The sequence below is a fragment of the Lampris incognitus genome, chromosome 6 (genome assembly GCF_029633865.1).
Source record: "Lampris incognitus isolate fLamInc1 chromosome 6, fLamInc1.hap2, whole genome shotgun sequence".
Taxonomy (NCBI): Eukaryota; Metazoa; Chordata; class Actinopteri; order Lampriformes; family Lampridae; genus Lampris; species Lampris incognitus.
In genome coordinates this window covers 23,517,071-23,639,502 of record NC_079216.1, presented here as the reverse complement: position 1 = coordinate 23,639,502, position 122,432 = coordinate 23,517,071, and the positions used below count along the sequence as shown (strand labels likewise).

At 43.1% G+C, this 122,432-nt stretch overlaps 1 protein-coding gene across 1 annotated transcript; it reads left to right on the top strand.

Moving 5' to 3' along the window:
- The first annotated feature begins 870 nt into the window (after window positions 1-870).
- Window positions 871-119,851, top strand: LOC130113779 (homeodomain-interacting protein kinase 3-like). The gene is made up of 18 exons (XM_056281403.1): window positions 871-1,204; window positions 31,188-32,167; window positions 59,709-59,900; window positions 60,208-60,389; window positions 85,509-85,632; window positions 91,693-91,812; window positions 91,968-92,054; window positions 93,742-93,926; window positions 94,164-94,329; window positions 95,941-96,064; window positions 96,779-96,873; window positions 98,135-98,286; window positions 100,184-100,342; window positions 100,721-101,092; window positions 102,274-102,435; window positions 108,871-109,136; window positions 114,329-114,477; window positions 115,296-119,851. The coding sequence occupies exons 2-18, from the start codon at window positions 31,190-31,192 to the stop codon at window positions 115,866-115,868; spliced, it is 4,086 nt and encodes a 1,361-aa protein (XP_056137378.1). The 5' UTR covers window positions 871-1,204; window positions 31,188-31,189; the 3' UTR covers window positions 115,869-119,851.
- Window positions 119,852-122,432: the final 2,581 nt, after the last annotated feature.

The window sequence follows — 122,432 nt, the reverse complement described above, 5'->3', positions numbered from 1 at the left end:
GAGACCCGTGGGAAAACTTTATGCTAAATATTTTAATGACATTTACGTTCTAGATGGATATGTAACAAGTTATTTAGTGAACGTGCGGGTTTTTTTGCTCAATTTTTTCTTGTTGTGACGTCATCGGTTCTCCGGTCCAATGCGTCAGAGCTTTGATATGACACCCGGGATTCTGTCCTGTATGTCCCGAGTTCGACAAACTTTCAGTTTGTATGTTTTTTTTTTATACATATAAGTAAGATGCCGTTTTTTTTTACTCGTCAGCGTTGTCTTGATAAATCGACAAGATTACAAATACTTGTATGCAATATGCAAATAAAACAGTTGGCAGAGCCAGAACTCCATGGATAAGTAGATTTCTCCCTCTATTTTTTTTTCTCCGACCTTCCATAATACCGGACATGGAATCCTATCACACCCACTTAATCCAATTCTGGGTAGCGGGGAACATGAAATCAAAGATTTTATTTCCAAAATCTATTCAACCAGCTCCTTCGCTACTTAACTCCCTGACAAGATGTCACTTCTGTGACAACAAGTGCTTAACCCTCATGACGGTGGAGTGTACTTGAAATTCTTGCCATATCTGGGCCCAGTCGTTGTTAAATGACAATAAAATCGATGAAAAAATGGAGAAGTTTCCCTCTGATACCAACTCTCTCGCTCGCTCTCTCGCTCGCTCGCTCTCTCGCTCGCTCTCTCGCTCGCTCTCTCGCTCGCTCTCTCGCTCGCTCTCTCGCTCGCTCTCTCGCTCGCTCTCTCTCTCGCTCTCTCTCTCGCTCTCTCTCTCGCTCTCTCTCTCGCTCTCTCTCTCTCTAGCTCTCTCCCTCCCTCCCCACATGCGGAGAGGCAACAAGACAGCCAGCCAGCTACAGCTTAGTCCAAAGCCGACGCTAGCGGACAAGGCGTATTTAACGCAAAAGTTTAGAAACACGGATTCGTTGTCTCAAGTGGAAATAAGAGGGGCTGTTTGTAACAACTTGAACGGCTGTCTGAGTTACGGATCATGGCTAGTCGTAGTAGGAGTAATATGTAGAGTTTTGGGCGTTATATTAAAGCTTCACTTCTGCGGAGCCCAACTCGGTGTCTTCTCACGGATCAAGATGGCAGCAGCGCCACTGCAGGACCGGACTATGGTGTGGATCCACATCGCTAACGTGTTCAACAACGCTTTCCGCTGTTCCAATTATTTGACTTACTGAAGGTAGGCTTATTCGTCCGGGTTGTCGAGCAAACGTTTGCTCCTGCGTAGATTTGTTTATGTGTTGTTATAAAACAAAAAGCACATCGCCTCTTTGCTAAGCTAACCGCTAGCTAACTTTAGTTTGTTCGTGTTCGCACTGCCGCACAAGCCAGATCAACTCGTTAGCTGTGCCAAATGTTAACTCCAAATGTTTATTTATCCACAGACGGGGCGTTCAAGAGCGTTTGTCATTTTGTCAGATTTTATATTTCTCAAGTTCCCTCGAGTAACTGGTGGCAAGTACGTGGTGGAAATATACTGCGTTTTTTAAATGAATTCTGCAACACAAACCCCCTCAAAGATCTAACTAGCATTAGCCGTCAAAGCTAACATATCCCCCCTCCAATCAACCCGCTACAGTCAGTTACTTAAAACGGCAACAGGTGTCCTGGTTGTGTTTGCCCTTCCCCCCAAAGACATTCACCAAGATATGTCGTGTAGAATGAGCTGTGACAAAGTACATGTGCAGCTGACAATCACCGACTGTTATGTGATGGGGTAATCATTTGACATGGCTCTCAGAGCCGTGCGGGTTGTTTACTTTGTGTCTTGAGTTGACAGAGCAGTAGGTGTCACAGCTTGCTCTGGTTGGGTGTGTATCAAGAAATTATGGTCGTCAGTTTTAATTGTATAGCCCAATATCCCAAATTACAAATTTGCCTCAGTTGGCTTTACAATATTACAATTTACAATGTTACAATTTCATTTAGCTAGATGCTTTTATCCAAAGCGACATACGTCTGAGAGTTAATACAGCACAAGCAAGGATCTAGTCAGGAGACTGCAACGCAAGTAAGTGCCAAAAAACTAGGTTCAAGTACGATAGGACATAGGTGTCAATAAGCAACGCAGCAATACAACATCCCGTCCTTAGACCCTCGCATTAGATAAGGAACGTCATCCTAAAAAAAAAAAGAAAATTAGGAAAAAACCACAGGGAGATCAACAGAGGAGGGATAGTTCTCCCAAGATGGACAGACATGCAATGGATATGGGGGTTACAGAATAAAACACAACGTGCAGAATAGAACATTGAAAGAGGATAACAGAATCATCATGGAATTATAACATATATGAAGCATATGAGTAGGAGGATGTCGCCGGAACAGCCCAGGACCTGAGCCACGCGACCACCATATGCATATGGGAGACTGACATCACACCACACACATGGGAGAAGAGACAAGAAAAAACATAAGTCAGACCTCGGAGTGAGAGAAGGATATAACATTGAAACAGGATAACAAAATTATGTGGTCTTATAAGATATATATATAACAAAATGTAATGAGGGGGATGCCAAGCAGTGTCCAGGTGGTGACCACCATCACCATGGAAACCTGGGAGGAGGAAAGACAAGAGTGCACACGGGGGAGACTCACATCACACCATTCATATACATAGGAGAAGACATTCAGGGTGGCAAAAGACGTGAAAGAAGAGAAGAGTTCGCAGTAGTCGGTAATCTGTACTCTATATAATCTCGTCGGCAGAACAGTGCATGGTAAATTCATTGAGACAGAAATCGACCCCCCCCCATACAGTACAGGTTGTGAAGTACTCAATTTAAAGGCAACTAAATGTAGGTTAAGGCAAAAAGATGAGTTTTAAGTTTGCATTTAAAGGAGTCAATAGACTCCGGTTGTCTGACAGCAGCAGGCAGGTTATTCTGCATGAACAGCGCCTCTGATAGGAAAAGGCCCTGTCACCAGCTGGCTCTTTTTAACTTTGGGTATACACAAGAGCCCTGTATTTTGAGAGCGGAGAGCTCGAGATGGAATGTAATGTTCTAGCTTTAGTCAGGATTCTAGCAGCAGCATTTTGAACCATCTGAAGACTTTTAGTACTAGCATGTGGCAGACCTGAAAACAGTAAATGGTAAATGGATTGCTTTTATATAGCACTTTTCTGGTCTACTGACCACTCAAAGTGCTTTACAGTGTGTCTCACATTCACCCATTGACACACACATTCATACACTGATGGCGGAGGCTGCCATGCAAGGTGCCAACCTGCCCATCAGGAGCAGTTATGCTTTCAGTGTCTTGGTCAAGGACGCTTCGACATGCTCTCCGCAAGAGCCGGAGAGCGAACCAGTGACCTTCCGATTACTAGATGACCTGCTATACCTCCTGAGCCATGCCGCCCGCATGTACAGTACATTCAAAGCTCAGCGTTTTTGGTTTTTACCGATTTTCACTGAAAAATACCCAGATTTTTAAACTCATTTTCACCCGGATTTAAATGTTTCCACGGATCCAAAAGTTGTTCCTTTTCATGTGAGGTTATGTAACAATGTCCTCTTGTGGCGAAATTCGGCATGCTGGATGGCTTTGAAAAATAAAAACCGAAAACGTTGAGCCTTGAGTACATTACAATAATGAAGTCTGGATGAAGCAAATGCATGTATTAGTGTCTCTGTGTCAGCCATGGAAAGGAAAGACCAAATTTTAACTGTTACGTAAGTGAAAAAAGGCAGTCTAGGGGATTTCTTAAATGTGCTTATTAAAGGAAAGGCTGGGATCAAACGCAACACCAAGATTTTTGGCTGTCACACTTTGTGAAATCAGAGCTGTCGATTGTTACTGTTTCTTGATCAACTTGGTATCTGTGTCTAGCAGGGCCAAAGATCAGCATCTCAGTTTTATCCACATTTAAAAGCAGGAAATTAAGTAAGCCTGGACCCGACTATTTGGATATTTGTTCGTTGGCTAGGTATTTGGTTTCAAATTTGGGATTCGGATATTAGTTTTTTTGTTTTGTTTTTTTAATGTAGGCTATCAATAAAGGCGAATTGCAAAATACATTTGTCAGCCCATTGTTGTGCTATATCTATACTTTTTAATTGCACTGTTAAAATGTGGAAATATATACTGTCTCAGCTGCGACGCCTGACATCCCTCTCACTCACAGCAGTGACGTCACGCTTCAGTTCACCTTGGCCGTTAAAGGGAAGACAAAATGTCGAATTGAGTGATGACAAGGCAGTGTGCAAAATATGCAGTTTTAAACTGGCCTACTACGGTGGCACAACAAGCATGATAAATCATTTGAGTGCTGTAAGTAGTAGGCTATTCTTATACGGTGTAAAAAAAACAAGATTATACTAGCTAGCAAACTTAGCTCGTGTCTGTTTTCCAGTCGCCATTATCAAGCTGCTTTTATCCGCCATTTAAACATTAACGTTACACATGATAAAAAACGTGCACTTACTTTGCTTGGTAAATGGTTGCACCTGATCCGAATAATTAAAATAAAACCAAAGGAGTAATGTGGGAACATCTGGGGCTAAGGCAATTACTGGCATAAAAAAGCCTAATAACTTGTCAATAGGTGCATCCCCAGGTATTGCAGCCATCAACATCCTCAGCCACACCCAAAACTGCACAGCAGACCCTACAGTTCCAAAAACAAACAACCGAGAAAAGAGAGACATAACAGATGCAATATTAGAGTTTATCGCTATGGATATGAGACCCATTAACATAGTCTAAGGCGAAGGCTTCAGAAAATGAATGAAGATGATGGAGCCCAAAAATGCTCTAGTGTTTCACACGCCCTGTCTCTGAAGTACAGCAATGTGTGAGACCAAATTTTAGCTCTCGTTGAAAACTCAACTGCCTTAATTTTCACGTTGGACATTTGGACCTTGGAGAGTATGGAGGCGTACATGGTTGTCACTGGTTATGCTTTGATCGATCGGGCCACCCATCATTATCGGCTCATTTTCATTCTTTCTTTCTTTTCTTTTTTTTTGGACCCCCCCCCCTTTTCTCCCCAATTGTACCTGTCCAATTACCCCGCTCTTTTGAGCCGTCCCAGTTGCTGCTCCACCCCCTCTGCCAATCCAGGGAGGGCTGCAGACTACCACATGCCTCCTCCAATACATGTTGAGTTGCCAGCCACTTCTTTTCACCTGACAGTGAGGAGTTTCGCCAGGGGGACGTAGCATGTGGGAGGATCATGCTATTCCCCCCCAGTCCCCCTCTACCCCAAACAGGCGCCCTGACCGACCAGAGGAGGCACTAGTGCAGCGACCAGTACACATACCCACATCTGGCTTGCCGTCCGCAGACATGGCCAATTGTGTCTGTAGGGACGCCCGACCAAGCCGGAGGTAACGCGAGGGTTCAAACTGGGATCCCCACGTTGAGAGGCAACAGAATAGACCACTATGCTACCTGGTTTGATCGGAACTGTCTATAAAGGCTGATCAGAAGAGCCGATCAGAGGACGCAAAATACATGAGACATTTCTCTGTGTGCGGCAAAAGATGCTTGCTAAAATGGCTTCACCGGTCTGGCAGTTCTACAAGGTGTCCGAAAAAGACAATAAAATTGCTTTGCAATGTGTGTGAAGCAGAAATCCCTTTTGGTGGAATGCAACAACGAAATTTTAATACTACGAACCTCATTAGACATTTGAGAACTCATCACGTCAAAGCCAGTGCAAAGTCAGTAAAATGAGCTAACCCTTAAGCAACTCAGTCTTCTGTCACTCAGTTGTCAGTTAGGGTGACATTTAAATGTCAGCGACAGTAAGAAGTCAAAAACATACGAAGATGGCGGCGCGCTGGACGCAGCGGCTACTGCGGCTCCCTGTTCAGTGTCGTGTTTTCTTTGTTATTTATATGTTAGCTTTAAGTTTATTTACAAGTGTAGGTCATGCACTCTTCTACAACCGTCAGGAACTTTTAAACCTCAGAACGGATTACTCACTTCCCTCCACCATCACGGACAATTTCCCCATCGATATTATCCGCTCACCGGTCTCGCAGTGGAAACGCTGCCCCCGTCGGCATCGTAAACAAAAGAGAGGTAAACGTGGCGGGCTACATGCTAAGCTAAGTAGCGTTCCCTTCAATGTTTCCCTCCCCAGCATCTTCATGGCTAATGTCCGGTCGTTAGCTAACAAAATGGACGAGATAAGACTCAGGCTGTCCTCTCAGAAAAGGCTGCAGAACTGCTGTCTGCTGATGTTTACGGAGACTTGGCTCAACAGCAACATAGCCGACTCGGCGGTCGAGCTAGCGGGCCGCACAGCCTTCCGTGCCGACAGGACAGCGGCCTCCGGCAAGATCCGTGAAGGGGGTTTGAGTATTTATGTCAATAACTCTTGGTGCAACAATATAAAGATCGTTGAAAGGCATTGCTCTGCTGATCTCGAGCTGCTTATGATTCGGTGCAGGCCTTTTTACCTGCCTAGGGAGCTAACGGCCATTACCATCACCGCTGTATACATCCCCCCACATGCTAATGCTAAGGAAGCACTTAAGCAGCTACAATGTGCCATCAGCAGACAACAGACCAAACACCCGGACAATGCCTTTTATCGTAGGGGGTGACTTTAATCAGGCTAACCTCAGGGCTGTATTGCCCAAATTCCATCAGTATGTCTCCTGCCCCACTAGGGGACAAAACACCTGGCCTGGACCATCTCTATACAAACATCAAGGACTCATACAAAGCTACTCCATGCCCTCATCTGGGGCATTCTGACCACCTCTGCCTGTTCCTGGTCCCAGCCTACAAACCCCTAATAAAACGGATCAAGCCAGCAGTAAAGACAATCGCTGTCCGGCCAGAAGGAGCAGTCTCTGAACTCCAGGACTGTTTTGAAAACACAGACTGGAGTATTTTTGCACATTCAGCTACCCATGGCTCCCATATAGACATTAATGAACAGACATCTGCCATACTAGCCTACATTAACTTTTGTACTGAGAGTGTCACAACAAAAAAATCGATCCGCACCTTTCCAAACCAGAAACCCTGGATGAGCAGTGAGGTCCGGCAGCTGCTGAAAGTCCGGGATGCAGCATTTAAGTCAGGTAACTGTGAGGCCTACAGCGCAGCTAGAACCAACCTCAAAAAGGGCATCAGAACAGCCAAACGTAAATATTCCCCACGAATAGAGGACCACTTTCACAATAACTCTGATCCTCGGCGAATGTGGCAAGGCATTCAGTCTATCGCAGACTACAAAAGCTCTAACCGCGGTCCCACTGTCCATGATGCCTCCCTGCCAGACAAGCTAAATCATTTCTATGCCCGCTTCGACAAGGACAATACTGACCCAGCCACAAAAATCCCCAGCCACCCAGAAAACCAGGTGCTCACTCTATCAGTCGCAGAGGTCAGAGAATCACTGTGCAGAGTGAACACACGGAAGGCTGCCGGACCAGACGGCATACCGGGTTGGGTCTACCGGGAATGTGCCGACCAGCTGGCTGAGGTCTTCACACCTGCATTTAACCTCTCATTGTCCCAATCTAAAGTCCCGGCATGCTTTAAGACCACCTCTATCATTCCTGTCTCCAAGAAACCAACATCCACATGTCTGAATGACTACCGACCCATAGCACTCACCCCCATTGCCATGAAGTGCTTTGAAAGACTGGTTCTGGCTCACATCAAAAACATTATCCCCCCCACATTCGACCCACATCAGTTCGCCCACCATCCCAAAAGGTCTACTGAGGATGCCATTGCCACTGCCCTGCACGTTGCTCTGACCCACCTTGAACTTAACAACACATACATCCGGATGCTGTTCATAGATTACAGCTCTGCCTTCAACACTATCATCCCCGCCAAACTAACCACCAAACTCCTCTCCCTTGTCCTCAACCCCTCCCTCTGTAACTGGATCCTGGACTTCCTGACCAACAGACCGCAGTCTGTTAGGTTAGGTGGCCACACCTCCACCCTGACCCTCAGCACAGGTGCTCCTCAAGGCTGTGTTCTGAGCCCCCTCCTGCAGCCACTCCCCCATACACATCAATGGGGTGGAAGTGGAGCGTGTTTCCAGCTTTAAATTCCTTGGAGTCCACATCAGCGAGGACTTTTCGTGGACATTAAACACCCAGGCCCTTGTGAAAAAGGCCCAACAACGCCTGCATTTCCTGAGGAGGCTGAGGAGTGCCCGTCTACCCCCCAAAATTCTCACCAACTTCTACCACTGCACCATAGAGAGCATCCTGACCATCTGCATCTCAGTGTGGTATGGCAACTGCAGCGGATCGTCAAGGCGGCCCAGCATATCACTGGTACCCAGCTCCCAGCCATAAAAGACATTTATCACAAACGCTGCCTTCGAAGGGGTCTGAGCATCAGCAGAGATCCCACCCACCCCTACCATGGACTGTTCTCCCCCCTGCGCTCTGGGAGGCACTACAGGAGCCTCAGAGCCCGCACTAACAGCTTCTTTCCACAAGCTGTTGGCCACCTGAACCTGGCTACCCACTGAATGTCTGTAGATATTTTTAAATATTTTGTACTCCAGCTCTCTTAACTTATTTTTAGCTTTGGTTTTCATGTGTTTATATCTTATATTGTGTTTGCTGCGTCTGTCTTGCACTGATTGGTGAAGCCACAGCCCTCATTTCATTTTTAACATGTGCCTGCACATTGTTTTTAATGACAATAAAATTGAATTGAGTTGAAGTCAAAAGAAATATCAGCCAAGATAATGGAATTCATTGGCCTTGATCAGCAGCCTCTTTCTGTAGTGGAAGTTGAAGGGTTCGGGCGACTTTACGCCCCTGGAAGGATGTAGCATGGACCCAAGTAGGATCCACGCTATATCCTTCCAGGGCGTAAATAGTTCACAGATGTATGCCTGCCACAGTTATACCTGAAAGTGTATACATCTAGAATTTTAGTGCATGTCCCATGTCCCTGTTAAGCTTAACCACACACTTTATTGATCAAAACTTCAAACAACACAATGTTGTTTTTCATCGTCAAGAATTCCCAGGGTCACGTAGCGGGCGCTCTGGCTGTTGCATTCAGTGGCATGTTATGAAAAACTTGCCATTGTGCTTAAGAAGTAGGCTAAGCTAAAGAATGATAGGCATGGCAGGTTGTAAAAACATGTAAATGTTGAGGAATGCTTATCCAGTATTTGGCTATAGCCTTTCTTTGTTGCTGTTTTATATTGTCTACATTTGTAGTAGGCCTAAATTTTGAAAGGCCCTCTATTTTGTTTCATCTATTGGAATCGATTTTTATTGCTTTATATAGGCTATAATGGTTTCTTATGCTTTATTATGTTTGGAAACATAGTGCATAGTGTTGAGAACATTTAGCTTTTATTCCATAGGAAGGCTAAAATATTTACTAAACTGCTCTTTAGCCGGTTTGGTTTCAGTTTTTTCATAATCTACATGACCTAATAAGACAATGGAATATGTTGCATATGTTGCCTTCCAATAAATAAACAGTTGTCAATTTATGTTACTTTCTCAGCTGTTAATTATATTTCTGCAATGCTGTTAAGAATAGTTACTTTTATTGCTATAAATAGTAAATAAATAGAACACTTTAGATGGAAGATCCTCATCCCCCTACCCACCTTGTGATTGGCAATAAGCGATCGGTATCGTCCGATTCCGGTGATTGGCTCCAAAATCTCTGCTTGAAGCATCCCTAGTATGTTTGTAATCCTGAGGTATTTGATTGAACGAGGTCCTATCCTATGCACTTTTTGTGACATAACAGCTTGTGACAATTATTCTTATTTATAGACTTGCATAAATGCTCATTATAATAGGCTCCGAATCCAAGCCAATGCCCGACAAAGCGCTGTGAAACAAGTGCAGAAACAGCATACTAGGTTTGACAAATTTAAGATTTGAGATTTATATTTATAATTCCTTTGTCATTTTTCAGTACTCGCACATTGAAATGAAATTTGTCCTCTGCATTTAACCCTTCCTATACATTAGGAGCAGTGGGCAGCCGCAATGCTGCACCTGGGGACCAACTTCAGTTCCACATTCCATCAGCTATTAGCCTAAGTCTATAACGTTTTACAATCTGGAACCTAACAAGAGTCAGACAAAATACACATATTTCTGTTATAACAACAAAAGGACCTCGATCAACCAAATCCCTTGGGATTACAGACATGCATGAAACACACCAAACCTTTTGGAAAATGTTTTTTGTTAACAAAAATAAAATACTTAAGAACAACAATCCTTAACGAGTAATGCCTTTAATTAAACCGAAAGATACATGTTGCAGCACTATGCCATCCATCTCAGCCAAGATTGGAGAATTGTCTGGCTGAGTCCTTCCTAAGTCACCCCCCCACCCCCTACCCTGCTGAAGCTCCGAATATTCGCTGTTGATTACTTCCGAAGCTCCAGAGCTAAAAAAAAAAAGGTAATCGGGACAACCCTAATATAGTATGTAGTTGTGAGGTGGCTGGTAGGTGAAATTAAAGTACATATGTCTGGTACATAAGATAATACGTTGTAATATAGTGTGTATAAAGCATTGGGTATGGGCATAATGGGTTGTGAAGTTTTGGTATGGCATACAATAGAGTTTGGGTGGCGCAGTGGTCAGCACGGGCCTCACAGCAAGAAGGTCCTGTGTTCGAGCCCCGGGGTAGTCCAGCCTTGGAAGTCATCCTAGGTCATCCTCTGTATGGAGTTTGCATGTTCTCCCCATGTCTGCGGGGGTTTCCTCCGGGTGCTCCGGTTTCCTCCCACAGTCCAAAGACACGTAAATCGGGTAAATCAGCCGTACTAATTTGTCCCTAGGTGTGAGTGTGAGTGTGAGTGTGTGTGTGTGTGTGGGTGTGTGTGTGTGTGTGTGGGTGTGGGCCTTGTGATGGACTGGCGGCCTGTCCAGGTTGCCTCCCTGCCTGTCGCCCAATGACTGCTGGGATAGGCTCCAGTATCCCCGTGACCCCGGTTGGACTAAGCAGCTTGGATAATGGATGGATATAGTATAGTTTATGGGCAATACAGTATATAAGCAATAGGGTATAATATATGGGCATAGTTTGTTGATTATCTAACCGTAACAAAACTGTATACTAGCGACATACCTGTTGTGCATGCATGCTTGCCTTCAATGTCCTGTTACTGTTCCACTTACTACTTGTTTTTTTTTTCTTTTTCGTGTGAGTGATGTCTGCAAGTGCTAGAAGCTGTTGGGAACTGGAGTCAAATTCCTTGTGTGCATAGGCACATTTGGCCAGTAAAGTTGATTCTGACTGCATATAATTTTGCCAAGAGTTGAAATATAAAGAAAGAAAAGTAGAGGGCCAAGAACCGAGCCCTGAGGTACGCCATATTTAATGTCAGAGAATTTCGATGTAAGATTATTACAGGAGACACACTGTGTCCTTCCAGATAAGTAGGACTTAAGCCATGACAGAGCTAATCCAGTGACACAAAAATTATAATTTATTCTGTCTAATAGTATACAGTGATCAGTGGTGTCAAAGGCTGTACTGAGGTCCAGTAGTAGAAGCACAAAGTTGGAATCAGAATTCATAGCTAGTAGAAGATCGTTCACCACTCTGGTCAGAGCAGTTTCAGTGGAGTGACAGGCCAGGCTGATTAAAAAGGTTCATATATAGATAGTTTTCTTCTCGTTGGGTCAGAAGTAGTTGATACACAACTCTCTAGTACTTAAAAGAACAGAAGATTAGAGACTGGTCGATAGTTATGAAGAGAACCTGGATCAAGGTGTCGTTTCTTAAGTAGAGGCTTGACCACTGCTGTCTTAAAACTACTGGATATAGTGCCAGTAATAAGTGATAAATTAACAATGTCCAGCATTGTAGGTCCCAGGAAAGGTGAGAGGTCTTAAAAAAGTTTTGAGGGTAAAGGGTCTAGAAGGCAAGTAGTTGGTTTAGAAGCTGACACGCGCTTAGTCAAAGGTATCAAGAGATATTCTCAAAAACTGTAATAACAGAAACTATCAGTAAGTCACTGTATAGATATGAATTTGGTAAGAAGGGATCTGCAGGAGTACCTGATTTGTTTATGTCTCATGAACCTTATTGCCTAACAAGTCTAGAAACTCATGGGCCATGAATGGTGAGCAGCTAATGGACGGCTGCTTTTTAGTAAATTTAGCTACAGTCTTAAAGAGAAATCTGGTGTTGTTTATTAATATTGATTAAGCGAGAGAGATACGCTGCTTTCGCAGCAGCTATAGCATGCTTGTATTTCAATAAACACTTATGTCAGGATAGGTAAAAACTTCAAATTTTGAGTTTCACCATGTTCCAGTCTCCTGTAGGCCCACTTAAACCAGGGTGCAGGCCTCTTTAGTCACCTAGGTCTGGTAGTGAGAGGTGCAACTGAATCGAGGAGACTAGAGCGGGTCACATTTAAGTTACTAGTGAGACTTTCAAGAGTCAGTGAAAGGAGCCAAGACTTGAGGCGGCTGCTGGCCAAATGCAGGTACAGCAGCTGGACCAATGTGGCGAGTGGCAATTATTACATCTATGTCGACATTAACAGGACAGGCCAATAATGCTTCAAATTTAATGAGAAACTGATCTGACACTGCAGATGTGGTTGGCAAGACAGTCAGTTCAGAAACAGCTATCCCTTTAGGAAGGTGGGAAGATGGTGGCGTGAATTGACATTTGCAGCAGCCTCACCCAGTACCATCCATGCTGTGTCTTTGTCCACGTCTGTGTCTAAGTTTTGTCTTTGTTTGATGGCTGGTAGAGCTGGTGCTGGGAGAGTGGGGCAGGCTAAGCTAACTGCCAGCCCATGCAGACCGGCAGTTCCGATAACATCAAGGGTAGTCTGGCGACAGCCTCACCTGGCGTTGACTGTGGTATTTTTGATGTCATCGTGAGCAGTGCGGGGAGGTGTGTCAGGATGTCTGGCTGGGAGAACTGGCGCTGAATCGGCTGTTGGTCTGCTTCGTTCAGTGGGCCCGGGGACCATGGCCCCTGCCTGGAGCTGCTCCCGAGGAGGAAATGCTGAGGGTGGTCTGACAGAACGTGGGAGCAGGGCGGGCTCAGCTAGCTGCTAGCCCATGCAGACCGGCGGTTCCAACATTCATCCTGGCTGGCGTTCGTTCCCTTGGACAGTGATTTTTTAGTTTATTGATATCCGTGGATATGTGTTCTTGTAGTTTTTGGATGTGTTTTTGTCTTTGTGTTGTACTGCTGTGGGATGGGAGAAATGGCATTTTGTTTCATTTCATGTACGCAAGTGCATGAAGTGAAATGAAAAAATGTTCCTGATTCCTTTAAATAAAACCAAATCAAGGGTGTTACCTCTGCAATGAGTCGATTCTTGAACAAACTGAGCGAACCCAAAAGTATCAACTAGTGCCAGAATGGCTTTACTTAGAGGATCAGCAGCCTTATTCAGGTGAATACTGAAATCACCAAGAATAAGAATCTCATCAGAATGAGTAACAAGACCTGAGATAAATTCTTCAGAAATGGTGAGTAAGGGTCAGGAGGTCAATAGAGTATCACAGTCTGGAATGAGTAGAGCCTTTCTGCAGCTGAGGAAGATGGACTTAGAATAAGAGCCTCAAAAGATTCAACTTTAGAAAGTTAATTTGAAAATAGACTTAAATATTAAGGTGACACCCCACCTTCTTTATTTGCCCGAGCTACATGGGCGTCAGTATGTATATTCAGGTGGGGAAGTTTAATTTAAGGGGAGGAAAACATTTAATTTCAGCCATGTTTCACATAACCCAATCTTAACAAAACTACGGTCAAGAATCAGATCATTAATTAGTAATGATTTGGTTGACAGTGATCTTATATTTATGAAACCAAATGTAAGCGTCTTGTTGAAGTGTTCAGTAGTAGTCAGATCTTTAGAGCTACCAATAGTTGAAATATTAATTGGAATTAGACACCTTGTATTATTAGACAATTTTGAAGGCCTATGCCTTGAACGATGTCTGGTCACACTTGATAACATTAGATGTTTTGTTCTGTAGATTATTAGGTAATTTGTTGCACATTTTACCACCACCAGTGGTAGGAATGATTATTAGATTATTGTGATTCACACATTTAGGAGGAGAGCAATACAGCAGAGAAGGGATATGGTTTCAATGTTATAGACCAAGCTGTCAGTCTGATAATCTACTATGAGAAATTCCTTGACTAAACATGTTAATTAAACTAGTTGACTACACATTCACACTAGGTTTAAACCTAGCAGGCTCTCTAATCACTTTCAACGTGCTGAATGATAAGTCCCTAGTGTCAGACTAAACGTAGACGGCTATATATATTGCTAGACAAAAGAGCGGCACTGTCACCAGTAGGGTGAATACCATTCGTTTTCAGCAGGTAAGGGCGGCCCCAGAAAGAAGGCCAGTTCAAAACAAAACCCAATCCCTGCTCATTACAGTAACGAGCCAGATAGCGGTTCATTTAGGTGAGCTTACTGTACATCTCATTACCCCTCACGATTAAGTAGGGATGGGTACCGAAATCTAACCAATATGGAAGATATTTACTGAACATTGTATAAATTACAAACTAAACTGGTGCCAGTTTGAAGGTCCATCTGACAGAGATTCAACGATGCTTTGTCTGAACCGGGTATAAGTACTGAAGAGGATTTATAGGTTTCATTCAATGTATTGTATGATTCATGTAAGTTCTAATCTTCTCTCTTTTTCTCTTCATACACACCTACATAGACACATACACATGCACGTACACACTTACATAGATACATACATACATGCATACAAATTCCAATGAAGTTGGGACGTTGTGTAAAACGTGAATAAAAACAGAATACAATGATTTGCAAATCCTTTTCGACCTATATTCAATTGAATACACTACAAAGACAAGATATTTAATGTTCAAACTGATAAAATTTATTGTTTTTTGCAAATATTCACTCATTTTGAATTTGATGCCTTCAACACGTTCCAAAGAAGCTGGGACAGGGGCAACAAAAGACTGGGAAAGTTGAGGAATGCTCAAAAACCACCTGTTTGGAACATTCCACAGGTGAACAGGTTCATTGGAAACAGGTGAGTGTCATGATTGGGTATAAAAGGAGCATCCCTGAAAGGCTCAGTCATTCACAAGCAAAGATGGGGCGAGGTTCACCACTTCGTAAACAACTGCGTGAGCAAATAGTCCAACAGTTTAAGAACAACGTTTCTCAACGTACAATTGCAAGGAATTTAGGAATTTCATCATCTACAGTCCATAATATCATCAAAAGATTAAGAGAATCCAGAGAACTCTCTGCATGTAAGTGGCAAGGCCAAAAACCAACATTGAATGCGCGTGACCTTCGATCCCTCAGGCGGCACTACATTAAAAACCCGACATCATTCTGTAAAGGATATTACCACGTGGGCTCAGGAACACATTGTCAGTTAACACAGTTCATCGCTACAGCTACAAGTGCAAGGTAAAACTCTACCATGCAAAGCGAAAGCCATATATCAACAACACCCAGAAACGCCGCCGGCTTCTCTGGGCCCGAGCTCATCTGAGATGGACTGACGCAAAGTGAAAAAGTGTGCTGTGGTCTGACGAGTCCACATTTGAAATTGTTTTTGGAAATCATGGACGTCGTGTCCTCTGGGCTAAAGAGGAAAAGGACCATCCAGATTGATATCAGCGCAAAGTTCAAAAGCCAGCATCTGTGATGGTATGGTGGTGTGTTAGTGCCCATGGCATGGGTAACTTGCACATCTGTGAAGGCACCATTAATGCTGAAAGGTACATACAGGTTTTGGAGCAACATATGCTGCCATCCAAGCGATGTCTTTTTCAGGGACGTCCCTGCTTATTTCAGCAAGACGATGCCAAGCCACATTCTGCATGTGTTACAACAGCGTGGCTTCGTAGTAAAAGAGTTGCGGGTACTAGACTGGCCTGCCTGCAGTCCAGACCTGTCTCCCATTGAAAATGTGTGGCGCATTATGAAGCGCAAAATACGACAATGGAGACCCCAGACTGTTGAGCAACTGAAGTCATACATCAAGCAAGAATGGGAAAGAATTCCACCTACAAAGCTTCAACAATTAGTGTCCTCAGTTCCCAAATGCTTATTGAGTGTTGTTAAAAGGAAAGGTGATGTAACACAGTGGTAAACATCCCCCTGTCCCAGCTTTTTTGGAACGTGTTGCAGGCATCAAATTCAAGATGAGTGAATATTTGCAAAAAAACAATAAAGTTTATCAGTTTGAACATTAAATATCTTGTCTTTGTAGTGTGTTCAATTGAATATAGGTCGAAAAGGATTTGCAAATCATTGTATTCTCTTTTTATTTGCGTTTCACTCAACGTTCCAACTTCATTGGAATTGGGGTTTGTACAGGCATACACGTAGGCACACAAATTCCTGATCCAGTCTTTACTAGGATCACATGCACACTCATGCACAAACATACACATGCACACATACATACAAGTATATTCACATGCACACACATGCATATACACATACACATGATCTAAAGTCCATGGGACCCTTGAAATGTTCCAGATGTTTGTATCCAATTTCCCCTCGGGGATGAATAAAATATTCTGATTCTTACACTGGGATCTTAAATCATGGGATATCTTCGTCCAGTGACACTAACATGCACTAAATGTGCACTCCAATACACACTGTTCTGGATGTTTGGTGGGTACTTACACCCTGTTCAGACAATGCATCGTTGAAACTGTCAGACAGACCTTCCAGCTGGTACCAGTTTAGTTTGTAATTGTACAATGTTCAGTAAATACTTTGAAAAGAATTAGTTTGTGTTTTGCCTTTTCCATTAACCACACATTGCTCTAGAATCCACTTTAGAGAGGCTTTGAATCCTCCACACCAACCCAATCAATGAAGGCAACAAGTACTATTCAGTCAGAGGCAGAGTAGGGCGGGTCATGACTTTGCCATCCTAGGAAAAAAAAATCGCTTGCAGGAGGTCGTACCCACTCAATTCAAGTTACCTAGGGCAAGAATAGGCGTTCGGGGCATGGAGTGAAAGAGGCACAATTCTCCCTATTACAAGTCAGTGTAACAATGATTTTGGTTAGGTGGACACAGCTATCATGGCATCTTTATTTAGATTATAGCCTTGCTCACTGGGTAAGAGAAATTTTAGAATATCTTGCTATCAGGGAAACACCCTCATTAGGCTTGCCCAAAATTTGTATGTTTTGCATGCGAGCAATTTTTTTTTTTTTCTGTAGATGAAGTCATTGTTAGGGGAAGGTCTTATTTTCATCAATATATATATTACATTTTCTACAACTCAAAAAGATTATAACATATGTATGTAGTATGTATGTACGTGTGTGTGTGTGTGTGTGTGTGTGTGTGTGTGTGTATATACAGTGCATCCGGAAAGTATTCACACCCCTTCACTTTCCCCACATTTTGTTATGTTACAGCCTTATTCCAAAATGGATTACATTCTTTTTTTTCCTCATCAATCTAAATACAATACCCCATAGTGACAATGTGAAAAACGTTTTGTAGAAAGTTTTGCAAATTTATTAAAAATAAAAAACTGAAATATTGCATGTCCATAAGTATTCGCACCCTTTACTCAGTACTTGGTTGAGGCACCCTTGGCTGCGATTACAGCCTCAAGTCTTCTTGGGTATGAAGCTACAAGCTTGGCACACCTATATTTGTGGTATTTCTCCCATTCTTCTCTGCAGATCCTCTCGAGCTCTGTAAGGTTAGATGGGCAGCGTCGCTGCAAAGCTATTTTCAGGTCTTTCCAGAGATGTTCAATGGGGTTCAAGTCTGGGCTCTGGCTGGGCCATTCAAGGACATTCATAGACTTGTCCTGAAGCCACTCCTTCGTTGTCTTGGCTGTGTGCTTAGGGTCGTTGTCGTGTTGAAAGGTAAACCTTCGCCCCAGAGGTCCTGAGTGCTCTGGAGCAGGTTTTCATCAAGGATCTCTCTGTGAAAAGTGTTGTGGACGGATGAATCCAAGTTTGAGGTGTTTGGATCACAAAGAAGAACGTTTGTGAGACGCAGAACAAATGAAAAGATGCTGGAAGAATGCCTGACGCCATCTGTTAAGCATGGTGGAGGTAATGTGATGGTCTGGGGTTGCTTTGGTGCTGGTAAGGTGGGAGATTTGTACAGGGTAAAAGGGATTCTGAATAAGGAAGGCTATCACTCCATTTTGCAACGCCATGCCATACCCAGTGGACAGCGCTTGATTGGAGCCAATTTCATCCTACAACAGGACAATGACCCTAAACACACCTCCAAATTGTGCAAGAACTATTTAGAGCAGAAGCAGGCAGCTGGTATTCTATCGGTAATGGAGTGGCCAGCGCAGTCACCAGATCTGAACCCCATTGAGCTGTTGTGGGAGCAGCTTGACCGTATGGTACGCAAGAAGTGCCCATCCAACCAATCCAACTTGTGGGAGCTGCTTCTGGAAGCGTGGGGTGCAATTTCTCCAGATTACCTCAACAAATTAACAGCTAGAATGCCAAAGGTCTGCAATGCTGTAATTGCTGCAAATGGAGGATTCTTTGACGAAAGCAAAGTTTGATGTAAAAAAAATCTTATTTCAAATACAAATCATTATTTCTAACCTTGTCAATGTCTTGACTCTATTTTCTATTCATTTCACAACATATGGTGGTGAATAAGTGTGGCTTTTCATGGAAAACACAAAATTGTTTGGGTGATCCCAAACTTTTGAACGGTAGTGTATATATATATATATATATATATATATATATATATATATATATATATATATATATATATATATATATATACATGCATGCAACAGAAAAACAACAAAAAGAAATAATGATAATACCAAAAAGGTACATTCAATGAAGGCACTAGAATATGAGAATTCATCCAAATTTTACAATACATTTATCCAGTTAAGTAGCTTCGACGACCATATTTTTTGCAGAGAGGTTGTTAGCCTACCCCAGACTCATCCATTAAGTGAGATAAATCATTGTTCTTGATAAAATGTATAAATCGGCCCCACACTTTCTGAAACAACTCTTGTTTATCTCTCAGAGCATATGTGATGATTTCTAAAGGTAAACATAACGATAGTGCCTTAAACCACTGTGTAATACTTGGACTGCCCGTCTTTTTCCATGTTAAAGCAGTCATTCTTTTTGCTTGTAAGAAACACATGTTCATAAAGATTTGTTCACTACGTTTTATATTATGTCCATCTGGATAGATGCCAAGTAAAAAAAAAAACGTTGGCTCCAACATTAATTTAATTGATAGTCTCTTCATTTTCCCAAAATTCCCTTATTTTGGGACATTGCCAGAAACAATGGAACAGTGTACCCTTATCTTCACCACATCTGGTGCATAGGTCTGGGATATTAGTATTAAATTTATTAAGTTTTTCTGGTGTAATATACACTCTCATTAGCCAAATATGTTGCAGCAGTTTTAGCCGTGTATTGGCTGTCTGTTTGCGCTATCTCACATACCTTGCTCCATTGTTCTGGTGTCAATTCTTCCTGTAAGTCAACTTTCCATACATTAAGTTTAGAGTCTGAGATTCTGAAGATTACGCTAACAAGTCATAGAATTCAGATATGATACCCTTCCCAAAGGGCTTTTTGACTAGAACAGTGGTCACCAACCTTTTCAAGCCTAAGGTCACATCCCAAGTCCAAATGTAAACCAAGTTTGTAATTGTACAATGTTCAGTAAATACTTTGAAAAGAATTAGTTTGTTTTTTGCCTTTTCCATTAACCACACATTGCTCTAGAATCCACTTTAGAGAGGCTTTGAATCCTCCACACCAACCCAATCAATGAAGGCAACAAGTACTATTCAGTCAGAGGCAGAGTAGGGCGGGTCATGACTTTGCCATCCTAGGAAAAAAAAATCGCTTGCAGGAGGTCGTACCCACTCAATTCAAGTTACCTAGGGCAAGAATAGGCGTTCGGGGCATGGAGTGAAAGAGGCACAATTCTCCCTATTACAAGTCAGTGTAACAATGATTTTGAAGCTGTTATTTTAAGGTTAAAAAGTTGCATAACGTTGCTTTAACTTTCCCTGAGGCATCTGTTCTGATGAGCTGTTTGTATTTAGAGTCGATTGTATCCGTATTGGTCCTTGCACACATGAGAACTAAAGGTTTAGCTAGGCCACACAAGAGTTGTCTGAGTGTGCTGGAGTGAGGCGTCTGCATTTTAGTGCTCTTTTTGTGGCACAACATAAGCATGAACTAAGATAGCACTGCAATTCTGTGTAAAATCCCTTGATTTTTTTTTTTTGTGTTGGCAGCATTTTCTTGACTTTTTTGGTTGGAAACCAGAATTTATCAAAACTGAACCCATTGCTGGGGAAAGTACCAATGAGTACAAAAATTAAAAACTCAGCAACTGATATTTTGATCCCTGGTCTGTGTTTTGGTGAGTTTTCTTGTGATAAAGAGGGAATGTGTGTGTCAGACTGTAAAATGTCAGTGTGTTACATGGTACTCTTATCGGTCTCTCGTACCTGTTTGCTCTAGACTGTGCTTGCTCAGCAGTTCTACTTTGTGTGAAACTGACACTACAGTGTAATGCGTGGGGAAAGCCAGTGATTGTCCCCCTTTTCTCATTATATTATGCCAGTTCCCCTTTCTGGTTAGGTGGACACAGCTATCATGGCATCTTTATTTAGATTATAGCCTTACTCACTGGGTAAGAGAAATTTTAGAATATCTTGCTATCAGGGAAACACCCTCATTAGGCTTGCCCAAAATTTGTATGTTTTGCATGCGAGCAATTTTTTTTTTTCTGTAGATGAAGTCATTGTTAGGGGAAGGTCTTATTTTCATCAATATATATATTACATTTTCTACAACTCAAAAAGATTATAACATATGTATGTAGTATGTATGTATGTACGTGTGTGTGTGTGTGTGTGTGTGTGTGTGTGTGTGTATATACAGTGCATCCGGAAAGTATTCACACCCCTTCACTTTCCCCACATTTTGTTATGTTACAGCCTTATTCCAAAATGGATTACATTCTTTTTTTTCCTCATCAATCTAAATACAATACCCCATAGTGACAATGTGAAAAACGTTTTGTAGAAAGTTTTGCAAATTTATTAAAAATAAAAAACTGAAATATTGCATGTCCATAAGTATTCGCACCCTTTACTCAGTACTTGGTTGAGGCACCCTTGGCAGCGATTACAGCCTCAAGTCTTCTTGGGTATGAAGCTACAAGCTTGGCACACCTATATTTGTGGTATTTCTCCCATTCTTCTCTGCAGATCCTCTCGAGCTCTGTAAGGTTAGATGGGCAGCGTCGCTGCACAGCTATTTTCAGGTCTTTCCAGAGATGTTCAATGGGGTTCAAGTCTGGGCTCTGGCTGGGCCATTCAAGGACATTCATAGACTTGTCCTGAAGCCACTCCTTCGTTGTCTTGGCTGTGTGCTTAGGGTTGTTGTCGTGTTGAAAGGTAAACCTTCGCCCCAGAGGTCCTGAGTGCTCTGGAGCAGGTTTTCATCAAGGATCTCTCTGTACCTTGTTCCATTCATCTTTCCCTCGATCCTGACTAGTCTCCCAGTTCCTGCCGCTGAAGAACATCCCCACAGCATGATGCTGCCACCACCATGCTTCACTGTAGGGATGGTATTAGCAAGGTGATGAGAGGTGCCTGGTTTCCTCGATGTGACGTTTGGCATTCAGGCCAAAGAGTTCAGTCTTGGTTTCATCAGACCAGAGAATCTTGTTTCTCGTGGTCTGAGAGTCCTTTAGGTGCTTTCTGGCAAACTCCAAGCGGGCTGTCATGTGCCTTTTACTGAGCAGAGGCTTCCGTCTGGCCACTCTACCATAAAGGCCTGATTGGTGGAGTGCTGCAGAGATGGTTGTCCTTCTGGAAGGTTCTCCCATCTCCACTAAGGAACGCTGGAGCTCTGTCAGAGTGACCATCGGGTTCTTGGTCACCTCCCTGACCAAGGCCCTTCTCCTCCGATTGCTGAGTTTGGCTGGGCGGCCAGCTCTAGGAAGAGTCCTAGTGGATCCAAACTTCTTCCATTTATGAATGATGGAGACCACTGTGCTCTTCGGGACCTTCAAAGCTGTAAAAAAAAATGTGTACCCTTCCCCAGATCTGTGCCTTGATACAATCCTGTCTCGGAGGTCTACAGACAATTCCTTTGACTTCATGGCTTGGTTTCTGCTCTGACATGCACTGTCAACAGTGGGACCTTATATAGACAGGTGTGTGCCTTTCCAAATCATGTCCAATCAATTGAATTTACTACAGGTGGACTCCAATCAAGATGTAGAAACATCTCAAGGATGATCAATGGAAACAGGATGAACCTTAGCTCAATTTTGAGTGTCATAGCAAAGGGTGTGAATACTTATGTACATGCAATATTTCAGTTTTTTATTTTTAATAAATTTGCAAAAATTTCTACAAAACCTTTTTCACTTTGTCATTATGGGGTATTGTGTGTAGATTGATGAGAACAAAAAGGAATTTAAGCCATTTTGGAATAAGGCTGTAACATAACAAAATGTGGGGGAAAGTGAAGGGGTGTGAATACTTAACGGATGCACTGTATATCTTTTAACAACGTTTTATATCTATATAGCGATACACACACACACACACACACACACACACACACACACACACACACACACACACACACACACATTTGTATCTTACATTTGTATACAGATGTAATTTTCACATAATGAAGAATGTGGGTATGTGTATATGCAAATTATATATATATATATATATACACATACACACACTACCGTTCAGAAGTTTGGGATCACATTGAAATGTCCATATTTTTGAAGGAAAAGCACTGTACTTTTCAATGAAGATAACTTTAAACTAGTCTTAACTTTAAAGAAATACACTCTATACATTGCTAACGTGGTAAATGACTATTCTAGCTGCAAATGTCTGGTTTTTGGTGCAATATCTACATAGGTGTATAGAGGCCCATTTCAAGCAACTATCACTCCAGTGTTCTAATGGTACAATGTGTTTGCTCATTGGCTCAGAAGGCTAATTGATGATTAGAAAACCCTTGTGCAATCATGTTCACACATCTGAAAACAGTTTAGCTCGTTACAGAAGCTACAAAACTGACCTTCCTTTGAGCAGATTGAGTTTCTGGAGCATCACATTTGTGGGGTCAATTAAACGCTCAAAATGGCCAGAAAAAGAGAACTTTCATCTGAAACTCGACAGTCTATTCTTGTTCTTAGAAATGAAGGCTATTACATGCGAGAAATTGCTAAGAAATTGAAGATTTCCTACACCGGTGTGTACTACTCCCTTCAGAGGACAGCACAAACAGGCTCTAACCAGAGTAGAAAAAGAAGTGGGAGGCCGCGTTGCACAACTGAGGAAGAAGATAAGTACATTAGAGTCTCTAGTTTGAGAAACAGACGCCTCACAGGTCCCCAACTAGCATCTTCATTAAATAGTACCCGCAAAACAACAGTGTCAACATCTACAGTGAAGAGGCGGCTGCGGGATTCTGGGCTTCAGGGCAGAGTGGCAAAGAAAAAGCCATATCTGAGACTGACCAATAAAAGAAAAAGATTAAGATGGGCAAAAGAACACAGACATTGGACAGAGGAAGACTGGAAAAAAGTGTTGTGGACGGATGAATCCAAGTTTGAGGTGTTTGGATCACAAAGAAGAACGTTTGTGAGACGCAGAACAAATGAAAAGATGCTGGAAGAATGCCTGACGCCATCTGTTAAGCATGGTGGAGGTAATGTGATGGTCTGGGGTTGCTTTGGTGCTGGTAAGGTGGGAGATTTGTACAGGGTAAAAGGGATTCTGAATAAGGAAGGCTATCACTCCATTTTGCAACGCCATGCCATACCCAGTGGACAGCGCTTGATTGGAGCCAATTTCATCCTACAACAGGACAATGACCCTAAACACACCTCCAAATTGTGCAAGAACTATTTAGAGCAGAAGCAGGCAGCTGGTATTCTATCGGTAATGGAGTGGCCAGCGCAGTCACCAGATCTGAACCCCATTGAGCTGTTGTGGGAGTAGCTTGACCGTATGGTACGCAAGAAGTGCCCATCCAACCAATCCAACTTGTGGGAGCTGCTTCTGGAAGCGTGGGGTGTAATTTCTCCAGATTACCTCAACAAATTAACAGCTAGAATGCCAAAGGTCTGCAATGCTGTAATTGCTGCAAATAGAGGATTCTTTGACGAAAGCAAAGTTTGATGTAAAAAAAATCTTATTTCAAATACAAATCATTATTTCTAACCTTGTCAATGTCTTGACTCTATTTTCTATTCATTTCACAACATATGGTGGTGAATAAGTGTGGCTTTTCATGGAAAACACAAAATTGTTTGGGTGATCCCAAACATTTGAACGGTAGTATATATATATATATATATATATATATATATATATATATATATATATATATATATATATATATATATATATATATATATATATATACACATGCATGCAACAGAAAAACAACAAAAAGAAATAATGATAATACCAAAAAGGTACATTCAATGAAGGCACTAGAATATGAGAATTCATCCAAATTTTACAATACATTTATCCAGTTAAGTAGCTTCGACGACCATATTTTTTGCAGAGAGGTTGTTAGCCTACCCCAGACTCATCCATTAAGTGAGATAAATCATTGTTCTTGATAAAATGTATAAATCGGCCCCACACTTTCTGAAACAACTCTTGTTTATCTCTCAGAGCATATGTGATGATTTCTAAAGGTAAACATAACGATAGTGCCTTAAACCACTGTGTAATACTTGGACTGCCCGTCTTTTTCCATGTTAAAGCAGTCATTCTTTTTGCTTGTAAGAAACACATGTTCATAAAGATTTGTTCACTACGTTTTATATTATGTCCATCTGGATAGATGCCAAGTAAAAAAAAAACGTTGGCTCCAACATTAATTTAATTGATAGTCTCTTCATTTTCCCAAAATTCCCTTATTTTGGGACATTGCCAGAAACAATGGAACAGTGTACCCTTATCTTCACCACATCTGGTGCATAGGTCTGGGATATTAGTATTAAATTTATTAAGTTTTTCTGGTGTAATATACACTCTCATTAGCCAAATATGTTGCAGCAGTTTTAGCCGTGTATTGGCTGTCTGTTTGCGCTATCTCACATACCTTGCTCCATTGTTCTGGTGTCAATTCTTCCTGTAAGTCAACTTTCCATACATTAAGTTTAGAGTCTGAGATTCTGAAGATTACGCTAACAAGTCATAGAATTCAGATATGATACCCTTCCCAAAGGGCTTTTTGACTAGAACAGTGGTCACCAACCTTTTCAAGCCTAAGGTCACATCCCAAGTCCAAATGTAAACCAAGATCTACCACTTGCAAAAAATGACAGAAAAAAACAAGCCCACAATGTAGTCCCACTTTGACACTTTATTATGTTACCTGTCAGTCATAAGCCAGTTATTTTTGCTTCAAAGCCCCTATCAAATATTTGTCTCCTACCAAGATCACAAGCCATCCATCTATCCATTATCCAAACCGCTTATCCTGCTCTCAGGGTCGCGGGGATCACAAGCCAATTATAATTTAATTATGACAACAGGCGAAGTATTCATTTAATCATACAAATAGTATAATAATAAATAAATAGTAAGTGCAACTATCATTCAGAATGTTATGACAACAGTCATGTTAAATTTTCAATATTTCCACAGGCCTATCACTCATTCACCATTCATAATAATCTCAACAATCAGTCAATTACAGGCCTAAGCCAATCATGTGCAGTACTGTTTCACTTTCCCTTTTAAACAACATACAACACAGATCATATCCTTTTGTAAACAATAGCCTACAACGGATCATACTTCAAACTGGCAATACTCACTCACTCTGATGGCTGTGGATGAGATCCCCACCCCCCACCCACATTCAATGTGATGGCTGTGATTGCACACTATCAGCAAGTGCTCTGTAGTCTGGCCCATAGTTTGATACAGCAAGTCTGACACTGCTTGTGAGATGTCTATTAGTTAGACAAAACCTGTTCTTTGGTTTAATTATTTTCATATGCGAAAAGGCCATCTCATAGAGATACTATGTTGATCCAAAGTAGGCCTTCACCTTAAGTGCACAAGATGAAAGGAGGGGAAACTTTTCAGTGTTTAGAAGACCCCAATAGTCACTGTCTCTTGATCTTGTTTTCAACTTGATGTCATTTTGCAAATCAATTATCTTCTCAATCTCAATGAGGAGGAAAGGGTTTGAGATAAATGCAACAATGTTCCCTATGTCGTTAACTCCTGAAAATACCCGTTGAATTCGGATGCCAGTTTCTCCAGGTGGGTGCAGAATTCTTGCGGGAGAAAAACATCTGCAACCTCTACTAATCCTTATCAGTTTTGATATGAAGTTATTAGTAATTACTTCTGCATAACGGTCATTGTACAAAAAAGTTTTACCCAGTTACAAAAATTCTCCCCAAAACCAAATCGACCAATGAGCTCAAACAAATAAGACCATTCTACCCTGTCACAAGCTTTCTTAGCATTTAATGCCAAGAAAGCTGAATCTGACAGCCCCTTTTGGGCATGTAGAATGTTCAAGACCCTCTTAACGTTCTGAAATCCCTGACAACCCACAATGAACCCATTTTGATCTTCCTTTATGATTCCTGGTAGCAGATGTTCCGGCCTCACTGTCAAGATTCTACAAAATATCTTCAAGTCAGAATTTAAGAGACTGATGGGGCGCGTATTTTAATATTTATCATTTGACTGTCTTTGGTCTGTTTCAGCACTCTACAATCTCTCATAATAATCCTTAAATGACTCATTTATTGCAATAGGATCTGCAATGGTCTCCCCATCATTTTTTAACAGTGATTATTCGAAATTGTTTAATGTGCCATGTCAGAATCCGACCAGGCTTCTCCCCTTGATCAAAGATGTTCTGTTTAAGTTTTGGTAGATTTGCTGCTACTTTAGAGGTTGAAATTTTGTTATATTGTGCTCTTAATAGTAAAAGGTATTGGTGTAATTTAGGACATGGATTCTTAAAGTATTTGTCTTAATTTTTCTGAATTGGTCTTAATTTTCGATTCCAGTAATATTAATTTTTGTTTGGCTTTTGTAGATTTGGGACTCGTGAAATTAATAATCTGACCCCTGCAATAAGCTTTAAAAGCTTTCCATCTGGTGCTTGCAGATGTTTCAGAAGTGTTAATTCCGAAATAAAAATCAATTTTTTTTCCAAGAAAAGAAATTAATTCTGGGTCCTGTAACCATTTTTGTTGAAATCTCCATCTAGGTGGATAACTTAGCAGCCCTGGATCTGGATAAATTAGGCTATTGGGGGTATGATCTGAAATCAAAATACTGTCATAATTACGGTCTTTAACTTTGCATATAAAACATGCCAAATTAAAAAAATGATAAATTCGGGAATATGCTTTTTGTGTATTTTAGAATACATGAATACGTTGATACTTCAAGGTTCCTGTCCCTCCATTTGTCCCTTAAATTTAGCTCTTCAGCAAATTGGTATATTATTTTCCTACTTTTATTTTGAGTCTTGTCAACTTGTGATAATCTGTCTTTATTAGGGTCTAATGTACAATTAAAATATCCAGCTATAATGTATTGGCCTATGAGGGTTGACAAATTGAAAACTAAATTACTGAAAAAAATTGGGTCATCCTTATTTGGTGCATAAATGTTAACCAAATTAAGTTAATTATTATTAATTATATTCCATATAAAGTGTACCCCGAATTATCAGATATCTGTCCATTTTATCTGCAGTTACCTTTGTAACATTCAGTGGGATGGATTTGTGGATAAGAGTCATAACCCCTGTCACTTGAGTGGGAAAAAGGTGCTGCAAATGCTTCCACCTCCTCCTAATCCTAATATATTCTTTCACTGCTAAGTGTGTTTCAAATAATTTTGGACTGTATATTTTCTAACCTCCCCATTATTTGTTTGACATTTTTCTGATCTTTTGCAACCCTTTGCAATTCCAAGAAGTAAACTTAACTTCTGTTGTCTACTGGTCATAACTACTAATTCCTAATGGATTTCTCATGTAAAGACTCAGAAACTTGACTTTAACTAAAAAAAAAAAAGAAAAAAAGAAAAGGGTAACAAATATGAATGCTTCTTATCGCATCAAACCCAATATACAAACCCCAAAGCCCTGAAACCAGGCTTCTTCCCCCCACCCTGTTGAACATTCCAGTAACCCTGCCATCCACCCTATCTGCCTGAACATAATCTCTCCCTCCTTTAGTTAAGGAAAGCAAACTTCCAAAAACAAGTTGACCTGTTGAGCAACATGTTATAGATCAAAGAAGGTTGAATCTGTTCATCTGGATATAACGTTTATTGACAGATAAGTTTCATCACTCAACTAAGTGACATCTTCTGTGTAAACTGACTACAGGTATCTCCACCCCTTATAAACAATACAGTTCAATACAGTGACTAATGACTGAAACCAACATCCAGTTTCATTTGCAAATATGGATGTGACCATTGAACATGTGTACTATTCACAGAGGATTAGGGATTGTTGCAATCACAGCATTGTAAAATGGATAACAACTGAAACCAAGCGACTAGTTTCATAATCAAATATAGGTGTGGCCATTAACTACCCCGCCCCCCAGTTCAGGGATGGTCGTTGGTCGTTTCCTCTTAACATAGATGGCCTCTTTGACTCCCCATTTAAACCATCGTTCCTCGTGCACATCCTTATCCCTGAAAGCATGGCCACTGGCCTGTAGATGGATGTAGACTGTGGAGTCCTGGCCTCATGTGTTAGCTGTCCTGTGTTGCGCCATTCTTTTGGCCAGCGTCTGTTTTGTTTCCCCAATGTACAAGTTACTGCAATCCTCCTGGCGCTTAACAGCATACACTATATTGCTGCGATCTGTCTAGCTATCAGAATGATCCAGAGTTTAAACAAAAAAACAGGCGCATGTTGCATCATGGGATACTTGATCGGGCAAAGGCAAAATAATTGTGAACATTTATAAAGTAGCAGCATACCCCTTGTTACCCAGTAGGACTCTCACATTTACATGAATAATGGCAACCTACAGAAAATCAAAATAATACCAATAGTATTAGCCCTTAGCTAGTGGTGAGCTACCCTTTAGCCTGTGGGCTCCACTAGTCTCCTTTTCAAACCAAAACACACCGTTTAGTCCTTGTGACTTTAAATTCACTAATAAAGATTACCGCTTTGGTCTCAGATATCATTAACCTTGCACATTTATGGCCAATATGTAACTTCAAACAAAAGGACCCAAGGGTAGACCGTAATACATGTTCTGTTCATTGTAGCACTGCACGCTAATGGAAGTTTAGCTACCTGGCCAGCTAGCTAGTCAGTTTATCGACACCCAAAGTGTTACTCATCCTGTCTTGTTCTCCTCTTGAATTTGACTGATGAACACCTCTACTTTTGCTGGTTTATCAGAAGTTGGTGTTTTATCCTTGTATGTCACCAGCAATTTGGCAGAGGGAAGCATGCTGTTTCTTATCCCCATGCTGCAGAGCTGCTGTCTAACAGTAGAATTCCTTCTGTTTCTTATGTATTGTGGCTGCCAGGTCTGGGTAGAATCACACCGGCTGGTCCTTGTAGAGAATTCGCTTTTTAGCGCTGACGGCTTTCATTACCATCATCTTGTCTGTCATTCAGGAACTTCATAATCGTTGTTCTCGGAGGGGCATTTGGGTCTTTGGCCAACGCTGGGGGCTCTCTCTAAGATAAGTTTTGATTTCAGTGACGTGATTCCTAGTGCCTCGGGTATCCAAACTTCGAGGAAGGAGCAGGGCTAGTCATCCTCTGCCTTCTCTGGTGGGTTCATCAGCCTTCAATTAGACCACCTGGACCTTGCCTCCAAGTCAATAACTTTGTCCTCCAAATCTCTGTTTTTACTTTCAAGGTCCTGGACCTTAGCTTGAAGGGTAGCAACATCATTCTCAGTGCTAGAAATGCGGCTCTCTGCACCTTTAACACGTTCCATACACTCCCCAACCTCCTTCCTCACTCCTTCTATTGCAGCCAGTATTCCGTCAAATCTGTTGGAGAACTTGGCCTTCAGGTCTTTGATAGCTTTGAGGATTGGCATGTTTTTTTTGTTCCTTCATCTTCGGCGTTTTCAACATTCACATCCGCCATTACGCTAACATTTGCTGTATCTTCCCTACTTTGCTTAGTCGAGCCGAATTCTATTTTAGATTGTAAAGTTTTTCCACGACTTCAGCTTGGTCTTCCTAATGTAGATGACATCAGAGTTTGTTTAGCAGTGTTATTGCTCACGTTCCAACAGTGGTTAGTTTGGCTTGAAATAGGATTTACCAAGGTTTTGCAGAGGAGAGAAAAAATGTCTGTCTAGCATGCCGCCATACCGGAACTCCAAGGGAATGTTTTAAAACTTTCTTAGAATTCCAAGTCATGTTTTGTTTTAACCCATACAAGTACCTCTGAGTATGCCTAGGTCACACATAATGGTAAGATTGAGTTTAACGCTCAAACTAGCTCTATCACCATAAACATATCCGTTTCGAGTAATTTTTTGCCTGTCTTGTAATGCGAGTACTCTGCCTGCCAAGGGGCCTAAACCCTGTTGTCATTGTGGAAACGCAGATGAACCAAAAATAAAAACAAATGTTGTGGTTCTATTGGGTCTAAGCTGGAAATCATTGCCATAAAACAACTTCTGGTACTGTGCGTGATTTTCTATATCTTTAGTGTAAGTCCTTAGGCAAGAGCTGTTGAAACAGAAGAGTTCCTAATACTTTTGTAATGTCCAACATTACAATTTTATGCCATAAAGAATGAAGTTAATTTATATCTATGAATAATAAGTAATTACCCATTCATTATTAGGTATTTCTATGATATAGTACAGTAAGATGTTTTGTTTTAATTTTGTGCTCTGTTATATTTTAAGAGACAGTGTTATTTTTCAAATAGAGGTTATCTAATGTGGAGCTAATTGGTATTGATTGTGAAATAATTTTTAATGCAGCTGTAAACTTAACACAGATATTATGCTTATTATGCTTTGCAAGAAACCTGGCTAAAGGAATGGGGCGGGGGGGGGGTGAATCAAACTAGGTTCAGAAAAGGTCTACTCTGTTGATTTTCCAAAAACCAAGACTGAATCCTTGCGTTGCATTGTTTTTTGTCATTTCCTTAGGTATGGCCTCACAAGTCTTGGTCTGCCCGCCACACCTGTGCCCAGCTCAAACAAGTGCCTTAGCAACTAGCAGCAGCGGTACCAGCAAACACACAGACAAACCCCACTGCAGCAACACCACCACCAGCAGAGCCTTTCAGCAACATCCTCCACCCAAGACATATGTGATTGGAGTCAACTACGGCATAGCTTATCCCAACAACGTTGTCCCATCCTCAGCTGAGGCTAATCAGGCAACATCTTACAAGGCGGCAGAGGTGGAAGAGAGGGAGGAGAGCTCTGAAGATCCAGCTGAGAACCGGGGACAGGAGGGTTTTTGTCAGAGCCGAGGCCCACAGCAAGTGAGGCTTCCTGGGGACAGTGGCGGAACTCCAGTTGGAGAAGGCAGTCTTGACTGTGGGCTGCTAAGAAGGGCCTTGGCTGGAGCAGAGGAAGAGGAGAGAAACAAAAGAGCCCAGGAGTTAGCCAAGGACTTGAACTTGCCAGGCGCTGCCCTGAGATGCAAATTGAGGACAGGTGAGGTTAGAGACAGACTGTGGGTGAAAAACTGCAGAGGGGCAATGCAGATTGTGGAGGACATCTCTACCCTGCCTCCACTCCCTCCCCCTGTGGCCATGTTGCAAACTATTGCTGGGAACAACGCAAACATTGTCAGGGTAGGTGCACAAAGAACAGGAGATGTGGGGCTTGTGCAGCACAATGGGGCTGGGACTGAGCTCGACACTGGTACTGGGGCAGCAGCAGGTTCTGAGGTGGTGGCTGGAACCACGTTAACCAGAACGGGGTCAGCTGATGGGGATTATCAGTTGGTCCAGCACGAGGTTCTCTCCTCTATGAAGAACAGCTATGAGGTCCTTGAATTCCTCGGGCGCGGTACCTTTGGCCAGGTGGTGAAGTGTTGGAAGAGGGGCACCAACGAGGTGGTCGCTGTGAAAATACTTAAGAACCATCCATCATATGCACGCCAGGGACAGATAGAGGTGAGCTGCTTGTAATGTGTGTTTGCATGTGAGATGACAAGTTTAGAAAGAAATATTAGCTATAGTCAGCCTTTGTCTCCTGGTGCAGCTAACTATGTTGAAATAATAATAAATCAATTGTAGTTGTTTTCATTTCTGTTTTGTAGACCCCTGGGCGATCACATTTGATTTTTTTTTTTTTTTGGGTGTGTGTGAATGTTTTTGAAAGCTGGGAGTTCCTCTTTCCTATGCATTCTTTCCCCTTAATCCTCCCGATGCCCAGAGACCTCGGTTCCACTTGTCATTTAAATGTGGCCACATTCATTGCCAATACACAGAAAAGAATGTTGCATCATGTACCTTAGATTGCTAATATAAGCTTAGCTGCCATGTGTATCTGTGTATCATTCAATCATTTCATATCCAAGTTAGAATCCAAAATCAGAAAACTAATAACAACCTGTTTTTTTATTGTTTGTTTGCAAATCCCCCACAAGGCAACAGTGGCTGTTGCCTTGCATAACAGCTAATGGGGATCTAAATAAACATAACCCCCCCCCAAAAAAAAACAAACAATAACAGGCTGTTTTTCATTCTTTTGATTTTGTTCTGAAGTTAAAAATAGAACATGACAAAATGGGATATTTGTTGTCTTTAATTTTGTCATTTAACATTTCCGATTTGTTGTGACCAGGAAGTTATTGACTTTTTTTCTGTGCGCCTGGACAGACATGAGTAGAAGCCCCAAGTCATTCAGTCATTCCACTCTGTCTGGTAGCTACTGAACTTGGAGTTATAAAATGTGGTAAAGTGAGCAGCTGAGTGTAAAATCATGGTCAAGCCAGCCATCATCTGAATTTCTTTGCAAAGGTAGTGTAATTACTGCAAGGACGGCTTCTGAGTGAGGAAAAGGTCCTGAAAGACACACATACACATTTTTTTCATGTTCCGTGTTCTTTTATGAACACAATACTGACATCGGTTTGCATTGTTCTTTTTCTTCATGTTTGACCTATTGTAAGTTTTATTTTGCCAATGGGTTATCAGATAATTCCAAAAGAATGCTGTTCCCGATGTCCTCTCTAACATTGTTAAAGTGGAGTCATCCCATTGTACCCGTTTATGGGAAATTGTAATATAAAGTAACCTGTTAGCTCTGTAAGCAGTCTGGAGTGTTTGTTTCATCTATTTGTGGACTTTGGTGAAACATTTTTGCATTGTTTCGCAGACACTTCTGATCCATTACACTTTATGGTGTCTTATTAAATTGATCAATTCTTACAAGAAAGTGAAGCCAATCCATTCACATGATTGCCTTACCATGTTCTTTGATATGCCATGTTGTGCAACCTGGACACATCGTCAGTAATGAACTCAGGGTCATCAGGTGTGTACGGGTCTTAACATCAGACTCCTTCAGCCAAGCGACTCAGCCGGGGGTGATCAAGCCCCAACTTGTGTTCAGGTAGCGCATTACTTCACACACCACTGTTTGTCTAAAAGCTCTTGGGTGCGTTGAGGAGAGGTTTGCTGAAGATAGAAATCAGAGGCTTATGGACTGTCTCTACTGTGATCAGTTTGCGGCCGTACTGAAAACATAGTGGTGAAATCTCTGACAGGCGATGCCGATGCACTCTTTTGCAACAGCTCGCAGACACTTGACAGGTGTGGTATGAATTTGGCCAAATAGTTGGCAAAGCCGATGAGACGTTGCACACCTATTGCGTCTGTTGGATTGGGCTTGTCGATGATGGCCCTCACCTTCTGTGGGTCAGGCTTCAGTCCAGCGGATGAGAGAATGTGGCCGTAAAACTGGACTTTGGCTACCTTGGACTGCAGCTTCTTTAAGCCTAGCCGTAGACCGACGTCATGGCAGCTCTCCATCAGTGCCAGGAGCTTGATGTCATGGTCAGTCTCATCTTCTTTGTCTGTGTCCCCGCAGCCCACAACCAAGATGTCGTCCGCAATAGGCTCGATGCCTTTTAGTGCAACCAGGAGCTCATGTTGTTTTCGCTGATACACCTCAGGTGCTACCGATACTCCGAATGTCAGCTTGAGCCAGCGTTTCCTCCCCCAGGGGTATCCAGAAAATGGCCATGAGACTGCTCTCATTGTCGAGTTTGCATTGCAGAAATGCATCTCTGGCATCCACCAAGGTGAAGACTCTTGCCTTTGGTAGTTTATAGAGGACGTCCTCCAGAGTAGGCATAATATAGTGAGAGCGCTTTAGGGCCTTGTTCAGGAACAAGGATCAATGCATAGTCCCAGCTTTTCCAGCCTTTTCATGATTACCATGTTGCTGATCCAGTTGGTCGGTTCTGTGATGGGTGCAATGTGGCCATCAGCCTCATACTTGCCCAGCTGGGCTTTAACAACTGCCTTCGTTGCGATAGGAATCTTGCGAGGAGCACACTGAACTGCAGGAATACAGGGATCCAGGTCAAAATGGACTTCCCTAGGTACGGATTCCACTGGTGAGTTGAACACCTCACTGTATCTGTTGACCAGCTATTCCTTGTTTAGGGCTCTGGGCTGTGCATATTCCACTTTAAGTACATCGTCAGAGATTGTGAAGTGCATGAGAACCAGGCGTTCACAGGTAGAGCCCGACAGTGGCTTGTCTTCACTATCTCAAATAAGAGCTCGTATTTGTGGCTTCTTACTGTACATTCAGTCTCAAAGATGCTTATGGAGTCCAATGTCTCCCTTGAGTACAGCTTAAGTCTGGTGTCATTTGGGTGTCAGCCTTTTCGTATCCTTGAGGCTAATTACATTACAAGTGGCGCCACAGTCCAACTGAAATTGTTGTGGTTTGTTGTGAAATCATAATGTTACAAACCGTTTCTTCTTGTACTGCACCGATTGACTCATGCATATAGTATATGTCCTCATCACTGTTTTGCTCTGAATTCCCTGCCATATTTTCCTTGCAATGCACTTTTCCAGTAGTAGGTCTTCTTTTGCTTTTTTGACACACTTTCGCAACAGCATTATGCGTTCCACATGATTTGCATCGTTTCCCAAATGCTGGGCAGTGTGCTGTGCCCCTTGAATGTGAGTTGCCACCATATTTACATGCATAGTCTGCGTCTACAGATTTGGGTAAATTACTCCGCCTCACTTGGTTATGCCTGGATTGTTGCTTAGCAACGGTGTGAACCATGTGGATGTGTAGACTTGATATTTCCATTGCTCTCATTCGAATGTCAGTCTGTTCTGCTGCACGGCACATCATTCTGCGCCTTGTGCTCTCGTTTGCAACTCCCAGTACAATTTTGTCACGAAGCGTCTCATCCCTTAGCTGTCTGTACTCACAGGTTGCTGCCTTTTCTCTCAGTCTGGTCACAAAATTGTCTATGTATTCGCCTTCCTTCTGTTTGCAGCTCCCAAACACGCACCTTTCATATATCACATTCTTTGCAGGTTTGCAGCTATACCCATAACAAGGGCGTAGTCCTCATTCGGCCCGGAATATGACCAGATTGGTGCTCCAGTCGCCCGTGAATCTCATTGGTGAGGGGGGTGGAATGTTAGCTGCCATGCTAGCTGTTAGCAAGGGATGCGCACCAGTTACGTTGCTTGTTGACTTAGCTTCAGAACTACTCGAATCCCGACTACCCACTCAGCTAATATATAAATCCATGAATGCGAGTTCAACTACTTCTGACACCATGTTTGTCTAGGATATACTGAATGCATGAATAAATGACAGACACCTGTGCCAAGTTCAGGACGTGTAATCTGAAAAAGCATGTAACAACTCCCTACATCCGGGGTTATGCATAAAACAACAAACGAGTAGATTGCCGATGGCATCGATCTAACGAGACCCCGTAACAGTCAGTCTTCTTCACCCAGAGCCAACAGAAAGCCTTTCCTGTGGCTTCTAAGATGTTCCTAATGGCTGCTCTTCTTTGCAGCCTACAAATTCCTGAGAGTCCCAGGACCTGGTGTAGAGACTGGCCTGCAAAGCCCCTGCAGCCAGCTCACAGTAGGCTTTCCACCCATTCCTTTGACAGTCAGGTACCAGAACTGCATACCTGGCTGTCTTCCTTTCTTGCGCCTCCTCCACCCAATCTTCCCAGGGGACAGTTAGCTCCAGCAAAACTACTTGCTTGGTTGCCACGGACATCAGGACTATATCTGGCCTGAGTGTGGTAGCGGAAATGGTGTCTGGGAACCTCAGTTGTCTCCCTAGGTTGACCAGAAACCGCCAGTCCCTTGCTGTTGCGAGCAGCCCACCTCGGGCCTTTGGCTGGGGCTTCTCTCCTGCTCCAACAAAAGCAATGGTGCATTTTGTTGGGTGTTGCTGCTTGCTGTAGCTGATCCCAGTGCAGATGGTGTCTGCTACTGCCTGCAAAACTTGGTCATGGTGCCAATGATACCGCCCCTCCCCCAAGGCCTTTGGACAGCAGCTCAGGATGTGCTCAGAGATCTGCTTTTCTGGCAGAGTTGGCAAGCAGGGGAGTCTGCCAGGCCCCAGCTGAACTGGTTGGAAGGGCTCAGGAGGATATCATACACTGACTGGACCAAAAACTTGAATCGGTGTGATTCCTTCTTCCAGAGTTCTGCCCAGGTGATCTTTTGGCCGGTTGTGTGCTCCCACTTGGTCCAGGCCCCCTGCTTGCACATACCCACCATTCTGCTGTAGTGAACTTCCTCCACTTCCGCGCATACCTCCTTCCTGGATCAGCTTTCGCCTCTCCTTTCCTTGGACTTAACCGTTTCAAGTTCTTGATTTGCTCCCGATCCTGGCTCGACCAGTTGCCACAGTGCCCATCAGGATGTTGTGCCGCAACCTTGCCTCAGCCCTTTCAACTGCCTCCTGTGCTTGCCACTTCCTGGGGGTGTTGATGAAGTTCTTCACTTCCGATGTGATTAGGGAGCAGGTGAGAGGTGGCTCTGACACACCTTCTGACCAGCTAATCAAGTCACCAATGCTTGAAGCATCACAATTGATGTCAGGTGTCTTTCTGGTCCTGACAGGGGAGTCCCCTAGCTGAGTGTCTGGGTCATCCTCTCTCCCCTGATGGCCAGGATTCTCTCAACCCCCTCAATCCTCTCCTTCTGATTCTCAGAGCACAGCAGTGTTTGGATGATGGCCTCACTGTGGGCATACCAAGTAGATTTTCTCACAGTCGGCATCACAAGGTCCAGCATCTCCTTCCTCTGGGACTTGAGATAGTCCAGCTGAAACAGGATGTGCCTAGGCCCTTCAGTCCAGAAGTGCTTGACCTTCACGTTGAACCAACATGGATAATACACCCCAATGATGAATTCCACAATGAGCTGCAGATTCTTCAGGTTCTTTCCTTTACGTGTGTGCTTTGACACCCAGAGCCCGAGAAGTCTGTTTGCTGTGGTGAGCCAGCAGCTGTGGTTTACTGGTCCAGTCTCCAACAGAGCAAGCCTTGCAGGAAGCACTGCATCCCTGACTGCACAGACAATTTTATAGCCATAGTGTTGATCAGGTGAGAGATCTTTATTGACCATGACAGGCAGCTTGATCAGTGGAGGGCGAGCGCAGAGCCAGGTAAAGTTTGGATTGATATCCAAGTCTGTAGCAGAATCAAGGAGCTTTCCTACTGGCCTGGATAAGTTGTTGTCTGACGGAGCAGAGCCATCAAGGTCAACAATGAGTTGATGCAGGGGAGGTTCACCAGTGTGCAGGTAGCACACCAACCAGACCAGCTTTCTCCCCAGGTGCAGCCCCAGCTTACACATTACTCCAGCTTTCACACCAGTGTTTACATTTGTTGAGTCTCATCCAATGGCTCACAAGGTCTTATCAAAACCCTTCTCTTTCAGCTAGGCAAATAGGACCTTAGCAATCTGCTCTGCTTGTGACTCCTCTTTAGTTGCTTTCTCTGGGGTAAAGTGGAACGGATAGTAGCTGCCAGGCTCACTAACAACACTACAGTGTTCTTCCTTGATGTTTGCAGGAAAAGATTGGTCACTGCCCTCAGCTTCCATCATCACACTGGTCAGGGCAATCTGCCCATCAAAGAGGATGCAGGAGATCCCCCCCTCCTCTGTGCACTTCTCCTCAAACTCTTCCCCAAGCTCTCTCATCAACTTCTCCTGTGCTCTCTTGACCTTGTTCTTATCAATCACTTGTGTTGTCTTCTGTGACGATTCCTGCATCAATCAGAGCTGCAGTTGCTATCGCTGCAGTTGGCCTCAGCCCTTTGCCATATCTTACACTAGCAAGGGCAATGTTTGGAATGTCATCATAGTTTTTCTGTACCTTTGCCGAAGCTGCAGGCTCAGGGTCAGCTTCATGGAAGAGCTCAACTTCAGGGACAAACTCCTCTTCAGCACCACTTCTCTCCAATTCCAGACCCTCATCACCATCTACCAAAAATCTCTCAACATCCTTCCTGGCTGCATTTTCCTCCTTGCTCCTTCTCCTTTCCTCTGCCTTCTTTTACATCCCCTACCTTTCCAATGTCCTCACCTGTCTCTTGTGCTTTTAGTCTGGTCAGTTAAGGGCAAATATGGGGTCAAGGCTGCAAAAAGTCATTCACATTTGAGCCAATGTTTTTCTGTTAATTTAGGGTCCAATGAAGAAAAAAATGCAAGGAGCCCAAAATTTTAGGTGGGGGAAGTCTCTGAAATGGCCACGCCCATTTTTTAGGCCTGGAAATCAGTATCTCGGCTCCTGAATGTCGCAGAGAGCAGATCATGGGCTCAAAAGAAGCAGAAGCACCACATTTATATAAGCATTATGAACAAACATATACCCCAAAACCTTTACTTTTTCAGGTATTTACAAAAAACTAATTTTCACTGGTCACATACATGGCCACGCCCACTTTTTAGCCCTGGGACTATATCTCAGGCTCAGCTCTCGGAGGTTGCCCCGAGTTGATATTGGGCTCAAAAGATGTGGAAATAACTATTTATATTAGTGCTCTGAACAAATATACTGTATGCCCTAAAACCTTCACGTTTTGAGCTATTCATGAACATGTTCTTTTTTCCATTGAATTGATCAGCAGCATGCAATCAACTTTAGCCAAATCTGTGCAAGAAGGCTATACAGTTTGTTTGAGTAAAAGTGTTACATCTACTCATGGAGTGCTAGTATTCAAGTTGACTCTTTGTTATAAGAGGAGGAACCCAGTAACCACCAAAGAAACAAAGCAAACCATGTGAGGTCCAAAAAAATCTTTATTTTAACCTCACACATCCCATCAGACTGGATTCAAACACTTGCTGAGGCACTTGCAATAAATGAGACATTTCATCCCTCTGCCAGCACAAGAACATGAGGTACACTTATTAGATCTGCAACTACACACCCCTGTTACTTGAGACAATGTATCTCTTGTGGAAACTGTGCTCCACTTGACGAAGAGTTCCTCTCCTTCGGTAGTCCAACCCCATTCAATGACAGGGGGACAAGGGAGTTGTAGCAGGCTGTTTCCCCACAGCCATCCTGCCTGGAATGTAGCTCTCAACAGATGCTGTAGAAGCGCATCCTGACTTGGGGGTAGGTCTCTCAGCTCATCATTAACTGAGTGCTTGAACAGCTGGAATCTGAGCTCATCTATACTGACACAGTTGTACAGTCCAGTCTTGTTGTACCAGCTCATTACCCAGGGCTCAATAACTTCCATGCTTTCCTTAACTGTCTCGATACTAGGGCAGCAACTTAGTCCTCTCAAAGCAGCAGTGAGTTCTGTGGACTTACTGTGGTTTATCCAGGCTTTGTATTGAGCAGTCTTTGAGTGGCCAAAGAAGGCGCTCACAGAATCACAGCCACTAAAAGAATGGAACACAGGCATGGCATCGGCCACATCTCCACCAAGCTTCTTGTGTGCTTCTGTGATTGAGTAGAATTGGCGTTTGCCAGGAACTGCAAAGTCAACTATAAGTTGCAAGTCATTACATACTGATAGGAACGGTGTAGTGAACCCTAGTAGGATGACTACCACATCGGAGTCGACTGTTCTAACTGTAACTGACTTGATCCCCTTGTTTAGCATGTGCATCACATGGCAAACGATGCGGTTGTCAGCCTCCTCAAGCATATCTATGCTGTCATAAAGCTGGATCTCGAAGCTTTCGCCGAAGTTTGCAAGCACCTTTCTGCCGTAGGTGATGCTGAACTCCTTGTCCCAGTTCCACGCTTGTGCCTTAGCAATCCTGGCGAACATTAGATTCAGGGCTACTTTGTTGTCTACATTAGACAGAAAAGCTTCAAAGAATTGCTTAGATTCTGGCATGGTGTCATTCTCACTGAAAGCCATCTGTGAACTACCTGCTGATCCCCGGTTCTTCCTAGTCGCAGTCTTGATACTCATATTCTGGTAGAGGTCAGCCACAATGTCAATACGATTGGCTTTCTTCTCATGACCGATCCTGGCAATGCTGTTCAACACTTTGATTACAAAGTCTTGGAATGTCATGCCTTTGGTGAGAGACTTTGCCATGATTCGTACTTGCACAGACAAATCTATCACAAGTCCTTCTGAGGATGTAGATTGAACTTGTACACCGATGTCCTTAAGAATTTGAGACTTTTGGCTATGATAAATATCTCCATCCTAAGTGTAACTCTTGGGCTTACTGTCAAATCAATTAACTTGAATGTGAAATTGAATCAATGAATATCACTGTATTAAAAATCTGGTAAGACTTAAGTAACATCTAAAATATTTGAATAACTGACTTTATATCAATTAGTTTCACCTGTGAATTCACCACCAAATAACTTCCTTGTCTCTTCTTCTCTTGATCTGCAGGCCTCCTTCAGCTTTGCAAAGGTTCCTTTGGGTGGCTTGATTGCAGGGCTAGCGAGTTGGACTTTTGTACATGAACTTGGGAGTTTCAGGGCATTTCGTGAGATGGTTGCATTGACATCCTTCTTACTTAATACAATTCGCTCCTGCACAAACTGGTCATGCTGAGTTTTTCCGACTGTAAAGACAAAACTGGAGTCTTTACTTATGACATCTGGGAAGGGAATGGATGAGTTCAACCTCATGAACTGAGCTTCATCGAACGGGTTGGTAAGGATACCCTGGTACACCTTGAGTGTGTGGCTTGAAAATGTTTCCTTGAAGGAATCCAGCATTTCTTTGTGCCCGTGTGATGGATCTTGACCTTCGACCTCATCTAGGTAGCGCTGGATTTCGGGTAGCGCAAGTTCGAGTTTCCTGAAGAACTCTTGATCTTCCCGATTGATGATATCGACATATCCAGTGTCAGACTTGATGACCTTTATGTTATGTTCCTGCTTTTGATCACATGCAATCTTTGAGAATGGGTTGTCTCTGGTGTTTACTGTGAAAGAGCCTGAAAGAAATTCCTTGAACAAGTATGGGTGTCTCCATTTGAGCTCTTTGAGATCCTGAAGAAACACTGATGCCCACCTGGCATAGTGTGTATGATCAAGTGCAAAGAAAAGAGGAATGAGCTGCTCAAGTGCACTGATCATCATGATGAAGTTTGCCTCTCGAAAGGATCTTATGAAGATAAGAACCTTCTTGATTGTGTCAACAACATTGTTCCAGTAGTGAAACATGGGGCTGTTTTCATTGGCCACCCAGTTACTCCAAGTCAAACTGTTGTCCTCTAGACGTTTTGCCTGAAATGCTTCATCTCTCTTCTTGGCCAGCACCACAGCCAGGAGTTGAATACAGTATCTAGCCTTCTTTATGGAATTCACATCGCAGACAGCAGTTGTCAGACCTGTGATATTCAGATTAGCTGAGGTTAAGATGGTATCAAGGCCAGTTCCTTTTATCAACTGCCCAACACAGACAAGAGAAACCTTCTCAAGGTGCAGCCCACCCATGAACGCGAAGTATGAATGAGAAAACTCTTCCCCCATGGCCCACTGTATCATCTTCTTGATGGCATAAAGGGGCTGATCGGATCCACCCACTGCAACCTGGCCTGGGTTAAGATATCTTGTGTATGATACTGCTATTCTCATGACATGGAGCTGAAGGTGTTCAGTGTTGCTAGCATGGTCAATCACTGGCAGGATGCAGTTGATTGTTTTGGGAACATCTGTCTGGTCACGTTCCTTTGAAGCATGGTGACAGGTCCAAGTAACAGGCTGTAATGCATCAGATCCAATGTTCTTCATAGCCACCATCAAAAACTCTTCTTCCTCTTCCATGCTTTTCTGAAACACGACTTTTAGCTCTGCGTCAACTTCTTCAACATTGATGGTCTGTAGAGGGCGACGAGACTCCTTAAAGACCTTCTGCTCCATTACGCTCAGATATTCCTCCAACACTGTTTCCAAGCCCGGTGTGTTAGGGTTAATGTCCCTGGAAAATCTTCTCTCCCTTGAGAGGCCTTCCTTCATGTCAAATATAGCTTTTTACAACCTTCAGGAGCTGATACGTGAAACGTGACCAGTAAAAATTAGTTTTCTTAAAATATCTGAAAAAGTAAAGGTTTTGGGGTATATGTTTGTTCATAATGCTTATATAAATGTGGTGCTTCTGCTTCTTTTGAGCCCATGATCAGCTCTCTGCGACATTCAGGAGCCGAGATACTGATTTCCAGGCCTAAAAAGTGGGCGTGGCCATTTCAGAGACTTCCCCCACCTAAAATTTTGGGCTCCTTGCATTTTTTTCTTTATTGGACTCTAAATTAACAGAAAAACATAGGCTCAAATGTGAATGACTTTTTGCAGCCATTTTGCCTTAACTGACTAGACTATTTGGCAGATCAGGGTCCCCCATTTGGCGGGGTCCTTTACTTCCAACCTTCTCTCTCTGTCCCTTGATGTAGGCAAAATCTTTCACAGGAATCCTTTTCTCTCTGCTGCAGGAACAGTTAATGTGGGCTTGGCTCACACAGCCCTCACACTCACAGCATCCTGCCCCACAACTGGTAATCGGACATTTGCAAGTCAAAATAGAAAATAATTTGTCTAACTTGACAATGAACCTGTCTTTAGCATGAAGTTTGCCCTTCCCAAGAGAAAACTTCACTGCCTGATTCCAGACCTCCTTGAGCTTTGACATGATGGTCACATTTTCATTGATAACAGGTGACTTGAAGAGACTATTAGCTTTGCTACACTGACAAATCAGACCAGGGAAGATGTCACCCACCAGCTGGTCCACTGGGTAGTTCCTCCTGTCATCTTCACTTTGCTCCCTCAAGTAGATGCCATACTTCAGGATATCCTTCACAGTTGGCAGGTCAGACACCAACACCTGCCACCCAGTGCCAACAAGATTACTCAAATGTGAACTCGATTTCATCCTTGTTCTGACTTGAGCCATTTTTTAACTAGTTCACACTGAAATAAAAACAATAATAAACAGGTAAGTATCCATTATAGACAGGCATTTAAGTATTACACAGGCAAGTATTACAGAAAACCATCAAAATATTCCCTTCATGGATCCCTGTTTTCCTTTACAGGTAACTCAGGCTAACAATAAGTAAGTACACAAATCAATTAACAAGTTTAATATAAAACAAGGTAATGTATGTCTAATATTATTATCTATTTGTTCCTCAGGTTCCTAATCAAAAAACGTACTTAATGGCAATGCCACAAGAAGAACACAGAAGACGGATGTATAAGGATTGCCAACCTCCCCAACATGTGGTTTTTAGCAACAAGATGGCTGCAACTGATGCCTAACAGGAAGTTATCAAAATAAAAGTCTTAACTTCAAAATAAAAAAACCCCAATTTAGTCTCATTCTTCCAGAAGAATATCAAAATAATGAAACATTTGCTAATAATGAAATGCAAGTTGATGTAGGTTAGGGTTATCAGAATTAAAAAATAAATAAATCCAGATTCGTGTTCTACACACCAAAACACGTTTTTTTAAACACCTCTCGATTGATTTACAAAAAATACAGAGCATGGCCCACCCTACTACCACGTTTCCTCCAATACATGTGGAGTCGCCAGCCGCTTCTTTTCACCTGACAGTGAGGAATTTTGCCAGGGGGCCATAGCGCATGGGAGGATCATGCTGTTCCGCCTCCCCCTGAACAGGCGCCCCAACCGGCCAGAGGAGGCGCTAGTGCACCCACCTATAACACCAACAACATAAAATTTACAATACAATAAGACAGCAACACAACAACTGTACATTGACAGTATGAGAGACAAATAAAATAAAGTTGGCAAATTGTTTGGACTGCACATTGTCAGCGTCTAGTCAGCGGCAGTAAGATGACTCAGATGTCTAAGAACACCTCAAATTATGGCCCCTCATCCATAGGAAGCATCTGCAGGGCATTAAAGAATAATATAAAGGGTTGCCATTCTGTGGTGAATATATCATTTGAACCCCTCGAAGAATATTTAATTTTCTCCAGCTTAAGAAAGAACATCACATCTTTAAGCCAAGAGGAGAAGGAGGGAGGCAGTGCAGACTTCCAGTTAAGAAGACTTCTGTGACGAGCTAACAATGTCAGCTTGTTTAGGTTTTAATGAGAACAAATCCGTCGGGATGCCAAAGATGGATATTGGTCATTCTCATATTACGTCACATATCATGTGACGGCAACACATCTGCCATGTTGGAGGACAATAGCTCCAATCCATAGGATGCTGTGTTCCTCTCACTGCGCGGTGGTAAACGTTTTCTAAACGGTCAAGAGTGGACAGAATTTGTTTCAAGGTTTGATTGATACAGAATAGCTGTCATGGTTTGATATTTTACAATGGTTAATTTCTGCGCTGTTTTTGGTTGTTCCAGTCGAGCTGACAGTGAGCAGAACTAGTCCTACTTTCGCTTTCCAAAGATAATCAGCCATCAAGGAGAAGAAACTCGGAAGGTTGGCAGAGGAAAGAAGAAGAAAATGGATATCGAAGATATTAGTATCATGCAGAAGTTAAGATAACCTGCTTTTACAAAAGGGAGCAGCTTGGTCCTTTAGAAACTGAGGCAACAAGAAAAATGGCATCTGTCCGCATCCATGTGGAGAGTGTCATTGGCCTAGTACAGAGAAAATGTAAAATTTTACAAGGAATTTTACCAAGAGACTACCTCAGTAATAAGGATAGTGACATATGACAACAGTGGATAAAATTGCCTTGGTTTCTTGTGCATTGACAAATGTGTGTGACACCGTAGTTCCTTCAGACTGATACAACTTTCAAGTTATATATTATTCATTGTATAAAACTGTTATACTTTTTAAAGAAACAAAAATAAAGACATTTCAATTTTATTAGACATTTTTCAATTGTGTGTCAATCATCAGCAGTTAAAAGCTAAATCTTAAAATTACATCGTTTGAATATAATTAGTACAAGAGGGAAAGAAACTGCTTTTTGTTTTGTAAATTTGTTAAAATATCGGGCTAATATGTGCGAGCTTTTCCATATATCTCTAATTGTTTTTTCCATCTAATACACAATTCTTGATCGAAGCCATCGCGGAATTGCATGAGATTGGCCTAACAGTCGAAAATCATCAAATCGAATCTGATCCTTTGCGCCATTAGGCCAGAACTTTGTAAAATTTATTTTGTAAACTGCTTCTCAAAGAGTGAATCGCAACTGTGGTGTTTTATTTCCATACGTTTGTCCGGTTTTCGCTTAAAATATCGTTCTTTCAAGCACAGATCGTCAGTGGGAACTTCAGTGTAAACTGTGGTTGCTAAGGTCTAGCTATCCTCCCAACATCGCGGAGCTGTTCGTTTCCAATGAAAGTCACGTGATCAATTTCAAGGACATCAGAAAGAGTTTTAAAGATTGAATGCCAATAGGGTTACAATTTGGGGTAGTGAACAAATGAGAGAAGTCACATGGGAAGGCATGACACCTGCCATAGTTGTCACTTACATTTGGATATATTTTGGATAGTCTGGATTTGGAGAAGTGTACTCGGTGCAAAACTTTGAATTGTATAAGCCCAAGATGGGCACAAGAGGTGGCAGTTTGCACCCTATCAATCACCTCATCCCACAATTCTTCATCCAATTCAACCCCGATTTCTTGTGCCCAAGCCGTCTTTGTCTTGTTCAAAGACCACATCCAGTGACATAATAATTGAATAGATGTTGGAAATAGCTGCCCTCTGTCGGGGGAGTAAAATTATAAGCTCGTCCCAGGGTTGTTGGGGAGGGAGAGCAGGAAAATTAGGAAAACAGGAGGAGACACGGTGCCTAACCTGGAAAAAACGTAAAAGATGAGAGGGGGGTAGGGAGAACTTAGAGGCTAGGATGGGGAAGCTAGCAAACGTGACATTTACAAATAGCTCTTGGAATGTCCTTAAACCTTTCCTTTTCCAAAGAGAGAATGTGTCATCCATTAAGGATGGGGAAAATAGGGGATTTCTATCGATAGGGCCTTGAAGGGGTGTAGAAAAAGAATTAAAGTGTCGGCAAAATTGGTATCAAATCTTCAGTGTGGAGAATACTAAAGGATTATTTGTGATACGAGAGGGACTTAACTGGAGGGAGGAACAAAGTAGAGCAAGGAGTGATGTCGAAGTAAGAGATTGAGCTTCTAGATGGCACCATGGAGTATCTGCAGCATGTAGCCAAAACAGTAATTTACTAATATTCGCCACCCTGTAATGGTAAAGAAAGTTGGGTTGTGCAAGTCCTCCGCTTAATTTGCATCTGAAGTAAGGGTCTACTTACCCTGGGTAAACCACCTCCCCAGATGAATGTGGTGATGACTTGGTTAATTGAACTAAAAAAAGGACTTGGGTAAAAACAGTGGGATGGATTGGAATAAGTAAAGAAACTTAGGTAAGCTGTTCACTTTAACAGCATTGATCCTACCTTTAAGCGATAGTGGTAGGTTACCCCCACCTCTGAAAGTCAGACTTCATTTGAGCAGAGGGGAGCGAAGTTTGCAGAGCAAAGAGTGGATAATGACCGAGTTACCGTCACATCAAGATACATGAAACCAGAGCGGCATAGCTGAAAAGGCAAGTCAGACTGCTGAAGTTGTAACGTGGCTGGATTTATGGGGAAACATTCACTCTTCTGAAGATTGAGTTTGTAGCCAGAGAACAAGCCAACATTTTCTAAAACTGAAATAATAGAGTAAAGAGACAACTGGATTTTTAACATAAAGCAATAAATCGTCCTTGTGTAGAGATAGTTATGTTCCATACCCTCCCGCATCACAGCCTGGGAGGAGGTGGAAATGCGTAAAGCTGCAGAGAGGTTCAATGGCAAGCACAAACAGCAGTGAGGATAGAGGACACCCCCGATGTGTACCGTGTTCGAGGGCAAAAAATTTGAGCGAATGTCGTTAGTTCAGACGCTAGCGCTTGAGGGATGTGTGTGTGTGTGTGTGTGTGTGTGTTTGTGTGTATATATATATATATATATACACACAACTGCCGCGGCCGGGAAGCGAACCCGTATCAGACCCACCAGCCAGCATGTCTACTTATCCATGCACGTTACATTACCCCCCTCCTTCGGGAAGCGCGTCCCCGCGCTTAAGCATATCAGCTCCTCCACGCCTCTGGGCGCATACGCTTCCGATGGCCTTACGGTCTCCCCATCCCACTTCTGACACCAATGTAGCGAATTCGGGGGGGCAACCACAGGAACTGCCGCGGCCGGGACGCGAACCCGTATCGCCCGCACCGCAGGCGACATCGCTGACCGCTCGACGAAAGGGTCAGACCCACCAGCCAGCGTGTCTATTTATCCATGCACGTTACAATATATATATATATATAAATAATGTGTGGCGAATTCAAGAACAAAATTTATTACGAAAGCGGAAGTTTTTTTTAAGGACAGAAAGTAGGTATTCCCATTCGATGCGATTGAATGCCTTCTTGGCATCGAGGGTGATAACTACTTCTGGGTGGGTCACGGATGTCTTGGCATAGATTACGTTACAAAGTGTACATATTGTAACGTGAATGGAGCAGTAGTCACGTTGGCTAACGGGTCGGACCCTTTAGTTGAGCGGTTAGCGGTGTCTCCCGCAGTGCGGGAGATATGGGTTCACGTTCCGGCTGTGGGGGTTCCCGTGGTTGCCCCCCCCCCCCGAATTCGCTACATTGGTGTCAGAAGTGGGATGCGCGCGAACACGCTTCCCGAAGGAGGGGGGTTGTGTAACGTGCATGGAGAAATAACGGGTCGGATCCTTTAGTTGAGCGGTTAGCGATGTCTCCCGTGCTAGGGGAAATGCGGATTCCCGTGGTTGCCCCCCGAATTCGCTACAATATATTAAAGAGTGAATATCTACCCTTTATAAAACCAGTTTGTTCCTCTGATATGATATCTGATAAGATTACTTTGTGCAAGGACCTTAGCCAATATCTTCACATCCATGTTGAGGCTGAGGGGCCTATACGAGCTGCACAGAGTAGCGTCTTTCCCCTTTTTGAGTAGGGATATAGATGCCTGTGTCAAATGGGTGGAAGTGAACTACTCTCAAGCAATTCCTTGTACATAGATAAGAGCAGAGGGGCCAGCTGGGCATAGAATTTTTTGAAAAATTCAATTAAGAAGGAAAGCAGTCAGGGCCTGGGACCTTACTACTCTGCATTGATCTGATAGATTGGATAACCTCATCAACGGTGAGAGGAAAATTAAGGTCATCTGCAAGCTCAGGCGCAACTGAAGGAATCACCAGTTCATTAAAAAACTGGGTCGTGTCTGACGGGAACTCCTACTTATACAAAATAAAATAAAAAGATTTGAAAGTGTCATTAATCCCTACTGGATCAGAAATCAAACTATCGCAGGAATATGCAATGTGTGTCTTAATTGGTGCACCTGCAGGCAGCTTGCCTTACCGCCATGTTCATAGTACCACGTGAGCACAAGAGTAAGTGCTCTGCATCTTGAATAGACAAAAGATTGAATTGAAATTGGAGATTTAGGCACTGTCTATACAGATCTGGAGATGGGGTTAGAGCATACTGATGGTCTAACTCAGTGGTTCTCAAACTTTTTCTTTCATGCCCCCCTTTGGATGAAGAAACATTTTCATGCCCCCGCCCCAACAAAATGGGCCAAGTTTAACTTTAGTTAAATAACATACTTACTTACTAACATCAAGATCATGAACATTCCTTTCTCTATTCTTTGAGTAATTTCTGTTGTGCAAATAACAAACGCAAGTTCCACTTTATCAAACCTCTTTTTGTTACATTTGTCACTAGATTGCTCCATCAATCTGTGTGCTTTTTCAAAAACAGAGAAAAACGAAATAAAATTTTAAAAATCACTTTGCTAGAACAATAACAAAGTTTAATCTGTGCAAAAAAAGCACAAATGCAGATATTTGGGAAAACAATGAGCAAGTCAACTTATGAGAGCTCAAGTCTTATCACTCACTCCATTAGTGGCTGCAATGAGCCTGATTTGCACTGCAGATCTTTTCAAAACAGGGTTGCAGACTTGATACAGCCATTCTAAAGTCACGCTCAGTGTTGAGCTTGGAGCTGTACTTTGTTTTAAGTGAGGCAACAGCAGAAAAGTCCATCTCACAGAGACGGGATGTGGTGAAGGGAAGCAGAATGCCCACAGCCGTCTGTCCTATGAATTCACTCAGTTTCTGAGCTGTAAAGCTCAACCTCAGGGTGGAGTCAGATGTCATCTCAATGAACTGGTCCTCTTCAGCAGAGCTGAAATCAGCAGGTGCTGCTGCATTGAATGGATCTGTCACCCAGTCATACTGAGCACTATTGTTTGGGAAGTATTTTTGAAAGAATCTTCTCCATGAAATCACGGTGGTGGCTCCAGAATCACTGGTTTCAACAAATTCACTCAGATTCTCAAATAAATCAGTATTTCCTGGATCAAGTCACATGCCCCACATCTCAAACTTTCGAGTGAATGCACTGATCTTGTCTGCCAGGTGAGGAATTGGCCTGTCTCTGCCTTGAAGCTGAAGGTTTAATTCATTCAGCTTTCCAAATATCACTGAGATAGGCCAGTTTCATCAGAAATTGTTCATCACTACACTTGCTTGCAACTTCATGCTTACGCTCCTCCTCCAGAAACAACCACATTTCCTCTCGGAGCTCAAAGACTCGCGGCAACATTTTACCTCATGGGTCTCAAACTCGCGGATGTTATTTTGTGGCCCCCTACTTGACATCAAAGTTTAGTGTTAGTGCGGCCCGCGCTTGCCCTTGGCTTTTATTTTTCACTTATGAGCTACCGTAGCGCAGGCTCATGACAGCTTCCGGTGTCGCGTTTGTTGTCAAGTCATGGTGCGTTCCCGTTACGCTGGAAGTTGTAAATTGGAACGACTCGGATTTCAGACTTCCAGTTGAAATTTCCAAGTCGGAGCTCAGAAAGTCCGACTTCCGAGCACAACTTGAACGCACCATAATGGGCAGCGCGAATTAGCAACGGTTGAAACTTGGTTGAAACTTGATTCCGGAGCGACACCAAGTGGAAGGAAAATATATCCTGTCAGCAAGCCCCAGTTATGTCTTTCTCAAAACCTGCCGTGAAGAGAAAAGTTGGTGACGAGCACAGACAATTTCAGGAAAAGTGGGAGACGGCATATTTTTTTTGTTGAGCACAGAGGCAGCCCGACGTGTCTTATATGCACCGAGAAAGTTACGGTGCACAAGGAATACAACATCAGACGTCATTACTCGACTAGACATGCTGATGAGTATACAAAATACCAGGGAGATGAGAGAGAGAAACGGGTCGCCAATCTTAAAACATGTTTACTGAAGCGACAAGATTTTTTCAAGAAAGCTAGCAAAGATAATGATGCAGCAGTCGAAGCTAGCTACGTGGTGAGTGAGATGATTGCTAAGTCGGGAAAGCCATTAAAGAAGGGGAGTTTGTTAAAAAGTGCATGTTACAGGCTGCAAGTATAGTCTGTCCGGAAAAGAAGGGTCAGTTTAGCAACATCAGCCTTTCAGCCAACACAGTGGCAGAGCGCATTTCTGACCTGTCAGGTAACATATATGATCAACTGCGCGAGAAAGCCAAACGTTTCTGTGCATACTCAGTCGCTCTTGATGAGAGCACAGACATCATCGACACTGTGCAGCTCGCAATCTATGTCCGTGGTGTTGACGACAGTTTTGAAGTGATGGAGGAGTTGCTCACAGTGATTCCAATGCATGGCCAGACCACCTCTCAGGAGATATTCCGCCAGCTGTGTGATGCCATTGTGGATGCGGGTTTGCCATGGAAGAGGTTTGCTGGAATAACAACCGACGGAGCGCCATCAATGACAGGGAGGAGAAATGGAGTGGTGGCACTTGTTCAAAAAAAACTGGAAGAGGAGGGTGTGGAGGAGGCCATTGCTCTGCACTGCATTATCCATCAGCAGGCCCTTTGCAGCAAATGCCTGAAGTTTGACAATGTGATGTCTGTCGTTGTGAAATGCATCAACCATATCAGATCCAGGGGTTTAAAGCAGCGGGAGTTCCGCGCCTTTTTGGAGGAAATAGAGTCAGCATATGAGGATGTGCTCTACTTCACTGAGGTACGTTGGCTCAGCAGGGGAAACGTCTTGAAGAGGTTTTTTGAGTTGAGAGCAGAAGTGAAAGCCTTCATGGAGAAGGCTGGGATGGCTGTTCCTGTGCTAAGTGATCCCAAATGGCTCATGGACTTAGCTTTCCTTGTTGACATCACACATGAGCTGAATGTACTGAACAAGAAATTACAAAACCAGGGGCAGCTTGTCAGTGCTGCCTATGACAACGTGAGATCATTCTCCACAAAACTTGTGTTATGGAAAGCCCAGCTCTCTCAGACAAACCTCTGCCATTTCCCAGCATGCAAGGCACTCATGGATGCAGGCACACCATTCAGTGGTGAGAAGTATGCTGATGCCATTGTGAAGCTACAGGAGCAATTTGATTACAGGTTTGCAGAGTTCAGGACACACAGAGCCACTTTTCAAATTTTTGCTGACCCCTTCTCCTTTGATGTGCAAGATGCCCCTCCTGTGCTCCAGCAAACTCACTCTCCAGGTTTCGCCTTATGTGCTTCTTGGTTGATTCCTTGACTTGGGCAATGCCTTGGGAGTTCATTGAAGCTACCAGTCTAGAAGAGAGATCAGTCATTGTCATCACTTGAGGATTGCCAAAAAGCTCCATCCTGATGAAGAGGAACAGCTCATTGTATGCCTTATTCACAGCAGCTTCATACTGGGCTGCAGCATCATCATCTTCATTGCTGGCAACCTCTCCTTTGGAAACCTCTTCTTTGGTGTAAAGTCTATAGCATGACCTGTGGTAGTGCCCTTCAGCTGCTACAAGGTCTCTACTCACAATGGCAAGGATTCTGCGGTCCCTTTTCTTTGTGGCTGCACTCCTGATCTTTGCATCAGCTCGCAGTTCTTGACACTGCACCAGTACTTCTCTCGTATTCTGTCTCTTGGAATATTTGCGGTTTTTCTGACAAAATATGCACTCTGCATCATAAGTCCTAGATGTACTTGGAGCATGTCGAGCTACTCTCTTAGATTGTTTCTCTTCAGCAGAGACACAACTTTTCTTTTCTTTTGCAAGGAGGCCATCAAGAATTTGCTTCATAGTGAAGATACTGCGACACTTTCTGTGGTAGTAGATTGCTGGAATCTGTCCCTCAGGAATGTCTTTTGCCAGTTTCAAAACTGGTGCATGATTTCGTATCTGAGCTGCCCTGAGCAGAGTTCTCCATGAGTCGACAATTTGTAGTGAAACCAGCTTATCTGTATCATCAGAACAGTGGATAATGCACTCCACCCGTGGGTGCTTTGGTATTGGGTAAAAACTTGCTTGTTCACCAGTGGCCATATTCAGTCAGTTTTCACCTGCCACATACAAACAAATACATGTAACTTAGGTGTATGAACACTACTAAAACAAAGTTTACTTTGCTTCACCAGCGTCATATTACCATTATTTATCTTACATGGCCACAAATAGATACATTACCTAGTTGCTATGCAACAGCTGTATTTTGTCCACATGAGGCCGCTAAAATCAACACAAGATTAAAGTTCCTCGTAGCCACTTTAACTAATCATATTAACATATACATTAAAAGAACATGCTAACATTATGGGAAATTAGCTTACAATCTTCTCCAGAGTGAGACAAGAAGATAGATACCAGTTTCCTCTATATGTGTTTAGTAGAAAGCTATCTGGCTGCACGTTAGCCTAGCTTAGCACAATGAATGGAAGTACACAGTACTGGTTATCCTTGGTTGTTGGCCAACTAAGTCCCAGAGTTTAAGCTAGGCTAATCAGTACCAGGGGTGTTGAAATGCTATATTTGTAAAAATCTGGGCAAATACACAATCGTGAGAGGCACAGAAACAGGTTTCCTAAAAGAAAAATGAAATAGCTGCTCATTTGGAAAGGTTATCATGTATTATTTTACTTCTGTTAGTGTACCAAATAAAATGGCACCAGTGAAGTTGTGTCACCTTGGGTGATATCGATATCTGGTCTGACCCATGGACTAACTGGCTTTGGTCTAGTTAGTTTCTTAGTAATAATGCCCTTCTAATTTAAGGTTCACAATCACCTCACACAATGAAATAGTATGGGTATATTATACATTTCCTGAATCTTTACAGTCCTGTGAGTATTCCAGTTTTTGTGTTTTGTGTCCCTGATATTCCTAGATGCCACAGGGCTAAAAGAAAGTATATAGTTTAGGCGAAAATTGCAGAAAGATGTGTGTTATTGACGGGTTGAAGAGCTCAAGTGACCTCTATATTTGTGAGAAATATCCACAACAGGGCTTGAATGAAAGCTAAGAAGGTCCCCTTTAAAATGATACCAAAGACAATATTATAGAACATTGAAAAATGTCCTGACCATGAGGCTAAACCAGGATATGCACCAGCGTCTAAAATGCAATTTAGTTTAGCGGGTGGTTAACTTCATGAGCTGATAACTGTGATACAGCTGCCACTCAGGAATGGTTATCATACCAAAATATCATCTACAGACATGGATCCTTTCAAAAATTATAAGTAAGTTTTGCCACCTTGAGTGTACCGAAATATCGTCTGGCCCATGGACTATAGGTAGCCCCAAAGTGAGGCTTGGCATAATCCAGTGCTGCCTTGGGGTCGGTGAAAGAGTGTTGCTGGCCGCTGTTTCGTTGTTAAATGATGAGACGAGTCATGAGTGCTGAGTGACATACTCTTTATCTGGCTCGGAGCACAACAACTTCCGGGGCACAACAACATACACAGCCGGCAAAGCAGCACCACCTGAATTCCAACAGATGGCCGTAATGTGCCATGTACGACCCGTTACAGCCGCCATGGGTGACGATGAGCCTCGTTGCGCAGGATCTGCTTGACCTCGGTCGACAGATAGTCGGGAAAGAATTGGATTTGCTGACCCTGGTATTTTAAATTCTCTATATCGGTAGCTTTTCATAGGATATCCTCCACGGCAGTGTTACTCGTTATGCGGCTCGTGAGACATTGTTTTGCGCCTCATATAGATCCACTGATAACAATAAGAACATAGCTATAACTTACTTCTATAGGTTCCGTTTGTGTACTGTTTTAGCACATTCAAATGAATTATCCAGCAGATGGCAGCATACTGAAGATACGTCAAAGAACGTAGGCTACGTAACAGCGTGGGATCATGGGTAGACGTATAGCCTGTGTGTAGCTTTGTATTTGCGAAACATTTTTTTCATGTTGATAATGCTTATGTATAATTGCATATGTACATGCATACATAAGATGGGTTCCACTCCCAGCCTTACAAACTCACAAACAAGTATTATATATTTTAATAATGCAATGTAATTATTAATTGAGAATAAAACGAGATGTAAGGATGGAAAGCATGGTACTGTAAACTACTAATAAGACACGTTAGCCCCTGGCTAACGGGTCTGACCCTTTAGTCGAGCGGTTAGTGATGTCGCCTTGTGGTGCAGTACACTCTGTAACGAATCTCGCACCGGGCAAGAAAATAACCTGTTACATTGGTGGCAGCGGTGGGATCCGGAAGTGTGCAGATCCTCAGAAGTCTCTTCGGAGCGCGGGAATAACAAAGCGCGAGGGCACGCTTCCGGGAGAGGGTGACGTTTGTAAACTACTAATAAGACACGTTAGCCCCTAACTAACGGGTCTGACCCTTTAGTCGAGCGGTTAGCGACATCGCCTTGCGGTGCAGTACACCTCGTATGGTATCCCGCACTGGGCAAGAAATAACCGGTTACAGTACTATATTTTTTTTAAACATACACAAAGATGGTAAATATCTTGAGAGTGATGATGAAAAAAACACCCGAGTTATATCTGCAATCTCTGTGGCTCTGAGGAATGGTCTTACTCATAAGTGGCTGTCCTAAGAAAATTAGTGAGTACCACTGCTCCACGGCATGATAGTAGTGGAGCCTCAGGATAAATGGGTGAGGCGGCTTCCCATTGGTGGGACGCTGTCGAAGGGACCGGTGACAGCTGTTGATCAGCGGCTTCTCCTGGAGGGATAGCACGTCGGTGAGTAGCTTAATAACAGTGTCTCTGGGTCGTGGGCCCTCCTTTCCTTCATTATGCGGATATTGATCCTACGTAGCTGCCCCTCCATGTCCTCACATTTGTCCGACAGTCTCGGCCGTGAGGCGAGCCACCTCGGTTTGCAACTGGGAGATATCGTCAAGTGTTGGGATGCGGCTTTTTCCACTTATGAAATAGTTTGGCTATGCGCTATCATTGTAGCCCTTATAGCTGCCATTGCTGTCTGTCTGTCCTTCATCGTGGAGATTTCATTGTTTAGATCAGCCGTAACTTTCGTAATTCGATCGTCAATCGTGGCACAAATGTCTTTGTTGTTTTGGGCCATTTCCTTGCGAAGTGTCTCGCAAGCAGTTTGTCGGCCGGAACGCCATTATTTTTCTCGGGAGCCCTTGTTAGGCGAGTTCGAGGCTTCCCCTTTTCCCGCCGTCACGGTTTTTCTTGAATTAATCTTCGCCATTGTTGAAAACCGGCCACTCAGTGATTAATTTGCCAGCTGGTCGGATTTATTCCATTCATTCATCCAAGTCAAGTCAATTTTATCCATTATCCAAACCGCTGATTCTTTTATATTGTATGTTAAGCTTGTGCAACACTTTAGTTCAACGGTGGTTGTTTTAAATGTGCTATGTAAGTAAACTTGACTTGATTTATTCTGCTCTCAGCGTCGCGGGAGCCCATCCCAGCGGTCATTGGGCGGCAGGCGGGGAGACACCCTGGACAGGCCGTCACACACACACACACACACACACACACACACACACACACACACACACACACACACACACACACACACACACGCGTCAGTCTTACCTGATAGTGCCTGATGCTAGCAGTGCGCCAACTAGCTGTCATGAGCTCCACCCTGTTGGGTTGTTTTGTTTACATTGCTAGTGAGAAGCCGCTGTCAATCATGTGATCTGACCACACTCGTGCGGTCCTGATCAGGCAGATACAGTGCATTGCGCTGAGATTGTTGAGCTTGTGCAAAGTTACCTAAAATATCAAATAGACATTTTTTAAAATGTGAATCTAGTTATCACTGGCTACAGAATGGTAACCGTCAAAATGTTATGTAGGAGATTATGCACCTTTTCCATCTGTTTAAAGGTATATGACATTCAGCGCCAGCATCTCTGCCCAAAACAAACCTTACCCATCCCTTTGCATTCCTCCCCCTTGGTGCTCCCTGCATGTTCTTGGCTATTATTTCATTGGTTGGAATATTGATTTGTACACTATAAAGTAATTTTATTAACACTAGTAACACATTCAGCTTGTTAAGGAGCGATTTCTTCGATCTGCAGAATGACCTGAATCCATCCATCCATCTCCATTCCATCCATTATCCAAGCCACTTATCCCAATCAGGGTCACGGGATGCTGGAGCCTATGTCAGCAGTCATTGGGCGGCAGGCGGGGAGAAACCCTGGACAGGCCACCAGTCCATCACAGACCTGAATCCATGTAAACATAATTATTAGCTTGCTAGCTATCCTGCTAATGGTAGCTACCTCATGTGCATGGGCAATGCAGTAACCTGCACACACGGCCGGACCGGCTTCCAAAATAAAGAACAGAGAAACTTGGATTACAACACACACAGCGGGAGTGTGACTTCATTCTCTGCTCAGGATGCCATTATGCCACTATCTCTTTACATAGCAAATATTTGTTTGCTGCTATATTAATATTCTAAATATCATATATACGTTATTTGGAATCATGTTAAAGTGGACCCAAGGCTTGCATTAGGCCAAGTAAGGAAACGGTACATCATACCTAATATATGTGTAGAGTAGGATGTGGCTCTGATGAATTAATAATTAACAGGTGGGAATCGTCACCACTACAGACTTTGTGCTTAACTTTTCTGTATGACTGCATCCATGGGGTTCCTGACATCTTGGATGGTCACACATTCACTAAATTTACTTATCACTCCCTTTATTACTCAGCACATTTCAGTTTGCTAAATTTGTAACATTATCTGTATTTCTACATTACCTTGCTCTGTATAATCTATGATATTACATTATAATTGTTATTTTTGTGTATTTTGACACCCTTTGCATGTCTGTCCTGGAAGAGGGACCCCTCCTCTGTTGCTCTTCCTGAGGTTTCGCCCATGTTTTTTTTTTTTCCTCATAAGGTTTTTCTTGTGGCGTTTTTCCTCATTCGGGTCACGAGTCCAAGGATAGAGGGTGTCGTATGTTGTGTACTGTCATATATTATACTGATTGTAAAGCCCTTTGGGACTACCTTGTGATAAATAAACCTTACTTGAAAGCAAGCCTTTTGATCACATTTCTGAACAGCTTCACCTTCCTTTGTGTTGCCAGCATACCCATGTCTGTGCCTAACAGCGAAGACACATTGGAAGTGGTTTCTCTTGCCGGCAACCTTGCCTCCTTTCATTTTGAATGAGGAGCGAGGAGCCACTTGTGCCAAGCCTGGCGAGAAAGTTGGTGGCGTGGGGAACACAGGCGACAAGTTGAAATCGCTAATCTTTGACCCCAACTAGGGATGGGTGTCATCAAGATTTTAACAGTATTACCGCTCTTAATGATACTGCTTATCGATCCGGTACTTAAACAATACTCCTATCGGGTCTTTGTTAATTTTTAAAGCAAAAAAAAAGAAACAAATTAAGAACAGAATTAACGTTTCTTTATTTTCTCATGTCTGGACGGGGTGTTGCTTTTAATCATTGACCCATGTGTGTATAATTTACTTAACACTGTGGTGCTCTAGGCTGCTAGGATACATAACATACCTGAGGTGGATGGGGCAACGAGAGATGAACTATGAGCTAGGCAGTCGAAAACTGCATTTCTCCACCTGTATTTGATGCACTTTCACTACATCTTTCAGAAGCCTGCTTGTGTTTCCGCCCTTACTTGCACAAGACTTGTTGCACTAGTGACAGTGAGCGTTGTCAGCATCTTTAGTTTGTGAGATAAAAGGTGCAAGAAAAGGTTTACCATGTAGCCTAAATAAATAGGAAATTTATTTTCTTAATTACTCCAATACCGATACCAGAACCGTTAATGTCAGATCAGAGTTTATCAATGCTACGGTCTTTAATAATTTAGTACCAGTGCCCATTTAGTAATGCTGGGTTTCGGTGCCCATCCCTCACCCCAACACACAAGAAATATGCGCATCAGTAACCAGTCAGATTTCAAGTGGCGATTTTGCTCTGCCTTGCCCAGCCCAGTTGTCCTTTTGTGTAGAGTGCATGCAATTTTATAGTCCCTTTCTCACACGTGCTGAGCATGTGGAAACAGCGAACAGGGGTTGGAGGGGTAGAGTGAGGGAATATTTTCCTCCAGTTAATAGATTGCAGATGGTGTCATTTTTTCAGATGGATAAGAGAAATACAAACTTGTTAGAATGGGGGGTGTCCGGGTAGTGTAGCGGTCTATTCCGTTAACTACCAACACGGGGATCCCGGTTCGAATCCCCGGCGTCCCTACAGACACAATTGGCCATGTCTGCGGATGGGAAGCCGGATGTGGTTATCTGTCCTGGTGGCTGCACTAGTGCCTCCTCTGGTCAGTCGGGGCACCCGTTCGGGGGAGAGGGAACTGGGGGGAATAGCGTGATCCTAACGTGTGCTATGTCCCCCTGGCGAAACTCCTCACTGTCAGGTGAAAAGCAGCAACTGGCGACCCCCATGTATCTGAGGAGGCATGTGGTAGTCTGCAGCCCTCCCTGGATTGGCAGAGGTGGTGGAGCAGCAACCGGGACAGCTCGGAAGAGTGGGGTAATTGGCGGGATACGATTGGGGAGAAAAAGGGGGGTGGTGTTAGAATGGGATTCCAAATATATCTTTGTGCCCCATATAATAAAAGCCTCTGTGTGGGCATGTACTCCTTACTCCAGAAGCAGACAACAAATTTGGCAGGACCAGTGCTGAGTATAGGTCATGTGTCCACTTTTCAGGTGCCTGATTGTGGCCACACTATTTAGAGGTCCTCACACAGACTTGTCAGTTGATGCTTTCTGGTTCTGAGGTTGCATTGAAATTAAGTGTAACTGAGGTCGTTGAACTATATTTATCATTTTAAGGTGTGTGTGTGTGTTTTTTTTAAAGTCCTGTCCCTTTACCACATGTCCACGAGTTGACTCTGCTTGTTTCCCCTTGTGGCTAATCCCCCCAGGTGGGCATCTTGGCCCGATTGAGTGGTGAGAATGCTGATGAACACAATGTGGTGCGGGCTTTGGAGTGTTTCCAACATCGTAACCACACCTGCCTGGTTTTTGAGATGCTGGAGCAGAACCTCTACGACTTTCTCAAACAAAATAAATTCAGTCCACTGCCGCTCAACATCATCAGGCCCATCCTGCAGCAGGTAACGGTACCTTAAACTTAAGTGAACAAAAGACTTGAAGCTCATCTGCACCCTCGGTGCTCATGAGCACAGATAATGTTGATTGCACAAATACCTATTACTATTTAATATTCATCATTCTTTGTTGTCACTACAACACTTGCTGCTTGATGGATTTTTTTGCCATTGGCATGTCAAAAAATAAACTTAAAACATAGGTTTTTTTATTCTAGACCATTCAGAGGCAGCCCTGCTGCCTAATTCATGCCTTATACACCAAAGATGAACTACTGCATTAGATGACTTGTGTTTATGTGACATGCTGCAGGTTGCGACTGCCTTGAAGAAGCTGAAGTCTCTGGGTTTGATCCATGCTGACCTGAAGCCTGAGAACATCATGCTGATAGACCCATCCAGACAGCCCTACAGGGTCAAAGTCATTGACTTCGGCTCTGCCAGTCATGTTTCCAAGGCTGTGTGCTCTACCTATTTGCAGTCTAGATACTACAGGTGAGGGCACATGTTGCTGCGTGCGCTAAGATAATGTTGATGCTTTAACTTAAAAGAAATACATCAAACTCATAAAAGTATGAGTTCCTTTAATTTTCAACTGCTGCGAAAAAGAAAATAAAGTGTAATGCAAATGCACCAGGTCAAAAAATATTGACATGTAAGCAACATTGTCCAGCAGAAAATCAATTGTAATGCATCTTAAAAACAAAACAAGAATGTAAAGAGAGAACAGAGGAGAGCAAATTCAAATCATATAGGTTTGAAGAAAGTCTTTTTAAAGAAAAAAAAAAAACAGGTGGATCACAAGCATAAAACTTAACTATGTGCATGGTGTTCCTGAAATAGGATTTTGAAGTTTAGATTTTTCCAGGGTGATAAGATGTCATATTTCCAGGGGTGCACACAACTTCTTTGGTCCGGTTCTCAAGAGAGCACCTGGAGACGTTGCTTGGTACTTAAGTCTTGATGCGGCACGGTTACCCTACAAGCTGTCATCATCACTACCCTCCTGACTGCTCTCCGCACTGTCTTCCTCTCTTTTTAACATGGCAAATGAAGATGTAGGCCTACTTCTTTCTCCCTGGTTGAGTTTGCGATTAGCTGTCTGCATCCATAAGTCAACAGCTGGCTTCGGGTCAAACGTCTTTGTTGTCATCTTAGATAAGTGGATGTGCATCAGGGATGAGAGGTGAGAGTCTTGACAGGCGGGATCTGTACTTGCTTTTTGTTATATTGAGATGTGAAAATCTCCTCTCACGTGCAGCACTGCTGAAGGGCAGTGTAAGGGACAACAGTAGGACTTTATGAATGTTGGAGCAACTGTCTGTATTACTTACAGTATCTTCACTGCGTTGACCAAGTCATGCACAGAGGAGACTGCCAAACGTTTTCCTGCTTGCTTTAAACCATCCATTCTCTTACAGTGGAGTCTCTGTCAACAGACAAGCTGGCCTCATATTTCTGGAGGTTGTTAGTAAGTGTTGTGTTGCCAAAACTGTGGAGGTCTTGCATTTCTTGAGGCCAAGTTGAAGGATCAAAAATTAAAAACTGATCACATGACTTAAGGGATTCATATCTGCTTTCAAACTCATGGATTAGACCTCTCAATACATCAGCCTGGTCCCTGTCAGCATCAGCATTTGAAACAGTCCCTTTCCTGTATTTGCCTCCACTGTCAAGCAATAGTGTCAGCTGTCCAGCAGCTACCATGACCTTGTCTTTGCATTCACCAGTAGTCAATTTATCTTGCTGGAACCTGAGGGAGGTGAACTGTAAAATGTTTCCAGTGTCAAGCATCTTGGCCAGGAAACGCTGAAAACGCTCTGTGCAGCTATGTTTTAGGTCACTGTCATCACTTGTAGCCACTTGAAATTGAATGGCAGGTAATAGCCTCCATATTTTCAACAGAGTCTCTTGCCTCCATGCAGAGTATCTGAAGGCAAAGCCATTCTCATCACCTATCTTTTTTAGCTGTTCTGTTCTTTTTGCGACCCCTCTCTGTAAATAAAAGCTTATCAACTTGACAACGGAGCGATTAAACATCTCACAGTATGGTACCATGTGATCAGCTGACTTTGTGCAGTTCTCGAGGGTGTGGGCAGTACACAGAATATGCACAAGGGAATCCCCGATCGTCATCACCTGACGCAATTTGGGAACGACTCCATTGTAAACTCCAGCATTGACTGCTGCTCCATCTGTACACACCGACACCAACTTCGTCTTCCACTGATCCCCTAAACCACAAGTATGGAAGAGTTGCTGCAGTCTGTTCACTGTGTCCTGTGCCGCTCGGTTCACACTCACACCCAAATTAGTTAATCCAAGGAAATCTGAGGTGAACTCTCCATAGCCAGACACAGACACAATGTACACAATTTCCTGCTCCACTTACGTTATGTCTTCTGATCCATCAAAGAGCATGCCCCAAAATTCAGCAGTAAATTTTTCACTCAGTTCTGAACTGATTATGTGTGCGATGCTATGCATGATGCGGGTCCCTCCTTCTCGTGAATGATATGCACTCCCGAATTTAACTCCAAGTCTCTTGAAAAGCGCAATGTCCTCCTCATATGAACGCACCGGGCGTGCATGTTTCGCTTTGTGAAAGGCCAACAGAACAATATTACACAGTGCTTGACGTTGTTCCCCATTCAGTTTGTCCTGCCACGTGTCAAGAGGGCGAGTGGATTTCTGATCCTGGCTGCACCTGGTATCAATAGTTTGCACTATGTTCACGTGCTCTTTACTCTTGTCGTGCTTTTCAAAACTAGAAGACTGACTTTTTTTGTCCCTATGTAAAAAGCGCGGTTTTATCCGCAAGATTGGGATTTTCACGGCATATTTTGCAGCACATTTCTGTGTAGTCGTCATGTGTTTGGAGCCAGGCTACTTCCTGCAGCCACGTTTCCATGATTACACGTTTTTTTATGTACATGTTTAGTCTGGCATTTCTTTTTGGCGTGGTGCAACACCAAAGTCATTATTTAATGTAGCTTGCTTCTTGGACATTTTGATGAACAGAAGAAAATCCTAAAACCAGAGAAAAAAATGTAATGTTAAGCTAGTTGTAATGTAAGCTAACTATTTGCTGGAGCTCAAGTTTTAACAGTTAACCTTGCTAACTTGGAAAAAAACGCATCCACTTAATCTAGAACGAAGGCTAAAAGTTACACGATTAACAACTGATTAATAAAATGAACACATTTGTCATAATGACTTTCTTACCAGTGATATATGGAGTAAATCCTGTTGTTTCAGTAAGTAGTTGTGTCCCAAAAATGTTGGTACGCAAAAGCGCCTCTTTTCGTATTATCTGCTGCGCATCGTTTATCTTGACCACGCATGTGCAGCAGTTACGTGCACCTCTGCATATTTATTTCATCATAACAAATTGCTGGTTTCCAGGGCCGGTCCTATGCTATTCTGGGCTGGGGAGCAACCATCGCTCACCCCCCCCCAAAAAAAAAAAACCACAAAAAAAACCACAGACATGCACGACCACAACCACCAACACCCATAAAGCCTAGGCCTAGGCACGCACGCATACACTACACAGCTGTGTGTGGGGTGAGCACAGGCTACCAGAAGAAACAACCAATTCAAAATAATATCAACCACAGGGCACAATTACAAGCATCCATGCCACAGCGGGCTATTGTAAAGTCCTCCTCATTATCTTACCTTAAAACTTTACATGTTGTGGCTTGACCGCTGCAAATTTTCTAATTGTGCCATTGTAATCCACCTGTCTTGCCACACTGTTCTCGATGGACAACACAGCCAATGCAGAAAGTCTTTCTTGGGACATCGTTGATCTCAAATATGTCTTGATCAATTTTAATTTGCTGAAAGAGCGCTCTGCACTTGCGACTGAGATTGGAATTGTAAGAAACACCTGGCAAGCGGCATTAGTGTTCGGAAATGCCGTTTTCATGTCTCTCTCAACTAAAAAATCCAGCACTTCAGAGGTTTTTTTTACATCAGCTGGGAGCAGACGTGACAAAAATCCAAATTCACTGTCCAGTTCTCCACCATCAATCCCCCCCACAAACTCTGCGAGCTCTTCACAGGCCTCTCTGTGGTTGTCAATCAGGTTAACATTTTTAATGTCCTCCAAAACGTGGAAAAGACGATTGCACTGACTCAAATATGAAAAACGCTCTTCTGTCTCAGTTATCACTGTGTCGATCAAGCAGTTGAAAAAGCTCACTCTAAACTTTTCCTCCCCTGTCAAAGGCTCATCGACTGACATTTCACCGGGAAGTCGTTTTCGGCGTTGCGTACGATGTTCAGGGAAAGCCGGTGGAATGTCAATATTCTCTGCAAGTTCTTTTGCTTTTTCAACAGCATCTTGGAAACCGTTCAGTCGACATTGTTCCATCTCTTCTTTTACAGCTGTGACAACTCTTACTGCATCACCGATGCTCAAATGTCGTGACTGCAGGACGACACTGGCCTGATTGACTGTATTCAGCACTTTGTGCCAAACAACTAAGCTGACCAAAAAGTCAAATGTTTCAATGTTCCTGTACGAGACTTGTGACTTTAGAGGTGGTCTCGGAATCACAGGTGCTATCTTCACTGACGGCTATGAGTGCATCTATGACCTTGGGTAGCTGCTTAATTACTGTTCTTGTCGCGTCAGTGCGAGCACTCCATCTGGTGTCTGAGAGAGGTTTCAGTGTGATGTGTACATGTTTTTCAAGAATCCCCCAATGTTTCGTTGATTTTCTGAATAATTTGTATAGCCGATTTAGCACTCCAAAAAAATTATTGGCCTCGTTTGAGGACTTGGCTGCATGTTCAATGGCCAGATTCAGGTTGTGAGGGCAACAGGGTACAAAGAAAGCCCGCTTGTTAACCTGCTTCACCCTTGCTTGTACTCCCCTGTTCACACCCCTCATGTTGCCCCGTTATCAAAACATTGTCCCCTGCAATCATCAATGTTAATGCCGTATTTAGCCAGCCTTTCCAGCAGTGTATCTGCAAGTGCTTCGCCCGTTGTGCTTTTCACAGCAATGAATTCAAAAAAGCTCTCATGCACCTCTACCTTCTGGTCTGTTGTAACATATCGCAAAACAAGAGAGAGCTGTTCTTTGTGCGACACACATGGTGTGCAGTCCATCATGATGCTGTAATATCCAGCTGTTTTGACCTTCTGCACGATTTTTTCCAACACTGCCTCAGCTAGGAGTCCAGTGAACTCATTTTGAATGTTTTTGCTGAGGTGGTGGGTAGTCTTGGAATGATTGAGATGTCGTGCTAATGGCGCATCATATTTGGCCAAAAATTCCACAAGCTTAAGAAAATTGCCGTTGTTTTCTTGGTAAAGGCGATCGACACTTCCTCTAAATGCAAGGTTTTGTAATGCAAGAAACATGATGTACTCCAAAATTCTGCTAAGCACTTCATGCCACCGTTGTCTCTCACTGAGAAGCTCTGCTTGCTGGTGGCTGTCAACCGTTGTACCAGTAGCCAAAGCGAATTCCAGAGTTTTCCACTTTGAAAAATTCTCAAGATGAAAACGATAATTCTCGTGTTCAGTCAGTCTCGTTGATAACTTGACCCAGAATGAAAAACCAGTAGTGAAGATCCCTTTGTCAGTTCCAAACAACTTACAACAGAAACAGAAGATGGCATTGGCAGACTTTGAGTAGACTAACCATGGCCAAGGTACTTTTAGGGCACCGACTGTCCTGGTGTAATTAGCTGGTGTGAAACGACGGCCATCCGTTTTAGGGAAATCAAAATCGGTCACCTGCAGTGGTTTATTTCTGACTATGTCCGTTCTGATGTCATCATCATGCATTCTGTCTGGCCACTGTGCAGGATCAAATAAGTCAAACTCATGCTCCCCATCACTTTCGTGACTTCCCTCTTCCTCGACAGATTCTCGGTGGTCGTTTGCATTCTCGATAGCGGTGGAGGTGCTAGCACAAGCGCCACGGTTGCTGTCCGCTCCGGTATCCTCTGCTGCTGAGTTAGCACATGTGGTGGATGTGCTAGCTTCATTGCTATCCACAGTATCCTCCAAGTGTTCTGCTGCCCGAACGTTAAGCCAAGCACCGTATACCTTCTTTGCGTTTTCTGCCACTTTTTTGTATTTTCTACCTTACGTTTCTGTAATTTTCTTTTCTTACAGCCAGATTTGTTTCCAGACATTTTTTTGGTTAGTAGAACCGAATTTCACGTCTTCACCATAGGCTATACTAACTCATGAGGGAGGGGGATGACGACACAACTTTTGATACATTTTTGAAAATAAATCGTTATCAGCCAAATAGGGAAACTGCCAGGAGGAGCAACATATAGGGCCTCTTTGTACTGCTGAGACACACAATTAGCAATCACTGCACTTACAGCAGAATCAGCGCAGAAAGGTTGTTTTTTTTTTGTCTGGGCCCCCCTCCAGACCTGGGCCCGGTGCGGTTGCTCCCGTTGCTCCCCCCGAAGAACCGGCCCTGCTGGTTTCCCATGGTGAATGATTGTGTTTTGTTTTTGTGCCTGTGTGTCTGTTTCTCACAAGGTTAAGCACCATCTCACCCCAGCTTTATGTATTTAGGCTTTTCTGTTTGTATACAAAGTGAACAGAAGGCTCCCAAACAACCCTGCAGACTTTGGTTGGGAGCACTGCGGCATTCTCTCTCTCTCTCTCTGAGTTCCTGTCTCACTGTTTGTCTCTCTCTCTGAGTTTCTGTCTCGCTTTTTTTCTCTCTCTTGCCCTCTCTCTCTCTCTCTCTCTCTCTCTCTCTCTCTCTCTCTCTCTCTCTCTCTCTCTCTCTCTCTCTCTCTCTCTCTCTCTCTCTCTCTCTCTCTTTCTCTCTGTCTCTCTGAGTTCTTGTCTCACTTTCACTCTCTCTCTTTAAGTTCCTGTCTTGCTTGTTCTCTCTCTCTCTCTGAGTTCCTGTCTGTCTGTCTGTCTCTCTCTCTCTCTCTCTCTCTCTCTCTCTCTCTCTCTCTCTCTCTCTCTCTCTCTCTCTCTCTCTCTCTCTCTCTCTCACACACACACTCTCTCTCTAGTTCCTGTCTCGCTTTTTCTCTCTCCTTGCTCTTTCTCATTGCCTCTCCTGCTTTCCCACACATGTGCTTGTGTGTATTCATGTGTGTTATCCACAGTTCTGCAGTCACACCCCAACTGCACTGCTCTTACATAATACTGTGCAGCATAGGCAAGGTGTTTATATGAGAAAGAAGCTCATTTTTCTTTTCTGTGCCAAAAGAGCCAAGAAAAGAAAAGAGAAAAAAATGAGCTCATGAAACAGTGTGGTGTCATGATATAAAGTATGCTAAGGAAAAAATGAGAGTTTAAAAAATGAGATGGAAATGAAATGTTTTCAAAAATTGCACAAAATAACAATTACTCCAAATAAGTTCAATAATCTCCCTGTAAACAGTAAATTTACAATGATAATTCTGCACCCAGTGGTGCATCACATTGATCTACTCCAAGCTTGCTGACAAGTGTAAATTCCCCCCCCCCCCGTCAGAATTGTGAGTTTGCAGTTTCAGTCATCCATAGTTGCTCCAACAGGTTACAGCAAGTTGGGTGATACAGTCTGACTTGTTGCTCACTCTTCAAACATTGTGTAATAGGTAGTTTTGCTGCTGAGACATTGGCTGTGTGTGCTGCAATGCACTCACCCACCCTTCAAAACATAACTGCCACATTTTTTTCCACTTCTATAAGCGTGACGCATCTTTACAATGGAAAGCTGGTTATTGGTGCTGAAGGCTCAGTCACAGAAAGTTGAATCAGTTCATCTCGACACAACGTTTATTGAGAGAGAAACGTTTCATCACTCATCTGGAGTTATAGTGGCCATGTGTACTGTTCACAGAGGCTCTGGGAATGTTTGTAATCACAGCACTGTAAGATGATGACAGATGTACTCTTAGCCCCCCCCCCCCCCTTGGTTCAGGGATGGTCGTTCCCTCTTCACATAGATGGCCTCTTTGACTCCCCGTTCAAACCAGCGTTCCTCCCTATCAAGGATGTGCATATGCTCATCCTTGAAAGAGTGGTCACTGGTCTGCGGATGGGTGTAGACTGTGGTGTCCTGGCTACTGGCCTGTAGATGATATAGACTGTGGAGTCCTGGCCAATGGCCTGTAGATGATATAGACTGTGGAGTCCTGGCCACTGGCCTGTAGATGATATAGACGGTGGAGTCCTGGCCACTGGCCTGTAGATGGTGTAAACTGTGGAGTCCTGGCCACTGGCCTGTAGATGGTGTGGACTGTGGAGTCCTAGCCACTGGCCTGTAGATGATACAGACTGTGGAGTCCTGGCCACTGGCCTGTAGATGGTGTAAACTGTGGAGTCCTGGCCACTGGCCTGTAGATGGTGTGGACTGTGGAGTCCTGTCCACTGGCCTGTAGATGGTGTAAACTGTGGAGTCCAGGCCACTGGCCTGTAGATGGTATAGACTGTGGAGTCCTGGCCTGACATGTTAGCTCTCCTGTGTTGTGCCATCCTCTTCGCCAGTGTCTGTTTGGTTTCCCCGATGTACAAGTCACAGCAATCCTCCTGGCACTTAACAGCTACACTATATTGCTCTGTTTGTGCCGGGGGACCCAATCCTTCAGGTGGACCAGTTTCTGGCGCGGTGTGTTTTGGGGTTTGAAAGCAGCCGAGACGCGGTGTTTGGAAAATATGCGTCTCGACTGTTCTGAAGGCTCAATGATCGGTATTGTTACCTGTGGGGATATAGGTGATGAGAATCACAAAACATGTTTAGGGCTCCTTCTCTAAAGCTAAGCAAAGTTTAGACTTTGTGTAGACCAGTTTGTTATTCCCCTGGCTCCCAAAATTCCTGTGATGATGAATGTGGACTACGTTCTGGGCGTCCGTCTCTTGGACATGCAAGCTTGGGAAATGTTGAACCGTCGTTGTTGCGTAACAAAGGCGCTGCTCTGGTGTTGACCCAGTAAAGTGTGTGTGTGTGTGTGTGTGTGTGTGTGTGTGTGTGTGTGTGTGTGTGCATGCGTGATGCATGTTTTGTCTTGGAGTGGTTTGGAAAGCCAAGCTGGGATCGTAGCGCATTTAAACGGGGCAGGGGGTCGATGAGGACGCACGGAAATCCAGGGAAGAATGTGGAAGGTAAAGCCCACATTCAGACGAAGGGGGAGAAGATATTTTGTGCGTGTGTGGCCGTACATGTCCTGTTGTAGGTTAACCCTTACATTGATCCCTATAGTTGTGGTTTAGCTTTTGATAATGAATTTATTTAATTGTGTAGTTTATCTAGTTTTTTGATTTTATTTGAAGTCACACCCACTCAATTAATGAATTTTCGGTTATTGCTTAATGGGTTTACACACTACGGCTGTGGACACACAATCGACGCAGTCTTTTTTTTCTTTGGAGCTTTAATTTGTGGATGGAGAACAAATTCAGTCTTTGGGTTAAACAGTTGTACAAGCAACACGGGCAGATTAGCTGCTTTTACGTGAAACAACGCCCAAGGTTAAAGGTGGCCACCGGTACATAACCCCATGCCTCCCATCCACTTCTGTCCCTCCCTTCCTCCCTCCCTTCCTCCCTTCCTTCCTTCTTACCTATATGTTATCTAATAGTTTGTGTACATGCCGCAGTTGGTTTGTCAGGTAACACTGATATGGAGCTAGGAAAACACGCTTTGGAGTCTTTTCTTTAGTGCTGATATGTAGGTCCACATGGCAACAAGCTAGGGTAAATTTCTGTTCAGGTAGGAGGCATCCTTACTCTTCACCTCATCAACTGATGATGCAGTGAGCCCCTAAAGCATAGTGTGTGTTCGTTTGCCTGTACTTATTTTGCACCCGTGTCCTTGCTCACCAGGTTTTCAGCAGAATGAACCTTAGGGGACTTTGTTTCTTCTCCGTTGCCGAAATGCTCATTTTGTATAATGGCTGTATTGTTAGCAGTAAAATCATCCAGCAGTGCTGGATTTTCCTACAGTGGGTCATAGCTGCTGCGCTGTTTCAATACCCTGGCTGGGTTTTCCCTTTTCTGAGTCCTGTGTGGTCGTGATAGCATCAGAAGCCATCTTGTGCTAGGTTTAGAGTTTAAAAACAAAAAAAAAACCCCACCAAAATCTTAAGGCTGCTGTACTCCAGTAATGCAATTTATTCACAAGTCAAATGTAATGATAAAACTGAAGACAAGTTGAAAATCTAAAATCGGTTTTGATATTTGACAGTGTCATGATTCTTGATGAAGTGGCTTTGGGAAGACCTGCAGCACAATGCTGTGGCCATAGACACTACATATTGAGACTTTGACCACAGCAAAGTAAACAGATTGCAGAGTTGTATGTATCTTAGAGTTGCATCGAAGAAGGGCCTACGTTTTTCTCTATCTCAGTTGCCACTTCTTCAAATCCAGTTTGCTCTGAAGCAGTATTGGCCCAGACCCGGTTCTGAAGCAGTATTGGCCCAGACCTGGTTCTGCTTCTGGAACTGTTGTTGCTGCCGTGCATGTTGGACATAGTTTGGGGGTGCACTGGGAAATACTGAGCCTTGCTCATTTCCAAGCTGAAACTCCTCTAGGCGGAGGGCTCTGGAGGGCCGCTACTTGTCATGCTCTAATGCATTGTTGCCATGGCAGCCATGACACAGCAGGCTTTAGTGAGATGACTGTTGTGAATGTTCTGTGGTGGCCAGTGACGTAAATCCATCTCCTACAGTGGAAATGGAGCACTTGGCCGTGTGAATAATTCAGTGGAGCCGATCAGGTGAAAGGAAAGATGGCTATCGTTATAGTGTGCCGCGAGATTAAGGGTGGTTTCGGTTTCCGTTCATCCAGGTGTGGTTACTTTGTCACAGAGTTCGAGAATGGTGCCCATGTGGACGGTTAGGTGGTCAGCTTGGATATGTAAATACGGTTTGTGGTCATTTCTGTTTGGGAAAGATTCATCCTTTGCAGACCACAGGGCCTGCTTTCCTTAACCATTTTAATAGTCCGGTAACCTTTGCTGACTTACCTGCTGTGTTGCGATGCAGGCAGTCTCCATTCTTTAAAAAAAAAAAAAGCACGTTTGGTTCCAGCGTTAAGAATATAATGCATGAATTATGGGCAGAAGAAGAGTAATTTTGGAGGAACAGAAGCCACGGATCACTGATCACTAAACCACTGATTTGATTTTTTGATTTTTAATTTTTTGATTTTTGAGTATATGATTATAAAGCTTAAAGGTGGAGTTTGTGGACACATGTTCTTTTACTTGCCCCCGGGGGACTTGTGGTAACAGTACACTGCAGCTGTAGTCTCATAGTCAGCAAGGATGCCGTGTATGACTTGGAAGGTCAGCCTTACTTTCAAGGACCTCATGTACATAATGAATAACTGAGTGGGTCCAGTTATTTGTGTGTTTGTGTGTGTGTGTACATGTTTAGCTATCCTTGTGTGGACCAATTGTCCACACAAGGATAGCAAAACCTGACAGCACGTACCTTGTGCAGACATTTCCAAGGTCCACACAAGGAAAAGGGTCTATTTTAGGGTTAGGACTTGGTTTTAGGGTTAAGGTTAGAATTAGGGTTAGGTTAAGGTTAGGGTAAGGGTTAGGGTTAGGCATGTAGTTCGCATGGTTAAGGTTAGGGTTAAGGGCTAGGAAATGAATGTAGTCAAGAGGGGTCCTCATAAGGATAGTGAAACACGACTGTGTGTGTGTGTGTGTGTGTGTGTGTGTGTGTGTGTGTGTGTGTGTGTGTGTGTGTGCTACAATCTTCTGCTGGCATTGAAGCTTTTTCTTCAGAAATGTGTTTTCCTGCTTGTTAATTTATTCTTTTTTTTCTGAATAATTGGCTGTGTGTACATGCTGTGTAAATAAGTTATAGTTTTGGGATAAACTAAAACAAGTGTTACTACTGGCTCTCAACCTTCTCTGTCCCCTCTCTCCTTTTTTCTTTCCTTGGGTCCAGCTTTGAGTTCCTTCACATTAAAAAATAAAGGTCTCTGAGATAAATCCACTGCTAGTCTAACCCAAATTCTAAGTATTTTGATGCATGCTCAGTAATCCAGGCAAGGAAACCACAGGAAGTTGAATCAGTTCATGTGGACACAACGTTTATTGAGAGAAACGTTTCATCATCATCTAAGTGACCTCTTCAGTCTCAGCTGACTGCAGGTATCCCCACCCTTATAAACAATACAGTGATATAACAACCCAAACAAATGATCGGCTTCATATGCAAATTACCATGACCATTAACTAGAGTCACAGTGGCCATGTGTACTATTCACAGAGGATTGGGGAGTAGCTGCAAATCACAGCATTGTAAGATGGTGACAGATGTACAGGGGGTAGTACTATAGGCAGAGGCATGGGTGTGCTGTGGGTTCCCCAGTTTCACCTGTAGTGGCCAACTTGTCTCTGGAGGAAGTGGAAAAGAGGGCCCTGATGTCCTATCCAGGGGCACCACCTAGTCATTGGTTCAGATTTGTGGATGACACCTGGGTTAAAATTAAATCTCAGGACGTACCACATTTCACCGACCACATTAACTCTGGACAGCCACATCAAGTTCACCAGGGAGGATGTGAAAAACAACAGGTTAGCTTTCTTACACTGTGAAATTGAAATTGGTGATGGGGGATATTTGATTGTTGATGTTTATCGTAAGCCAACACATACTGATCAGTACTTAAGGTTTGACTCTCATCATCCACTGGAGCACAAACTAGAATAGGCGATTTTCCACAGGAAGAACTACACGAACCCCCAGGCTGGCGCGAACTACAAGTGGAACTACCCCGTAGTCGGCCCTCTTGAGTGTCGTGTTTCCATAGCGATGTAGGAACCGCCGGGCTCATGAGTTGACGTCAACATCTTGCGGCAGCTTCACCGCGACGTAATTACAGCGCGCCCTGGTGCCTACGACAACAACAGATCAACATGTAACTTTTTTATTTTCTCCCGGCACTGCTTGGCTGTGTGCTGTATCCCGAGCCCATCCAGGTGGCGAGAAATGTCGAGGTAAATCTTCTCGTTTCTCCTTGAGGACTCAAACCCCCGCTGAACCTTGTCGGTGGCGTGGTGAGCCAACAAAGCCTGCACCTCCTCATCTGTCCGTTTTTCAGCTGATTTCTCCATTTCGCTTGATCGAAATTCTCTCGTGTTTAGTGCTTGCTACCACACAGGTTCGTTGCTGGCTCATAATAATGGCGCTTGTTGAACACCAAAGTAGTAGGCTGGTTGCTTCCAACGTTCAACCAATCAGCGTCGAGCCCCTCCCGGCAGGTTTTCAGGGCCGCTCAGAAGTACCTACCCCAGAGCAGGGACGGTAGAGGCTAGTTCCCATTGATGCAGAGAACGGAAATGGAGTAGAGAACGGTCAACTGAGCAGGCGCGAAATGCCTCTACCATGCCTCCACACGCCCCGTGTAGCATCCAGGCGCTAGGATTCTAGGAAGACCCACCCCTACTCTGCATTTGATTAGCTAACTTTAACCCTAACCCCGCCCTAACTCTAACCTTAACCTACCCAAGCAACGGAGGCAACGAGTACTTTTGCATGCTCAGTTGACCATTCTCTGCATCGATGGGAACTAGCCTCTACCGAGCAGGTACTACAGATGTTCCTGTAAAAGTCCCAGTAAGAGTTCTGGTCAGGGGTAGTTCCTCTAGTGGAAACACAAGCAAAGCTGCCGGCCCCCTAAAAAGTTCGGGTAGTTCCGCTGGTGGAAAATAACCTTAGGATTCAACAGGACGCTGTACCACCGAGCTGATAACGTCCCCAATGACACAGCAGCCGGGGAAGGGGAGAAATCCCACGTTAAACAGGTCCTGCTTAAGTGTGGTTATCCTAACTGGTTGTTTGTCAAAACCAGGAAGATGCCCAAACAGTGCACCAGCCAATTGAAGAGAGGAGGAGGACAACAGCTGCTTAAGAGTAAACCAGTGGTGAATCTGTATGTGGCGGGAGTGTCTGAATAGTTGAGACATGTATTTTCCAAACATCGTGTCTCAGTTGCTTTCAAACCCCAAAACATACTGCGCCAGAAGTTGGTCCACCCCAAGGATCAGGTCCCCCAGCACAAACAGAGCAATATAGTGTACACTGTTAAGTACCAGGAGGATTGCCATGACTTGTACATCGGGGAAATCAAACAGACACTGGCCAAGAGGATGGCACAACACAGGAGAGCTAACACGTCAGGCCAGGACTCCACACTCTACACCATCAACAGGCCGGTGGCCACTCTTTCAAGCATGAGGATGTGCACATCCTTGATAGGGAGGAAGGCTGGTTTGAGCAGGGAGTCAAAGAGGCCATCTATGTGAAGAGGGAATGACCATCCCCGAACCGAGGTGGAGGGGGGGGGCTAAGAGTGTCACCATCTTACAATGCTGTGATTGCAACTATTCCCCAATCCTCTGAACAGTACATATGGCCATTATAACTCTAGTTAATGGTCACATCAGTTTGCATATGAAACTGATCATTGGTTTGGGTCGTTATGCCACTGTATTTTTTATCAGGGTGGGGATACCTGCAGTCAGTTGAGACTGAAGAGGTCACTTAGATGAGTGATGAAGCGTTTCTCTCAATACATGTTGTGTCCAGATGAACTGATTCAACTTTCTGTGACCAAATTCAGAGGTTTCATGGGGCAGGGTGGGAGTCCATGATTTGTATCAACACAGAGGAATCTCATGCCTTCTCATCTCCTTTCATCATTTAAGCTCCCTCGCATTCTCGCCCCTTTTCTGCTTCTCTGCTTCTGATATGAAGATCCTTTTCAGGGCCAGTTTTCCTCTGATGATATCTTAGCGGCCCAGAACCAGATTTTGGTTTAAAAGAGCATCTAAAATAAAGAATTAGAAAAGCTGGTCCCAGTGGTTAATATGGTTTCACTTATACTTGGAGGGATGAATTTTTTGGGTTTTTATTTATTTATTTATTTTTTCAATTTCCCCCTTTTCTCCCCAATTGTACTTGTCAATTACCCCACTCTTCCGAGCCAGCCCGGTCGCTGCTCCACCCCCTCTGCTGATCTGGGGAGGGCTGCAGACTACCACATGCCTCCTCCGATACATGTGGATTCGCCAGCCGCTTCTTTTCACCTGACAGTGAGGAGTTTCTCCAGAGGGATGTAGCGTGTGTGAGGATCATGCTATTCCCCCCAGTTCCCCCTCCCCCCCGAACAGGCGCCCCGACCGACCGACCAGAGGAGGCGCTAGTGCAGTGACCATGAAACGTACCCACATCTGGCTTCCCACCCGCAGACGCGGCCAATTGTGTTTGTAGGGACACCCTACCAAGCCGAAGGTAACACAGAGATTTGAACCGGCGATTCCCGTGTTGGTAGGCAACAGAATAGACCGCCACGCCACCCGGACGCCCCGGGATGAATTTGTTTTAAGTGCAAGCAAAAGGTGTACTAAGCTATTAATTTGTATTGCTGCCTGGAGCCACGAGACCCCTTCCACTGGCACAGAGCTTCCCTTCTGAATGGGGTTGCACGATTAATTGCAAAAAATCAAAACCACAATTTTAATTACTGCCATTTCCCAGTCATTATATAATTGAATGTTTTTGTGACGTAAGCATTAATCCTCGATGTTGTCCTCTTAATTTGAAGGAATTTTTGTTAACCTTTGATCGTGCCGTACTTTTTTGTTTATGTTTTTTTTCTGTATCAATACATTACTTGCATTGGGGTATTATGAAGGCCATTCATACCTTGTTGTTTTTATTAAAGAGAACCTTTTTTCCAGATAGGATCAAACATTTATTATTAACAGGAATTTTTTTTCTTAAAGGGGAAGCTTTGTCAAGATTTTCATGTTGGAGAGAAAGCCTCATCTTCCCCTCCGTAAGGCTAGCACTCCCATTGCTTCTATATAGGAAACTCTTATGGCACATATTTTTTTTAAACATTAAAAAAAAAATCCCCTTTCCTCTGAATGTTGTCTGCTTTGTGTTTGTCTTTCTTGTTCATCAATTCCGTGTTTTTCGAAACTGAAAATATCTTCCATCCTTCCTGAGTGGAGTGACAGCCGACCAGTTAGCTAAACTTTATTTGGGTTGCTGTGATGTGCACTGTGCTGTCATACAAATCTGTTATACCAAACTTGTTTTATAGCACTATGAAAAACAGAACAAATGTGATGCTGTCAGCCAGTGGCGGCTGGCGCAATTTACCTTGGCGCAGCACGCCTGACAGCTGCTTTAATGTCCACACAGTCACAGAGTTATTAAGAAGGACCATGTAGCCTATAGATTTTATCAGGGTTCGTAGGCGGTAGATGATTGACAGTCGAGACGAGGCGTCGTGGGTGTGAACATGATTGACAACCACGAGAATTGTCCAATCACATTAGATCAAAAAACATTAAAACAATACCAATTCGATGCCAATAAAAGTGGGAGTGTCTGGGGCACACAGAACTGCGCCCCATGGAAAATCTGAAGAAACCAATCAGACAGCAGCCTCAGGTCACCTGCTCGCCAAAAGTTTGAGGGCTTACATAAGGTATGGTTTGGCCAGCGCCCCTCACCCAGGTAATATACATATTCAGACAGAAATCAACCAAAAACCATTTAGAACCTATGTTTAATGACTGCTGACAGGCACTCACAGACTGAAAACACTTTTATTTCATAATCATTTGCATTATACAACTAAATTATATTTAACATGTTTAAGCAGATTTCATCTCTTGATATTTGAGGGGGGTGGCACCCCAGCGTCCTGTACTGGCCAGCCGCCACTGCTGTCAGCTAATTAAAGTATGTTTGTGAACAACAGTGGCCATTATGTGTTGCTGCTCTGATAGCTCATTGCGTCATGCTTCCTTGACTTGCATCAGCAGCTCCATTACATGTCAACGAAAATCCATCCAAAAGATTGCCTGTGTAGATATACATACACAACTGAGATCTACCTGGAGAAGTTGTTAAAGAATTGATGTGCAGGCAAACCTTTCATGACCTGAATAGAAAAATAAGAAACATCACGGGTTACAAACAGCGTGTCTGTTGTAGATCCCCCACCATCGCTACCCAAGCAAAGTATCATCCTGTGGTACTGATCAATGTTGTTTTGGCAAACCCACTCAAAGACACAAGCGTGACTGTATCCTGGAGCAGGGAACCTGATCTGCTGCGTCGAACATTAAGCCTTGCTCAGGCAATATCGTGTGCTTGACACGTGATGGAGGATCAGCGTTTGGCTGCAGATGACAAGGGGCTGGGTTTGGATATCATGACGTTAGTTCTGTCTTGGTCAAGCTGAAGCTGAGGTTGCTGCCCTGTTTGGATGGTGTAATTTCAGTTCAAGAGCTGATCTGGACACCGGAAGACCTGTCTGTATGTGCTAGCCCATGTGATTAGTTGTTTTGTGTATAGATGGGGCAGCTGTGACTGTTTTTATGATTGGCGGTGTTGCACAGTTCTTTAGGTTTGTGTATCGAGGCCTTTTAAATATCATAAATCTGATTTTGCACCTTTGTGTATGGCTATGACAGATAAGTCCCCTGTATTTACAAAGTGTGTTTCCTCTGCACACTCATTCCTTCAAGGAATAGGCCCATGTCAATGTCACTATGGTGTCATAACACCACAATAAATGGTATTTGTTGTTAACGTTAAAGGATGTGACAGTCTTTTTATCAGAATTTCAGTAATCCACCCATTTGTTTGTAAAAACCCCTATTTGTTTGTAATAGATGTTGTGGTTTAACCCCCCCCCCCCCCCCCCCCGCCAGTCACGCATGGTATCTTCACTGATGTTGTGTTCCTCCAGAATATATTTTGAATTGGGCCAAAATCTGATTTGAATTGGAACTACTTTTTGCAGTTGACAAAGCACATCCCAATAATCTGCAAACTTATGCACTTGTGAGAGAGCAGGGTGTCCCATAACCCAACAGTGCTGTTGCACTGGCTTCAGCACTGTTGGGCTACGGGAGATATAGCAAGGAAGCATGGAAAACAAATTTGCAGAAATCAAAGTAAAGTATTTTTTTGTTTTTTTAAGGTTTTTTTTTGTTTGTTGCTATTTTCTACCTTTATTTGACAGCAATAGTCAAGGTCAAGAGAGAGACAGGGGATGATATGCAGCAAAAGACCTATGCCACATTCGAACCCAGGCTGCTGCAGTAAGGACTCAGCCTTATGTGGTACGCGCTGTAGAATAGAATAGAATATTCTTTATTAGTCATTTTGTACATACATACAAATGAAATTTACTCTCTGCATTTAACCCATCCTAGCTGTGTAGCTAGGAGCAGCGGGCAGCCGCCGTGCAGCGCCCGGGGTCCAACTCCAGTTATTTCTTCCCATTGCCTTGGTCAGGGGCTCATGTGAGGCTGTACCCTAGCAGCCTCAAATGTGAGGCTGCACCCTAGATGATGACACTATGTGGCACTCTACCAGTTGAGCCACCGGGGTGCCCCCAGTAGAGTCATTTTAACTTTATAGAAAGTATCTTTTAGGATTTTTTTTTTCCGGTGAAACATGAAGATGTCTACTGTGAGCTCATTCTGTAGCTCATTCTTTTTGGTTTGTAAAACCAGAGGTGACACTGAGATTTTTGCTTCAGCAAAAGTTGAAATTATGTAAACTTTGAAAAATCTGTGGAGCACTCACGCTCCAAACTCTAAATAGGTGTCAAGTCCATGCATTAGGTTGAGTGCAAAGTACAACCCCTCCATAGAGAACAATACAAAGATACACAAAACAGTTTTTTTAACAAGTCTCTGGTGGACACAGCCTAAGTCTACTGAAGGCAAAGTCACCAAATCCTTACTTGTTTGGCCTCTGCAGCAGTAATGCTTTGCATCTATGACACTGTCCTAGTGTTCTCATAGTTCAAGTGTGTGGTTGTTACACTGAGTAACACCAAAGAAAATAGACACACGAAAAATTAGTTTGTATATCCCTGCTTCTTTGTCCCTCTTTCTTAAAGGTTGCAAAGTTTTTATGTTAACGTTTGGGTAATGCTGTGATAATCTAGTCAAATTAATTTAATCTTTTCTGCAGCATATGAAAATAGGACCTTCAAGTTTTCTAAAAAAAATTAAAGACCATGAAGTTTTTCAAATCACCGTATAGTCCAGCCCATAGTGTTGTGATAATTCATTCTGGAGTGTTATTGGTTTTTGCATTGAGTGTTAAACTCAAGCGGCGCTACTCCTTGATTTTCTCTTCATTTATTTATTTTGATTTGTCCACTGCACAATTATTCTGATCAATATTGAGATCACAATTATTCATTGATTTTTGAGGACAACATATTTTATTGCACTTTCACATTATTCAATAGACAGAGACCTGCGTTCACTTCCACGTTGTGCTACATTCCTGGTAATGTACAAAACGTTGTATCAAAATAAGACTGGTCCTTATTAGAGGGACTTGCTCTTTGCCGTCTGCTCCAGACATTTGATTTTTGTTTTGCCTATCTGCTCTCTGTTGTATATTACTCTTTTACTCTGGACTGGAGCCGCAACATTCGGGAAATTTTTGCACAGGTGGCTGCTGCAGGGTACACACTTAATGGGAACAGCTGTGATTGGTCAGTCAGTTAGGCCTTGTTCAGACTGCCAGCCCAAATCTGTTTTTTTGGCATATCCAAATTGTATCCAGCAGGGGCGGAGCGTGGGTCTCAGCACAAAGGGGGCGGAGCAATCACAGCTGGATCACAGCTCCGATGCATTCATGAATTGTCGTAAAAAAGGCTATAGCCTTTATAGGGGCCGTTAATATCTATGTATAGGGGCCCCGTACTGCACTGTATTTTTTATCATTAGCCGACTTTACGAGTGTGTCACTGAATGCGTCGGAGTCCCGAGACCCGGTGCGTTCACGGATGCTCATAAACTCGGAAACAGAGCCCCCCGACCTTGTGGGCCCTGGGGCGACTGCCCCCATGCCCCCGCTCTGGCTCTGCCACAAGTATCCAGGTTGATTTTAGAAAGTCTGGACAGCAAAAAAAAAAAACACATGAAATATGGTTTTTGCAAATCTGATCTAAACCACATTTGGAGGTGGTTTGAAATGTGATTCCAACTGGATTTCTACAGATGCATCTCTGTTTGGATGCTCTGACCGCCCAAATAGGATTTCAAACTGTCTTTTGCATTACTCGCAATGCAACACACAATGACGCTGTCAAATTCAGAGTGACAGAAGTGAAGCCCGCCATGACTGCAGCATGGAACATTGCAATGTATACTAGCCTCCGTCTTCACTGAGTTTGTCTGGCACGACGGAGGAGTTCTGCATTGTGACTTGATCGTGCAATTGTTTTGAGGGTGAGATTGATGGATCCCCATTTCTCGTGCTTCTGTGTTGGTAAACCGCGTCACCAGCGTACCTAGTTACTCACGCCTATGTCATTACCAAAGCAACCCATTCAGATAGGTTGGTGATGTCTGGACACACAAAGCTGATCTGATCACTTGCAAATAACAGTGCAGACAGTCTGTCTTAAAGATCTGATTTGAGAAACAAATCTGATTTGCCTGCAGTCTGAACAAGGCCTTGGTTTAGGAAGCGCTTGATTTGATATGTAATGCAGCGTTCTATTATTGGAGCACGCATTTTAAATGTCAATGTCACAGTCGATCATGTTTATTTAATTATGATAAGCCAAAACCTTGATTGAGATTAATATTCAATTAATTGTACAGCCCTATTTTGAAACTACTTCCGGTCAAGATCTTTGGCAAGCTCCAAGACCTGATTTTTTCCCCCTTACATTAAGAAAGACTACTGTTGCACTGAAAGACATTGGTTTACATCAAATCACTACTGGGCAACTGCGGATGAAAGTGGGGGAGACACGGAGCCGAGTTCGCTTATTGTGACCAAAAAAGACGACGGCTGTACCGGTGGCTAGCTAAGCTAACTAGCTGGCACAAACAAAACTCAACTCAGAACTTTTACTGCAGACTCAGGATCCATAACAGACAAAGACATGGTTAAAAACATCACAAAAAAAGAATCCCCCAACTGGGGAAGTTGACGATTTAAAAAGTTCACTCGACTTTATGGTGGAGGAGGTTGCAACGGTCAAATTACATCTAAAAATGACTTTGGACCTGTTGGAAGAAGTCAAGGCCCCGAGGCTACAAAACACGGAGAGGGATAAGAGAATCATATTCCTGGAGAACCAAGTGGATGATTTGGAGTAGTACACACAAATGAATGAATGACCAGGCTAGAGACTAAACCCCAGTCATACGCCCAGGCAATGACGGCGATGAACGGTGGAAAATTCAGTGAGCAGGACTCCAATTCTGTGGGGCAACAGGTGACTTTGTTCCTTCAGTCTAAGGGAATTGAAGTGGACAACAACTACACAGAGGCATGTCACCCTCTACCTCAGAAAAACGAGTGATAAACCGGCCATAATAATAAGGTTTTTGAACAGAAAGCATAGAACTGCATTACTAAGGCAAGGGAAAAAGCTGAAGGGATCAGATGTCTACTTCAATGAACATCTGACTAAGAAGAATGTGGACGTCACCAGAAAGGCACGCTTCCTGAGAAAGCAGAGGAAAATCCAATCTACATGGTCAACAAACTGTAAAATCTTCATAGAATTAAACAGAATACCGGAAGAGGCCAAAGTGCTGGTCATCAGAGACATTGAGGAATTGGATAAATACCAGTGAGTCCAAAAGAACAACACAACAAGGTAATGAAAAATCTTTAAAAAAATAGTGCCTAAATACACACACTAACATGCAATCAGCCATGACAAGTTCTGAAAGAAGTCATTCATCTCCGTCTGGAGATAATGATAATCGGCAAACAACAAAGATGACAGAATATGACAAACTGGGATTGAAAACTTTTGGATATTTACTACTGCTACTACTTTTGGCTACTCCCGTTAGGGGTCGCCACAACAGATCATCCGTTTCCATCTCCTCCGCATCTTCCTCTGTCACACAAGCCACCTACATGTCCTTCCTCACCACATCCATAAACCTCTTCTTTGACCTTCCTCTTTTCCTCTTCCCTGGCATCTCCATATACGGCATCCTTCTCCCAATATACCCAGCATCTTTTGATGCTTGGTTTGATGATGCTTGCATTGAAAATTTTTGAATACACTGAGCGTAAATCACAAGGTATGGAAAATGATATTGATCCGGAACATAGTTTCTTCAATATTATCGACAACAATTGCTGTTATTACACAGAGGATCAGTTTAACACTAAGGTTAAGCCCGATCATAAAATATCAATTATCCACTTTAACAGCAGAAGCCTATATGCCAATGTCCAAAACATCAAAGAATATCTAAGTCAATTCAAGAAACCGTTCAGTATTATAGCCATATCAGAGAATTGGCTCAACCCTGAGTCGGGTGTGGACTTTGAATTGAATGGATATGAATTGTTGTATATGAGCAGGAAAAACAAGAATGGAGGGGATGTGGCTTTCTATGTGGATAAAAGCTTCAATTACAAGGTGGTGGAAAGTGTGACGACAGTGGTTGATGTCGAGCTAGAATGCATTACAATAGAAATCGGCATGGATAAAAAGAAAAATGTAATTGTGAGCTGTATATACAGATCACCGGGATCAAATATTGAAATGTTTAAGGACTGGATAGAAGAAACGTATCCAATAGCAACACAAAAGGATGTGTTCATATGTGGGGATTTCAGTATAGACCTCGAAATTCCAAATAAGCATAAAAAGACTGAAGAGTTCATTAGTACAATGTATAGTTTGGGTTTATATCCTAAAATCAATAGACCTAGCAGAATCACACCACACTGTGCCACCTTTATAGACAATATATTTACAAACATTACAGATGACAACACAGAGAGCGGCTTTTAATAAATGATATCAGTAACCATCTACCAGTTTTTACTGTCTATGACTGCAATTTTAGGAAGAACAAAGTTCCCAACAACATTACATGAATAAGAGTAAGAATAGAAGAATCCATGAATGCTTTTAAAGATGAATTACTAACATATAAGTGGAATATAGTATACAAAGGAAAAAACACTAATAAAGCTTACAATTCATTCCTAAACGTATTTCAATCCTTATATGACAAAAATTGCCCAGTAAAACAATTCAACAGTAAACGGAAATATAAAGATAGTCCATGGATCACAAAGGGACTAAGTAATGCTTGTCATAAAAAATAAAAGCTCTACAAATAATCCATAAAGCATAGAACCATCAAAGTAGAGATAAATTACAAAAATAAAACAAAAACAAGCTAACTAACATGATGAGGATATGCAAGAAGGAATACTATAATAAAGAGTTAGAGACCAATAAAAACAACATCAAAGCTATATGGAATGTGCTGAATAGTATTATTAGAAATGGATCTAGAAACCCAATCTGCCCTCAATACTTTACAGATAACGACGAGACTATAAATAACATGGAAGACGTGGTCAATGGCTTCAACAGATTCTTTGTAAATGTGGGCCCAAAACTGGCAGTAAAAATCAATGACACACAAACAATCACAGTCATTATGGGACAGAAATCCAAGTTCCATTTTTCTTAGAGCGGTAGAAGAGAAGGAAATCGTGGACATTGTAAACAAATGCAAGAACAAAAAAATCTACTCACTGGAATGATATTGATATGACGATAGTTAAGAAAGTAATCGAATGTACTGCTAAACCACTAACCCATGTCATTTCAATCTGGTAAAGTTCCAAGCAAAATGAAAATAGCAAAAGTTATACCTCTATATAAAACCAGAGATAGACACCAACTTACAAACTACAGACCAATTTCATTATTGTCAAAATTCTTCAAAATACTAGAAAAGCTAGTTGCTGCTAGACTAGACAAATTCATTGAGAAGCACAATCTGTTGACCGATAGCCAGCATGGGTTTCGACCAAACAGATCCACATTTCTGGTGCTCATTGAATTAAATGAAGAAATAACTAATTGCATAGACCAAAAAGATTTTGCTGTGGGAATATTTATAGACCTAAAAAACCCTTTGACACTATTGACCACAACAGATTAATAGATAAATTGGAAAGGTAAGGTATTAGAGGGGTGGTACAGAATTGCCTAAGAAGCTATTTAAGTAACAGGTAGCAGTTTGTAATGATAGGTGAACATAAACTGTCATGCATGGATATTACTTGTGGTGTACCCCAGGAGTTGGTTTTAGGTCCAGAACTGTTCATTCTGTACTTAAATGATACATGCAAGATATCAAAAATATTGAAATTTGTTCTATTTGCTGATGACACAAATATATTTTTTTCTGGTGAGAATTTACAACAGCTTTTGGAGGTGACCACAATAGAAATGGAAAAATTAAAACGGTGGTTTGACAAAAACAAATGACCCTTAAATCCAGAGTAAACAAAGTTTATGTTGTTTGGAAATCATATAATAAATACCAAAGTAAAAGTAGTGATAGACAGGGGCGTCTGGGTAGTGTAGCGGTCCATTGCCTACCAACATGGGGATCGCTGGTTCGAATTCCCGTGTTACCTCCGGCTTAGTCGGGCGTCCCTACAGACACAAGTGGCAATGTCTGCAGGTGGTAAGCTGGATGTGGGTGTGTGTCCTGGTCGCAGTACTAGCGCCTCCTCTGGTCGGTCGGGGCGCCTGTTCGGGGGGGGTAGCGTGATCCTCCCACGCGCTACGTCTCCCTGGAGAAACTCCTCACTGTCAGGTGAAAAGAAGCGGCTGGCGAATCCACATGTATCAGAGGAGGCATGTGGTAGTCTGCAGCCCTCCCTGGATTGGCAGAGAGGGTGGAACAACAACCAGGACAGCTTGGAAGAGTGGGGTACTTGGCCGGGTACAATTGGGGAGAAAAAAGGGGAAAAAATCCCCCCCCAAAAAAAAGAGATAGACAATGTCCAACTAGAACAAGTATATGAAAATAAATGTCTAGGTGTGATACTAGACCACAGAATCTGGTGGAAACCTCACATCACATAGTATGTGCGAGCAAAGCTGGCAAGGAGCATTGCAGTCATGAGAAAAGCAATTCACATTCTGGATCATAGATCATTGCACACTCCGTATTGTTCATTTATTTTACCATATCTGATCTACTGTGTGGAGGTATGGGGTAAGTCTCTTCAGATTGGTAGCGTTTTGGTTTGTTTTTCTCCCGCAACATTGTGAAAGTACACACATCTTCACCACTTTTAACTTGACAGTTTGTGGTTCTTTGTTAGCATCTTCATAACTAATGTATTGCTATATAAAACGTTAGATTAGATTAGATTAGATTGTTTTATTAGCCACACGACCAAGATCGGTGGAATTTGTTTTTGGTACACAAATTCTGCAGCACAATACATACATGGACAACAAATGACACTCCACATATTATCACACACAATAACAGAAATAAACATAACATGCATAACACTTAGGTGAATGGTGGTATTTGTGCCAATGGTGTGTGAGGAGGGGACTATAGGGAGGAATTCAGAGTAGAAAAGTGGTAAAAGTAGTAGTATAAAGGATTTGCTCTATTTTTATTGACGTTTTCATCATCAAATAGCAACATCATCAGAGTTGTCAAATGAAGTAATTTTGTCGTAATTTTTAGATGAAACTAACACTGATTCCCAGCATTCCTAGCAACTGGAGTTGTCTTCACACACTCTTAGACCAACCATCTCTCCACCTTCTCTCTGTAGGGCTCCGGAGATCATTTTGGGGTTGCCGTTCTGCGAGGCCATAGACATGTGGTCACTGGGCTGCGTAATCGCTGAGCTCTTTCTGGGCTGGCCCCTCTATCCTGGAGCGCTGGAGTACGACCAGGTAACACACACACACACACACACACAGCTCCAGAGCTCTGTAAACATGCCTGCCTGTCTCTGCTTGTCTGTCTGTTATCTGTTTGGCCTCCCCTCCCTCCCTCCCTCCCTCCCTCTATCTATCTATCTATCTATCTTTAACCATATCTCAAATGGGGGAAGTAGAGACCGATAGAAAATAAAATGGCAGAAATAAAATATTTCAGTGCTTGTTTCTGAGAACCCTGCTTTCTCGAGCAGATATTGAACAGTCAGTTCATTATTTAGCTAAACCTCTGTTTGCCGGTCCTTCCCGGCACACCGATGTTATTGTGTGACTCATGTCCAGCAAATCTAGTGTGAAATCATCGTAAGGCTAATCTGGGCTCAAGCGAAACCGGAAATTGTTCTTGGCAACATGTGATTATTTTCCCAGAGGACGGGTCTGAACAACCCAACTGGGATTGTGAAGGGAGATTGCTCGGTGAGGGGCAGGGAGCATGGGAAAGGACCCACACAGATATGAGCAGGATTTTGCCGTTGTTCTTCCTGCCTGTTTTCACGTGTTCATGGTGGGCGTGAGCGGCGGCCATTGTTTCTGTCTGCAGATCTTCGGCGGCGTCTCCATACTCTTGACCAGTTTAGTGTCTTACCCCACAGACTGAAAATTGCTTTCCACTGCCATAGTATTGCATTATACCCCCTCCACCCTTCAACCTAAATATGTTGACACAGTTACTGGCTGGGATGTGTCTTGTGGATCCAGATTGTGTGACTGTTTGTCTGCATGTGAGCATGTGGCTGTGCAGAAGGTTTTTTTTGGGGGGGGGTGGAGGGGGGGTGTAATGTTTGCTCTTGGCACTAGCTGGTGGCTCGAAGAGATGGTGGTGGATGGGGCTTAGCTGACCTCCGGGCCATGCAAGGGAATGCACACACACACAAACATACAGTAGCCCCCGAAAGAGCGCTGCACCATGCCAAGACTCACTCCAGTTCCAGTCTGCACAGCAAAATGTATTTATAGCCATGAGCCTGACACACACACACACACACACACACACACACACACACACACACACACACACACACACAAACATATACTATGGTGTGCGTGCAGTGCACCATCAGCAGGTTCTCAGTCCAGTGCCCTCTGGCCTCTGTGTGTTTAGTTCAGAGCTCTAGCCACACACACACACACACACACTCTTAATAAAATGTAAAATCACATCACTGCCTTTTTCAACACTATTTGCTCTTAAACAGACATTATAAATCTGTATGATGTGAATATGTCACACTCAACAGACAGACACACACACACACACACACACACACACACACACACACACACACACACACACCACTCGGTAAGATCCTTTTTACCACCCCAGGTGAAAGAGTCGGCTTTTGAATATGAGACATATATATCTGCCACATCTTGCCTGCTGGGCTGTGATGAACCGTGTGACTCTTGGTGAGGTACGCTACATATGTCTGACAGGATTTTATCAACACACATGCATACTTTGACTCTTGGTGAGGTACGCTACATGTGTCTGACAGGATTTTATCAACACACATGCATCCTTTGACTCTTGGTGAGGTACTCTACATGTGTATGACAGGATTTTATCAACACACATGCATACTTTGACTCTTGGTGAGGTACTCTACATGTGTATGACAGGATTTTATCAACACACATGCATACTTTGACTCTTGGTGAGGTACGCTACATGTGTATGACTGGATTTTATCCACACACATACATCCTTTGACTCTTGGTGAGGTATGCTACATGTGTCTGACAGGATTTCATCAACACATGCATCCTTTGACTCTTGGTGAGGTACGCTACATGTGTACGACAGGATTTTATCAACACACATGCATCCTTTGACTCTTGGTGAGGTAGGCTACATATTTATGACAGGATTTTATCAACACACATGCATCCTATGCTATATGTGTCTGACAGGATTTAACAACACACGTGTCCTCTGTCAGAAGATAATCACACAGTTGCAAAGGAAAGTAGTATCCTTTTTTTGAAAATAAAAAGTGGGGTGGTCATTGGGATATTAGGTTGTCTTTGTGCACTTACTTGCTGTGTAGTTTCTTGTTGTTATTAATGTTACACACTCTACCATAGACTGTCTTAACTTGAGCCCACACTTCATAGGAGATACGTTTTACATTTAATGTGATTCGAAGAAGCCACTGTCTCTCCTGTTTACCTCATAATGTGTACCTCATAATATGTACCTCATAATGTGTACCTCATAGTGTTTACCTCATAATGTGTACATCATAATGTGTACCTCATAGTGTTTACCTCATAATGTGTACATCATAATGTGTACCACATAGTGTTTACCTCATAACGTGTACCTCATAACGTGTACCTCATAATGTGTACCTCATAACGTGTACCTCATAATGTGTATCTCATAATGTGTATCTCATAATGTTTACCTCTTAACGTGTACCTCATAACATGTACCTCATAATGGTTACCTCATAATGCGTACCTCATAGTGTTTACCTCATAATGTGTACCTCATAGTGTTTACCTCATAATGTGTACCGCATAGTGTTTACCTCATAGTGTTTACCTCATAATGTGTACCTCATAGTGTTTACCTCATAATGTGTACCTCATAATGTGTACCTCATAGTGTTTACTTCATAATGTGTACCTCATAGTGTTTACCTCATAATGTGTACCTCATAGTGTTTACCTCATAGTGTTTACCTCATAATGTGTACCTCATAGTGTTTACCTCATAATGTGTACCTCATAGTGTTTACCTCATAGTGTTTACCTCATAATGTGTACCTCATAGTGTTTACCTCATAATGCCACTGAGGGGTTTTCCTTCTAGTTGAGCTGAAAGGGAAAGAATAATTATTTTCAATATCTCTCTCTCTCTCTCTCTCTCTCTCTCTCTCTCTCTCTCTCTCTCTTTCTCTCTCTCTCTCTCTCTCTCTCTCTCTCTCTCTCTCTCTCTCTCTCTCTCTCTCTCTCTCTGTCTCTCTCTCTCTCTCTCTCTCTCTCTCTCTCTCTCTCTCTCTCTCTCTCTCTCTCTCTCTCTCTCCTCTGTCTCTCTGTCTGTCTCCCCCCTCTTTCTCTGGCTGTCTCTCTCTGTGTCTCTGTCTCCCCTCTCTCTTTCTGGCTGTCTCTGTCTCTGTCCCCCCCCCCCCCCAGCTGTCTTTCTCTCTCTGTCTGTCTCTGTCTCAATTCAATTCAATTCAATTCAAAGGGCTTTATTGGCATGAAAGTTTTAAAACAAACGTTGCCAAAGCATCAAAATTCAGTTTGGATGGTACACAATAACACTAATAATGAACATCAACACAACCTTGTAATGATCAATAAAGAAACAATAAAACAACAATAACAATAAAGAAACAGAAGTAGATCAGAAGGTGGAGCATGGGTTGTGAGGAGACTAAAGCTGTCATGTGTTGGGCTGCTTGTCTCTTAGGCTGTGACATGACCTCTCTCTCTCTCTCTCTCTCTCTCTCTCTCTCTCTCTCTCTCTCTCTCTCTCTCTCTCTCTCTCTCTCTCTCTCTCTCTCTCTCTCTCTCTGTTTCAGTTCAATTCAGTTGGCTTTATTGGCATGACAAATTGTTCATCTGTGTTGCCAAAGCTTTTGATTTGACATTAAAATGTGTTAATTGAAAAACAAAGTAGAAATAACAATAAGTTATTTCTACTTTGTTTTTCATTGTATGTATGTGTGTGTGTCTCTCTGTCTGTCTCTCTTTCTCTCTGTCTCTGTCTGTCGGTCTGTCTGTCTCTGTGTTTGTGAAGGGATAACACTCCATTAGCAGCCATAATGCCGAGCGGTGTCCTGTGTGTGTGTGTCTGTGTGTGTGCTGAACTTGTGTGCAAACTACACTTACTTCCTGGTTTACAGACGCTTGTGGTGGGCTACATTACAAAACACTACATTACAAAACACTACACTCAGAAAGTGTTGGTGCTGTTGTAGGTCAGAACAACACACGCTGTTCCTTATATTTGTTAATGTTTGAAAAGCATTAATTCTGTTTCTGTAGTAGAAATCAACTTGCCTCTACTCACCTTCACTTCTTTGCTGTCACAGAATAACTATCTTTGTCCATTAAAAAAATTAAAATGGAGGGAGCAGGATCTTCTGTTTTCCACCAAACATTTCCATTTCAGCGTGTCCCTCCCATAGCCTGCGGGAAATGCACACTGCACACTCGGATGTGTTTCATCCATACTTGCTGAATTGTTCCCATCATAGATAAAGTGTTTTATTGCTGTCAGCCAGTGCTTACATAAGTGAAAGCTGGTCAGAGTTGGGCATTGCACTAGCTTTATTTTCCTCACACCACTTCATGGACACGGTGTGTCAAGATAGATGTTTCCAGAAAGCAAACTGTTTTATCCTCCCTCCTCACATCTGAAACACTGGAAGAAAACATGGAAATCAGTTTCATTGCCCCCGTCGGACATAATAGACAAAGTTGCTGAGTTAGACAGTGAATATAATGCGTTGCATTTGCACGCGAGGCCAGGAGTTGCTTGCGAAATGCAACATGGGAATTGTCGGAGTGCAGAAGATGGGATGAAGTAGACAAATGGGGGATTTCTTTCTTTCGCTGCAGTTGGCTTTGTGAATATTATTTCAGTAGACCATGATAACATCGACATGTACAGTAAAGTGGGTGTTCTCCGTAAAAACAGGAGGCTGTTGGGAATGTAATGCAACCAAACGGTAGAAATGGGATGCAGTTTCATGAAGTCGTCTTTATGAGCAATAACAAATAAATAACCAATTTAGTCAGTTCATCAATTAGTGGGCGGCACGGTGGCACAGTGGTTATCATGGTCGCTTCACAGCAAGAAGGTCCTGGGTTCAAGCCCCGTGGTAGTCCAACCTTGGGGGTCGTCCCGGGTCATCCTCTGTGTGGAGTTTGCATGTTCTCCCCGTGTCTGCGTGGGTTTCCTCTGGGGGCACCGGTTTCCTCCCACAGTCCAAAGACATGTATGTCAGGTGAATCGGCCGTACTAAATTGCCCCTAGGTGTGAATGTGTGTCGGCCCTGTGATGGCCTGGCGGCCTGTCCAGGGTGTCTCCCCGCCTGCCGCCCAGTGACTGCTGGGATAGGCTCCAGCACCCCCGCGACCCTGAGAGCAGGATAAGCCGTTTGGATAATGGATGGATAACCGATTTAGTAGTAATGCGCTGATCAGTTCAGTGTTGTAAATGTGTCCTTTGTGTGTATGTGTCCGTGACTGTGCGAGTGGGCTGCGTCCGCCTCGGGCTCGACAAGAAATGCAGGCGTGGTAAGGCGGCTAAGGTTAAAGTGCAGAGGTATAACACAGCCTAATATATGACACTATATTGTAACATACAGATTTAATGTACAGCAAAATGCAGTGTGTTGTCGTGATGAAATGTTGTCGTTCAGTGACGGAGGCATGGCAGTGGCATTGTTGGGATTAGGAGGTTTATTCCCATCAGGCCACACCAGCTTTAACAGACAGATGTGTTTAACAGACAGATGTAAGCACAGCTGGTCTTTTCAGAGGAACCTATGAAACAAGTCAGGTCAATTTTATTTGTATAGCTCGATATCACAAATTACAAATTTGCCTCTGGGGGCTTTACAGCAACACAACATCCTGTCCTGAGACCCTCACTAAAGACTACCACACTAGAGTCACTCATGTAGGATAGCAGGATGTAGGTTTTCATAGTGAGAATGGTTTGTTTGAAGTCTTTACTACATTGTTAGTACGTTGTCAGTAATAGGGTAGAATTAACTGATTTTAATCCTGTTCAAACGATATTTTTGAGGAAATGTTTGGTTTTATATTAACTGTTATCCCATATGTTTTGTTTCCCCCTTTTCTTCCATGCCCCTCTCTACCTGCTCTGTCTCCCTCTCTCCTTCCCCATCTTTTCATTTCAACCATCTTTCCTTTCTCCCATCTACTCCACTCTCCCCCCTCGTATCCCTGTCACCCCTGACCCGTTCCCTCTCTTTGATCTTCCCCTCTTCTCTCCACCTGTTGCCCTCTCTGGCATCCCTCTCTGTTCAGATCCGGTACATCTCTCAGACTCAGGGCCCTCCTGGTCAGCAGCTACTTAACAAGGGGAGCAAGACGTCTCGTTTCTTCTGTAAGGAGTCCGAGTACCCCTGTGCCTCCTGGAGATTAAAGGTACAAGTGAAATTTGCATGGAGGAACAACCGCCTATGCTCCGGTCTTTTTTTTGCTGTTGTAATTATCATTCATTTTCATTCAAAACACGACTGCTTTCATAATGGCCAGCAGCACGTATATGTTTTATTTTGTGATTTCTTCTCCCCACCTAGACGACAGAGGAGCATGAGAAGGAGACGGGGCTGAAATCCAAAGAGGCCAGAAAGTACATCTTTAGCTGTCTAGATGACATCGCGCATGTGAGTCAAGCTGGAGTGCTGTGGTGTGGTGTGCTTCATTTTAACCCGGATTTATCAAACACTTAGTTGTTGCACTTGTCATTTCAGTGCAGCTTTTATCATCCAGTCATACTAGGACACATATGCCGACCAGCCAAAACACAGTGACCACTCACAGTGAACCGAACAATGTTGATCATGTCCAAACAAGGGCACATGTCAAGGTCTGGGTAGATTAGATGGTAAGCTAGCAATCAGTTGTCATGGTCAATGTGTTGGATGCAGGAGAAATGGGCAGAAGTGAAGACCTGAGCAACTTTGACAAGGGCCAAATTGTTATGGCCAGACGACTGGGTCAGAGGATCTCTGAAACAGCAAGGCTTGTGGGGTGCTCCCAGTCAGCAGTGGTGAGTACCTACCGACAGTGGTCTGAGGAGGGACAAACCACACACAGCGACAGGGTGTTGGGCACCCAAGGCTCATCGATGTGCAAGGGCAATGAAGGCTACCCCGTCTGGTCCGAACCAACAGAAGGTCTACTGTGGCACAAGTCACAGAAAAGTTTAATGATGGTTATGGAAAGAATGTGTCACAACACACAGTGCATCACACTCTTCTATTACATATGGGGCTGTGTGGCCGCAGACTGATTAGAGTGCCCATGATGACCCTTTTCCACCTTCGAAAGTGCCTACAGTGGGCACGCGAGCATTGGAACTGGACCTTGAAGCGGTGGAAGGTCACCTGGTCTGATGGGTTCAGTTTTCTTTTATATCACGTGGATAGCCGTGTACATGTGCGCCGTTCACCTGGGGGAGAGATGGCACCAGGATGCACTGTTGGAAGACGACAAGCCAGTGGAGGGAGTGTGATGCTCTGGGAATGTTCTGCTGGGAAATCCTGGGTCCTGCCATTCATGTGGACATCAGTTTGACATCTGCCACCTACCTAAAATTGTTGTAGACCAGGTACACCCCTTCATCTCAATCTGATTGGTCATGTGTGGGATGTGCTGGACTGACAAATCTGATCCACGGCGGCTCCACCTCGCAACACACAGGACTTGAAGGATCTGCTGCTAATGTTTTGGTGCCAGATACCACAAGGAAAACTTCAGGGGTCTTGTGGAGTCCATGCCTCGGCAGTTCGGTGCCGTTTGACGGCAAACGAAGGACCAACAGTCTGTTAGGCAGGTGATCATAATGTTTTGGTTCCCCGGTGTATGTCAATGGCAGCAAAATTGGTGCAGCATTGCTATTGAATCTGGAAAAAAAACAAAATACATGAATGTTTTTGGTCACATTTAAACACAACTCTACGTAGTCTGGATGCAATCCAGCTACAACACGCATAACTGCAATGTGAAAAGATAAGGTGAGAGATTTAGATAAACAGCTCAAGGAGATGCAAACTGGTTGTCTTTCAGGTCAAGTATAGACACTGCAATCTGTTAAATTTTATCTTTTTAATTAGATCTCCAAAACCACGGCAGTCTGACCTCTATTAGACGTCTGCCCTGATACGTGAAGCTGAGAGCTAAAAGTCTTCCGTTTGGTCTAATGCAGACCTTCACACCTTCATTCAGTTACTAGGAAGACGGATCAGTGTTGAGGCAGGGAAGTCGGTGCCCAGCTTTCATGATTTAATTTAGTACGATTATGTTATTTATTTGTCTCTGTTCCCCATTATGTCTCCCGTTGTCTATCAGGTGAACTTGGTGCTGAGTCCTGACAGCAGTGACGTGCAGGCAGAAAAAGCCGACAGGAGGGAGTTTGTTTCTCTGTTGAAGACTATGCTTTTGATCGATGCCGAGCAGAGGACTGTCCCCTCAGATGTCCTTAGTCACCCCTTCCTTACCATGACTCATCTGCTCGACTACCCACACAGCAACCAGTAAGTCATGCATAGACGCACAGGGACAGAGACGGATGTGTGAACAAACAAAATCTGATGTTTGCTTCATAGGAACCAGAAAGATACATAAGGTCTTTAGCACCCACTTTTTTGTGCTGTCCTTAGAAGACTTAGATTTTTTCAGTGTTTTTTTTTTTTTCATGTTGTGGGCATGGTTACTGCCAGGGGGAAAAAAATACTAACCCAACCAAAACTCCCATCTTCAATCTCTTCTAGTGTGCAGTCTTGTTTCCATGTGATGGACATGTGCCACAGTCGACCCACCAGTGCAATTTATGATGCCCTGAACCAGAACACGGTTCAGTTCTCTAGACCCCCTGTGGTCTCCTCTGCTTCCAATGGCCTTCCCCTGGGCTACGGCAAGATACCAGTATATACTCAGGTAAACTGTTTGAATATTGAAGTTAAAATATGTATGAAGGGTATGTTGTTAAAGGGTAGCTTCACTGTTTTTGGACCCAAACCTCAAGAAAACATTGGTGGGCATCATTTAGAGTTGCACAGACAAAATCTTCCCTGATTGCTTCAGTATTGAGAAATATACCACTTCGCTGAATCTTCTCACCGGGTATCACTACAGTCCAATGGGGCAATTGTTTAACCCATGATGCCTTTTCAAAAACAGGAAGTTCGCACTACAGTCACATGAATCTTCATTTGTTCTTATTCAGAATGTTTTTAAATGGGAGCAAAATCCGACTTGATTTGGGACTACTCATGCGGTCTGCCATTTGTTCCCAACATCCTATCATTCAATGATTAATGCAAGGCATAAGCAACCACATGCCATGGAGAGGGCCATGAGTGTGCAGATTTTTCCTCCAACTAATGACTACACCATGTGATTTCATGGAGTTGTCTGTCCCTTTTTGTCTGAAAGTGTGGTAGTCCATGAAATCACATGGTGTAGCGACTAGTTAGATAGAAAACCTGTTTAGTTATGGCACTCCACGGCACGCACGGTTGCCTATGCCCAATTTATGCAATTGTAACCACACCCTAAAACCTATGCTAGCCAGGTGTTGTAGGGGAACCCTCCCTTGAGTAAGCATCCATCATGCTGAAGTGTCCTTGAACAATACTCTAAATGGCTTTCAGCTCCAGCAGGGCTTGTTGTCCAATGTAGACGGGGCAAGTGAAAAGAGATTTCCCTATGGATTCAGTCAAAGTTGGTATGGTAACATTAAGATGAATGTCTTGGACAGCAGATTTTGCATGAACTCTTGTTTGAAGACAGGGTGCAAACATGACTTTCCTCAAATTGTTTTCGAAAAGGACAGTTGTTAGATGGAAATTAGATTTGTGTGACTCTCAAAGGCTATGTTATGTATCCAAACAGTTCAAGTTCCTTTTTAGCATGTCATTGTAGATGTGGTGTAAAATTAACCTGGCCGTTGTTTGAGAAGCAAGTTTGGATCATGAGAAAGATGTGAGAACGTTTTTACCCAAAGTCTGAAAGCCACCACTTAAGGCAGACCTGGCCGTGGGTTATAGCGGTAGGGAAATTATGTCATTATGTTTGTCCTTTGGAGACACCCAAGGTTTTTCCAGGGCACAGAATATATATAAATAGATGTATTTAAATATGTCTGGCACTATACACTAAGCTTTGGTTATGTAATGCTGCTATAAGTTTTGCTAACTTTTGCTATTGAGCTACATTGCCATCTTCAGGAGAGAATATGCCACTACACTATTGTGACAATATTGGCCTGTATCGCCTTTCTTTATTAGGTTCAGCACTGTCTCAATGACAGTCATCAAGAGTATTTGCTCTCCCTCTCCCCCTTCTTTGCCTTTTTCTTATCTCTTTATCTTTATTTCTTATCTCTTCATCTGTTCCTCTGTTACTAATTTACAACCTCTCTCCTACACCCTTTTCCCCTTCGTCCTGTAACTGCTACTGTCTCCTTCTATATTGTTCCTCCTCTCATCTTTTACCTACTTCACTTCCCCCTTGTTTTTCTCTTCTGTGTCCAACTTCTTCATCCAGGCTTTGACCCAGTCGGCTCCCTCAGTGTTGCATCCAGGGATCGCTCTGCCAGCAGGAAATGGCCAGTTTGGGTGCAGCGACTCATTCCCGCCTGCACTTATACTCTGTCCCCCGACCATGCAAGGTATGGAGATAGCTTTTAGCCTGAAGCATGCATTTCTCTACCAAGATGCACAAATAGAAATCAGTGTCATTTTTTTATTTGTTGGATGCATTGTTTTTGCATTCTTTTTATTATTCATAAATTCATACATTGTTCTTGCAGACACAGCAAAGGGAACTACACATTTCTTAGCACAAAATACAAGAGATAGATGTCCAAGCTGTAAAGGTTTTGGAAATCAGATGTAGATGTGCAGCACGGTGGCCCAGTGGTTAGCACTGTTGCCTCACAGCAAGAAGGTCCTGGGTTCGAACCCCAGGCCGCCCCAGGTCCTTTCAGTGTGGAGTTTGCATGTTCTCCCCGTGTCTGTGTGGGTTTCCTCTGGGTGCTCTGGTTTCCTCCCACTATCAAAAAGACATGCATGTTAGGGTTAATAGTCCTGCCTGTGCCCCTGAGCAAGGCAATGGAAAGAAGAACTGGAGTTGGTCCCCAGGCGCTGTAGCTGCCCACTGCTCCTATACAATAGGATGGGTTAAACGCAGAGAACACATTTCATTGTAACCTGTACAGTGACAAAAATAAAGTGGCTTTCTTCTTCTAGTGCTTATACTTCATGCAGTAGATTTGAATATTATCTGCACGTGTAAAAGATCACATTACATTTCTGTTGTTTCTGTCAGTGTGTTATGGTGTTGAATAAATTCCAGTATTGATATTTTCATTTCTTTTTCCAAGCTAATCTTAACCAGCCAGCAGGATACTCTGTGCCCATGGTGACTCAGGCCCCTGCCATACAGCCGCTACCAATGAGGCCCGGAGTAATGGCACAGGTAAAAGAAAGATGGCGCTCTGGATATCACATCAGATAGTTAACATACTTCATCGCTTTTTAATTGTTTCTTATAACCTGTATCATGCTAATCAGTGCAAAATGGACAAATAAACAATGGAGGGGTACACTTGGATGTACTGACTTCTTTCTGAAACTACTCTTCTGGACCTAAAATGGGTCATTGTTAATGAGTCTTCACATGACAGTGAGCCACAGATTTTTGAGTTACAGCAGCAAATAGACGTCCATATTTGGTGGCTGCAGTGTAGGGTAGTGAGTAGGGCTGGGTGCCGAACTCGATACTTGTAAGGGTACCGACTGAATTTCATCGGTACTACCAAGTACTTATTCATGTTAGATCAGTCGGTGCCACATTTTGGTACCTTGAGAGCAGGTTGTGTTGTGAATTAAAATGAATATTGATAAGATTCCTTATGAGCCTTTTGAAAAACCCCTCCTAGTTAACCACTTGTGGCAAGTTGCGTGTCTTGTGTGAGAGTATACGTTAGAGAGAAAGAGAGTGCGAGACTACATTACCCCTCCCCTAAACCTACAGCTTGTTCAAGTCCAATACAGTCAGGGCAAAACGGTCACACTTTTCCAAACTTGGCACAGACAACACTTGCTGCAATATTTGTGATGCAAAAAGCTGACTTATTTTTCCCACAGTGTTGGCGCCGTGGGCTGTGTGCCGCAAATTGTGGTCACTCAAGCATGGACGACCTGAGAGGGACGCTTAGTATACACGCTCGCTGGTCCTCAAAATTCCTCGGAATAATAATAATCCATCTGAAATGGAAGGAGACTGTCCGTCTGTCCTTCGATTTGCTCAACAACAATATGATTGACTTCACACTCGGCAGGTGCACTGTGGGTCTGGACGGTTTCGTGCATGCTTACTTTTACAACTGATATTACATTTTGATCATTAGAGAATAAAGTACCGAAAAAAAGTACCATTGGGTACTGGTACCGGTCGGTATCAGTTCAAATGTGAATGGTACCCAACCCTAGTTGTGAGTAGGGATCCTATTCTTCAGCTGAACAGCTCAGGCAAAGCCATTTTATTCTGCAAGTGTTCAGCCTGCTTACAGGTCTTGGGAATAAAACACTGACACGCTCATGAGTTTCAGGACTGCTGTCCTACTGACTCTCCTACTGACTTGGCTGTGGAGCAGGGCAAGCGAAAAGAGACTTTCCTTACAGGATTAAAAGGCATACAGCTCCCTAAATGTCTTCTTATTCTGTCTGGGCGGCAGGCTTGGTCCAGCCGAGGGCAGCAGCTCCTTGTCCCAGCAGCCTGGCAGCAGATGACTACAATGGGTCCCCCTCCCTCTCATCCTCCTCCTCCACCCCCTTCATCCCTTACCAGTGACTGTGGGGCTGGCCCACAAAGGATCAGCGACTGGGGGTGAGTCACTTATTAGAAGTCCTGGATATTCCCTGTTCAAAAAACTCCCCTAGTCATGGATTTTTCTCAGTAACAGTTTTTGTGGAGGTTTTCCCACCTGAGTATGTTGGGTTGCACAATTTGTTGTGATTAGTCATGATTAATTGCTTTTTTTTTCCAAGACTGAAACTTGTAATTAATGTAGAATCAACACAAAGGTGGTGCATTTAAATTCAAATACCATTGTTTTACAGCATCTTTACAACTTTGAACACAGATTTTTCCTGTGAACTACAGATTTTGAATAAAACCATCACGGCCATCAGAATTGACTGTCAGCTTGAAGGGCATATTTCTTATATGCACTATCAGAAATAATAACAAACCCAGGCCTATATGCTAAAGTGTGCCAGTTGAATTTCAGAAGCATCGAGACCAGCAGCTTACAAGGCAGTACTTTCTTGTACGCACTACTAAATGATGATTAACAACAAACATCTTCTATGTTGAAGTGCCAGTTGAATTTAAAGTGTCGTGAATTTACGATATTCATTACATGTTCATTTTGTTCATAATGGCGCATCACAGAAACCCCTGTGCGCCCCAGTGGAACAGCAGTGTAGTACTAGTATATCTAATATTCTCCAAGAAGGGATGACGGCTGGGAGCAAGTAAAGCCTGCAGCTCTCCTCCGCCGACAAACAGGAGGGAGAGTGCACAATGTCAACGTTATTCATGGTACCAAAAATAACATATGCGACCGACAAAGGCACAATGCTGTGGCAACTTTATCCACGGGGCCAAGTGGCAGCGTTCGCTTAAAACATTACTGTGACATCACAAGAATGTCGCCAGAGGTTAGTGTCGCTGTGAGCAAAAGGGTACTTTCGGGTGACGTTGCTGCGACGTCGGAGTGTTAGCTGGGTCCCCCGATATGCCCGTGAAACAGCCTCACGCCACTGCCACAGGAAGTAAACAGAACGCGGCTGTGTTAATTGCATTAATTTTTTTTAACGCATTACATATTTCAAATTAATCGCAAAAATCACCACGTTAATTTTAACAGAACTAATTACTCTTATGCATCATGCAAGGCTTGAATGGGTGATATTTTCTGATCATTTGAAATTCACTAATAACTTCAGGATTTGTAAAGTAAATATTAGTGCAATACTTTTTATATGTTGCATTAGGGCTGCATGATAATGTCAAAATTATAATCCCAGCTACTCAGCTAGATATGTTGATCCTGATTATTAATAATTATTAGTCTTGGTCTCAAATTAAAAAAAATAATTTATTGCACATTTGCATTTATGATAACATCAGCTTTTCCATTACTTTTCACTTTATTTGTCCCTCCTTTTCCCAAAAATGCTCTGTTGAGCATCTGTCTCCCTCTCCTACCTGTTGGTGCTGACTTCTTGTTATTGTGATCACATGGATGCATGTTGTGTACTCATAAATTGTGATTGGCAAGGCATAATGGAAGCACTTAATTTAACACATGGGGGCTTTCAGATTCTTTGAAAATGTGATTCAAACACTTCAATATCTGCAAATTACATAATTAACATACAGTTCTGACATTCAGGTATTTAGGATTAATCGTGCAGGTGTGTTCTAGGTACACTGCTCTTTACCCTCATTTTTCACCCTTAAATTTCATAATTGTCATACTGTGGATGCACATTAATTGCACAATCTAGTGAGCAGTCATCAGTCAGTAAACTGGCATGGTCATCTTGTGCAACCTGGAGAGATTATGAAGTTTCCCTCCCAGAATCAATTTAAGGTGTTTCCGAATGTATGTAATTAATACCCATAGTTCTGGTTATTTTCAGTGTAAGAGCACATTTTCATATCTTAACCACAAATTTTAACCAGATCACCAAACTTGATTTTTCCCTTCTTGCAGGAATGTGCGTCCTCACAGCAGCCATTACAGCTCAGTGATACAGCAGCAGCTCCTGACCAATCAGATGCCAGCTCTCTCTGCCCCTCAGCCAATCAACATCGGCATAGCTCACGTTGTTTGGCCCCAGCCAGCCAACAAAAAGAACAGACATTACAACAAGTGAGTCTTTCAGATAATATAAGACTCATTAGAGGGAAAGATGTGGTCGTAACTGGTGAGACTCTGGGCCTATTTTGTGTTTTTAAATGTACTAGGACTTTATAACCTATCAACTGCGGTTTAAGCAGAGTTGTGTTTTGTTTCTACATTTGAGAGAGCAGGAAAGCTAAGCCAGATGTGCCAACCATACTGAATCTTGCCACATTTGCACTTCCTTCACATCATTGGGCCTCACAATGATGTGAGGGAAGTGCAAATCTAAAAAAAAAAATTCTTAAAACAGGACGGATACAGCATAGATGTGCAAAACCAAGATTTTTTCCCTTTTATTCATTATTTCACACTTTTTTCCCCCGTTTCTTATTTCCATATCAAAAGGAACTCCTCCCACCCCAGCAACAGCCATATATCCATCTGTCGAACGCCAAAGTTGGCTGACATTGTAGAACAGGCAGTGGCAAAAAGAGAGCAACCTCAGCGGGGGCAGCCTCTTGAAGAAACCAGGAAACAGGAAGTTTCAGATACAGATGAGGAGGACAATGACTCGGAAGAGGAAGGGAGCTGCTTCAAAGAGGGTGTGCTGAATTCGAAGAGGCGACTGGACTATTCTACCCAGCAGCAGCGTGAAGTCGCAGTCATAATGGGTGACACACCAAGCCCAGCCCCGAGTGTAGTCAGCATCCACAGTGAACCAACAGATGGTGAAGAAGAGGCGGAGAATGAAGATGGTCAGAGGTGCCATCTGAGAGGGTGAGTAACATCAAAGATAACAGAAAGAAGAGAACATCTATATAGTATATAAAGCAAGAGCGTATGTTTGTATGTTCGCTTAGAACTCCAGAAATACTCATTGCAGAACAAAACAAAGGTATCTTTAGAATCAGCACTTTCCAAGGATTGCACAGTTCCAAAAATATTTCAAAAACGAAGTGAAAAATTTGATTTATTTGTGAAATTGAGTTTATTTTGTGGCGATTTGCGGCGGCGGCGGATTTGTGGCGATTAATACACACATTGGCAAAGAAGCTTGATGAATGGATTGAAAATTATGACATTTGATCATTTTCGTTAATAAGATTAGTTTATTCGACATTCGTTTATCACATGTATCATATCATAAATTATCCTATATTTCATCGATTATATCGTAAAGATCAGATCTTGTTGGTTGTTTTGGAGAGAACATTTTCTCTGGGCAACGCCGGGTACCTCTCTTAGTAACATAATAGAAATGTATCTCTTCCATCCTGTCAACTACTACTACTACTTTCGGCTGCTCCCGTTAGGGGTCGCCACAGCGGATCATCCATTTCCATCTCTTCCTGTCTCCTGCGTCTTCCTCTGTCAAACCAGCCACCTGCATGTCCTCTCTCACCACATCCAAAAACCTCCTCTTTGGCCTATCTCTTCCATCCTGTAAAAAAAAAAAAAAGTTTTGTCTGGAAGGTCTTACCCTATCCTCTGAGCAGTCAGATGGGAAATTATCTTTCCACCAGCAGGGCCGATGGCAAAATGAAAGATAGAATTCATTTCAAAGCAAAATACTTCATTCACTAAAGTTGTACAAAATGTAATTTTAAGAAGTTTTATTACTATGACTTGATGTGTTGTCTGTTTCCGCAGTCAGAAAAGTTTGGAAACATTTGATTAAAGATGGACATAGCGCAACATTTTCATTTACTTCACCACTTTCCCTTTCTCTCTGCTGGCATTACAATTCCCTATATTTGTAAAAAAAAAAACTTAGTTAAGTCTCTTCAGTTGTAAATGGGATGAATGTGTAGAGCTTGGCAGAACACCACTGCTGGTGTGCATCATCATGTGTCTAAGTGTGAAGGGATTCTTGTATGCATGCAGAGCTAATACCAGGTGTGCCTACTCATAGTGGCTGTTTTTCTTTTAAATGACTTGTGCTTACTTGTGTGTTGCAGGTGTAACAGGGAGTGTGTTTGTGAGGCTTGCAGAAACACCAGTGTGTCCATGGAGAGAGTGTGTTCCCTCAGCAGCCCTGACAGCAGCCTCAGTACCGGCTCCTCTGCCTCCAACTCACTGCAGTCCAGCCCCTCTCCCTCGCCATGCAAGAGACTTAACAGGTAGGACAAATGCACACCCCTGTTTGTTCTGTGGGTTTACCCAAATTAGGGGGAAGATGTGTACTTGAAGTCTATTTCAGGAGAATCAAGTGTTCCGGTACAGAAATATATGTTGTACTCTTTCATTATTACACACCAAAGCCCGAGTGTTTGAAGAATAAAACAACTAGAATAATCTGGAGCTTTTGGGCGGTTGCATTTTCCCATACACATTTCAAGAGGCATGTGTGGGTGTGGCTCACGGGGATGCCCTGAATGTCAATAATTTTCTACTATGTTGGCTAAGATGGCCAATATAGCAGAAAGAACTGCATTGACTATTCACAAGCACAACTGCATTAAAATGCCTTTTTACATTCAATGTTTTAATACATTTTCTACATACCACTTCTGATATATGTTAATAATAGATGAAAAAATAAAATTATAAAACTAACAAACATAGTATCAGTGCCCTACCTATACCAAACATTAAAAATTGAAATTCGCTACCATTTTGCACACAGGTTAGATTTTTGTAGCAAGGGAAGGGTGCACTTTAGTGTAATAATTTCATTTCCTTATTTTACAGGGCAATAAAATAACCATACTGTGTAATAACTACATCCTGTATTGTGATTAGCAGAATATGTATAGCCATTTTTAAGGTCAAACAGCTTAGCACTCTGCATATGTGTTTTCATTGCTGCCAGGGATCAGTGAAAGTGATCTGCTAGTCCAGAGTATTGGGGTGCAAATCAACAGTTTCAGGAAAAATGGCTGGAGATTAGGAGTTTCAGTAGTCAACTATCAAAACCACTAGTCGACACTGTGCATAGTTTTAGGCAAATCGTTCATCTGTGGTTTTAGCACTGCAGTAAAAAAGCAATGGCGATACATCTACAGCAGATATGCAGCTGGAGGCGCTGTTGTTGCAACATAGATTTGTTTGGTTGGAAGAATAATTTTCTACGGTGTGTTGATGCATGCTCAGTAACCCAGGTAAGAAAGTCAAAGGAAGTTGAATCAGTTCATCCGGACACAACGTATATTGAGAGCGGAGTGTTTCATAACTCATCTGAGTGAGCTCTGCAGTCTAAACTGACTGCAGGTAGAGGACTGCGTTGGGATTGGGATCCCGCGGGACCCGACACAAATCTCGCGGGAGCTGGCGGTTTTAACTTTGCTGTGGGCGGGAGCGGGTGGTCAAAAAATAAACTGGGTCCCGTGATTTAGCTAGCGCCAACAAAAAAGATGGAGTCAACAAATGAAGTTGAAAAGAAACTCAAAGTTGGTCATTACAATACAAAAACAAAGCAAGGGAAGTCTGATATTTGGAAAATGTTCTCAGTTGTGACAGACAAACATGGAAAAGAACTGCACTTTGTTAGCTGCAACAAATGTGCAAAAGTGTTGATGTACAACGGGCACAAGTCGGGCACCTCTGGGTTGAGGCGACACAGCCCGGTCAGAGTAAGCTGTATTTTAAAGATAAAGCTCTTCTCCCCTGCTCATGTTAAACAAGATATAATGGAGAAATGTGTCGCTGTTATTTTAAGGTAAAGACGTTGCATAATGTTGCTTTAACACGGTCATGGGTTAAACCAAAACACCCGCGAGAAAGCAGCCATGTTGTTACTGCAGTAACCCTCCAGCTCAGACAGCTTCCTGGATTTTAGTCCAATCTTTTTTCTTTTTTATATATATATATATATTTTTATTGAACATTGTTCATATTCATGTACAGATTCTTGAAGAAAGTCATTATAAAACATGGCAAATATACACTGCTCAAAAAAATAAAGGGAACACATAAGCAATGCAATGTAGCTCCAAGTCAATCACACTTTTGAGATATCAACCTGTCCAGTTAGGAAGCAACACTGATTTGTGAATCAATTTCACCTGTTGGTAAATTGTCTAATTTCCACCAGGTGGAAATTAGACAATTTGCAAGACAACCCCTATAAAAGGAATGGATTTGCAGGTGGTGGCCACAGACCATTTGCCTGTCCTCATCTTTTCTGGCCGATCTTTGGTTAGTTTTTCATTTTGCTAGTGCCCTCACCACTAGAGGTGGCATGAGGCGGTATCTGCAACCTACAGAAGTTGCTCAGGTAGTGCAGCTCATCCAGGATGGCACATCAATGCGTGCTGTGGCAAGAAGATTTGATGTGTCTCCCAGCACAGTGTCCAGAGCATGGAGGAGGTACCAGGAGACAGGCCAGTACACCAGGAGACGTGGAGGGGGCCGCAGGAGGACAACAACCCTGCAGCAGGACCGCTATCTGGTCCTTTGTGCAAGGAGGAACAGGAGGAGCACTGCCGGAGCCCTACAAAACGACCTTCAACAGGCCACTAATGTGCAGGTTTCTGCTCAAACAGTGAGAAACAGAATGCATGAGGATGGTATGAGGGCCCGACGTCCACAATTGGGGCCTGTGCTCACAGCCCAACACCGTGCAGCCCGATTGACCTTTGCCAGAGAACATCTTGGTTGGCAGATTCGCCATTGGCGCCCTGTGCTCTTCACAGATGAGAGCAGGTTCACACTGAACACATGTGACAGACGTGAGAGAGTCTGGAGACGCTGTGGAGAACGTTCTGCTGCCTGCAACATCCTCCAGCATGACCGGTTTGGCGGTGGGTCAGTGATGGTCTGGGGAGGCATATCCTTGGAGGGCCGCACAGACCTCTACGTGCTAGCCAGAGGTACCATGACTGCCATTAGGTACCGGGATGAGATCCTCAGACCCATTGTCAGACCATATGCTGGTGCAGTGGGCCCTGGGTTCCTGCTCATGCATGACAATGCTCGTCCTCATGTGGCCAGAGTGTGTCAGCAGTTCCTGTATGTCGAGGGCATTGATGCTATGGACTGGCCTGCACGTTCCCCAGACCTGAATCCAATCGAGCACCTCTGGGACATCATGTCTCGTACAATCCGCCAACGCGATGTCGCACCACAGACTGTCCAGGAGTTGACCGATGCCCTGATCCAGGTCTGGGAGGAGATCCCTCAGGAGACCATCCGTCGTCTCATCAGGAGCATGCCCAGACGTTGTAGGGAGTGCATACAGGCACGTGGAGGCCACACACTACTGAGCCTCATTTTGAATCGTCTTGAAGAATTTCCACAGAAGTTGGATCAGCCTATGTTCTCATTTTCCACTTTGATTTTGAGTATGATTCTGAGTCCAGACCTTAATGGGCTAATGATTTTGATTTCCATTGATCATTCTTCGGATATTTTGCTCTAAACACATTCCTCTGTCTAATAAATAAAGATTTTCAGCTGAAATATTTCATTCATCGAGGTCTATATTGTGTTTTTAGGTGTTCCCTTTATTTTTTTGAGCAGTATATATACACTACCGTTCAAAAGTTTGGGATCACCCAAACAATTTCGTGTTTTCCATGAAAAGTCACACTTATTCACCACCATATGTTGTGAAATGAATAGAAAATAGAGTCAAGACATTGACAAGGTTAGAAATAATGATTTGTATTTGAAATAAGATTTTTTTTACATCAAACTTTGCTTTCGTCAAAGAATCCTCCATTTGCAGCAATTACAGCATTGCAGACCTTTGGCATTCTAGCTGTTAATTTGTCGAGGTAATCTGGAGAAATTGCACCCCACGCTTCCAGAAGCAGCTCCCACAAGTTGGATTGGTTGGATGGGCACTTCTTTGAGCAGATTGAGTTTCTGGAGCATCACATTTGTGGGGTCAATTAAACGCTCAAAATGGCCAGAAAAAGAGAACTTTCATCTGAAACTCGACAGTCTATTCTTGTTCTTAGAAATGAAGGCTATTCCATGCGAGAAATTGCTAAGAAATTGAAGATTTCCTACACCGGTGTGTACTACTCCCTTCAGAGGACAGCACAAACAGGCTCTAACCAGAGTAGAAAAAGAAGTGGGAGGCCGCGTTGCACAACTGAGCAAGAAGATAAGTACATTAGAGTCTCTAGTTTGAGAAACAGATGCCTCACAGGTCCCCAACTGGCATCTTCATTAAATAGTACCTGTTAGAGCCTGTTTGTGCTGTCCTCTGAAGGGAGTAGTACACACCGGTGTAGGAAATCTTCAATTTCTTAGCAATTTCTCGCATGGAATAGCCTTCATTTCTAAGAACAAGAATAGACTGTCGAGTTTCAGATGAAAGTTCTCTTTTTCTGGCCATTTTGAGCATTTAATTGACCCCACAAATGTGATGCTCCAGAAACTCAATCTGCTCAAAGAAGTGCCCATCCAACCAATCCAACTTGTGGGAGCTGCTTCTGGAAGCGTGGGGTGCAATTTCTCCAGATTACCTCAACAAATTAACAGCTAGAATGCCAAAGGTCTGCAATGCTGTAATTGCTGCAAATGGAGGATTCTTTGACGAAAGCAAAGTTTGATGTAAAAAAAATCTTATTTCAAATACAAATCATTATTTCTAACCTTGTCAATGTCTTGACTCTATTTTCTATTCATTTCACAACATATGGTGGTGAATAAGTGTGACTTTTCATGGAAAACACAAAATTGTTTGGGTGATCCCAAACTTTTGAACGGTAGTGTATATCTACTACTACTACCACCAGCTGCTCCCGTTAGGGGTCGCCACAGCGGATCATCCGTTTCCGTTTCTTCCTGTCTTCTGCGTCTTCCCCTGTCACACCAGCCACCTGCATGCCCTCCCCCATAAACCTCCTCTTTGGCCTCCTCTTTGTGTTTTTAGGTGTTCCCTTTATTTTTTTGAGCAGTGTACATTCCATCCAAAAATACATAGATATATCCAAAGTGCCAAAGGGAACAGTATGTAAACATTTCTATACATTATATCAGGAAGTACATAGAGATTGAATGTCACATGACAAATATACAGTAATGTATTATGAAAATAAGGGTACAAACAATAATAAATTAAATACATGACATACACTAATTGAAAATAATAAAACATAGTCCATCATACAAGGGGGAATTCATAAGGATACCAGTCTTCTGATTCAGTGGGAAAATGGATTTTAGCCCAATCAGATTGCTCCTCATTTATGAACAGCTTCTCAGAGCCAGTACAAGACTCTGCTACTTCCTCTACCCCTGGTTGGTCCTGCCAACATTAGTTAACCCTTTACTGGAAGTGTTTGAGACAGTTTTGATGATCATTGGGTGAAAAAATAATACATCTCCCGCGATTAATCGACTAATTTTTGGGAGTAGTTTACGACTACTAAAATGGAGTAGACGTGAATACCCTACTAGAGATATCACTGGACTTTAAGCTCACTATGGAGAATTGCCAACCTGCGTCTCCTCTTTCTGGGTTTCTCAAAGCAAGTAGTAACGTCATTCATGCAACTGCATGTTTTTTGTTTCCACTTCACGACCATTTCGGGTGTCCCCTGACAGTGTCACCTGTTGGCACTGGGCACAGTCAGTGTGCTGTCGGCTGATGTAGGTCATGATTTAGCATTTCATAGAATGTGACAGTAATGTAATTTAAACTAAAAAGTCAGAGAAGGGGGATAAATCAAGGTTTCACGTTTCCATTATATAGTGTGACATACAAGAGACTTTGTTTATCTTCTTCGTTTTTTCTTTTCTTTTTTTTACACCAAGTGATGAACAAATAACTTAGTGAGAAATTGCACGTTATGTTTGTTCTCAACTTTTAAGAATAAAAAATCTACTGTTTTGGCTTTACTTATTTACTGTTTTGTCAAATTACTAAGATTGCAATATAGAAACCTATTTGTTGAGAATTGTGAAGGAATTCTCACTTATGATTTAAAATAAAATGTTACAGGAAAAGGAAACTTAATGCCAACATTGCCTTCCTTTCCACCTCTTCGGGCCATCTCCATATATATATATATATATATATATAATGTGTGTGTGTGTGTGTGTAATAGCCTTTGTTGGGTATTCTATATGTAGAATTAGTTGCTCTAAGTTATTTTTTTGTCTAAAATTTGTGGCCTTGTGTTGGAAAGTTAAAAATACACATCCCTAGTTTCATATAGTACAAACTCTTGGAGAAGTGCTATTCGGAGGTTGTAGAAAAATTATTTTGATTTGACTTTTTTTTGCAATGTCTTTGATTTCTATGTAAATGGTGGTTGTTGTTTCTCATACAGTTACGTTTCTTATACATCCAGCCCCTCTGTAGGGGCTGACACTGAGTTTTGATTTGATGTAAGCAGATCCCTCACTGATATTTAAACTTTCCAGCTTGATTATAAGCATGGTACATTTTTCTTTACACGAGTGACGTGGAGTCAGTTCTAGAAAAACCAAAGTGGGGGAAGGGGAGCTAACCAGGTTTCCAAGGACCACTTCATTATGGTGCATTGATCTTTTTATTGCTCAAAGTTTCTTGGTTGAAATGGGACTGCACCTGCCTCTTCTATTCAGCATTGCTTGTTTCAATCAAGAGTTACATTCAGTCTGTCGTTTTTGCCCAGCATGTCAGAGGATGATGGCCACGGGAGCGGCTGCGACACAGTGGAGGGCTCGCCCACCTCAGACACATCCACCTCCGCCCGTGAGAGCAGCTCGTACCGTTATCTGAGCAACAATAACCATGAAAACCGCCCGAACATGGCAGCAAGACGGGCTCTGCCTGCAGTGCAGGGCAAGAGTCCGTGCGGCGTCAGGACCATGGTGGTTCCACCAATGAGAGTGCAGAACAACAACAACAACGGCAGCGTGGGAACAGAAGAGCGAATCGGTCAGTGGAGCTTTTTGTCATTCTAACAGGGTGACAGTTTTTGGGTTTTTTTTTTTTGGTATTTCATTCACATAGCTGGTCTGTATGTGTCTTTTTCTTGGCTATACACAGAAAAGTAAACGGCAGAGTTTAAAGTGGACTTATTCAAATATAAACCCACTGTTTTGGTAAAACCTGTATTTTTTACTAAGAGTTCTCAGCTTTGGAGTATAGCATCTGTTTTTTGAGTTTGTAACTGCATATTTTGTGTAGTTTAACATTCAAAGATATTTTGCCATAAATGTGTTCCAGCTGTTATGTGGTCTTTCTCCTGTGCTTTGGTGGTGTCTGCTTTGCAGGTTTTATGGGAGCAACAGGGTCTTACCGCCCTCTAGTGGGTCATAGAGGCTATAACAGGTGATGACGCGATACCGTCACAGAGCAACCTTGCTCATACATTAGAGATGCATCCTTAAAAAAGACAATCTCAGTATTGCCTAGTCTTTGACTTTCCCTCCACCAGAGCAGCAATGTAGCAGAAGGAAAAACAACCCCGTGAAAGAAAAGATTTTACATTTCGACAATCAACACAGAACTGGCGTGTTCATACTGCCCCTCCCTTACGCATTAAACATAGGTGAATTGGTTTTTAGAGAACATTTTTTGCAGGGACCAAAAAATGGTATTAGGCCTTCTATACATTATTTCTTGACATATCATAAGTGTTTGAATGAATGGCTTGTAATTAGGGATCGACCGATAGGGTTTTTCCAGGGCCAGTACCGATTATCAGCAATAAAACAGACTGATAACCAATATTTGGGGCCGATATACATTTGCAGTAAAAAGTAAAATCTTGGTATCAGAATTTAGAATAACATAAAGTTCAACACTAAATTTCACTGAAATGCCTTTAAGCGTATGTTTAATTAAAAGGGAACTTTTCAACATTATCTTAAGTCATCAACAAATGAACTTGTTGACATTCACACAATCCCGTTCAAGTTAGCTCTGCGAAACTCAACATTAGCGTACGTTATTATGCCCGGCAGCTAGCAATAACATGTAAAAACTTCAACTCATATGAGCGAGATGTTTGCAATATGTAGCTAAAATAACTTCCGGTTGCACTGGCGCCAACGTTACTCAAAGATTTAGCTATCGCAACATGAATAAAATCTGTTATCTTGTCATAGCCTGACCATGTCATGGCAACAAAGAGCATTATTCAGGCATTTTCAGTGCCGTAACTGTGAAACTGGGCATGCTTGTCATCATAGAAATAGATCACAAGATTATGATGTTTATTGCAACTTTGGCAATATCTGCTGCCTTACCTCTGAAACACAGCTCAGCTCGCCCAACGGGGCTGCTCTAGTCTGTAACCGTCTGTGGCACCGTAGCCTTCTATGTAACTTTGATGGTTCAGGCAAGGCATGCAGGTGAGGACAAATATCTATCAGCAGGACACCTGGGTAGCGTAGCGGTCCATTCCATTGCCTACCAACACGGGGGTCGGCGGTTCGAATCCCCGTGTTACCTCCGTCTTGACTGGGCGTCTCTACAGAAACAATTGGCCGTGTCTGCGGGTGGGAAGTCGGATGTGGGTATTTGTCCCGGTTGCTGCACTAGCACCCCCTGATCAGCAGAGAGGGGGTGGAGCAGCAATCGGGACGGCTCAAAAAGAGCAGGGTAATTGGCCAGATATAACTGGGGAGAAAAAGGGAGAAAATTGAAAAAAAAATCTGTCAGCAGAGTAACAGCTGCCCCCATTGGTGTCATTTTGAGTTAGGGATCGCTTCACAAGGAGGGGGCAGCATTTAGGCTGCCTCTGAAATATCTAAAACGAGTCCTTATTGAAGACGTATAAAGGACAGTGTGAACATGACCATGCTGGTTGCCCGAAAGTGAAGGAAAGGTGGATGCATTTCTCTTTGTGTAGTATCACAAAGTCTGTGTTTCTCTGTGATGGTTCCTGCCACATGTCACATTAAGGCACTGATCTCAGTTCAGTTAAACTACTCTCTTCTTCCCTCTGTCTGTCCCAGTTAAACTGTTGGTAGAAGAATTTAAAGCTGCCCATAGATCAGCCTAAAAACTTACCCAACGCCTTTTCATGCTTCTTGCTGAGTGCCAACGGTCTAGTTTGATCTGTTTTTTATCTTTATCTTTCTCTACACACTTTTTTCCCTTTTTTGTTTTGTGTAGCTGAGTGCGACATGTTGCTGTGTTTTATGACAGATCCAGAGCCACTTCGCGTAAAGAGAAGCGAGACAGTTCCTCGATGGCAGTAAAATTAAGAGTTTTATATTACATCTATGAAAAAAATAACCTACATTGTTATTATGTTCCTCCACCAGCCCCAAAATTTCTTCAATAGACAGTAATTTTTATTGGTTTCATAGTCGTTCCCTTGAGAGGGGCATCTTGAAGGCAGATGAACCAGTTAGGGGTAAAATGGACATAGAAGTGCAGTCAGAGATTTGTACTGTTCATTTGATAAATTGTGATATTTATATATAAAATACGATGTTTTCTGTTAGACACCCCTAAAATTTTACTTGTCAACACTTAAATACTATACAACACTTATATCTTAAGCGTATAACTCATATTGATTGATTGATTGATTGATTGATTGATCGATTGATTGCCAGCTGAACAATCTTCCAGTCCTGCTCTCGTCCTGCTTCCAAAACAAGCAAAACCAGCTGCTTCAGTGCCGTTTTGTCCTCTGGCTCTTGCAGGCCATACTGTTGCCATCAAGGGAACCTCACCCAGTAAACAGCTTTAAGGACGTTGTCATTTCGTGTAACTACATGCTCTCTGCTTGTTATATTAAATGGATGGCACCATGCGTTGGTGGCCGTACTGGGCCTGGATCCCTCCAACTGCCTGCTGCCGGTTGTCCTGTGTGCTTTGCCTGTCCATGCCAGGGAGGGATACTTGAATTCGGCAGAGAGATTTGAAAGACAGTGGACTAACGCTGTCATTAGTTCACATTCTATATAAGTACACATAAACATCTGCATGTGTCGCAGAGAATAGGTGTTGTGTGGCCGGATCACAAAGGCTTGCAGTGTCACCGAGTTGCACACCTTTCAAATCTCAACAGCACATCAGCGGTGTTCGCTGGGCACATCACCAGCAGCAACTGGTCACGCGGGGAAAGGTTTCTGACATCGCACAAAACCAAACGCAACACAGGATGACAGATAATGCAACACACAACATGACAAAAAGTGGATACATACTGAAGATTTTTCACTTTTTTTTTTGTTTTATATTCTCTGTTTACATTTCGAGATGTCCGTGGCTATTCTTGCTTTATTTGGTTGTAAGAGATGCTGGACACTGTTGGGTTCTTACTTCACCAAGACCATGGTTGGAGCATGTGTGGTCAATGTTCAAAATTGGGGCCAGTTTGTTACAGGGATAGTCAGCGGTAGTGTCTATAATGTGAGTTCCTGGATATTAAATGTTCATCTGCCATTTTCTGTAGTGGTCTCAGTAATAATTGTTGTTAAAGTCTACTGAAGTAGTATAACACGATGTGGTTAAGTGACATTCGAGTAAAAAAAAAAATTTTTTTTTAAAAGGTTATAAATGCAGTTGCAAGAACAATACATTTCACTCATATCTTGGGATGTTCGATTTTAAAGACAATTTAATTGTAATTATTACTAATCTAATAACTCCCCCTCCTCTTCCACCTGTCTCTGTCTGCAGATGTTTTTCTAAGACTCACTCTCTACTGAGTGTTTTAATGCGACAGGCATGGGCGCAAGTCCATGAATACCGGGATGGCGTCCAGCGCTTTACCTGTGCCCCCGTCCGCAGGGTTAGTGGTTGTGTCAGGAAGGGCGTCTGACGTAAAATGTTGCCAAATCATTATGTGGATTGACAAGACCATACCGGATTGGTCAAGGCTTCGTAATAGATCGGTTGAGGCCCGGGTTAACAATGGCCGCCGTTGGTGCTGTGCCCTCGCAGGGTACCGATGGAAACTATAAAATCATCTGTGGCGACCCCTGAGAAACAGGGAACAAGCTAAAAGAAGAAGAAGACTGTGTATTGAGTGTTTCGTCAGAGTGGTTGTTATTTGGGGTGCTTGGGGTTGTTTTCTCTCCTACTCTGCTCTGTGGTGGACTGTTAGTATGTAACCAGATGTGGAAAGAGCAGCAAAATATTATTTTTAGCATTTCAGTGGCATCCACGAGCGCAGTATATTCCGTGTGTTAGCGTGTGATGTGGAATGAGCTGGAACCGCTGCGCAGACTCATTTTGAAAGAGCCGCCGCCAACATGGAAACTCACACTTCCGTGTTTACCAGCGATGTCATTGGTTGGCCAACCAATCGTGTAACTTCAGTGACGTTATTTGTCACCTGATCCAGCAGCCCAATTGTGGTGACTTGTTCTCTCGGTCACGCTGAACATTATCAGTGACAGACATGTCCAGTTTTAGGGCTGGCCCCGCTGGCCGGCCCAGCCAAAAATCAACATGGATTGAACAAGATGGTGACCACAATTAAACGTAAAAATGTTGTCAAATCAGTGTGTGAATTGACAACACCATACCGGGTCGGTCAAGGCCCGGATTTAACAATGGCCACCGTTGGCGCTGTGCCCCTCACAGGGTACCGATCGGAACTGTAAAATCCACTGTGGCGAACCCTGAGAAACAGGGAATAAGCTGTAAGAAGAAGAAGATAGTGACCACAATTGTCTTAGCTTCTCAAAATAAACAGAAACACTTTCATATAGTTTCTGTCAGCGAACTTCTTTCTTGTTTCTAAAATGTCACGATTTTTTATCTTAGTTAAATTTGATAAGTTAGTTATCTAAAAACAAAAATAAAAAATTCCTAATCATTTTATGATTAGTTCATTATTTACTGTTAAAGCTATATTATAGTCAGTCTCAAGCCAGCTGTCTTACCCTTTCTGACGAAAAGCATTTTTCAAAAGTATTAAATTTTGCAAACCAAAGGTTGGCTTGAGATCTCAGTGGCCACCGTTCGTACCTTGTTCAGTCCAGCACAGTAATCTTGTTCCATACTGCCTCTGTGTTGCATGTTTCTGGTCTTCAGATTGCTGTTGTTTGAAGTCCAAACAGTCGTTGCAGTGTTTGGTTCTTTTCAGTCTTACAGTTCCAAGCATCGTCTCAGTGTATCCGCCAAACTCACTTTTGTCTTCTCTCCATGTCTGCCAGCCTTGGTCTCCTGGTCGCAGTCCAAAGGACGCTGCGGCCTTGCAGGGCGACAGAACGCCCCCTCTTCCGTGCCCCTCCTCCCCTCCCTGTCCCGTCAGCAGAGGGTGACGGCGCTCCAGCAGCAGAAGCAGTCTCTGGGCTTCAAACAGGTTAGCGGAGTTCCTCTCTGAAGATGGCGGTGGGGTTGGGGGCCGTGGGTTAAGGGCGTTGTTTTAAATCCTGACATGGTACCCAACATTACTTCATGGGTGGGTGAAAATGGATCCCCAGTTTATCATACAGGAGTGACTTTCCAGAATTATTGTTCAGATGATGTACCCAGTTCCTTTCCAAATTCATTCAATGGTTGTTGACCTTAGAGATTATTGATGAGGAGCCTCAAACAAGTCCCTGTATTAAGGACTGTTCCAAAGGTCTCCACACTAAAATGGTTGGCATTTCTATGTAATGTCTACAATTTCTTATGCTTTGGTTTTTGATTTGTTTGGCTTTCAGCAAGGTTGATGCTAGATCCAACGGGGTGTAGGCACGGAAGTAGCAATGATTGGCTGTTGCAGCCTTGATTGGCTGTTGCGTCGGCCAATAGACAGCGCGGAACCTCGAAGCACACTGACTTGAAACAAACGATATGCACTGAAACATTTAGCTAGATAGCTTACAACTGACCTTAACATTGCCAGATCGTACTGTAACCCTAACGCTACCGCTGTTGCTGTCGCTAGCTAACTAACGTTAACTTAATATGCCCCAACTATTGCTCTGTCTGTCGGTCTGGCAGTCAGTGCGCTTTGAGGTTCCGCACTGTCTATTGGCCGACGCAACAGACAATCACGGCTACTTCCGTGCCTACACCTGGTTGGATCTAGCATCAACCTTTCCACAAAGTGTTGAAAAAAACTTCCCTATGGGGGCTTTAACATATCAGGCCTTTTTCTAAACTGTTAATGTGCTTCTCTCCATCCCTCAGGTACAGCCCTACGGTTCCAACAAGGAATGGAACGGCAACTACGGGCCCCTGCGACCACATGCCTACATCCCCCCAAGCGTTCACACGCACACCTTCACACATCTACAACACAGCAGCCCTACTCACAACTCCTCTGCCCCCCACACACATACCCAGGGCCTCCCCACACACACCCTGCTGTCCTACCCTCCCACTGGACCCCTCGCCGCCACACACCACCCGCATCCCATCCTACCTTCTCACCCTCCCCCTCCCACCCTCCTCCAGGCGGGCTATGGTCTCTCCCATCCCCAAGGAGGCACTATAGTTCACCAGGTGACTCTGGGCATCAGCACCCACCCCCACCACCCTGGACACCCTCCTCCCCATCCCCACAGGCTCCTCCCCTCCCCAACCATCCACCCCCACCACCAGCCAGGCTACCCCCACCACCAGTTCAAGCCTCCTTTCCCCCCACCCCCCCCTCCTCCTCCTCCTCCTCCTCACCCCTACATGGCCTCACCAGCTGCCTACACAGGCTTCCCCCTCAGCCCTACCAAGGTCCGCCACCACCATCAGTTCTCCTATATCTGAGGAGCAGGGTGGGTTATCGAAAGCATCTCATGACGAGGGAGGGGAACAGGAAATTGGCTTGGGCGTTGACCTGGGCTGGCAGAAGCACCGGCAAAGCAAAAAATGGACATTTGTGACAATAAAGATGACACAGAGGAAATTGCGGTAATTGAGGAGAGTTGGTGGGGATTAGAAGGAAAAACTAGCAATGACGCTGAAACTAGCGTGAATTTATGTCGGATTGAGGATGAAAATGATACTGAAAATCAAGGCTTTGGTCACCTCATTTCCGCACACAATTGAGTTGAGTTATGAAAGAAAGGTGGACTCCTAAAGACCTCCTGTTGAAATCATGTCAGACAATTGAGTTAAATGATGGGTTTAAATCTACAAAGCTTTATAAGAAGGTGACATCACGTACAAGTGAATGCATTCACTAGGGTTGATGATTGAGAAATTCGTTTCATGATGTGTACCTTCTGCATTATTTACTGTCATGTGTTGCCTCTGCGTTCTGAGCAAGTTGGTCAGAAGCTGGACTTTACTTGGTTCTCTGTTTAGCCTTTGTTTCCCTTTATCCCTGTTTGCCTTGTAGCGTGTGCTAGCTGGCGAAATCTGTTTGTGAAGCCATCCAAGTCTGTATTAACCAGGACTCGACGTTCCTCTCTGTTCATTTCAGGCAGGCCCACTACCGCCAACACCTTCTAGTGCCTTAAACACAGAGACATTACTTCAGGAGTTTATAGTGTGTAACGCTAGACGGGCTTGCAGCACTTGAAGCCCAGACTGTGTAAAATGGAAACCATGGTGTAAAGACCTGAGGATTGTGCTTTAGGCAATGTTCTGATTTCAAAGTTCGGGCGTTGTTTTGTATTCGAACTCAGTGGATGATTTTTATTTTGGCTGGAGGCTAAACGTCTAGGGCTTAGACTGAATGAGCTTTTTATGTACATACAGAATGATTTGATATTTTGATAATCGATTTCTATTCATTATAGTACTTAATTCACAACAGTATTGTCACTGTTTACTGTACCTGCAATACAATCGACATGGCCTCTGGGTTGCGGTGTTTAGGCGATGCTTGCGTTAATGCATTTGGCGTCTTAGATGAGTGTACCGGGAGAGGCATGGACTAAAAGCAAACATACAAACAGGTAGATCAGTATGTTTCATCCTAAATATGCTTTTCAGTGTTTTTAAATAACCTTTGAACTTATAGTATCATTGCTGGGCTTTTGGAGTATTAGGGGTGTGATGTTTGCTCTTATTTTGTTCTTTTATTTTCTTGTCGAGTCTGTAGGAGGTAAACTTCTTTGTCCCTATGGTTTTTGAAGCTGGTTTTTGTCATTTTTGATACATTCCTTCAGGGTGGATGCATAGCCTTGTTTTTCTTCTCGTGTTCTTGATACCCGGTGTTTCATAAGCTTCCGCGTTGTCTGAACGGACGCCTCCTGTCCCGTCAGCTGGTCTCGTGATTCCAATCAGCACCAAAGACTGCTCCGCCTGATCAGTTCTCCACAGCATCGGCGCTCCTCACCTTCTACTGGTCACCTCCGGCACGCCGCCGCCGCTGCTGCTGTCATCCACATATCTGAATATATTGTGAGATATATCTATTTTAAACATGAGGTTGAGGTTTTATTTTTCTTAGCTTTGTTTGGCAAATTGTATTTTGAATGTATAGAAAATGAGCTGCTATGTACTGATTATCTGCCACTTGTGTAGCTGTGAATTTAGAGGACTAATCTGTTCCTACCCTGCATTCTTACTTTTGTAATGGAGTTCTGATGACTAGATACAGTTGAAGTGGACAAATTCTGATGATAGAGTATACTGACTGGTGTGTCGATATGCTAGTGCCTCTGTACATTTGCTTTGTTGTTTTGAAGTGATTGTAAACTGCTGTAATGGAAGTATGAGTTTTCCTATTTTTCATCCTGTTGCTTTTTGGTGTGTGTGTGTGTGTGTGTGTGTGTGTGTGTATGTGTGTTTGCATCAGTATTTCATCCTCGAATGACGTTTGGTTTCATGCTCGCGTTCAGTAATTACTGTGTTGTTTTCTTTTGTTTTTTCTAGTTCAGTTTCCGATGAAGCGGCTTTTTGTCATTGGACCGTATTTACAGTTCTCTGTACTGTACTACTAGTGCCTTCTTTAAACGTGTGGTTCGTGTCTCGTTTGTGTGGTTTCAGCTAGACTAGGTCTTTCTACGGGGATCAGCTCCCAATACTCGCGTCACTCAGCCCAAAGTCCTACATTTATGAGAAGAGAAGCTCTGAAACAGTCTCGCGCTTCTGTAATATCCTAAGAAAGAACCAGTCAGGGAAAGTAAGTTGCGCTCTAAACATCGAGAACAGCGTACACACACACACATTAACACACACACACACACACACACACACACACACACACACACACACACACGGGGTCTGAACTCAGTAAAAGTGCAAAGCTCTATTCTACGCTGTGAATGTATTCGTGGAACTCGAGTTGTCTTTCGGTTTGCTGAGGTGGCGTAGTAAATATTACGTTGTGTCTGTGTTGTGCTCTGAGAGCTCTTGTGTTATTGGTTGATAGTTTAACAGTGGGATATTTCATAATGCTTTATCAGTTCACATTTTTAAAGGTCCCAAAGTTGCCCCTTCATATACAACATGTGCTCTGTTGTGTTGTATTTTAATGGTTTTGCTCTGTTGGTTGTTGGGCGTGTGCTGTGTGTTTGTCTCATGTGTTACCGTGTTGACGATCCCTGCTCTTGCATGCAACAGTAGCAACATGGGAGCATGCACTGTTAGCTTGAAATACATTTTAGACTTATAATTATAATGCATAGACTAGGCATGTGTTGGTATGTCATGGCACAGTGATCTTCACTTGACGAAGGTAGATTTTTATTAGGAGAACAAATTGGTTAATCTTAATCCTGTGTTAATTGATTAGCTTATGATTTTCTTTCCGCTAAACACCTGTGATGAGATGTGCATATATGTGACCACAGTAATGTATTAAACCATAATCCCCGGCATTTTGGGTTGATGACGTAGGATCTCGCTAAAAGTAATCCCGCCTGCCTTATATTTAGTTATGTCATCGGCGTATCTGCAGATAAAGCTGTGCAAGCACACGGTGCCCAGCAGCCTCGTTCAGCTTTCACCTTTATTTTATAAAGAACATTTAAAAACAAGCGCAGTTGACCAAAGTGCTGTACGATAGAATAAATAAATAACAGAAAAAAAGCAGTACAGATAACATCACCATCGCATAAGCACACACAAGTAAACAAGTACAGGAACAGGTGGAAATTTTAAAAAATAGAAGAGTAAAAAGTGAAACACTAAACACTCGAGGATTGTCAGAGGCCTGAGAAGACTGTTGTGTAGTAGTGCAGGTCAGAGGATTTTCATCAGTGTTGCAGGAATTAGCCTGCAGCCATTTACTGATCTGGTGACGAGGTCCCAGAATGCAGCAGCACTTCTTTTGGGCTCCCATGTGAGAAAGTAAACGTTTGGATGACCTGAGGTCTGAAAACTGGGCTGAAAAGTGACTAGATGTGTAGCTACATGGTTCCTTTGGACAGCTGTGGAGTTTGTGTCGCACCGCTTCGGACTTACTGCGTTGACATTTGATAAAGCCAGACCCCATGTAGACACCACTGCTAGATCCCAGCTGTTACTGTTTTAAACCTGCAGATTGTGTGGCTTTGATTTCTTTTTGTTTTTCCTTAAACGCTACACTATATTGACATGTAGCAACTGCACTGTGCAATATACAATATAAGGACTGGGAAAATGATGTGTGTTTGGATGTAATATGTGTCTTAAAAGTTTGCGGTCATTTCTTTCCCCTTCTAGTTCTCAGTGAGTTTCAATGTGACCAAGTCGTTTGTACTTTGTCACAAAAAGCGGGTTCCTTCATGGTGGCTCTTATTGGTGAGTGTCAAATTATGACTTGATGGTGTACTATGTAAAGATTCACTTTGAATTAAAAAAAAAAGGATCTTTTGCTTCAGATTGTGTTGTTTGGTGTCTTTTTTTTATTGTACTCAAAATCCCCCCATAGCGAAAAGTAGACTTTAAGCAGTAGATGAATGGAAAAAGGCTCAAAAAAAGATTTTGGACTTGACACACTGTCAATAATTGGAAAGGGAAATTGAATATTTCATATTGTCCAATACATTTTCTTTGCTTAATAAAATACAAACTTCCCTTTTCAGAATATATTTAGAATTGCTGGAATTGATTAATGCCCTTGTTAAAATTTAATACTGCAATTCTGAATTTGTAAAAATAGTGTCTGAATAACTTTTCACATATGTGGCCTGGTTGTGAAATTATTGATCTACCCATGCAATACATGGTTTAGTGATTTCCCTTCAGAGGACAGCACAAACAGGCTCTAACCAGAGTAGAAAAAGAAGTGGGAGGCCGCGTTGCACAACTGAGCAAGAAGATAAGTACATTAGAGTCTCTAGTTTGAGAAACAGACGCCTCACAGGTCCCCAACTGGCATCTTCATTAAATAGTACCTGTTAGAGCCTGTTTGTGCTGTCCTCTGAAGGGAGTAGTACACACCGGTGTAGGAAATCTTCAATTTCTTAGCAATTTCTCGCATGGAATAGCCTTCATTTCTAAGAACAAGAATAGACTGTCGAGTTTCAGATGAAAGTTCTCTTTTTCTGGCCATTTTGAGCGTTTAATTGACCCCACAAATGTGATGCTCCAGAAACTCAATCTGCTCAAAGAAGTGCCCATCCAACCAATCCAACTTGTGGGAGCTGCTTCTGGAAGCGTGGGGTGCAATTTCTCCAGATTACCTCGACAAATTAACAGCTAGAATGCCAAAGGTCTGCAATGCTGTAATTGCTGCAAATGGAGGATTCTTTGACGAAAGCAAAGTTTGATGTAAAAAAAATCTTATTTCAAATACAAATCATTATTTCTAACCTTGTCAATGTCTTGACTCTATTTTCTATTCATTTCACAACATATGGTGGTGAATAAGTGTGACTTTTCATGGAAAACACGAAATTGTTTGGGTGATCCCAAACTTTTGAACGGTAGTGTATGTCACCAAAAACATTGGCATTTTGGACACTGTTCAATTTCAGCCGACAGCTGCATTGATGTCGGTCACTCTCCTTACTCATGAGCAGTGATGGACTTGCCATCTAGAGTTTGAGCACATGCCAGAAGGGCCATGACCGACCTTTGGCCATTTTGGCCTCTCAAAATGAATTTTTATAGCGGGGGGATAAACATTTTATCTATATATATATATATATATATATATATATAACTTTGTTAAAAGAAAAACTCAACGGTAGGGATAGTGCTCAACAAATGAGCAAAATAATCCAGTGAATCAAGTAAATTCTTTATGAGACAGTACAAACCTGTTTCATGCCATAAGCAATCATCAGCTGTCAATAAAGCTACACGGTAAAGAACATGTCATTAACTCGTGCACAATGTCCAATGGGGAAGGGAGGGGTGTGTACATTCAAAAATTCAAAAACATGTCATCTTCCATTGACAGGGTTGCGGAGAAAAGCAAACGTCTTCATAGCTTGTTAACTGCATAAAGGTAACACACAGTTCATTATTATAGGCAACACTGTGGCTGTGGAGTGCTCTGAACATGTTTTGGGAAAACCCATTATGCAGTGTGGCTTTGCATGGGCCGCCCATAGGTGGGGAAAAAGAGGAAAGCTTTCTGGGGCTCAGCCCCTGGGAGTGGGGGGCATGGAAGCCAGCAGTAATCATGTTCATCCTAAATATAAGCAATGATAATGGCAATACTTTCCATTGAGTTTGAATTGGCTAAACAGATGGCCTTTAAAGAGATCCACTATAGGTACAATAAGTATTGGGACACCTGGCCATTACACCTACAGGAGCTTTTATGACATCCCATTCTAAATCCATAGGCGTTAATATGGAGTTGGTCCCCCCTTTGCAGCTATAACAGCTTCCACTCTTCTGGAAAGTCTTTCCATAAGATTTTGGAGTGTGTCTGTGGGAATTTTTGCCCTTTCATCCAGAAGAGCATTTGTGAGGTCAGGCACTGATGTTGGACGAGAAGACCTGGCTTGCATTCTCCATTCTAGTTCATCCCAGGGGTGTTCGATGGGGTTGAGGTCAGGGCTCTGTGCAGGCTAGTCAAGTTCTTCCACACCAAACTCATCCAATCATGTCTTAATGGACCTTGCTTTGTGCACTGAGGCACAGTCATGCTGGAACAGAAAAGGGCCCTCCCCAAACTTCCCACAAAGTTGGAAGCATAGAATTGTCCAAAATATCTTGGTATACTGAAGCATTAAGAGTTCCCTTCACTGGAACTAAGGGGCCTAGCCCAACCCATGAAAAACAACCCCATACCATTATCCCTCCTCCACCAAACTTTACAGTAGGCACAATGCAGTCAGGCAGGTAACGTCCTCCTGGCATCCGCCAAACCCAGACTCGTCCATCAGACTGCCAGATAGAGAAATGTGATTTGTCACTCCACAGAACACGTTTCCACTGCTCCAGAGTCCAGTGGCAGCGTGCTTTACACCACTCCATCCGACGCTTGGCATTGTGCTT

Excerpts from the sequence above, each read along its gene's own strand:
- LOC130113779 (XM_056281403.1), top strand. The coding sequence starts at position 31,190 with ATGGCCTCACAAGTCTTGGTCTGCCCGCCACACCTGTGCCCAGCTCAA. Across the intron at positions 94,330-95,940 it reads AGATACCAGTATATACTCAG|GCTTTGACCCAGTCGGCTCC; the intron begins GTAAACTGTTTG and ends TTCTTCATCCAG. Across the intron at positions 96,874-98,134 it reads GGCCCGGAGTAATGGCACAG|GCTTGGTCCAGCCGAGGGCA; the intron begins GTAAAAGAAAGA and ends TCTGGGCGGCAG.